The 122,621-nt window shown below is 37.6% G+C and overlaps 2 protein-coding genes across 4 annotated transcripts; one reads left to right on the plus strand and one right to left on the minus strand.

Annotated features, from left to right (window-relative positions):
- Positions 1 to 25,954: 25,954 nt before the first annotated feature.
- On the minus strand, positions 25,955 to 99,240 carry LOC139141138 (ligand of Numb protein X 2-like). The gene is made up of 14 exons (XM_070710742.1): positions 99,067 to 99,240; positions 85,204 to 85,713; positions 48,785 to 48,990; positions 40,542 to 40,651; positions 39,678 to 39,761; positions 39,148 to 39,280; positions 38,348 to 38,414; positions 37,378 to 37,408; positions 36,047 to 36,163; positions 34,735 to 34,896; positions 34,258 to 34,380; positions 32,834 to 33,027; positions 31,996 to 32,154; positions 25,955 to 29,531 (listed from the first exon to the last, which is right to left on the minus strand). The coding sequence occupies exons 2-14, from the start codon at positions 85,485 to 85,487 to the stop codon at positions 29,396 to 29,398; spliced, it is 1,806 nt and encodes a 601-aa protein (XP_070566843.1). The 5' UTR covers positions 85,488 to 85,713; positions 99,067 to 99,240; the 3' UTR covers positions 25,955 to 29,395.
- A 36-nt stretch (positions 99,241 to 99,276) lies between these two features.
- On the plus strand, positions 99,277 to 103,874 carry LOC139141137 (twinkle mtDNA helicase-like). 3 transcript variants are annotated; one of them, XM_070710741.1, is made up of 2 exons: positions 99,277 to 99,419; positions 101,514 to 103,874. In XM_070710741.1, the coding sequence occupies exon 2, from the start codon at positions 101,658 to 101,660 to the stop codon at positions 103,641 to 103,643; it is 1,986 nt and encodes a 661-aa protein (XP_070566842.1). In that variant the 5' UTR covers positions 99,277 to 99,419; positions 101,514 to 101,657; the 3' UTR covers positions 103,644 to 103,874. The 3 variants fall into 3 exon arrangements, 2 of the variants coding, with proteins under 2 accessions (XP_070566842.1, XP_070566841.1); XR_011554138.1 differs by lacking the exon at positions 101,514 to 103,874 and adding an exon at positions 100,752 to 100,914 and having other exon boundaries at positions 99,320 to 99,419; XM_070710740.1 differs by lacking the exon at positions 99,277 to 99,419 and adding an exon at positions 100,773 to 100,913 and having other exon boundaries at positions 101,514 to 103,779.
- The last annotated feature ends 18,747 nt before the right edge of the window (positions 103,875 to 122,621 follow it).

Genomic DNA, 122,621 nt, shown 5'->3' on the forward strand with positions numbered 1-122,621 from the left:
CAGCTGACAAATAGGGCTGTAATTCTTTAATTTGCATAATGCACACGGGTACCTAATTTGCATGAATACGATATAAAATTACAAAAATCCATTGTTAAGTACTCTAAACTTACTTTTTAACTATCAAGTGATATATCAAATGATAGGTATTTGCATGTAGAATAGAACCATGAACGTGTATTCAAAATATTCTTAATGAATATTTTCAATTAAATCGTAAACATCTTGACTCGTTTTTAATATTCAAAATATTGTGTAGTAAATACGAATAATGCTCACGTTATGGGGATAAATATCTGAATTTGTGTTGCAATTGCAATTGATTTTTTGTTTATTAAGGATACGCAGACTGGAACCTTTTCCTGTCTAATTCCCATATAGCTGAACAACAAGAATACATAAAACCAATTGGAACTAATTCGGGATAATTGTGTCTTCATATTTTGCAAATTTTCTAAAACGTGTTTTGCGCTCTATAGTTGAGTGTTGAAATATTACAAGTTACTCTTAAAAACAAGTAAAAAGAAAAGCAGATGAGCTTAAATTTGCAAATTAAACCGACATTACTTCACCATCCAATTATCCCAAATTAGTTCCAATCTTGTTATAAATAGCTGTGTGTTGAATGGCCCTTTTGTTTTATTGATGTCATTTTTGTTTCAATTTCAATGAAATTTGTTTTGATGGAGACATCATTGGTTACTAAATCTGTGTTACATCTGTATTTTCAGTTCAGTTATGTGGAATATGTAGACGGAAGGCACCATATTTTATTTATCGTACTTATTGTTATATAATGAAGGAAAAGCAACTCAACACACCGTTCATATCTTCGTTGTTTGCATTTTGTGTATGATATTGAGTATATTGTCAGTGTATATTATGTTTGGCTGTTTTACATAAAGTGTTAATTAGCCATGGCGATTAATCCAGTTAACAGTAAAATACTAGCACCACTTACAAGTTGGTACCTCATGCTAAAAATACAAGTGAACAAAATGACGCCCACCAGGAAAGTTCGTGGGCCGCCCAATTATAAGTGGATGATGCAGTCCAACCTTTCACAGATCAGAATTCACTGACTATTTTCTCAAACAAATCGTGAAGTAATAAACAACATACATCAAAGATACGACAGATTTTACACGGAAAATTGAGACAGTAAAAGTTCTGGCCAATGCGACATTGTAACACTATACATTGTTTCAATGTACACTAATACAACGCACAATGAAGCAATGGAATCAGTCGACAGAGCATTAAATCAGGAAAGATCATCAAATGATTGCATAATCAAAAAACCAACAACAAAATACATGATAGCTATGCTGAAAATTATCTTGAAAAACAACACTCTCAAGTAAACAGTGAATTTTACCGTCAGGTATTTTGGTGCGGTTTGGTTTGGTCCAGTTTTACAAGAAATTCCCGACATTATTTTCACAAGACAAAATGAGAATAATTCAGCAACACACTGGACAAATATCGCTCTGACTGAGATTCAGAGACGATGTATGATTCTCATTGGAACTCAACACGAGCTTAATTAATTCATATCAAACATAAACAAATGCATCATACTTTCAAATTTTCGAAAGCTCTTCTCAAGAAATCATATCGTTAGACCTCATTATCTATGAAGGTCATCGGTGCAACAAAGAGAACATTCTCGGCAGCAAAGCACACACAAAACAAACAGATATATTGCGGTTCATTAAACAAACGGTAACATTCAAGGGCCTTGTTAAACGCGAAACACAACGATACATTAGAACAATCATGCAACAACAAGACAATACAAAATACAAGATATTTACGAGATAAAAGTAATGAAATGCGACAAACGATTCTAAATCTTGTTTAATTATTACTAACTTTGGACAATCGGATGACATTTAAATGTTATTAAATTTTCATTAAGTTACTTTCAAAACCTTGGAATCGTAAAAAGTGAAAGGCAACCAAAACATTTTCAGGTCCCCTATATGCAGATCAAAAACTCTAAGTACCCCTCTACAATCTCCCAAAATTTTCGAATCCAACCCGAATTCCTCCGCCCCACCCTTATTTGTGGGCGTAGCCTAATCACATACACAAGAAACGGAAATGTAAACGTTACGATGATGCCAAACTTCACAAAACCTACAACTGTCCGATCTCCGATTCAAATGAGCATACACAAATACAGCCTGAACGAACAGTATATGTACATTCTAGCTTCCGTACTTGAACAAACTGAACTTCAGTGGAACAACTCGATTGGTAACACCTACAATCATTCAATCAATGCACATGTTTCACTAAAAGAAAATGAAGGGCTGATGAAGACACCTCTATTCTCGAAAGGTAGCATCAAAGGATCGCAGTGTCACTTAGTCTTGCTACCCCATAGAGGGCAGGACACGTAGATTAGGGTTACGTCTCGCCATGGCAAATCAACACTATACATAAAACGGCCAAACATAATATACACTTACAATATACACAATACCATACACAAAATTCAAACAACTAAGATATGAACGATGTGTAGAGCTGCTTTCTCTCATTACATGTCACCAATTGTGTCTGCTGTCAAATTAATCTTCCCTGCACAGACCTTTGTTCCTGCCAAGGCAGCGATACTTTGGCAACCGTTTTACTCATGACAATGCTGGTGAAGAAGAGGATGATGAATTCCTACAATTACTAGATATACTGGAAATGACATGAATGATTTGGATCATGAATCATGCCATTACTTTGACTGCAGCTTACTCTAACACATGTTTCAGCTACAGAGCTACTTTTCAACAACTACAATAGTGTCGTTCATGTGAATCTTTTTATGTTTGCACTTAATAGTATTTGGTGATATTTTCCCAACACATCTTTACGAAATAATGTTGGCATTCAAATCATTTACCATATATGTTAAAATCAAAATGTTATATATATCCTGTTTTCATGGTTACAACATTATAAGAAAATGTTGGTATTCTTGAGTAACATTAAAAAGTTTCCTTATGCTGTGAATGGCTATATTATACTCCAAACAAAAGGCATATTCGAAGAATCAGCCTCTGACCTATAAAAGCTAGACATCGGTATTGGATAATATTGTAAATGAAACGAGAAGAGGTGTTCATATATTTTAAAACATACATTCAACAAAAAGTAATTATTTTTAGAACTAATTTCAGTTGTTTGTTCTCCATGTTCTACGCACTTTTTTCACATCATAATACTTGTGGTTGCATTAATACTTTAGTTAATTTTTTTAAAATACCATTATTCAAAAGAGGAAATATTTATTTCAACAGAAATATGAAAATATTTCAGTAAAATCACTTTAAATATCACTTTTGATATCAATTTTGTGTTTTACATGCAAATACCATTACCAAATACCATATATCACTCGATAGTGTAAAAGTATGTTTAGAATAGTTAACAATGAATTTTCTAATTTTATATCTCATTCCTGCAAAGTGCTTACCAGTGTAAATTATGCACATAAAAAGGGGTACGGCCTTCCTTGATAGCTCAACATTGGCAATTTTCTTCAAAGAGATATAATAAGCTTTCAAATGATGTATGATGGGGCTGTATGATAGGGCTGTATGTGTTCAAATTTTTAAAATATTGTTATTCTAGAGGGGAAAATATTTTTTCCATATAAATATGAAAATATTTCAGTGAAATCAATTTCAATATCTCTTTGGATATTCATTTTGTATTCTACATGCAAATACCTTTCATTTGATATATTACTCGATAGTTTTAACGTATGTTTAGAGAAGTTAACTATAAATTTATAATACTATATCGCATTTATGCAAATTGGGTATGCGTGTTGATTATGCAAATTAGGGGGTTATGGCCCGATTTGGTAGCTCCAAATTGTCAATTTTCTGAAGTAGAGATAATAAGCTTTCAAATGATGTATGATGTGGCTGTTTGTTGTGGCTGTATGTGTAAAAAAAATGAAAATATTGTTATTCAAAAGGGGAAAATATTGTTTTCCATATAAACATGAAAATATTTCAGTGAAATCAATTTCAATATCTCTTTGAATATCCATTTTGTATTCTACATGGAAAGGCCTTTCATTTGATATATCACTCGATAGTTTAAACGTATCGTTAGAGAAGTTATCAATAAATTTCAAATATTATATCGCATTTATGCAAATTGGGTACCCTTGTTAATTATGCAAATTAGGCGGTTATGGCCCTACTTGGCAGCTCCACATCGTCAATTTTCTTAAAGTAGAGATAATAAGCTTTCAAATGACGTATGATGTGGCCGTATGTAAGGTGGGTACATTAAACTCCTAAAATAAGGCCCTTTTTGTGGATTCGCCTATAACGCCGCGTGTATCTTATGTACCTCTGAATGAATAGCCAAACTTTATCTGCGGTTTCGAAATCTTTTAGTAGACTAGTTGCCAGAAAACACTTTCTCTCATCTCCCTGTTCCTTGGTACAATATATTTTAAAAGACAAAAATGAGTGAAAACGAAGTCAGAGAAATGTGGATATGCGCTCTGTACAGGAAAAATACGAAAATTTTCAATCCAGAAACATGATTTTTTATTAGTGCAGAGCAAGCAAATAAACGGAGAAACACAATTAAACTGTTCAAAAAACCGTCACTCCGACATGAATGAATAAGACACTGGACACTGTCATTGTCACTTTAAGAGGCAAGCTGTCCTGTGCGTATCTGTATCTGTACACATACCGCGAAATGAGGTGTTACCACACTTCTATTATTCAAGAATTGTTACCTAACAGTTGAAGAGGTGAAAGTTTTATGTAGAAATACACCTAATTACATTAAACCGAAAAACTCGCGATAGCCTCTACATAAAAAGTCTTCACGGATTTGTTTTCTTTAAAAAATTACCCAGTTTTACACAAACCTAAACAAATGCAAGTATTTATTTCTTGAATGTCGCCCAATAAGAAAATTCACTATCTTCAGAAGGCAGGTGAGACAATACATTGTATCCAGCGCAACCGGCCTTACTAATGCTTACGGCAAGGATGTACACATCTTGAAAGATTTCAGCGAAACTGTCGATATCTTGATAATTTAATACTTTGCCAGCAGAAATCAGAACATCGAGCACAAAAACTTGTGAATATTTTTAGTTGGAAAGGTTGAACTAAACGACAAAAACATTGGTAAACATTTGTGAACACGAGTGAAGGGTGTTCCTTTTTATTGTATCTACAAACTTCGATTGACATGCAAGTGCAATGTGCACAGATATTATTCAAGAACTGCAAAAGACAGCATTTTACATGTTGTAGGTCTATAGCCACAAAGTGATGACGTCAAATCGCCGTACACAAACACTGACGCTTTGTGATCATGGCACTGTGTATTGTGTACGTACAGTGATATGGCGTCATCAGTTTGTGGCTATACCACTTGTGAAATAGTGCCCTGCAAAACTCTTTTCAACTTTACTGCTGTGAAAATTATACGTCATATTTCGATGTTTCGTCAGGGATAATATCTCATGGAATCACAAAAATTGTATCCTCCATTTTAAGTAATTCTTCCCGATACGATTTGGCGTCAGAAAATGTAGATACTGCCTTTTTGAGTATTTATCTTATCTTTGCAATTTTATAAAGTCACTTCTCCTTTGACTCATATTTGAAGCAATAACTATATTATTGTCAGTTTTGTGAAAAAAGTATGCTAATATAAATATATTTAGAAAATTTGCATATAATTTTCATGCTATTAGACTACTTGAAGCAAATGGCTGTGTTGTTGAAACATGTGTCATGTAAATGAATGGATCTTACATGGATCTTTTCTCAAATTCAGTAACAACAATATTTTTAAAATCAGTTGAGTGATTCGTTGTTATAAGTTGGTGACACTGATTTGAAATATTGCATCTTTTGTGATTGGTCGGAATGAGAAAACATCACTGACTCATATCGACAAAACCCTACAATTTTCGGTTTCATGGTGATGGCCTTACACGCATGTGTTCAGACTCTAGATACTTTGCACTGCTATCACCAACACTGTCCTCTGCCCTATTCTGGAAAGATCACGCTTTCTTTAACTCAATTCTTCACATTATCATACTTTCTGTAGTCAGAAATTTGCTCTTTCACAGTGCCTCTCTCTCTCTCTCTCTCTCTCTCTCTCTCTCTCTCTCTCTCTCTCTCTCTCTCTCTCAGTTGAATACTTGGATGTGTGTATGTGAATGTGCTCATTACAAAAATTTATATGTATTGTGTGTGTACGTACGTATGGGTTTATACATGTTACATACTCAACCTTATTATTATAAAACCAGAGGACTGTATTTTTGTTGAGTGTACGTACATGATAAAGTGATTGTTATATACCAGAAATAACGAATGTCTTCACAAAACAGTTGGAGCTATGTCAATTCATAGACCCTTTAGATCATAGACCCTTGCTATTCTATTCAGTTTCATAGTCTTACCTTTTTATACTGTAACCTGGAGCTCTGTGGTATTTTTCCGTTTGAACTATCAGAAAATGAAGTTTGAGGTGCAAGAAACCTCTTCTATGCGCGGGGTTCACTGGTGATCCCAGTATCCAGGAACGAATGATCGACACTTACCGATGGCCGTGCTTTCATTAATAAATATATGAAACTCTTAACTGCAATAATGAAATCAGACGTCAGTGCGATAGGCTTCTCTGTGTTAAGGTCATAGATGGACATTACGCCATTCGTATTAATAGGTTGTTCGCCTGTAGTCACCCACATATGTCGTCATGCACTTCAGAGGATTAACGAAATGATGCAACAAAGATGTCAGCAATGCCGATCGGTAAACACTTAAAAGGCAACACAAGTCACGAGCCGACAGCCCAAGTGCCGGTGGTTGAACTCTTAGACCAGGGAATATAGGTATACGCATGCGTGTGAACTTGCAACTTTCTGTTTAAAGGAGTTGTACTGGTCGAGAAATCAAGAACAAGCGATTGTGTTTGTTAAGTGTCTTTTCGTTCATTCTGGAGATCACCCAGTACCTGGGATACTGTAGTCTCCAAGATTTGTAAAAGATTCGTTTTCGGGTCTCGTTGTCTCAGATTTGTCCGAAAGGATATCCCTCTCTACAGAGTGGTATTTTTTCAGAAATCTGGTATCATTAATAACGAAACGAGCATTTTAATAGACCGGCATCAAGGCATGATACGGTCAGACTTCACGCACATGGACTGCTCGACGACATTGCAATATCGAAAGTGAAAGTTTATGATGTATTTATATGTGAATAGCTACGGTTTACAGTGTAATGATACACTATCGTCTGGTTGCCAAGAACAACTTGACACGAGAAAGTCGGCACTGGCCAGCTGTCGCGGCTGGAGATAAAGTGTGACAGTCGTTAATTCTAACATTTTGCGCACCCAGTTTACAAATTCATCCACACGTATGAACAAACGGACAAATAACGCACGACCCTTGCTAGGTCACTGCCGGTCGCCCCCGTAAGTCCTGCCAACAAATTTAACATCAAATTTTCGGTAAATTACACCAAATTACGCTTTATTTGGTCAAATGAAAAGGATTTTCATTCAATGCATCGATTTTTTCATCTTTCGGTGGGTGTCCATATTAGTCCCCCGCCATTTCTTGAAATTTCTCACGGCCTCTAGACGGTATTATGAACCTTGAACTCTGTACAGCGTTTATATCATCACTGGGTAAACAGAGGTGAGAACTTATCAGAGAAAAGAAAGAATCATGCAAGTTTATTTTATAATATCATATGTAATCTAAGTTATTCTTTTAATCACAGAAAGGACGGTCTTGCAAAATCAGTTAGACCAGACTAGGGGGAAAAGAGGTGCCGTAAAATTGTGTTGCCAAGACGGTAGAGGCGGCAAGCTGAATACGAAGCGATATGTTTTTAAAACATTAATGACAGGTCACTGCAAATCCAACCTTAGGGAACGAAACAGTTACTTAATAATATTGCTTCAAACAAAATTTTGAATCAGTCTGCAAACAACAGATCCGTCCCTTCTCACGTCTACTGATAAACTGAACTTGAATCTTGCATGGAAGAATATACAGAATATAGAGATTGAAGGATCGCAAATACGTCAAGAAGCGACTACCACGTGATTGCCATCAGTTGTTGATCACTTCACCACGGCCTTGGAAGAGTGACTAGGAAAAAATAGAGTACCAGTAAGTATTTCTTAGTAATCTACCCGGAACTTACCTGTATTTTCAAAAAGGTTATCAATGATTCACACAGAACAGAAAAAGTCTAATCGTAAACTTGATTTTAAGAGGTGATAAACTTAATGAAATTGTGACATGCATATATTATTATTTTATCTTACACGTATTTGTTTTGTCCATTTTAATAATATCAGTTTTCTGACAGTTCGTACCACAAATCAAACAAACTGAATTTTAATACACTTCCAGCCTATAGGAATCGAAACGAGTTTATTCCGTTTGGTCATACCTGTTTCCATAAGAAAGATTGAAACTCAAAAATATATGTTACTCCTCGGTTCTGTAGATGATAAAAAATTGAGAAATAATGATGGTACAGTGGCAAATGAGACTCACAGAAATCTATTGATCTGATGGAGATGTTAATCGAAACTTAAAGTCCTGAAGATGCAATGGTCTTGGATGCCTGCAGTGGTACAGGTGTGTAGTGAACCAATACAAACAATATGATAGAGTTACCTTGGTATAGCCTGGTATGTAAAATGATAATTTAATCAATCAAAGTCCACAAGAGACACTGATCAGAAATGTTGCTCATCAACAAGATAAAAGTTAGTTTTCACACCAAACATCCATAAAGACTGCTTCCCATGGAAAATGATTGAGTGGCTGACCTTTTAGTTAATCTGTTTACCATATAACCCATCTTCACAATTCTTTCTGACTTATATATCCAGGTTTTACTTGTTATGTAGGTCATTTCCCCCACACTCATCATGACCTGAGTTCAATTAGTCTAGAACATTCTCAAGGTCACTGCCCTTAATGACTTCACAACCTTGAATTCAATTAGTCATGTTTGGAATGTTCTAGAAATTTAGTTAGATGTGTAAGAGAGATAATTTTAGAACAGTAATTAGCATGTCAATAAAAGTTCTAGATTGTTCTTATATGCCTTTATGTAAGCACATGGGTATAAAAGGGGCGTGCACAGCTTCCAGTCAGACTTTTTGGATCGTGTCTCTTGTGTGTTACTACATGTGTTTGGAAACCCAGCAGTAGTCATTCTCAAGACTTTTCAAGACCTTCACTGCCAACGCTGGATTTATACTGTGGACTTTGTGCAACGTCAAGCCTGCAAGCCAAAGGACTGTTCATTCATCCGACAGACTGTTACAACTCTGAGACTGGAGCTTTGCCGTCCCAGCTGAGATAAGTAGTCTGTACACTTTTAAAGCTTGTACTCTATCCCTGACTTAGCAATTAGTTTTATTTTCGTAATAAATTTTGTTTAAACGGAAACTGCTGAGTTCACCCTTTTGTTCGTTTTCTCTGCACGTAACATACTGCAGTTACAGCATTGCAGACAGGCCGAGATGTATTTGCAATAGAAAAGGATGCCGACCAGTATGCCTGCTTATCGTCCAAACATTTTCTGGTGAGGAAAGCCACTCGAAAAATCCCCACTTATTAGGTAGAACAAGCATTGGTGACAGTTCGGACTCTCAAATTTCTACAATTCCTTTCTGATCTCCCACCCATAGAAGCTCAGTTTAAACAATTTGAGAACGAAAAAGTTTCACTGCTTCAGTTTTTAGCTCCACTGTCAGCGACATGGAGCTTAAGCTTATCTAATATCTACTCATCTGATAGCTCTCTGAGATTTGGAAAACATGTTCTTAGTGATGATCTGAATGTAATTTATTCAAACTAGGATGAAATCTGCAATTTTGTATTTTAGGGTAATTTTGCAATTATTGGTCGAATTTATTTTCCTCAAAATCGTTCTGAAATTTGGTATACAGATTCTTTGCAATTGTCCGTATGTGCTATATCGTAACTAATAATTACGATATAGCACATACGGACAATTGCAAAGAATCTATGATGAAATCTGCAATTTTGTAATTTTGGGGGAATTATTATGGTATTTGGTCAAAAGATTTTCTCTCAAAAACTCATAGTACTCATCTGATAACTTTGATATTTAATTGACACGTTCCTTGGGATGACCTGAATGTCATACGTTTAAATTGTGATGGAATGTTTAATTTTGTATTTTCAAAGCTATTTTGCCATTTTTGTCAGGCCAACGTAAGGGAACTATTAAAGATTTCCACCTTCCTCATCAACATATGTCACAAATAGATAACCTCTATATAACACGGCGGAGCTCTATCGGTTGCATATTTATATTGCAAAATTTTATTATTAATTTCTTCATAGAGTTAACACAGAGGTGGCGGCCATTTTGAATTTCAAGTGGCACAAACAGTTGCCATTTTTGTTTCTAAAGTTCAAAACTTTGCACGATGACCCCAATTTGGCAATTTGCTTGTAGAATAAATGTCATAAAATCAAAATTTATTGCATTTTTAAAACCGTGCTATTGAGATGCTCCATTACACTGTAACAGTTATTTTCATTAAAAAATAATAAACCGTACTTGGATTTCAACTTTCTCTTCTTGCTTGTAAGTATTTGCAAACACCAATATTAATGTGTGTATTATGGAAGTTGAGAGAGTATATAACATATAACAAGTCGGAGTTTGAGAATAATACTTTAAATTTCATTTTAGTTGTTGTAAACGTAAAGAAAAATTCTTGCTCTAGATCTCTCACACCCATCAATTGACTTTCCAAAATTTTATTTTAAATTTTTATTTTATCTTAAATTGGCATTTGAAATCCCTGAATGTTGGTCTGACCAGTTGAGGGTTGGCATTTGAAATCCCTGAACTGTTGGTCTGGTCAGTTAAGGGTTGGCATTTGAAATCCATGAACTGTTGGCCTGACCAGTTAATGGTTGGCATTTGAAATCCCTGAACTGTGGCATTTGAAATCTATGAACTGTTGGTCTGACCAGTTGAGGGTTGGCATTTGAAATCCCTGAACTGTTTACATATGAATCTTACTGATGCTGGGTGAGGTTTTTCCAATGTATATCAGACATTGTAATTATTACTTAGAGAGTGTGGGCCAGATAACATTTATTAATGTGAAAATATGACCACAGCCGTAAATTTGGCTTATGAAGCGGCAAAGCGAAAATATTGACGTTTTCTGTCAGTGCCGCCAAACTTTTTTTACTGTGTAATTTTGTTTACAAAAACAGCTAATTAGTCTTGTTGGTTTACAAAGGAAATGCCATTTCAAGTTTTATCCGAGTCAAAACAGAGACCAGTTATTTTGTCTTGACAATATAAAAAAATTCTGTGATAAAGACTAGAAATCCTTAAATGTGTAAAATCCAGAAAACATGTGCAAGTGTTTTAATATCAAAGGCCGTTTCTTTATCTTTTTTGTGCTTGCTTGCATTGTCCCCCACCCGCTAAATCTGTACTCCGTTCGCTTGTAGTGCCCCTCACCCTCAATATTTTATTTATTTAAAAAATAAATAAAAAATATTGAGGGGCACTACAAGCATACGAATATTTACTGCGTTCTCTTTCAGTGCCCCTTCAATTTTTACTGTGCATTCTTGCAGTGCCCTCCCCCCCGAGTTTGTACGAGTCTACTGTGCTTACCTTAATTTGAACAAAACCATCTCTCTGCTGCAGGTATGGAATTTGCTTGTAAATCTAGTGAAGAAATTCACATTTCATTTCAATGTTAAGCCATTTACTGTTACACAAATGGTCCTTTTTCACATCAATCAGAGTTGAACGCTTGCCATGAAAATCCCTTGGATGTTTTTATCGGGTTGCAAACGACAACCTTTGGCAAGAAATTTTGCTATGTTTATATGCAGGACATTGTAAGAGCCGGCGTTGAAAGATATTTGAAATTTTTGTCACGCCATACAAGCAACTGCTCTATTAAAGCTCCATAAGCTGTATCTTTTGGCTATTTTTTTTTCAAAAGTTTTGTTCTGTGATTTCCTACACTTTCTGCTTTAAATCCCTAAACTCTTATTTAAATGCCAAGTATTTAGCATATCAACACAACCTATCTCTATCGTTATTGTTTAAAATTGTATTCAAGTCTGGACTAGAATTCATTTGTAAACAATAAACAATGATCACTACACACATACAAGCTGTGTTGACAAAAAGAATACTCAAAATTTCAGCATGAAAACCAGATTGGGGTCAGACACAGTAGTTGATATACAGAAGCAGAATACTGAAAAACTTGCCACGGACAAGTCTGTAAGTTACAGCTTATGTCCCTTTAATCCTATTATATTTAAGGAGAATATCTGACTCATACAAGACGTGATAGTATTTGAGAAAATATATTCAGGAGAGAGAGAGAGAGAGAGAGAGAGAGAGAGAGAGAGAGAGAGAGAGAGAGAGAGAGAGAGAGAGAGAGAGAGAGAGAGAGAGGCAGAAGCACTCCCTGTCTGACTTATATTTCACTAAAATTGCAGATCTCATGGGCTCATTACACTGATGGAGGATTCACTGTTTTTTCTTCACAGAATGATGCCAGGGTTGCTACAGACACCTATTGCCATTAAATGTGATACTTCTAGAGCACCGAAGATCACTGAACTTTTCGGTAAATGGCGAGTTTCACGTTGCATTCTCTATAGCTTTTTTCAACTAGTGCTTTTTATTCCGTTAAACGACGTTGTTTGCCACCATGTACGTCACTCCATGTGTTTATATATGCAAAAATATCATCCGACACAGCGTGCAGCGCAGAGTGGGCCTGGACAATCCTGAAGGCTATGAAATCAGTCGACGATGTGAGAATGTAACCCAACTCCCTCCAAAATTGAAGAAAAGAATAGTGGAGTCATGATAGAGCAGAGGACGCCCAGAGTTCTTTCATATCGAATATTTTTCTGGGGTTTTTGTACACTATGTTAAAGAAGTGCTCTGAACTAAACCTCAGGGTTAGACGATCAGAAATAAACATTTGTTGTCGTTTGAACAAAATAGTCAACTGATGATTTTCAATCTCGACTCGATAGTAATGTATTCCACTTACAACCAACGGGCAGTAGGGTCACGGTATACACACTGCCTCCTGCACACAAAAGACCATTGTCGGTCCATGGTCGGTAGTATATATTCAATGCAAACATTCTTATGGCGTAAAAAGTCTACTACTATTACCGTTTATGTATTCACTCCTATACAACTCTAGTTACAAAAAAGCTACTACAGCTAATGTTTTCAATTTAACCCAATAATCATTCCGAAAATAGGAGTGAGTGCTGCTGTGATTAACATCAAATGTAAAGATGGCGACGTTTCAACCTTTAAGCTTGCTGATTCTTCGCCATGCCCTATTGCTGACACCAGAAACGAACGGTCACGGGTAGAGTCGACAAAATTTCTTTATCTGATTTTCACCAGGACGGTTCAAGTCCTTGTTTTAACGGAACTGTTAGCACACAAAACAACTCTATAAAGAGTGAGAGGGTCTTATTCCTGGCATGGCGATATTTTAAGCTTATGTCTGATTTTATTTGCTGATATGTGTTCTGCTTTCACCAGGAGAAAAGTCGAATATGCCTTTGTGCGTAACACGTATCTCATTACGAAGCTGTATTGGAGGCTGTATAGGGTATTCCCCTTGATCAATCAACACGGTGCCATTCTTTTATGGACATTCAACACTTTCCTCAAACTGGGTCGTCTATTCACATCTTGGTGAAAAGAGTGCTTTTGAAAGACTCTCTCAAACTACATATTATTGGGTACGCCATGCTCCTGGACTAATATTATCGAGCGTTTCATAATGCACTTAAGTATCACAATGATGGATTTGCGCAGTCGCACTTTCACCAGGTAAGACGACATGGCATCCGTAATAGCAGCCAGGCAAAATAGCGTTTGCCATCTTTAATCCTACAAACAACGATACCCGCGTGCCCTGGGACAGTTTACATTGCAAGTCGATTTTGGTTTGAAGACCTTCGGACATTCATGATAGCCGTAAAATATCACTGAATGTCGAAATGATAAGACATTTCGACGAATTCGTTGATATATCTTTCCTTGCAGTGACGTATTTCAAATCTGTCACAGCGATATCAGTCAATGCATGGGACATCCTTGATGTCGTAGCCGTTGTTTATTCCCTGTACAACGGGCATGGAACCCGACCCAGATGTGTGCCAGATTATCGACAAACTCTTGAGACCGATAACAAATTGATTCTGCTTTGAAGAAACTTGCTTACTTTCAGTATGGCGAACTCTGGCCGTAGTTCCGATCCAACATTCGGCCTTGGTTGCCATCTTACCTGGCCAGAATTCCGAGAATGCAAGACGAAAAAACTTGAACAGAGAAGAGAATGGTTGTCGCAAGTTGTGAAAATGAGTGAGGAGTGCGACTTCAGTAAGTGCCCCACCGATTTCTGCTACTTGGTGAATTTACAGGGGTATATCGAGTACAGCCTAGGGCAGGTTAATTTAGCAATTGGAAGGTTCAATGAAGTTTTGTCGAAGGATCCCACTAACGTCAATGCGTTAGGAAATCTCTGTTTTATCTACAAAGACCAAGGAAGATTGAAACTCTTGGAGGAATACACAATGAGACTAAAGAAAATTTTGGATTACCGGAGTACACACGTCGACGACATTGTTGTCTCCCGTGCATACGCCGACCGCGGTCGATCAGTAAAATGGTTCACCTCACACGATGACAAACAGTCATTCAGATATATCACGTACACGCGGAAGGCAGCCGAAATCGCCTGGTCTTTGAACACACTGGAAAGGGGCGACTGGCTCTTCGATTACGGGCTTGTTCTGTACATCAAGGATTCGTATTTGGTCAACTTTGAAACCTCGGAGGAAACGTTGCAGGCCAGTTTCAACGAAGGGGTGAGGTGCTTCTATGAAGTTACTCAAAGCCTCGGTACGATGGAGCGCACTCGTGCACTGAGCTGGGTTTTCATGGGTATTCTCGTCAACCACCGACGCCCCACCCGCTCAATAGCCGATGCAATTCCTGAGATTTCCCAAGCAAAATATTTGACGGCCGCAGAGTGTTTTGACAGAGCCATACAAATTTCCAATCACTACGCTGTGATACGGCGAATCGGTTCCGAGTATGCAAAAATGAAAGATTACCAACGAGCCGAACTACTGCTAACACAAGCCAACGATAAACTACCTTCATGGTTTACCTTTCGACGGAAGGCAAATATGTACGTTGCTATGTATAATGATCAGAATTTCCAAGGCAGCAACGACAAGAAATTCTTACTTGAACAAGCCATACTAGACCTTAAACAGGCAATGACATTTGAAAATACCCACGCAGATCACTCTGATCTCGGCTATGTGTATTACCTCTTGGACAGGTACGAAGATGCTTTGGAGCAGTTCAGTATCGCCGTCAAGTGCGAGCTCATGGCGTTCGACTTCTTCGACCCGGCGCTCACTTACGAAAGATGGGCGAAATGCTTAGAGGCAGTCGATGAACTAGATAGCGCAAAGACTTACCGTGAAAGAGCCAAGGAGAAGCGAGAACGGTGGCGGAAAGACTGCATGGTCTGGATTAATGAGTCCTGGGACGAGGATGATGTTCACCAAGATAACGAAATACAGGATGATAGTGTGTTTGTTACTGAGGACAGGCCAGGATTTGTCAACATAATGAAGAGAATGACAGAGTTGACAATTTACAATGCGGTAGGATATGACTCTGCTTTTAAAGAAGTCAAATCGTCATTTCCATCTTTTCAATCTCAGGCAGACAATTTTTCGGGATCCCCTGAAGTAAGTTATGAAACATCGTCACCGCCATTTTTTCAAAATGACGAACTTGTTACAAAGAGAGAGTCGGTAGGTCTCTGCCATGGGAGAAAACCAACTTTTCTTTTGTCGCCAAAAGACAAACAGATGAGTGGTTTTGAGTTTGACTTCTTCATGTGCCATAGTCATAGAGACCGCGACTGGGTTACGCCGTTCTTCACCATGTTGGAGAATTCTGGTCTCAAAGGGTGCTTACACGACCGTGACTTCACTTTAGGCAGGTCAATATTCAAAAACATATGCCATTGCATCCGGCAAAGTTACAAGACAGTGGTTGTCATGACGCCGAACTTTATCAAAAGTCGTGGTGTCAGTATGAGGTCCGACAAGCTCTCTTGCAATCGATGGAGAGAGACAGCATTGTTCCGATCTTACTGAAACAATGCCAACCGCCAGACGAAATTGCGGATCTGACCTATTTACCGTGTTACCAAGGTCAAATAAAAGATGAAGACTGGGATAGACTTCTTCAAGTTTTGAAACAACGATGATAAATTGAAACCTTTGACCTTTATCTCGCTTGGATTTTAGTCATTTACTAACAAGTGATAATATTTCCTGTAACACAGTCCGAAAAACGGAAACCTACACCCAGGAACCTTTAAAGTGTCAACTTCACATTTTATTGTGAAAACAAGTCGACGACACGTAGTGTATAACAGCTTGTGGCAAACCTCTGGACTCATACTCCTCGTAAGCACGTTCTAGTTGTCGACATTATCCTTCACTATGTACGTAGGGTGAAGTAATGCGAATAACAAAATTTGTAAGTTTATTGCAGAAAACGACATTTCAAAAAACATCTCCAGTACTCTAAAGGCACGAAATCTCCCTCTTCTGACATTGTCAGGAAGTTTTTTTATATTGGCGGACATATTAACACGTGATATCATGTGTAGAAACATACAGAAGGAGCGGTAAACGAAACAACAGCACAACCAACATTGTTCTGCATAGTTACCCAATAACATAATATTGAATTGCATTTCCAGTATAACTTACTTTTCGTTTAATAATTATATTCACTTTCATTTTAACGGCGATTTTGACTTGATATCTCCTTTCTGTTTTCATTTTCATTTTCAAATCTAAATTTATTTTCGTTTTAATCTTACCTATCTACAGGCAAATAAAACGGTCATGCGATTGCTTTCATCCAGCAGAATATACACAGTATCAATAAAAACGACTTGTTTGTCCATCTCCGGCATTAAGTGTAGTACAATAAAATACCGTATAGCATAGCACAGCACAGCGTAGTACAGCACAGCAAAGTACAGTCAGTACAGCACAGCAAAGTACAGTACAACAGTATATTTGCAGCACAGTACAGTACAGTACAGTACAGATTAGTGCAACACAGCTCAGTACAATACACTACAGTACAGCACAGCTCAGTACAGTACAGTACAGTACAGTACATTATAGTACAGCAGAGCTCAATACAATACAGTAATGTACTCTACTGTAATGTGCTGTACTGTGCTGAGCTGTGCTGTACTGTGCTGAGCTGTGCTGTACTGTGCTGAGCTATACTTTACTGTGGCTGTACTGTGCTGTGCTGTACAGCTCAGTACAGTACAGTACAGTAGAGTACAGTACTGATCCTTGAAACTCTGGAAATCTCTTTAAAAATATGTGACACTAGCAAGCTCTTAAAAAATAATGAGAATAAGTGTGATGCACACTGAGAAATTAAACGTGCTAAAATCGTATAACTCAATACGTGCTCTGTTACCAGTAAAGAAAGACTTCCACTAAAGAGATTGCATTTAGATATTGTGAAAAACCACTTTGGACCCTGCGCTACCTTGGGTTTGGGGAGAATGGGAAAGGTAGAATCTTTAGTTAAGGTATGTTAGAGAACTTTATCATAGTGGATAGAGACGTAGAGAAAGCAGTATTCATGATCTCTAATGGTACGGTTCTTACAGTATAGATTTTAAAAAATGGTCCGTCATGAGAAACAAGAGTTACGTTTGTGTTTTTGCTAATCGTAGTTTTGCTCTATCCAAGGGCATACTCTCTGCGTCATTTGTATCTGTCAGCCAAAGTTTGACCGCGCCACTAAATTTTGACCGTAGAGGAATCTTAGCATTGTTGCATGGAAGGTCACTAGTAATGTCACGTAATGAAACACAAGGTTTGAACGTGAATGAAAACCAATTGAAAATAGTCAAGATTTAGTTTACCCGTGACTCATAACTTTGTAACAATTCTTATCAATATTGTCTCTGAGCAATTGCTGTAACTTTTTGAATATGTTACCAATTACTTATCTTTATTTTTCTTAGTTTTCTTTATAAACAAGTACATCTTATCATATATAGAAGAAGAAGTGAATCTTCAATTCAATCAAATGCCAATTGTTGCAAAGTTATGAGGCAAGGGAAAAGTAAATTTTAACTATTTTTCAACGTACATACACTAACACATTGAAAGTGTCTATTCAAGGTGTTAATTAATTCGGTGTTAGGTATGCAGTGTGTAAGGGTCTTGACTAAATTTGGAACTAATTGTCCATGCAGATTTATGCAAGGTTCAATATTCATTTTGAACGCTGCACAAGAAAGTTTAGACCAAGACTTTCTGATTTTACACGATCACGAACATTTTCTATGCGTTCTGCCTTCTTCCTGTCTACTTTCAATTAGTAGACAGAAGTTACATATCGTAAGAGACAATCTCTTTCAGCGTTTTATCATCGTCGGTTTAGGCCCCGATGCTAAAGAAAAACTGAAGATAGAGTTTTGCTGTTCACATGGTGATTTTAATACAGATGAGTAAAATGGGTAAGTTGTGCGATAGTCAGGCGTATCCCAGGCACGACCTGACAGTCTCGTGCTGGGGCTACCAGGCTTTGACCTGGAGAAGGGGTTTGGCATTAGACTAGGAGCAGCCTTTCCCCTCCCTGCCGGCGGTAACACCCTCATGGGGTGCGAGATATTCGGAGTCACACCGTTTCCGTCATCGCCATTTTCCTTTTCCTTATAGGAGAGGCAAACTATAGTCTACAATAAGAAACTTAAATAAATTTATTTTAAACGTCTATAGTGCACTAATTCATAGATTTTTTTATCCATAAAGGATCTAAAATAATTTGATATATTTACTTTGTAACGCACTTAATTTGTAGATACTTCTGACAATATAATGGATCTAAAATAATTTATAATATACATACGGAATGGTATATAGATATCTAAAATAATCTCAATTTATAATATAATCATATTACATGCCCATCAGTTTCCATATATGTATTGTCACCAAAATGTCAAAACTTCCGTTTATTTTTGAACGTCTATTACGCGCTTAATTTGTCGATAATTCTGGTCATAAATGATCAGTAATAATTTATACGTATACATACGGAATAGTATATACATATCATAAATAATCTTAATTTCTAATTTAATAATATTAGATGCCCATCAGTTTGCATATTATTGCTGATGCATTGTAACCAAAATGTCAAAACTTCCGTCATTACGTTATCTATTGATGTGTCAATGGATGAACTAAACTGGTGTGTACATGAATTCGAGACATTCGACTTCAGTAGTTATCTGAGCATAAGCCATTGCATGTCGATTAATCGATGTTAAAAACTATCTACTGTTGATTGACCAATCAGAGTGCTCAATTCAGGGTGCTTTATCTACTCGTAAAGCCTTGGTCACCAAATTCCAGAAATGAATGACAGCTCCGTAGTAAAGTACTGTCCAATCAAAAGTGAACATGTCATATTCTGTAGACATCTGGTACGTTTTAATATTCAAATTTGGTAAAACAGCGGAAACCAGCTGCAAAACAAAATCTGCTGTGCCCTAGGGCATTTATATAATGTGCCCTAGGGCATTTATAGGATGTTCCATTACATTGGAAGGCTATTTCACAAATAAAAGTTTTAATTCATATCCTAAACATGTTACATTGACAAAGGGGACGGTTGACGTAAACACATTGAAAACGAAAATATATCAGATGGGGCGATAGTTTTAAGTCGGATAAAACCCTCGTACTCGGGCTCTTCTGGTATATAAAGTCCAACCCTACGATAAAATGTCTCAGCCTGCGGCCTCGACATTTTATCGTTGGGTTGGACTTTATATACCAGAAGAGCCCTTGTACTCGGGCTTTATCCTATACTTATAACATTACAGGACAGTGCCATCAGGTTATGTATTAAAAATGAAGAAGAGAAGTTTACTGACCGTAGGAACAGAAAAAATTCCACAAACTGCTATGTAGATGTTTACAAATGTCAAATATTATATATCTTTGACATTCGTCTTCTTTAACTATTTCAAATGAGTTTGCTTTTCCTTTGAGGAAAAAATGTGTTTGTCAAAGGGGCAATAACGGAATTGATTTCTTCTAGAAAAAATGTAATGTTCGTTTTTGTTAGATTACAGTTTGCCTAGGTGAGGAGCCTTTAATCCAAAAATTGACCTACTGGAAGCGTCTGTCTGAGGAAATATTTCAATTATATGCTTGAATATAAGCTAAATCTGGAATGGAATTTATTAATTTGAATTTCAAGAAAAGCAACGGGAAAATTCGGAAAATTTTGGAACCTTTTGCTTCGGTGTATTATTTGTTAGGCGTGCCCAAGAACGCCCTCACACGGCCGAGTACTCTAATGAGCGTCTTTGAGAAAGACGACATTTTCAGGCGCTAACTCCTTTGCTATCCATGGCGGAAAAATTTGAGACGAGGCGGTCTCTCTCCAAAGAATCGATATCGATGGAAGCAGGCATGATTTTTCCAACTTGACAATGTTTGACGTGCGAGCTTAAGCTTGGCAACATTGCGGCTAGGGTCTCTGGCAGTAGGCCTGTTGCATTTCGTTTGCACTATCTCCGTCAATGAAAAGTTATTTTAACCCTTTCACCCCCAGTTCCCTGTGTACAGGTCCAACTTAACCATAGAAAACAATGGATTTGGGACAAACCATGGTGGTGAAAGGGTTAATCTAAAAAAGGTTGCTATTTGTGATATAAATGTCAATGAAAGTGCCACTTCAAGTTGCGAATATCGAAGTCATATTTATTTTCGTCGGCGGGCGGGGTGGTGTCGGAGAGAGTCGGAAGGATAAGAGCTAAAGCTGCAATATCAGTTTATTCATTGAATTCCATGAGAAAAACCGGAAAAATTTGGAAAATTTGGGAACTTTTTGCGCTCCGGCGGTGCCCAAGAATGCCCTCACACGGCCGAATACTCTACACAGCTTCTTTGAGAGAGACATTTTCTGGCGCAAACTCCTCAACTATCCATTGCGCAAAATTTTTAGGCGAGGCGGTCTCTCTCTTCAGTTTCAATATCGAGTAAAACAGGCCATGATAGTTTAAACTTGAAAATGTTTGACTTTTGAGCTTAACTACGCAAAAGACGATGGCTGTTGGTCTGTTAGCACTACTTTTCTATCGCACTATCGTCGTCAATGAAAAGGCATTTTCAGCATAGAAAAGTTGCTATTTGTGATATAAATAACAATGAAGTTGCTACCTTGAAAGGGGAGGGAGACCGGGGATGCAGCGACAGCTTTATAAAAAGTGTAGCGAATTTACATAAATATATATATATAATTTTTCAAATAATTGTTAAAGCGTAAGATATTGCATATGCACTTGTTCCTTGTTGATGTGTCCAGTAACTTTGCGTCCCTCGACAAAGTTTCATTTTGCAAATTCTTATGTTTTCTTGAAATTATGGTTAAAGGTCAGCTTTTCATTCAACTGATACAGAATCTTCCTGCATGATTCACTCCAATTGGTCTCGGATTATAAGATTAGAAGTGGGAAGAAGAACTTGACCAGACTATTCTTTCGGAACGACAACCGTGTTGTATCATGGTCATAGTTTTCGATATATCCTTTAGGACAATGTAGGGTAAACAAATTATGCACATTTATTTGCATTCCAAGCCCCCGGCCTAAATGCAAAGGGGGTTACATTACTCGTTTGGAAGATATTCTACAAAAATATACAACCATTAGGTATAAAAATGACAAAATAGCAACAAATTTTAGGGTCGGCCTTTACTCATTCTAAGATGAAATACTTTAAATATAAAGTGACACATTTGAATTAAGAGCTTTGAATCTGACGAACATAAAGCTTACAAAAGTTTGGCTCAATAATTGTATTTAGAGGTATTGTTTTCGTAGTGTGTTATAAAATGGACAAATTAACATAAAATCATACTTATCTTCCACAACAACCTTATATCTTAATTTACTCAGTCTAACTGGTGGGTTAATATTCTGCCTTCTTCCATAGCTGTTTAAGTATGTCTGAAACTCTGAAATATGTTAATAACAGAGATTTATTTACTATTTCTTGAGCTATCCATGCATTGCCAAAACCATAAGAAAACAAAAGATTCAAGGTAAACCTGCTTTGGAAGCAGATCTGCATGCATTTCTAAAGTTTTACAGCGTTTTAGAGTATGGTGGAAAATGGGGAGGCGGCTACATTCTCCAATTACAACTTCATTGCAAGTATGGTTCGGTAATCGCAAATATTTTCGACGCCTTTTTTTTATGAATTTTCTCTAAAACATCAAAGTATTGGAATCCCTAAATTTCAGAGCCATAACAAAGGATTGGTAAAATCATACAGTCAAAGAGAAAGTATTCGAAAGGAAAAAACCTCGAGCCTCCATCTGACGATTGACGGCATAGTGCTTTATTCGCTTGTGATGCAAGTGTATGTATGGCTTTAGATCACGTGTTTCTTGAATACTGAAGCAAACTAAGATATTTATAGTAGGAAACTACGCTAACAGATGTATTGCCAAATCGCCAGACTTCGCTAAGAGCTCTATAGCCAAATTTCCGGAAGATCATTACTTAAATTAGTCTTCTCTGAATTAACCTTCATGCGCCATTTTGTACATAAATTATGCAAAATATTGATAAGATTTTGAAGACGAATAACCGAATCAGCAAAAATAACGTCATCTCTTATAGTAGGACAAAAATATCATACATTGCTTGTGTAAATTGAATTCCAAACTGCCCAGATCCTGCTTACATTGTATTTAATTCCTCTATGAAAAAACTGAAAAGTATGGGACTCAGCACACACCCTTAGGCCCTAATGCACTCCAATCGGACATTGAAAATAATCAGACATGGCGTCACTAGATCTAACACATGCCTTGACACCAGAGTACATCGAGTACAGGATATCATGCATTTTACCTTTAACCCCAAGACACATTAATTTATACATTAAAAGGGAATGGTTTACTCAGTAAAAACTTTTGAGAGGTCAACACAAAGGCAATAAACATTTCCCACGCCTGACAAATAAGTACTTTTGAATTGTGGCATGGAGATTGAAAATATCGATTCATATGTAAGATTTTTTTAAGGGATGCAAAATTTCATGCTCGGTAATTCTTGCATTTAATATATTCAAATACACTTCACCACTTCCTTCATCGTCACGGTCCAATGTACTCTGACTGGAAACGATTTAACTCATCTTCAACAGAATGTAAAAATTAACCCTCCTGTATGTCATCAGAGCAATCATTGTATAAAAACTTGAAATAATCAGTTTGCAGAGAAATCTCATTTAATAGATGCACTACCTTTGTGATGTACAACTTTTTTCAGTACAGTCCAAAATTCACCTGTTAATTTCCACGTGAAGCGAATCGAAATTCTATTTCGAATCGCTGCACGTCTGCGTTGTCAGTACAGTCTTACAACAACAACAAATTTACAGAGTCTAATATATTTTTATTTTTCTCCATTTTTATCTATTAAATCTTCATCATCATCATCAATATCGCTGTATTGAATTTTGCAGCGCATGCGTATAGCATGGAGGTAGCTTACCTCCATGTGTACAGTGAGGCTGTATTGAATTTTGCAGCGCATAATTTGTCCTTTTCTGCAAATACTATCGACTACAACAACAACAACAACAATAATAACAACAACAACAACAACACCAACAACAACAACTTTACTGAGTCCAAATATATTTTTATTTTTCTTCATTTTTAAATGTTTAATCATCATCATCATCGGAGCTCGAGGACCCTGTGCTCAGATCGCAAAAACAGTTATCACAAAATGTAAATGGTTGACATGAGTATGTTTCTGGTGTACATTGACATCTCATCAACGTCTATCCGTTTTCACTGTCCATCCATCACCTCTCAACCCAATGACAAAATCGACAACACAACCACTGTCCATCCATCACCTCTCAACCAATGACAAAATCGACAACACAACCACTGTCCATCCATCACCTCTCAACCAATGACAAAATCGACAACACAACCACTGTCCATCCATCACCTCTCAACCCAATGACAAAATCGACAACACAACCACTGTCCATCCATCACCTCTCAACCCAATGACAAAATCGACAACACAACCACCGTCCATCCATCACCTCTCAACCCAATGACAAAATCGACAACACAACCACCGTCCATCAATCACCTCTCAACCAATGACAAAATCAACAACACAACCACTGTCCATCCACCACCTCTCAACCCAATGACAAAATCGACAACACAACCACTGTCCATCCATCACCTCTCAACCCAATGACAAAATCGACAACACAACCACTGTCCATCCATCACCTCTCAACCCAATGACAAAATCGACAACACAACCACTGTCCATCCATCACCTCTCAACCCAATGACAAAATCGACAACACAACCACTGTCCATCCATCACCTCTCAACCCAATGACAAAATCGACAACACAACCACTGTCCATCCATCACCTCTCAACCCAATGACAAAATCGACAACACAACCACTGTCCATCCATCACCTCTCAACCAATGACAAAATCGACAACACAACCACTGTCCATCCATCACCTCTCAACCCATGACAAAATCGACAACACAACCACTGTCCATTGATCACCTCTCAACCAATGACAAAATTGACAACACAACCACTGTCCATCAATCACCCTCAAACCCAATGACAAAATCGACAACACAACCACTGTCCATCCATCACCTCTCAACCAATGACAAAATCGACAACACAACCACTGTCCATCCATCACCTCTCAACCAATGACAAAATCGACAACACAACCACTGTCCATCCACCACCTCTCAACCCAATGACAAAATCGACAACACAACCACTGTCCATCCATCACCTCTCAACCCAATGACAAAATCGTCAACACAACCACTGTCCATCCATTACCTCTCAACCAATGACAAAATCAACAACACAACCACTGTCCATCCACCACCTCTCAACCCAATGACAAAATCGACAACACAACCACTGTCCATCCATCACCTCTCAACCCAATGTCTGTCTGTTTTCACTGTCCATCCATCACCTCTCAACCCAATGACAAAATCGACAACACAACCACTGTCCATCCACCACCTCTCAACTCAATGACAAAATCGACAACACAACCACTGACCATCAATCACCTCTCAACAAATGACAAAATCGACAACACAACCACTGTCCATCCATCACCTCTCAACCCGATGACAAAATCGACAACACAACCACTGTCCATCCATCACCTCTCAACCCAATGACAAAATCGACAACACAACCACTGTCCATCCATCACCTCTCAACCCGATGACAAAATCGACAACACAACCACTGACCATCAATCACCTCTCCACTCAATGACAAAAATCGTCAACACAACCACTGTCCATCCATCACCTCTCAACCCAATGACAAAATCGACAACACAACCACTGTCCATTGATCACCTCTCAACCAATGACAAAATCGACAACACAACCACTGTCCATCAATCACCTCTCAACCCAATGACAAAATCGACAACACAACCACTGTCCATCCATCACCTCTCAACCCAATGTCTGTCTGTTTTCACTGTCCATCAATCACCTCTCAACCCAATGACAAAATCGACAACACAACCACTGTCCATCAATCACCTCTCAACCCAATGACAAAATCGTCAACACAACCACTGTCCATCCATCACCTCTCAACCCGATGACAAAACCGACAACACAACAATGAATTCACATTCGCTTTACCTCTTTCTTTATTTCTTTGTAAACTTCTACATTTTATCTGACCATTCCTAAGATTCCTTCTCATCACAAAGGTCAAGGCACAAATGAAAAACAGCATATATATGATACAGACAGAACCCAGCAAGGTCTTTGAGCTACCTCTCTACAATAACTGTAAACTTCTTGTACCTCAAAACTTTCCTTCTGAGTAGACAACTTCAAAACAGATCTCTGATCTTTCTTAACATGATCAAGTTACCGAATACAAAAGTTAATGTTTCTTTTCAAACTCAGAACATAGTTTTGCATTTCTTCTGGAAATCCCTGCTGTCAAAATGAAAAAAGGATTGAAATGGGTGTAGCACCTGCAAAAGTTGTTTATATTTATGAACATTCAATCTACCAAAGTCTTCAATAATTTATAAAATTTCTACTATGAAGCTTCTAGTGCATTTAATGTTGCTGAAATTGTTTCACATCTATCAATAAATTTAGCAGTAAAACGAATCAGATAAATTGTACTTTCTACAACAGAGGGCGCATACAAGACATATTTGACAGTAACTCTAGAGGGCGCTATGTGCATAACAGAACTTCGTTTGCCAGGTTCCCGGCCCTCTAAACTTTAAGTAGTTCAATGCTGGAAATTGATAAGCCAGAGCAAAGATTAACTAGAGAGAGCACACACTACCTACAGTGTTGATGTCTTAAAAACACTCTTTACCACTGCACTTGATTTTCACTGATATACAATTATTCCTTTGTAGCTCAGAAATGAACTGGGGCAGTGTTATTTTCCTCTGTGTGTTATTTCAGATGCAAGAAAACATAAGCTTAAGCTAAGCAGAAGGAAAAAAGACAATCCCAAAACAGCAGGATTTCAAAAGTGCAATGACAAAGGTTAAAATACATCAACAAGGGTAAAAGCTCATGTTAATTTCTGGAAAAAATACACATACCACTTTACAAAGATTTAATGATTCTTGATGGACATTAAGTTGTCTCGCCCAAAGTAAGGAGGCTCATTTCAGTATTATGCTACTTAAATTGACATTTCCTAGACACATGTAGGAAACTTTTGTGAAAGAGATGAATGAAATGATTTCATTGGCTGTTTGAATTCAACCCTGTAGAAATAAACCAATCACAATTTCTTTCAAAGACCTGTTGTAGATAAGCATGATAATTAACCTATATTTCTGATAGTTTATTAGCGGCAAAAATGAAAGTTTTAATCTTCTATGACAAAATGTCAATGGTGCATTTCAAGAACAAATGATGTTATATAAAAAGTGAGTGTTTCAAAGAATACTGTAGGTTGGTCAGGAATGGGTTTTTATATATTTTTATATTTTTACTTAAATTTGGTGGGACTTGAAAATGCCATAAAAATTTCTGGTTAAAAGGGTTTCCAATAGGGTAGGTACAGTATTAACAGAAACACACACATTTTTTTGCCTGGTGAATAAATTTGCAGTTTGAGCTATACTACAAATTGTATTGACTATCTTATCAAAAAATGATATATTTACATTACTAAATTGAACATTTTTCCCTCAGTTTATTGTACAGAATGATGATTTTAATGTCTGAATTGATTAATTTGATGATTTTACCACGACATATGAATGGAACAAAAGCAAGAGTCCATAAGGGCTGTGTTGTGATGAGTTGATCAGCTGCTGACCAAAAAGTCATTTCAAAAATGGGTAAAAAATAATTTGAATTCTCTTCAAAATACCACAAGTAAAGTTATGCATCTGAAAAAAATCCCAGCAAAACATAAAGATATAATTGGAAATGAATGCTGAGTAGGAAGGAAATAGGATTGTCAGGCTAGGAGACATCACACTAGGAAAAATTGTAAATATTTGCCCAACAGAAAGTGGAAAACTACATTTCATCTGACTTCAAAATTTTCAATTACTAACAACAATCGTATATTTATGAATTGAGATGTTTTGTTGTTTTATAATTAAATCTAAAACTAAACTTGCGCACAAAGAATGCTGAGTACCGGTAGTTGATCAAATAACTCTTCATCTAAATTTTCAGTAATAAATTTTCATTTATAAATAAACAATGATAGAACTCCCTTATTACACACATGGAAAATACCCAATAAATAGGCAATAAACACTTTCTTGGAGTGCTCAAATATGTCAAAGCTTAAAATGATTCACTAAAGAGAATAAAATTTTGCATCTATGTGTGATATAACGTGAACACTGATAATTTGATATGGGGAAAGTGTCACAATAACAAGCCATCAAAACAGCAAAATACACACAAAATGTCTGCATTTTGGTGTGACATAAAAGCAAGCTTGCAATTTATATAATTCTTTGACAATTCTGAGTGAAGAATACATAGAGTGTGATGTAGAAATTTACCTTGACCCATGACGAAATAAATGATATGAAAAGCAGTCATATTTTACTTGACAATGTGCAGGAAAATATACCATAAGCTTATGTGTCACAAATTTGAAATTGCAATAAATACTTAGTGACAAAAATGGCAAAATGTATGATTTCAAACACTGGATCAGTGACTACAAAAATGCAACTGTATACATAACCTCCCTCCCAGTTGTGGTTTTCAGATGCACAACCGAGCATGTGCATGATGTAGATTCTATGGCCGCAATCAACAAACCACAGCCTGGTCTAATTTGCACAAATGTACCTGATTTTTCTGGGACAATTTATGCAAATAAGTAGAACACATTGGTGGTATGACTGAGGTAATGCACTGAACTGCTGTTAACATCATGACCCTTTTTGAATAATTTAAAACATTTTACACTTTACAAAGATGCACAATTCTACTGTTGAAACTGTGGTGCCAAAACAAGACAATGCCATCATCCAAGGTGATTTTGCATGGCCTGGTTGTGACATCATGATAACTCATGAAGACTGTGGTATTTTGAACACCGCAAATTCAGCCCATACTCAGAAGTAAATACACAGGTGGGCTTCTTGACTGTTGAGTACAGGCTTATTTGAGTCTACATGTACTTTGCTGTGTGTCAAATTTATGGCTAGACACAAAGAATGTGGACAGTCTCATATATACAGTAGTTGATGAACCTAGGAAATAAAAAAGAAAGGCTTGGAAAATGATGTGTTGCGTGTCTAACAAGCAACTTTGTTGCAAATATTCAAATATTTTCAATGGCATTTTTCATCACTTTTTCAAGCAAAAGTTCAAAAAAGTTATTGATGTTTTCTCTGTGTTGACTTGTCAAATAAAATAATATTGTCAATCAAAATCACTGTGCATTTCATGGTTGATACAGTCACTGGCAAGGTGTGCATTTGTGGTGAAATATATCACTATTTAGGCAGCTAAGAGATAGCTCTACATATTCAAGTAAACTCTCTGTGCCTTTGACGGACTAACAGACAGCAGGACTCAGATGCATTGCGGCAGGTCAGAGGTCAGTGAACACTTCCCGGCCAATGGACGACACTGAGGGTCACTCTTCCTTGGGTTCTCTTCAGTAAAGCCACGGTCACTGCATGGGTCATGTCTTGGAGGGCTTGACCGTTCACGGCCAATATTTGATCACCACAGCTGTGAATCAGAATATGGTAATAAATGCCCAGCGTGAAAGTCTTGATTGCTCCTTAACCCTTTTCCTGCCAAGTCCATATTTTACCATCTGGTCAAGATGGTTAAAATTAATGAAACACAACATATTCCGTATGGTGTATTTTAACATAATACTGTGCATTTGAAGGCTGTTGAAAACATAAATACTGTAAACTTGAATTTTTTTGACTAAATATGCTATAACATACCAAGCCAAGCGGGTGAAAGTACGTCATGTTTGCAGTGTTTCCCTGGGTTCCAAAATCTTGTAGCAAATTTGGCTAGAAGTCCTAAAAAATTATTCGCCAAACCAGATATTCAATTAGCCAAGCCGATACCACTGATCACAAATGACGTCATTTCTTTTCATTAATATGCAAAAATAAATATTTGTCTGCATTTTCCGTAAGAATGACGGAAATAAACCCTGTTAGTGCTACTATGGATACTAAAAGTAACACCAATTTATGGTTCAGATTACAAGGTGCCAACATCAGCCACGCATACAACATAAAATTTGTCCGAATTCCAAGCGACACTTGTCCAAAGTTAGGCGTATGCAACTATATTCAGTATTACCATGGAATCGCTATCGTGCGATACTGTACATTATCGCTACAGACAACGGCACGAAACCTGGTTCAGCATACTAGTTTTTTCAAACGAATCAGATATCCATTCTCGTAGCAGTTTGAAAGTAAAATACTCTCAGACTTGAGAAATATGTGCATTTTTTAGACTTCCAATACATTTGCTTTACGCTTAAAGTTTAGCAAGTGAAGCTCGGACAGCGCACAGCGTATCAATGGCGCTTGGGTCAGGGGTCATCATCAAAGACGTCAGTGTTCATTCACAGCCAGCTTCAATCATGCCATGGATCGCGGAAATCACGGATCATAAATCCAAATGTTCACGTCTAGAACAGAACCGTAAAATATCAAATATATACCCTTTTGATATGGAGAAACATCTTTTTGTTTCACTGACGATCAAGTTAAATGCTCATATATCACGACAAGACTTGCGTATTTATTTGCACGATGTGAACGCGGAACAAGGCCGACTCGACGGACGAGCGAGCGCTTCTCTGAAAGTCTGTATACGATGTCACGTCACAATACACCACGGTCCGTGATACACTGAAAACTGTCGCGAATTTATATTTAAGGAAGACAATTCACACAAGTTTCTAACGCCAGTAAAGGTATTTTCTTGTTGGCAGCAATACACCACGAACATTTTCGCTATTCAGGAGTGCCTTACTCGCTCTACGTTCTAAAAAAAATGTCATGCGTATGCTTTTGACCATGCATGCCGCTACCTTCCTTTCCAAATTCACGATCGACTTTCCTACAATGATCATAATTTTCTTTTCATTTCATAGCTTTACTTGCACTTAGAATGTGTGTTGTAGGGGTGGTTCCCCCCATATTGGTGGAGCAGCCAAAGTCAAAAAGGAAAGTTTGCCGTTTTGCTTAGTTTCACCGTCACTACGATCCTTCAATTCAATTCAGTGTTGACGATGACACGGCTGTCACTGCACGGAGTTATCTGTAGGCACACATTGCGCGTAGTCAAACCCAAAACTTCGCAACATTTTAGTCAACTAGTCATGATATACATGCGGTACTATTGATTTGTGAGTTGTTTCGTTACAATTTTATTCATACTGTATGTGTTACAAATAGGATCTCCTGACGCATAAGGTCGGGGATGTACAGAGATAAAGCATTACATCTCAAATTGAATGCAGGACATGTGCGCGCGGACAAAGTGATGACGTCAGTGCAATTTTCGATTCGCAAGTTTGGCTAACTTTTGCCAAAATCTTCTCGCCAAACGCTACTTTTTTCTCGCATTTGCGATTTGGCGAGCGGGCAGCGGAAACACTGGTTTGGGCTCAATACCGCTTTTTACTGACTTGGCTGATGGGGAAGTAATAGTCTTAATACTGTCTGGCAGGAAAAGGGTTAAGAACAGTTCTTTGTGAATCTGTCACCAAGATGTGACTGTGTTGATAAGTTTAAATGCTTCAGTAATCATGATTAAGACGCTTGTAACACAATTGGAACTAATTTAGGATAATGGGATTTCCATATTTTTCAAATTTCTCAAAAATTGTAGGTAAACTATGGATGAATGTTGCAATATTACAAATTGCTCATAAAAACAGGTTTATAATGTAAAAGGAAAAGCAGATAAGCTTACATTTGCAGATTAAACCGGCATTACATCACCATCCAAATATCCTTAATTAGTTCCAATCGTGTTTTGTGTAAATTTTCCATGCAAGTCCTTATAAATGTTCAAATTCTCTCATCTTTCAAATCTGCACACTCTAAAGTCTGTAGTGAAAAAAGTTGCCCACTTTGTAGCTTTTCTATTTTTTATTTGAAGTTGGTTTGTTTGTAAAGAGCAGCTGTATACATTAGGTAAAGGAACTTACCGAAGTCTGCCATCTTTAGCTGCTGGTCCGTTTGGTACGACAGATTTCACAAAGATGGCCGGTTCACCATGGCAGTAGTCAGCTCCTCCGACAATACTGAATCCAAGGCTGCTTGATGAACCTTTCTCCAGTGTTATGTCGATTGGAACATAACAGTATCTGACAAGATAGATGCATACAAGTGTAAAATCAAGTACCTGTACATGTGTAAAAAACAGACTAGTGCATCATGGTATATGTTAACTTTCAACTTAGAACTGAGTTGTCCTGTTTTATAGGAACAGGCTCTTCCAAAGTGTTAAGATATTATTGTTGAGAGGGTGGCTGTTTAGATCTACTCAATTCTTCCCTTTAGAATTAACACAGAGATGGCTGCCATTTTGACTTTCAAATATTGGTAAATGTTAGGTAATCCGTTCCTCTTGGACAAAACTTTTCACTGTGACCCTTCATTTTTATTGTTGAATTGGTGAGAGAATGAGTGAAAGTTTCATTCAGGAAATTTTGATCAAAAGTTGAAGTCTTCTTTTTTGAGGTGCGTACTATACTACCTCAATACTTTCACCCATAGTTCTCCTTACTAACCATTCTACTGAAATCTGTCAGGGTTTAACCTGTTCACCCCTAATTCCCTGTAAACAGGTCCACAATCACCAATGATAACAATGGATTTGGGACATATCAAGGTGGTGAAAGGGTTAAAGCCCATTATTTTCGATTGAGTAATGAGATAAACACTTGCAAGTACAGAAATCAGAAGTTCATGAGACAAAATCTTCCATAGAAGGAGTAATGATCTGTTCTCTATGACAAATAAACAAACAAACTTGACACTTACGGTGGCATTGTCAGCCATGTTATCCACGACGGAGTGAAGTTAGGAAAGTGTTCAATTAATTCATGTCCCTGGGCCTCCAGCACTTCTAATGTAATGGTCCTTGAGCCAGCACATGCCTTGAGTATGGCCACTGCATCTGCATGAGTTAACTTGACAAGACTTGTGCCATTGATAGTTAAGAGGACATCACCTCTCTGAAATCAAAATGGTAAAGATAGTCAAAGCATGTAACCAGAACGTCGTTCACCTACTAACTTTTCCACGACCATTAACTTAGTTTTGCCAACCATCATTAAACAAGGAGTCAATGAACAGTATATGTGTATGCACAATTATTCTCTAATTTGTAATTGGTCATAACCTGTCAAGGTCAGTGAAAATTACACTGGAGGATTATTTATTGGAATATGGAAAACATTGGAAATCACCGCTGGTATAGAGAAGGCAGTCTGCAAAAGATACAATTCTCTACACCCACCTCTAAACCAGACAACTGACCCAAGATTAATATTCTCACGTACAGAAGAGCAGCTACTAGTATTTTGCTCCAGTGAATTCACACTATAAACAGGCAGTAGATGGAATGTAGCAATACATACATGTAGCAAATATGTAGCAATACATATATGTAGCAAATATGTAGCAATACATACATGTAGCAAATATGTAGCAATACATACATGTAGCAAATATGTAGCAATACATACATGTAGCAAATATGTAGCAATACATACATGTAGCAAATATGTAGCAATACATACATGTAGCAACTATGTAGCAATACATACATGTAGCAAATATGTAGCAAGGAACACATTAAAGGGGCTGGTAGCTGTTATTTTTGATGATGTTTGTTTCATTATTTTTTATTCTAATGTCAACACCAGTTTCTTGTCCTAGTCCTAAGGAAAGTGGAGATACACAGTATTCAGCTTGTCAACTCATCTTGTATATGTGTAAACCGTTGACTAGTGAATTCCGGTGCAGACTAGAGTTCAAATGTAAACAAATGCAGTGCATTTTAGACGTATAGATGCTGTGTTGACAAGCTAAATAGTTGGTGTTTCACTATGCTTTGTGGAGCTAAACAAAAACTTACAAATGACATACAAGACAAAAACAATGAAATAATCATCAAAGGTTATAGCTACTGTCCCTTTAACTAGGTTTACTAACCAACTCAAGTAGCATAGTTCTCTCAATGGCAAATCCTCTAAAGCTTGCATACAGACAATGTATAGCTATAGCTAACATAAACGCAACCAATGTATTTGATAACAAACAGACAATTTGCTTTGAGCTTTCTGATGGCAAAACCAGAACATTGACAATGAATGTTTCATTACCATTGATGCTGGTATAGGTTAGAAGAATGACTAGACTCTGGAAATCACTGGAAAATCGGCTTAAAAGTTCATACTTACACATAACTCTCCATCTTGTCCCAGCACACCATGGGGTTGAATGTCGCTGACGTAGACTGGTATATCACCTCGTCCACTCTTCAAACCACCAGAGACACTCATTCCTAGGGATTCGGTAGATCCCTGAAATGCAGAATAACAACAGATTAGTAAAACATACAGAGTTTTAGAAGAAAGTTCCCACAATGATCTATAAAGTTTGAAGTTTTTATTGGAAAATGCTAAAAGGAGAGTAAAGCTTGGAGCTGGCTGGTTCATTACACATGCAATCATAAGCATTCAGGGATTGATTTGATAATTCCATGATTTTATTTATCGTAATAAATTCTATCATTACATCTTTTGTCATGAATAACTCACCACATACATGTAAGCGTTGCCGACAACGTCAAATATTTTGAAATACTGCCAGTTTTCTAAGATCATCTCAAATTAACGGACAAAACTGAACAGATACTGACAACTCTGACATATTACCTTGTACACTGTGACAGTTTTGTGTTTGGGTCCGAGTACGTGTCCTCCTTTGGCATTGGAAATTCCAAATGATGAAAACTCCTGTGCCATTGATTTGATGAGGTCAGGTGTTGATGGTCGGATTGTTCTGCATATCAAAAACTTCACTTTCTCTCCACTTGTCTGAAAAATTAAATGGTTGTTTTGCTCATTAGAACATTTTGTTTGCTTCAAACATGATAAATTATTTGTCAAGGCGTACACAGAGATTTACTAAGATTTCGATAAACTGAGTAAGGCTGAACAGAATTCAGCAAATTTTCAAACTTCTCTTGATACATGGAAACTCTGTGTTATGAACAGTCCTGGAAATATCAAAGGTCCCTACTAGAGAGGTGTACTTTGTAGGCAGGTTGGGGGCTTTATTTCATTTGTAAATGGTCTCCAATGGATTGTCTCCAAAGGGTTATTTGATATTGAATTATGTATGTACTGGACAGACATTGACGTTGTGTAACTTTCTCTTAAAGCCGCACTTTTCAATCCTAGGTTCTCGCATTAGTGGAGTTCTCCTCTCAGTCAAACATATGGCCAGTACACAAACTGATCTCAACCCTTTGTCACCTTTTGCTAATCCTGCAAACAGAGTTTATCCAAGCATTTGATTGACGGTCGGTTCAAATCGCCAACCGCCATTGATTCCCCACCACAAACGTTTGAATTTCCTAACAAATTGTCTTCCAGTCGCGTTATACTTTGAATATAACCACAGGGTTCGATCGGCAGCAACTTTGCGCTGACTGCTTGGCAGTCTGTCTGCATTTTTGCAGCCGGGGAAAACTAAAAAGTGGCATTTTCTGGAGCGTCTGCCCCCGTGTTGCCTGTTTGGTGTCCACTTACACAATGAACGCCGCCATAGCTTCGCGTCTTTTTAAAGGGAGGCTCCGCCTTTAAGTGTGGATATGTATACCCGCTTTCATCCCACTACCATGCACAGAGGTCTGATGTCCCTCCATACAAAACAATAGGACTGTACCAAAGAATTGAAAGTTTAACCATTTCACCACCGCAGTTTGGCTCAAACCCATTGCTAGAAATGGTGATTATGGACCTGTTTACAATATTTGGAGGTTGAACAGCTAAACCTTCCTCTGAGTACACCCGGGGCCCTTTTTTTTCTTCTCAATACCATGATAACAGGTTTTACATGTAACAGCATTGTTTGCTTGTGAGTGTCTAACTTTGAGGTGAATATTTACCAGTACATGCTGAACATGGTCATTGTGTCAAAACACCTCTTTGCCAAAATCTGGAGAATGATATTATTACTTACTTTGATGGCATGAGCGGCCATTTCTGGTGTGCAGTCCCTGACATCTTGATGATTGATTTCAAGTATCTTGTCATCAGGACATAATCTACCATCTCTACATGCTGTGCCATCTTCAATCTGGAAGGAAGAAACAATCTTTGTCAGTTGGAAGACATCAATAACACGAGGTGAGCTGTTTTACATTCAATGATGGAATCAAACGTTTCATTTGGTTATTACAAATGTTCCAATTATGCCCAGCACTGACATGGCAAATATAAATAATATTGGCAAGAAAGTATGTATGGAAAGCTGTTTGATGAAAATTAATTAGCTGACAAAATAATCTGCACTGGCTAATCTAAAAGTCCTATTAACCTTTGATCTCTTGAGAAGTGATCAATCTCTGCCCTATGATTTTTTGTACACAAACGCTATTAATTATATCGCCATATTACATTGCTGATAGTATAATTATCAGGGACATGTCCGTCCATGATACATTGACCTGCAAATATTACTTTTTATGAATTTTGTGAATACTGTTTATTTTATCTTTGTTGTTTTTGTTTTACTTTGTTCTTTGTACTGTGTTCGATTTTATCTTTTTGTAAAGTTGCTTTTTAGGGTGCCTGTAAATTGGTCTTTGGTCTGTTAGTTTACTGAAATAAATAAATAAATAAATAAATAAACACATAAATAAATATCATTATTGGCTACTGAACTTTAGTCTTCAAGTCTTGACTAGAAAGCATTTGTCAACAGTGACAATGCATATTGTATACACAGCATTGTGTTTGCCAATCTGATTAAAATCAGATGTAGCGTATGGCGACATCTTCTTATGCCTACGCGGCATTCTCTCATTGTCGTAGTGAGAGGCTACAACGAGAGAATACAGCGTACGCATAAGAAAACATCGCCGTACTCTACATCTGATTTTAATCAGATTGTGTGTTTGCAAGATTTGGAGACGGATTTGTATTTCAACTCACTTCCGGCAGAAGAATAAAAACATGTATTTGTTTAATAAGGCAGAAAAAGCAAACGTTTATTATAACAGTTATTGTCACCTTCACAAAATTATGCCAGTAACTCTCATTTCACAAGAGTCCATCTTCGTATATAAATGACATCATATTAGTGGTGGGCAAATATTTTGTTACAGAACAAAACCATGTACCTGTGTCCCTAAACCTTTGCGGATACACTGTCCAGTGTGTACAGATGCTTTCAACATTAAATATTAACTCTGAAATCCAACCTGACTTCTGGCATAAAGGTTTAATTTGGTGTTATTTTCTATTGGATGATTGGAAATGAAATGAAGGAGAAACAATTTTTGTACTCACCAGATCAAGGATGTACACACCAGGTTCAGTTCTGAAATTAATTAGATGCAAATGAACAAACCCATAAAAGGAAATATAGCCATTTACTGAAAAGATGTTTGCTTGATGACAGGAAATTAGTTTGTTTGAGTTGAACAGTCTAAATAACAGATGTATTCTATTTATGAGTTCAATGACATGCCTAGTCTGGCATGGTTTGGTCAAATGAGACTGAAAGGTCAAAAGGAATTTACAAAAATGCACTGGAATTTTGTGCTGACTCCTCAAGGAGGTTAAAAACAACGTATGCTTATCACACAAGAAAGTTTTCTGTTGTGGCTTCTGTAGGTGCGCAGGTTAATAACATTTGCCAAAAATTTCATGGACACAAATGCATGTTATCATGCAAGACTAAGTTACAAAAATCAAGGGCACTATCTTTTGAGATTGAAATTCGGTTTGTGCGTTTGAATAATTTGTGATACATACGTTGATGGAACCAGTACATAAATCTACTTTTGCTCAAGCATGTAAATACATTTTGTATAACAACATTTGTATGAAAGTATTTTACATGCAATAACATGCATGCAAGATTTGAATGTACAAACACCTAATGAATGAGCATTTCAATTAGCATCAAATAAGTAAATATTTTACATACATCAAAATTTAAAATGTAGTGCAAAAAAGATTGTGACTTCATCACTCTATGGAAGAACTGAAATGTAGTTCAAATACAAGCTTTGAAAGTTTTAGTTTAATTAGCAAGATTCTATAGGCCAAAAAACTAGAACTACTGACAAATATCTCTGAAGTTACTCAAGCGATGAGGTCACAGGTCATATTCAAATAAGGTCACATGCTTTACTTGTGTACTTTATCAAGCTTTTTGAAAAATGGAAAATACTGAAAGCTTTGTAAAGTAGTTGGTAACAAAAAACTTATCACAGTATCAAATTGGTGACAAAAGACCAGATCCTTCACTTACTTTTTGCCCACAATCTTGATCCCAAGTTGAACTCCAGGTACTCTTGTGAGCGTTATCTTCAATATTTCTGTCAGAAAACCATAAATGTTTGATTAAAGAGAATTTGAGTTCGGGTTTTCAAGGTTTGGTCGATTTTACTTGGTTTTACCTGGTTATTTAATTTTATCTGGTTCACCTACAATATACTTTTTATCCATCAGAGTTCAATACATAATACCTGGGTACACTTGCTTCCATCAAATCAGTTCTGTTATGAATATTAAAATCTAAAGATATCTTGAGATATTGGGCATGAAAGGATCAATAATTATTAATTCTTATCCATGGTATGTATCAAAACTAATATATTCATCAAAGATCATAAACGATGATAATTGAACTGGAATAGCGATTTATTGTCAAAATTACAACTTTGAGTAAGCTTGTAGTTCAAGGTGATCAGAATTGACAGCAATATCACAATTGACCTCTATTGAGTAGGTAAAAGCCTTGACAAATATCATTTCACAACAAATTTCCTGTAGATAGCATGATACTATACCATACACATTGAAAATCATAGTTGCATTTCAGAAATGAGCATAGCAATGTACTAACATGGCAGAAGAGGCTTGTTGGTTTTACATCAAAGTATTAACTCTAACCCATACATTTCTTCAAGTGACTTGTAATACACATTGGAAATGTTTCTGAGTGCAATAAATCACAACTACTGAACAAGCAATGGTTGCTGTAGCATGTCAGAGCATACACACAAAGAAGCTGTTCTGGCAGATTTTAACATCAAATTCTTATCCTACCTTCTCTGTCTGGAGGGAGCCCTCTATCTTCCACTTTTTCCCTGAGTACTGTTAATCTTGCAACAGACGACTGCCGACTGAAAGCTGCTCTGGCTTGTGCATGGGATACGTCACGCAAATCTTCACCGTTTATCTACATGGTCAGATTACAACATTAAATCATTTAAAAACACACTACTTCTTTCACACACACTTGATTCAGAACTGCATTGAACTGTAAATTTACTCTTCCCTTGTAACAATTTCCTCACCCTTTTTGTAAATGGAATCAACTCGTCAATTAAAATTCTATGGTCAAACCAATTTGAGAGGGTGTTAAGCAAAGTGACAGAGGTCAAGTACCATGGATAGGTCGGCTTATTTTCCTTGAAAATAAGGTTGTAATTTTCAAATCTTCTCTCTTTATAATAAGCCCACTCTGCAAAACTCAGATGAACTGTAAAGAGTCATATTGGATTCCTTGGGTTATCACATTTGATCTTTTTTAAGTCAAACCTTAATTTCACCATGAAATATTCATGAAGACTTACCTCTAAAATCTGATCTCCAGGGTTGATCCTTCCATCTTTTGCTATCAACCCCTCTGGGAAGATTTCCTGTACAACAATAGCCACCTGTGCACAGAGGGAAAATGAAGACGCTTATGAAAGTGACATTTGACATTGAGGGTGAGCATGTGGTCGGCAAGATTAATGAGATGTCAGATGAAATCAATTCAGCATACTCAGAGATATCGATTTTCTTTCAGTTCTTATTGCCTTGCTTTATCTGCAAGTTTCAATTCATCACTGAACCACGGAAGTCTCTGCTGAGCAGATGAGCTCTGACAATAACTTTATCTGATCAAAAGCTGGAACCTTTCAAGGCCTCTGACATTTATGATATTGAGATCAGACTGAAAAAAAGCTACGAGGATGCTGGCAGAATGGCTTAATATCACAGATCACCAGATTGTGGTGTGTTCAGAATTTTATCTTGAAGTAAAGGGAATATCATCATGAAGGTAGATAGCTCTGAATGACAAAAAATAGAAGATAAAATTAATAGTGTAAAGCTTGAAGAATTTTGGATTTCTAGCATTTTCAGATTGTTTAGATACATTTTGAAAGGGAAAGACTCCCATAACATAAAATCTGCCTTGTGAATTTTGTAATTTCATATATTACAGATTGATCAGGTATTCATGATAACAGATTTATGTGCAAGAGGTGACTCAGATTATCATATCTGAAAGCCAGTACACCGCAGTAATTCAGCTGTATGGTACATGTAGGTAGAGTTGCTCTATATCACTTGAGTCAGGCAAGTTAGCTACATGGATGTACCGGTACATGTACCATCTGTGATTATGCTAATTAATGCTGATTTTTCACTGAAACAAATGATAAACTTACTAATGGAGTATCACTTCCACCAACTAAGCTGATTCCAAGCTCTTCTTCTGTTCTGTTTATTTCTATCGTAGTCACTACACCCTCTAAGATTTGAGTTGGTTCAGGAACAACTTTAAATGAAAGATACAGCAGATAAAACACTTGTGAAGATGGGAATGAAATCAAATCAGCTGTGTTTTTAACCAACTTACTTTTATTTCATGTGCCTCACTGAAAGGTCAGTTATGAGTCAAAACTAAGAACAACAAAACAGTGTGTCATGATACTTACATGTAACTGAAGTAATTCGATTAAAATTAGAAACCAATTACGTGACAAGAATCAAAAGCACACTCGCCCTCCTACTAGAGCACCAAACATATTGATTCTCACGTATATAGTCTAACGTATTTTACATGTAAGACATACTAGTGCCAGTAGGAGGCGAAAAAAAATTTGGGTTCAGTGATGAATGTTCTGAGCAGAAGATGATAATAATGATAGGAGGATATGTATGGTAGAATATTACTGAGAAATTTTGCTGATTGTTTTGCAATCATCGTACAGCATTGTAAAGGGAGACCATCAAAAAATAATGTACACTAAAAAGTTCAATAGTTAGAGGTTGGCAATTTTTGACGGATAGATTTTCTTCTCTGACAAAATTTTTCTCGAAAATACTTTTGTAATAAAGCTGTGGTCAACAGTCGCATTGAATTTTAAGGGTGACAGGGTGAGTCTGGAGGAGTGCGGTTCAATTACATGAAACAAGAAATATCTTCACTTTTTGCAATGGTGTACAGATTGATATGAAACAAATATTCACAAATATAACGGTGCATGGCATCACCACAGCATGGCGTTCAACAAAGCTGACAAGTTCCTGAACTTTATAATCAGGGCCATGTAGGACATTGTACTTGTGTTCACACTAGTGCATCACCTAAGGGGTTATATGCACTGGCTGAAAGATATGGTTTACAATAAAAATATCCTGGATTTGCACAATCTGACTTTCTACAGGTTCGGTTGAGAGCAGCTACTCATGTGAATAGCTTTGACCAATTCCTAAATAATTGGAGTAATATTATATAGGGCTCAGCCTTGGTGTCGCGCCAGGGTTAAGATTGGCAATGTTATTTGTATTGATTCATGATAAACTGTAATTGTTACTTCATAAACGTTTATATGAAAACTATGCCCAGTTTCCCTCTAATGAAAGCAGTTCACGTACTTACACGACGTCAAACCCTGCAGCAGGGCAGGTATAGATTTTCTGTAGCGTGTAAAAATTTTGGACAAAAATTGGCAATTTTTACAATGATAACAGCCTATGGCGTTAAACAAGGGACGTATTATGCAATAATTATCATTGCAATGGTAACCGCACTGCCCACTTCCACTTGCAAGCTGAAAACTATAGCGTTCCGTCTAAAAACTTGCAATTTTTGAATCTAATTATTGACACAGGGGCGCTCTTCTATAATTCAATCCCAGCATTCTTTGCGTATGCCCCCGTTCATATGCACGACAGTTTTCTCCGTTTATCTATATCAATGATACTTTGTATCAGCGACAAGGTGTATAATAACATTTACTGGCTAATAAAAGAGGTATATTTTATAAAGGCATGTTATATCATTGTTATTTGTTTCGTATTTGTTTATTTACGAGTACTCAAAAAAACATGGCGGCGCCCATCATGAGAAAGAAGGGTACACTTCCGGTTACTCGCATAGTATATTATGAATAAGCGCATGCGTAGTCAGTAAGCCGCTGGCGCGACTATTACAGTAAAACAGGGAAATGTGAAAATACAGACCAGTACATGTATCGTAGAGATTGATTTGCAGTGTGGGCTGTACAGAATCAGAGCAAAAGTTACAATTCCAGCAAAGTTATTTGTTTGATACTGAAGTCAAACTCTGCGAAAAATAAACAAGATTTAACAAACAATCAGACCAGGCCCGGACCAGGTATTCTAATAATTACCTTGGCAACAACGTCTGACATCAAAATCTACAGAAACACTGTGCATGTATCGCTCAATTCTTAATGCTGGGAACTGAGATAATGTGACATTTATAAACACTTTTTCTACTGAAAGAAATAAACACATAGCAAAGATGCATGAACTATGGGTGTGGGAAAACCAATTATGTCAGGATTTATTCTTTATTTAGCATGATTCTTGCCAAATGTCGGACAATGAGTCACATATATCACAGTCAGATGCCAGTGTTGTATCAGCAGACGGAGAAATGTGAGTCTCCTCTTACATCTACAGGAGAGTGGAAGAATTCTTGTCCTTACTTGCGCATCACATCAGAAAATAACTTCAAAAAGGCAAAATTGTTTGAAGTGAATTCACAAAAACTTCTTGTGTTTAACTTGTCCCAATTAACCGTTGATGATACAGACGTCCAGGTAAACTTTATGACTGATAGAAACCATTTTCTATTTTCAAAATGTCAAGGTCATTTGGCGACAGTCCTACTTGTTTAATCTACCAGGTACCTTGCAATTTTCGCTTTTATAAATAGGTTATAACATAACATATATAGACCCATTAAAAAGGGAATCTTTCTGAAAATATTTTGCTATATTCGTTAAATCATTTAGAATATGTTTTTTTAAGAGAAACAGTTGTCCATGGGTATGTTTCAAGAAATATAACAAGGTAGGAGTTGGTATTAAAATATCAATTATAAATTCTTCTTGGTCTTACGCTTCATAAGGACATCCACCATACACTTCTTTGCCTCACACTACCCAGGTACACTGGGATGTCCATCCTATAATTCTGGGCCATGCCAGCTCAAGATAATACCGCTTCCATTAAACAAATTCATAACTTCACACTATACGTAATTTATGCATGTCAGCTGTTGTTGTCCTCACAAAATAATCAAAATATAATTCATATTTGTCTAAGAAAAAAATTAATCTCCACCTAAGAAAAAAATCAACACATGTCAAATTGCATGACAAAAGCCTGTTGTTATGTCTGTAAAATGAAAATGATATTATCTTGTCTGCCTACAGGGTATATGTTGTACAAATCACTGTTGGTGTTCTATTTTGCTGTACATAACCTGGCAGTCATGTGATATATGAGTGTCCACTTTGTAAATTCAATATCCCATAAATAATCATCCAATTATGATGTCTTCTTGGCAAACTGGTGTCTAGTGGCTCCTATTACCTAGTGCCTGCAGCTAGACAACTGGGTATGTGTCCTTGTCGAATAACAGACAGTGAACTAGTTTGGTTATGGCCAGTGAGGTGAAAATTTCCTCACAATGTTTAAGAATGCAGGCTGTAACAATCAGAAGCTGTTATCCGATTGGTTGGCTTAATCTTACCGTTATCATTGAATAATAAAAATAGACTCCCTAAGTTTCTGTGAATAGTGACAATCGACCAATCAGTGATAACCTTCTGAGCATGCTGTATATTAGCAGTGAAAAGTACAAGTTCTAACATCGACTTTCAATTTTGAAACTCACAGCTAAACACCAGATAAACAGAACAGGACCACCTGACCTAAACTGCTGGCATACATGTATGTGGGACATGGAAGTTGCATTTCAACAAGAGCGAGTGAAAAATCAGCATGCATGCACTGGATCACACAAATTTAATCACTTAATAGTCCACAGAGTTCACGTCTGGTTCTGCATCATTGGATGCAAAAATATTTTCTCAGCAGGATTCCCCAGTGTATTACTCCAGTGTTTTACATACTGTACATGTACAGTACATAAATTAAGGTTCAGAATATTTTGCTCCTTTTATATGCTGTAGATTTATACATTACAGTTTGTGAAAAAGGAAATTTACATTGCATTTCAATTGTGTGTCTTTTATTTAAATACATGCAAAAAGGTTCAAAATACGGTTCTACCTTCATAGAATAGCCCTCCTACAGTACTTCTGTAGAAGTTGGTCTTTCATGACAAGTTTCCTACAAATATCAGTATGTCTGAGTAAATCCCTCCTGGTTGACTTCGAGATACCAAACATTAGTCCTAAATGCATCAACAGTAAAATTTACAAATACTGGTAGGACTCTTAGCAATAATTAAAGTTATGCAAGTACTTGTAGTTTCCATAGCAACGAGTTAAGATGCTTGCATCCACTGGAATTACATGCAGTTAATCCGTATTTTTCTAGAATTTGATCTCTGAGACAAAAGGGATGGATATCGTTGATTAATTAATTGTGGTCATCTACATGTACAGGTATGACTGAAAGATGACAAAGCAGGTAAAAATACAATAACTTTCATGAATAATTTCTATGAGTGGCTGAGACATGCAAAATATAATTGCTTTGAAATTTCTACAGACAATTGGTCCTTTACTTGTATATCTACAGGAAGCATTAATGCAAATAGGTAATCAGATTTGCGGAAAACAAATTCGTCTGATGGAATAAATTTCTTGGTAAGCTCACTGAACAAGACTTGATTTAAAATTTCATGATACACAGCTTAGTTCCCTATACCAGTATGGGATTCAGTGAGTGGGATATTGTATACTCTCATTCCTGTAAGCTTTGATCTCAAGGTTTTCAAAATAACGAAATTTTGAATTGTCAAATGTCTGAAATTTGTGAACCTTGGTAGCACTTCAGGCTGCTGAATCAACAATTTCTTTATTAAAAATTCCACAAATGCACAAAAATTTACTTAAATCAAAATATTGACTGAATATAGTTAAAAGTATGGTTGAATCTCACTGCAGTCAAAATACATTGTAAATACAATCTTTGATAATCATATATTCTGTTTGTTTTCATATTGAACTCTACCAGGTCAAACTGTTGTCCCCACCATAACTGCCCTTTGACCCTTTGACCCTAGGTCACATGCTGATATTTTACTTTTTTTACCCCCAGGCTAAAATGTTAGGGTCATTTGAGGGTACAGACACGAAAACATGTCACTCATTTCATACCAGACGATAACTGTCAACATCAATATCTTACAGATATTAACTTCCATACAGCACTTGAGTTGGACTTCTGAGAATTATGATTTTTTGTGCTCTCTGACCTTGCATGAACAAATTGTCTTTTGAACACTGAAATATTATGACATGATTTAAGGCATATTGATATCTGTGATCTAGCTTTCCTGATGACTGGGTCAAGAGTCCTGGGGCTCATGGAAGAGACAGCACTGCTATTGATCATAATGTGACAACATTAAACAAATGATAATGGTGCCTTTTTGTTAGATTTTAAAGGGTGTAACTTTTGATGATTTTTCCCGCTAGTTTTGTTTTCATTGTCAACTACAGTTTTGTGTTCTGCTCCCCAAAGCATGTTGAGATACACAGCATTCAGCTTTTTAACTCATCCTGTACATGTATAAACTGCATGTGGATTCTGGTCCCGACTAGAATTCAAATGTGAACACAATGATGGTGTACATGTATTTTACATGTATAGCTGCTGCGTTGTCAAGCTAAACAGCAGGTATTTCAACATGCTTTTGGGAGCAGAACAAGTACTGGCAATTGATATACACTGTACAAAACAAAAATAGTGAAAAAACCATTAAAGCTACAGCTACTGGACTTTTGAAATGCATCAGATGAGAACGTATGTACATAACAAGTTTGGAAGTGACAATGAGGTCTAAAGTATGCGTGTCTTTCCCTGGGAATAGGATGAAGATCTATCCCCGGGAACAGGATGAGGGTTGGAGAGAAGTGGGAAAAAAGAACGGAAACAGCACCAGTATATCACTTTATTGTCTGCTACAAACATACTACAGTGTACATGTTGGTATGAACGTACACACATACACTTTCTCAAATGATCCAAAACACAAATTATTACTATGTCTTTGATTTTCTCTATGAGAAAAAATAAAATCACCTGTAACAGGTTTTGAATTGTAAACTTAAATGTATACTGAAAGAAAATTTTACTGACCAGCCATTGCTTGAAAGTAACCTTTTCAAAGTGTCACTGTTTCAGATTACTGAACAACTAGGAATTTTGAGTGTTTATTAATCAATGGTGATAATAACACTTGTAGCTCGGAAATTATAAATACGGATTGAAGACTCCTCTGTTGTCAATAGTTTTATTTTAAATATTTTACCAGATATGAACTGAAAATGCTCACGTGTTTCATACAGTTATGTTTAAATTTGAACCTTTGCCACATGTTTGCAACTTCATTGAAAGTATTATGATCAACATAATTAACAATAATCACCGCCGATTAATTCTCAAAGGTCATGAAGTATACAAATATGTAATTAGCTGAAATAAAAATATTAAAGTTCTTTGACTGCTGTCATTGTATCACCATTTTATATAGCAAGTGTAATTACCGTTGGCCAAGTCCTTCAAGCCATATATGCCGAGCTGTGAAAGCTCATTAGATATGCAAATTGTAAATTAGCTGACATGAAAATGTGAAATGACTTTCGATATTGTTTTAACCAGGTATAATCATCAATGTTGTCATGTTTTGCCAACTTTGATCAAGTAAATCCCAGTATATATCCCTAATAAGCAAAGTTCATTAAATATGTAAATTAGGAATTGACTTAAGTAAAAATGCTTAATGATTGTCAATAATGTTGTATCATGGTATCTGCAATATATGTAGCAAGTTTTGTCAACTTTGGTCAAGTCAATTCAGATATATATCTCTAATAAGGAAAGTTCATTAAACATGCAAATTAGGAATTGGCTGAAGAGAAAATGCTTAATGACTTTCAATAATATTGTATTACAGTGTCTGAAATGTACATAGCAAATTACATCAATTTGATCAAGTCAATTCAGATGAATATCCCTAAGTATGAAAATTTATTTAATATGCAAATTTGGAATTGGCTGAAGTAAAAATGTCTTTTGACTTTCAATAATGTTATATCACAGTATCTTTGATGTATATAGCAAGTTTCAATGACTAAAATCAAGTTAAATTGTGTTGCTAAGTTATCCCTATATACCAAAAATCAGACCTCTAGATCTATTGGCTGGCTCAGAATTAGATATGTGCATAATTAATTAGGTACAGGATGTGATGTCATAAGGTATCCCATCATACCAAATATGAAGGGTGTAGCACTTGGGGTTACTTAGTTATGGCCATATATGTATATTTGAGGTCAAAGGTCATTGGGTCATATGACATTTTGTCAAAAAATTGTATTGCTAAGTTATCCCTTTATACCAAAAATCAGACCTCTAGCTCTATTGGCTGGCTCAGAATTAGATATGCACATAATTAATGAGGTACAGGATGTGATGTCATAAGGTCTCCCATCATACCAAATATGAAGGGTGTAGCACTTGTGGTTACTTAGTTATGGCCATATATGTATATTTGAGGTCAAAGGTCATCAAGGTCACATGACATTTTGTCAAAAAAATTGTATTGCTAAGTTATCCCTATATACCAAAAATCAGACCTCTTGCTCTATTGGCTGGCTCAGAATTAGATATGCGCATAATAAATGAGTTGCAGGAAGATGCCAAGGTCAAAGGTCAAGTGGAATCCCCAAAATTGTGGAGTGCAATTTGGTCCCCTACTGGCCATTGTCCAATAGACGCTGGCTGTCTTGGACTTTAACATAGGCCAGAATAAGCCATTGCCATAGCTTAGCTGCATAGGTATAGGGGAGGTCAAAGGTCATAGAAAAATCAGAAAAATAATACTTTTAAAATCTTCTTCTCAAAATTGGCAAGACCTGTGACTTTGATATTTGGCATGAAGGAGCAAGGCTATAAGGTCTAACCAGGGTTGGGTTGGTAGCGGGTCGAGTTGTCTAGGGTCGAGTTGGTTAGGGGTCGAGATGTCCAGAAACCATGGTCATCATGCTTCCCATAGACTACCATGTATCACAAAAATTAAAACTGTGATAACTTCATTAATATGCAAGCCACGCCCACCAAAACCTTTTCAGTTCTAGCCATTTGAATTCTGAAGATGTCTACCAAATTTGACTGAAATACGTTCAGCCGTTTTTGAGATAATGGGGATACAGACACACGGACACACAGACACACACACAGACACACAGACAGACATGGCTAAACCATATGCTCACGTGTGTGAACACGTGAGCAAAAAATGAATATTTTGTTAATATTTTGATTTTAATGATGCAGTCACAAAAGGTGTTTTCTGTTTGTGAACAGATTGTGCAATATCTCCAATTTCTGGTCAAATAAATTATGGTGCATATAATACTGATGCTACTTTTCATTGGTTTTGGTCAATGCTCACCTTGACTGTCTCTGTACGGACATTCCCAGATGTGAGTGTCAAGCTCCACTCGTGGACCGCGAAATGGACACCCGACTGGAGCATTGACACAGTAAGTCATTGTGCCGGGACAACGGTGGTTGAGATGGGCTTCAAGGTCTGACCGCTGCATCACATCCGTGCAGTAACTGGTATTGGGACAAAGCACTTTCAGTTTGTCCAATAGTCTGGAAATTGAACGGAAATGTAGAAATTTTAGTGAGAGATTCAGCATTGGATGAACAGTACTCTGCTTGGTTGCAGCTTAGAAATGTTTAATGAAGGTTACATACAGCTGTGGAGATACATGTACATGTAACTTGGTTGTTGCTAAATAATCTGGGTCCCTTTTTCAACATCCTAGGGCTACTATAAAGTGAGTCACTGATATACATGTACATATCATGTACCCATATATTCATACAAAGCACATATTCTCTGAAGGGCAAAAATGGCTGTAACTTTTGTAACGTTCATAATTTTTGTAATCTTCCTGAAAAATGTTGAAATACAAAATATACGCCTTGCAAATTCACTGAAATGTGTATAACACCTGATGTTATTATTGACAAACAAAGTCTAGTCTGGACTAAAACTCAGTTGTCAACAAATACAATGTATGTTGGGCATAATAACACACATGCATATACAGGCTGACAATACACATTTTGATATGCTTTTTGCAGTGGCAGAGAAACTGCAATTTACAAAAAGAACAAAATAATGGGTAAAAAAATTGTACATTGTATCTAATGGAGCTCTTATAAAGCTGGGCAAATGGATTGTGTATATACCGGTACTATGTGAGCACCATGGTGCCAATACAGTTCAGTGGACAATTTCAAATCGTAAAATTGGCAGACCATATTTTATTATATCATACTGGTATGTGTTGCCAGGCATATGATCTTAATTTTACCATATTTACACTGTGTTTTAATTGCAATGGCAAATATGCATATTCAAAATAACTCATTAGCAAATGTTCTGTTTGGAGTTATTTTTATGATATTAAACAAAACAGTAATCTATTTCTGGAGTCACTTGAGAATTAAAACAGTGCCAGTAATTCAAAATTGTCGTGAAATGGCAACAGTGCATGACTTATACAGAGTCATAGCCGTGGAAAATTTGCTTTGACAAACTAAATGTACCAGAGGTGAACACTATTGTTGAAATGAAATGTTCACATATCTTGCTACTGAATAGTTGAAGGAAATTTTCACAAGTACATTTGAAAGGTCTGTGAAGAGTAAACTAAAATTTAAAACTGTTTAAATTGTCTTTTAATTGTGTGCTCATCGATACTCAAGAGTCACATTATTGTCATGTCATGTTGAATGACTTTCATATCAATGAAATGTTTACTCTATAGCTTTACATATGATGAGGGATTTTTCATTTATACAGGCAGCTCTCAGATATACATTGTGACTGTCTATTGGAGAAGAAATTTAAGGGGGGGGGGAGTAACTGGGACGTACGGTACATGTATTGTAGCATATAGCAGCATTATCCCTTTTCCTGCCGAGCGCCCTTGTCCGTTATCCTGCCAAGTCAGTAGAAAACCGCCCCATAATATGTGCCTGCAAAAGATTGGCTCTCCTGCATGTTATCCTGCCAGGCATTTTGGCAGAAATCGCCCATTTTCAGGGTTGTTTTAGCCGTACTTATACGTGTTAGACTTCGATAATTTCTACATGCCCGTAGACAGGGGAAGGAGCTCAAGGGTTACTGCAGAAAAAAATTGAGGTCACCGGCTTTGTTTGCCCCTGGGAGTGCGTCATTTTATTGCCGTTTCATGTTTATTTTTTCGGAAATAAACTCCTTCAGTATTACGCACGTCCGCTAGGCACAAACATCACCTCACTCGTCTGTTAGTCAGAGACCCTGAGGGTTGTGCTAGGGGTGCAGCAGCACCGGCAAACCTGTCCTGTTTCCCCAGGGTAGGGTCAATTGAATACGTACCTTCAACGACTTGGCAGTGTAGCACAAAAACTACGTTTTTGCCGTTGTATCAACGACATGGCTGAGCCATTGAAGCACAGCTCCACGTAGTTTAGCCAGCTCAGTTGGGAGTTGGTTTACGAGTGTTACCATTCATTACTGACTTAATCGAGTGGTCCTCAGTCAGGTACGGGTTTGTACCGACATGGCTTGGGCTGCAGCTAACCAGTGATAACCAGTCACTACACCTAAGTCTTCAGTTCACTTTTGCGATGCACGGGTGCAACGCAATATGCTTCCATTGTTCTAGCCATCAACGTGTCCACATGCCTGGCAGCCATATTGTACTGCTAGCTGGTTTGCATAACAAAAGCAGTCCCTGCTAACTGCAGGCGGTATCCCCGTAGCATTGACCTTATGTCACCTTTTGAATTCTCTGTACGCAAACAGCGTACGTAGTTACCAATGCGTCGGCAAGAGGATACGTTTGCCTGCAAACCAGAGCCAATACTTCGGACGATGGAATAAATAAAAAATCCAAAGCTACGTCCATTGAATGGCACGGCCAAGGCGGTGAAGGACGTGCCTGGCTTGAACTTGCAGAGCTGAAGCCCAGCTTAGTACGTCAGACACCAGTTTGTAATGGTATTTCCGAGTCGTTCATATCCGTTCCATCGGAGGAACAAGTCGAGCCGTCCCGTCAGAAATACGTTCTCATTTTCAGTCACGCACAACTGAATAAGTGACTTTCGTCTCGCACCATCGGCACTATCTGCCAAGTCGTTTGCAAGAGGTAGCCTTCTAGATTAGCATTGCCAAGTTGGTCAAGTTCGGCAGCAATCTCTATAGTGCCAGGCAGCCAAGTACGTCCAACTCCGCCAGAAAACGTCACCATGCTATCCTGCCAAGTCCGCTAAAAAGCGGTAAAAAAAACCAGCCCCCCTCGGGTGTGGGGGACTGGCGGACAGGTTTCTGCACCTTTCCCTGTCTATCGACTCCCTGCGAACCCATTTCGAGGGGAAAAGGCGTTCCTTGTCAGAAAACCTCTCCTCGGATGACCCCTAAATGCACAGGGGATAGCAAAACGTAGTGCCGTAGACTTGGCAGGAAAGGGGGTACCCAAAAAGGGCCCGATTTCCACCGGGTTGGGAGAATAACGGTCACCAGTGCTTAGATTCTGGCTACACCGAATTTCAAGCGGATTTTCACCGACTTGGCAGGAAAAGGGTTATAGCAGCATAGATGTATTGTACATGTAACATTAGCAACATACCGGTAGATGTATTGTAACATAGCAACATAGATGTATTGTAACATAGCAACATAGATGTATTGTAACATAGCAACATAGATGTATTGTAACATAGCAACATAGATGTATTGTAGCATAGCAACATAGATGTATTGTAACATAGCAACATAGATGTATTGTAACATAGCAACATAGATGTATTGTAACATATAGCAACACAGATTTATTGTACAGTAGCATATACCGGTACATGTAGCAACATAAATGCATTGTAACATACAGCAGCATGGATGCATTGTAAAACATAGCAACATACAGTACATATATTGTAACACATAGTAAAATTATCTATTGTAACATATAGCAACAGACATGTTACATATATAGCAACAGACATGTTACATATATAGCAACAGACATGTATGGTACCATAAAAATGATGAAAATTTGGTAAGCAACGTATCACAAAAACAAAAACTGTATTGACATCACAAATTACATGTACCTAATGTATTAACCTTCTTTGTGTCTGTAACAATGTTCTACATACAGGTCACAATTTTGTGCATGTTTAGATTATGTAAAATCAGCAAATATATGTGGATTACACTGAAACAAAGTAAACAAATAATGCAACGCAGACAAATTGAGGTTCTAAACTTTTTTTCATCTATTTAGAATAGCAGGAACCAAAAAACGAAAAGTTTGAAATGTTTTTGTCATGTAACAGAGATTTCTCTTCAGGTTCTGTGCAAAAAAATTTGAAATACTAACTTTACTTTGGAGTCTGTTTCATTGGCTATTAACCCTTTTCCTGCCAAGTCGGTGAAAATCCGCTTGAAATTCGGTGTAGCTAGAATCTGAGCAGCCACGGCCGTTATCCTGCCAAGGCGGTGGAAATCGGGCTACTTTTTGGTACCCCCTTTCCTGCCTAGTCGACGGAACTACGTGTAGCAAACCCATGCTCGCGCTAGGGTCGTTCGAGGACAGGTTTTGGGCGAGGAACGGCGTTTGCTCTCGAAATGGGTTCACAGAGAGTCCAACGACAGGGAAAGGTGCGGAAGCTACCCAGCCAGTCCCCCACCCCGGTGGGGGACTGGTTTTTTTTTTGGGGACGAGTAGCGTACTTGGCAGGTTAGCACGTTGACGTATTCTAGCGGAGTTTGGGGTAACTTGGCTCTGAGGCACTACATAGATTGCGGCCGAAATTGACCGTCTCGGCAACGCTAATCTGTAAGGCAACCGCCTAAGACCGCCTCAGCTGGCGGTGCAATTTTTTGCCAATGGTGCGAGACGAAAATCACGGACTTGGTCCTGATTGACGGGAAGTGCGGACGGATTTGACGGACTCGGCTTTCTCGAAGGCAACCGCCTAAGACCGCCTCAGCTGGCAGTGCAATTTTTTGCCAATGGTGCGAGACGAAAATCACGGACTTGGTCCTGATTGACGGGAAGTGCGGACGGATTTGACGGACTCGGCTTGATTAGTCCCTGACATGGAACTGATCCGAACGGACTTGAGCGACATTTGTGAAGGGTAACCACCGCTTTTAACCGACTTGTTACCTTCTCGAAAAGACTACCCCACTCAGATGTCGGACGTTGTCGGCTGCACTTGGCTCTAGACGTTCAAGCCGTGCAACGAAACACACCGCCTCAGCCTTGCCATTCAGGAACATGGCCTCAAAATTTGATACCATTGTTCACCGACTTGGCGGCTGCGGTTAGGTGCGTGAACCGTTGTTCACCGACTTGTTACGCCTATGTTGTCCCTGTGAAGTTCGGCTAACGGCCGAGTCTAACGGGAGTTGGCAGACCTGTGTTTGGTTTATACCGTAGTATGACCGACTCAGGTAGAGGTACCTGTCGGTATATTCCGAGTTTTACGCACTCGGGCGTCAATGACGGGTCGTCATCACCGCTGATGACGTAGACGTGCTGGCCACGTTATTTGAAGGAGCCATGTTTGCCCAACGGACGAGGCCGAGACAGCCGTTGACAATTTTGGCATCCTTCATCTTGACCGCCTTAGTTGGGTAAGCCGCTCGGCAGGCGACGTTAATGACCTAAACAAGCCGCTGAAGCACTGTTCGTTGCCGTACAAGAACGAGACGGCCAGTCCATTACTGCTTAATGGGCAATCTGTCGGGTTGGCTTGTCACCGACTTGGATGACAATACGCCCTGCGCAGGCGTACTTAGAAGGGACATGAGGTTAAAGATACGGGTTTCCCACCCGTACTAAACATGGGCTTGGGCAACGTCCTTGGGTGGCAGGTGCGCATGCCACGTACCCAGCTGGACGGAATGTCAAGTTGAGATGCTAATGACATTGACTATGTTATGCTAAGTGCTCGATTGATTTGCATCGCAAATGAGTATTATTAGCATATCAAATGGTGCGGACAGGCAATTTACATGACGGGTAGGAATGTCAGCGCCGGTTGGTGGACTGATTGCCGTAGGTCCATTATAATAACAGGTGGATGCATATATTAACACCCCTGCGTCCAATCATGTCCAGGGCTTTGTTTCCCTGTGGCTTTAAAAGGGAGGGACCTGCTAGTCTGTCGACACTGTTCCAGACATGAGCTTGATGGACCGCAAAAGTTTTCTGAAGGCGAGCAGACGACTGAAGCTCAAAGATGCAGAGTCTCCGGGCGGTAGTGGTAGCGATCGTTGTGATGTCCCTAGTAAACGTTCTAAGAAGTCGGGCAAGAAACGCTCCCGTAAGGCGAAGCCATCTCCGGCTGAAAAACCCAGTGGTAAGCGTAAACGTAAGACGATCGTTCTGCCGATGAGGATGATGACGGGTCACCGGTTGCCAGTGGTTCTCACCCGGCTGCTCCGGGAGAGACTACTTCACCTGCAGAGACTACATCTGCTCTTGTGGGAGATACTTCACCTGCACAGACTACGTCTGCTGCTGCTAGTGAGACAGTGAGTAATGAGACGGCTGATGCCATTGGTTCTCCCCCGGCTGCTCCGGGAGAGACACCACCTGTTGCTACTATGAGCCCTCATCCTGCGTCAGGAGAGGTTCCTGTGCCCAGTGCGAAAGAGCTTGAGTCCTCGTCATCAGCAGAGGCTGCCGAGCCCGCTCCTGCCATAGTTTCGTGTGCTGCGATGTCCCCGCCGAAAAAGATAGTGCGGAGGGTTCGTTATCAGGATAGCCCACCTGATTTTGAGCCAGATATGATCCTTGATGCCGCTACGGGCGAGTTCAGGCCCAGACGCCCAGACGACGGTGATATCACCGCTGAGTCCGACTCGGAGGTTGACGAGGATGCGGCAGAGGACGATGACTTTTATGACAGGCAGTACGTAGGTGAGGCAAGCTCTGACGACGATGATGACGTTGCTGCTGTGTTGGCGGAGGACGACACACCTCCTGTCTGGCGTATGTCGAGACGATACCGATGCTAATATATTTGAGGAGACCGATTTTGACCATGAGAGAGGACCGACTTTCACCTTGCCCAGCCACGCCCGTGAGCTCGATTACTTTTTTAAGTTTATTCCAGCTACACTGATCAGATTGGCCAAGGACGAGACTAATAAATACGCCAAATTCCACCAGCGACATATCGCTAGGAAAATAGATAAATACTGGCGTAACGCTGACTACCGAGAGGTGCAGGCGTTCATTGGCGTCTTAGTCTGTATGGGTATCGACCGTAAATCATCAGTGGAGGATTATTGGTCTAGCGATCCCTTTCTGAGAAACCAGGGTATTTCTACTGTGATTACCCGCAGTCGCTTTCAGCAGCTTATGCGATACTTTCATCTGGCAGACCCAGAGAACGATCCACGTCGTGATCCTGATGAGGCACGCCGCCGACGTCGGTGTCAGGAGGATCCCCTGTATAAAATCAATCCATGGATGGAGCCCATAGTTGACCGGTGCGTAAATAATTATAAGATGGGTAGAGAGATCTCCATCGACGAGGGCATGGTGCGATTTAAGGGCCGTTCTAAATTTAAGCAGAGATTACCGCATAAGCCTGATCGAGACGGTTTCAAGATATGGCAGCTGTGCGACTCCACCACTGCATACATAGCTAACTTTGCACCGTACCTAGGTGTGAAATATCGGGATCGGACTGATGGGAGACGGCAGGAGCGAGGTGTGGTGAAAAGAATTACGATGGAGCTGGTCCAGCCATTCTGTGGATATAATCACAGCCTATTCTGTGATAGCCTGTTTAGCACGGTCGTTACTGCTAGAGAGCTGATGGAGACCGGGATCTACATGGTCGGGAGTTTCAACCGCCGTAATCGTCGCACCATGCCCCCTCAATTAATTCCGCCGGGTAAGAGGAAGCGCCTTCCTTTGTCTGTTGGGGATATGAAAGCCACGACCAGAACGGACTCTCGTCTTAACATCACTGCTTATCAGGATAGTAACGCTCAGGTGCTGATCTTGAATACGGTCTATCCACCCTTGGAGTGCGTGCCAGTGGGGGAGGGAGACGAGCGGCGACAAGTGCCTCTGTCGCTGTATAATTATCGCCGGTACATGGGAGGCGTCGACCGAGCCAACCAGAAGCGCAAGTACTTTCACACTGGGCGCAAGAACCACAGATGGTGGACATATCTGGCATGTTACCTGATTGATGTTGCCCTGGTAAATGCATATATATGCTTCAAGCATGTACACCCTGATAGTAAGCTGACCCATAAGATGTTCATCTGCGTGTCGGAAACAACTCATTGGCGGTTATTGTGGGCGATCGCAGCCCAGTGTGAGAGAGGTCGAGGCCACTGTTTCTCTTGCCTCGTACATCAATCCACAAAATCAGCCGATGCACGTTGTCAGCCGTTGGAGGGGCGGCAGAAATGCTGTAAAGTATGTAGCAGAGAGGGTAAGACCACTGCGAGCGGACGACTGTCTGAGACGTCCAAAGGATGTAGTCTGTGCCGGGTTCATCTTCACGAGGGCGAGTGTTTTGCGGCTTTTCATCATCGCATGATGCTACGAGGTAAGAGGAGCATTGGCGTGCAGACCTCTACTCACACAGCCCCGACGACACCCATCAGCAAGAGAACCCGACGTAAATAACGGACAGGGACAGCTTCGCCTAACAGTGGCTTGACTGTATTCTGAACACGGACCATGATCATATTTTGAGCACGGTTGTGCCGTTTGTTTGTGCTTTACGATCCCGCTGATTGTAAATTGAAACACGGATTATTTTGTACAATCCCCCGATTGTAATCTTTGTAACACGGACCATGCACTCGGACGTCGAGACAGACTCTGAGATTTATTATTCGGCATAATGTAAATTATTCCCGAATAAAATACTATCTATGGATCGCATATTTTCGTTTTGTTTTGTTTTGTTTAGACGGATTATTTTGTACAATTCCCCCTATTATAATTTTTGAAACACGGATCTGCCACCCCGATTGTAATTTTTGAAACACGGACCATGCACTTGGACGTCGAGACAGACTCCGAGATTTATTGTTCGGCATAATGTAATTATTCCCGAAAAAAAAATATAATATCTATGGATCGCATATTTTCGTTTGTTTTGTTTTTACCCCCACTTTCGTTTTTGGCAGATCCGTAAGGACGCTATAGTAATGGATGAACGTGCGTTGTATCACGTGGGAGGGGCACAGCCCAACGGAGGCTGTGCTCGTGCGACGTAGACGTTGTACCAACCATCTGTCGTTGGGGTTAGTGCATAGAGCAGTTGCACTGTCCAGAGCTAAGGTGGTACAAAACTGCACCTTAGTAACAACTGCACAACTAACCTGTTAGGAAACGGTAACACTAACGAGCTAAGTGTTCACTGAACTGGCCAAACTACGTACACGCCTTCCTTCAATGGCGGAACTATGTCTTGACACTACGTCAAGCAGACTGCAATGTGCAACTCTTCCAAGTCGTTCAAAGTACGTGGCCAAGTGACACAACCCAGGGGAAACAGGACAGGTTTGAGGGTGCTCCCGCACCCATAGCACTAACCCTGGGTCTTCTACTAACCCACGAGAGAGGTGACGTTTGCCCGGTGTGGCCGTGCGTGCCGGCGAACGAGCTTTACTTCCGCGAAAGTAAGCTAGAAAAGGGCATAAAAGTGCACGTCCCCCGGGGCAACAACGCCCGTGACCTCGTCATTTTCTGGACACAACCTCATCAGCGGTTGCCCTCTATACGGGCATGCAAAAATTTTTGAAGTCTAACACGTATATGGTCGGTAATCGTACCCCGAAAATGCGGTATTTTCCGCCAAATGCCTGGCAGGAAAGCGTGCAGGAGAGCCTATCTTCTGTAGACACGGAAAAGGGGGCGGTTTTGACCGACTTGGCAGGATAACGGACAGGGGCGCTCGGCAGGAAAAGGGTTAACTTAGTACATGTACATTGTACCTTAGACTCTCCACAGTCGCTGTGCCTTGTTTTGTGCGCGCCCACGATGCTGACGATGGGCCTGCATTCGCAGGCTACGCTGTGCAGCTGTGAGCACCCGCTGCCAGACACAGCGACTGTCCGTTCTTGCAAGTATATGAATATTCATAAGGCAGTGCAATCAAAAGAAAAACCTATCTAACTGGGCGGAGAGAATATATACTGGCAGCTAGTAGACCTATATATGCTGTATTTTTTTATTTTTCATTTTTCATTTTATTTGGCTATGGTACTTGTCATTTTTTGTTTGATTAACGGATTTGTGGAGTTCTATAAAGTACCCGGATCAGGCAGAAATCCGACCGGTCGCTTGCAAGAACGTCCAGACCCTGGATTCGCATCGCGTCTCTGAAGGGTGCGCGCGTGTTCCAACAAGGAAGAACGCGAATCGCAGGGTCTCTGCCAGACTAATTGTACCTGTGTGTTACAATCTACATTGTTTGTGTTCAAAGTGTATAAGGGGCCGTCGACAAAAAAAGCTGACGCACAAGAAACGTAATTCCTTCGTTTTACTTGAAACCCCCTCCCTCCCCCCTCAAAACGAATGTTCTTATGCGAAATCAATTTCGTGTTATGATGCCGTTTCTTACAAACCCACATGCAGCTCTCCGATCCGCACGCCCATGAAAAAATACCGGAAGGGCACATTAATTAATAAACCTCCTCTTTACGCATTTCACTTTTTAAGACAGAACATTTTAATGTATTTCGCATGTAGGAAAATGTTTCACATACATGTTTCACGTTAAAAAAGCATAAAGTTTTTATTTCACATTCATAATTTTCATTGTCTTTTCTGTCTCCTTATTTTATGGTTATTCTGTTCTCGATGAACGCGAAGGTAGTTTTGCGTTCTTGCTGCAAAGTCGCACTTCGAAAACAATAGTAAATCCTTATGCGATTTTGACGCACACAAAACAAAATGAGCTTTTACCCCCCCCCCCCAAACGAAAGAATTACGTTTGTCTTGCGTCAGCTTTTATTATCGACGGCCCCTAACATGTGTAATATGTAATTTGATTGGAAATGTTAAACTCAATTAGCTGTTCTGTTTTGTGTAAAATACAGTTGAAGTCATGTTGAAATGTCCAGTTTTCAACTTGTCAATACAGCCAATATCAGTGTGCCCTTTAACAAATGTGTCTTTCTGAAAACTTTCCGTCAATTTGGCAAATAGTGGAAAATTCTTTGTGTCAGCCCTACATGTATATCTTTACATAAGAGCAAAAATTTTGCTTGCGTCACAGGCAATTTGTTTGCATCATGGCGTGTCATATTGGCTTAGAGGGCACACTGGCCCATATATTGTCACAAGGCAATATTAGCCTAGATGATAACATTGCATTTTATACACCACACATGAGGCTGGTACAATGTACTTCAATTTACAGTTCTCAAGGTGAAGAGCAGTAAATACTGAATGTATCATTTTGTAGAATGACAATATTATCAAAACTTTTTGCAATTGTCCCTTTCACTTAAAATCTTTATGTTTGTCTACTTTTTATTACTCAAATAAAATTTTTCTCTCCATTTACTTCAACTGCTTGAGACAGTACATTATAACTCCTTGTTTTCGGGCCAGGCCTTGAACAAAAATAAACTTCTTTCATCACATGTATTAATTTTGAAGAATCAAATAACGACAGTAGTCTAGGTAGAAAGTGTGAGCAGTGTTCACTGTGTACATGTATGTGTTCTATCACAATAGCCTACTTGCAATGAGTAACTTAGTTCACAGACGGCCTTCCCAGACTCCTTTGTTCTGTGAAGGCCCATTGTTTCTTTGTAGAGGCCACTGTAATTCTATAGCATACACACTTCTGATTGTCACAAAGCTAGTAGACTGATTTATGTATAGGCTGTTTGCTGTGTTTCTTTTAAAAACCTTGAACACAAGAAAGAAGGCTTGATACACTTGTAGTGGCTGATGAGCTACTTCATAGGTTGTGATCTCATGGTTTTATCATTTCCGTGTCAAAATTTCACAAAGTTCACTTTTTTCATTACTATCGTATCAAGGTGAGCACATGTCATTTAGAACTGGTGTTTCTACAAATTGTGCCAGCTGCAGAGTCAACATTGAAGACTTGGACATGTATAATTATTTCCAATGTAATTTGCACAGAAATTGATGAGATCATTAACTTAACATCTGTTCAGATTCCAAATTTCTCCTTAAAAATCACAAACAAAGGTAACAGTCAGGCTTGAGCTTCTAGCTGACCTACATGTATTTTGTAGTCTATCTGGCTGTCAAAATGGAGCACCAGAACAGAAATCAGGTCTGTGTGTTTGGTTGTTGTAATAAAAAAATAAATTACCACTACCAATATGAGAACCATATAATCCACAAGATTTTTAGAGGTAAACATAGATACATTCATGACTGTTTAAGAAAAAGACAGGAAAACTGTCAGTTTCAGAAAAGTGCAGTGGGCTCTAACCCTTGCCTCAGGTTTCTTGCATTGAGGATCCGGACCAAGCACAAAATCATTTGATCCCCTTGCCATACCGTACGGTTATTGCTTATTGTTCACGGAAACATATCTAAACTTCAAATGGTTGTCATTATGCAAGTTTCCTCGCTACTTGCTCTGGTCTTATGAGTATTTTATTAATAATATACTGTATATAAATATACCAGTATAAATAATATACTGTATATAAATATACCAGTATATACATTAGCTGAACAAAGAGTAAGGGATTTATGCCGGGGAAAAAATCTTCATGGCAAAACTTAAACCCCTTAGCAGATCATTTTTCATTTTTGCTTATACCAAAAAAATTTCATCTAACTGCAGAGAAATTATTTTGATTCCCTTTATATTAAGCCATATTGTGTTTGAAAATACCGTATCACTATTTCAATCTTATGCCATGGATTCGTCGGTTGTTCCGTTTTTTCTATTCACTCATCGTGGCCATATATGACTTGAAAGTCGAAAATTATTTAGTCATGAAAATCTAAGTTGCATGTTCATCGCAAATATTTGAAAAATTTCTGTGGTCATGTTTTGGTAAGCATTTTTACATACGATGTTTTTGATTTCAAAGCATCGTATTGAAAAAAAGGCCAAAAGATGGGGCTTTCAGGGTAGAGGTCTTCTTGCTACACTGAAGTTTTCATGTGTGTACCTTGAACTGATGCAACTGGAATCAGATGTATAACATGTTAAAAGAGGAAACACTGGAAAGGTTTTGGAGAAAGTTGACACAGATATAGACCAATCCTCAAGCAATTTTCACACACAATTTCTATGAATAGATATGCCGCTGGTTGCATTGTCTGATCCAAAACAAATATAGTAAAAGTATGGACAAAGGTTAATACAAACATGTTGCCTCATTTTAAGTCATTTTCTATTTTGGACAGATACATTGTAAGCATAGCACAAATACAGATGTAAGAGTTTCATATTTCTCTGTGGTGATAAATGTTACATGTACTTGATAACCTAAGATATCACATAGCTCTATGTGTGAAACTAAAGGATATCTTTTTCTAACAAGTCAGTTTGGGTCAGTATTGTCAGCCAGTGAAGCGTTAATGGACAGGAAAATTACCAGCTCTTATCATGACAAATGGGAGTGACTAAGTCTTGTTTTTAGTTTTGGCAAACAATCACCTTCTGTTGGTTTAAAACTCTCAAAAATACAATAGTCAGCCTGGATGCTGCTGTACAATAGACAGCTGTGCCTTCTTTTGCGTGCTTGCAAAATCTTGTTTCTGATTTTGAAGTCAACTGAGGGAGTGATTTGTGCAGGTTCTATAACACTGCTGAATGCAAACACCATGACTTTACCTAAATTCTGTCATTGGCAAAATATCACTGACAGTCATAATAGCAACTTACATTTATAGAGAGAGAGAGAGTAAAAACATTCTACGAGTACAGCCAATTTTGGCATAAAGTTAACACTGAAATTATTTGCAATGTATCACTAGCCTAATTTGGCAGATTCTTTGTTAGTAATAAAAAAGTTCCTTCAAATATTACCGGCTGGCTGCAGATTCTACATTAAAGTATAAATACAAAAAAGTGCAGTCTTGACAAGATACATGTAGATGCACTGTACAGTGTGCACATAAATACGTAAAAACGTCATTTTAAATGAATTCAGCAAATCAGAACTTTGTTGTCTGTGAGCTTGAAAAATCTATCAAAGTTCTCCATAAATGTTTATTCAAATTCCTCTTAGCAAACAAAAATAAATACTGTGTGGGTAGAAAAATATTCATAATATGATAGTTTCGGATAAATTTGCCTTTTCCAAAGCCCTAACAAATAAAATTCTGTGAGTGATGTTACTTTATATCTTAACGTTAATCATACTGAACTACTATATAGAGCATGATCTTTGAACATTTCATACATATGAAATAATAATGGATTCTAGCAATATTTCAGTTTCATAAAAAATTTAATAACTTTTTTTTAGCAAAAAAAAGATCAAAATAAGTCTAAACGTTTGGTAAGGAGATTTCAGTAAAATGCTGAAACAGTCTTTGATGTTCCCTTTATTTTTTATACACATAAACATTTCATCAGTTGTAATCTGAAACACCAATATGCAAATGAGGATGCAGGGTTTCAGAAACTAACAACAATTGATATCATCATTGAAGTTTGCCTGCAATGATCAAATATGACATGACAATGCATAACATCCAGCTATGATAAAGCAACTTGCATATTTACATTAGAATTATTTTTTTTGTGTGTGAAAATGTTGATGTCATTACAGAACACTGTGGATGCACCATGGCTGATATTTGTTTCAAGCATGTAGTTGATCTCATGGGAACCAATTTGCGCATAATTAGATATGATCAATGGCTCACACTGTGCACACTGGGTGATAATGAGATAGTCATACTGTGAAATCTTTACTGGTGGTTTTGGTTTCTTTACCAGGTCAGAACCAGAGGTCAACCATCACACAAACATGCAAAGTGTTCCTGTGTACACAGTTAGTCCAGTCTAGACACTGAAATGATCTACAAAATTGTATGGATCCTATAACAGGATCATCTTTCAGACCATAAGACCTAATTAGATGCTATTCAGCGACAACAACCAACAGCTAAGAAGCTTCAAGCCTTAATTTGAATCCATTGTTTGGCGATACCACATAAATCGTTTTCTATTAGTTCAGTTTCCAAACACGTTGGACTTACAATGACAAATACATACCTACCTTATACCACGGAAGGGACTGTGCTTATACATCATGCTGTTTGGTTTGTTTTTTCTTTTCATATTCACTACAAAACACAGATGGTCAGAGATATGGCAACACACAGATTTGAATTTCATGGCGACCACTGCTACCCAGGATTTGCAAAATGCAATGTTGCACATGTGTAACTCCATCAAAACTGTGCAGATGTTGAAACCAAAGATTAATATCTACAGACTGTCCTATTTACACGCTTTTCATGGCTTAAAACACTTACATAAAAGCCTCATTAACTGTAATTTTGACAGATTTCAAAAATATTTTCATACACTAATACTACCATAGACCCTTATTTTTTCTTGAGGGTCTATGATACTGCTCTAGTTTCTTGTTCTAATCCCCACAGCAATTAGGAGTACCCCTCAGCTCACCAAACTTGGGGCCAGTGACAAATGAAACTAACTTCATGCCCGGTGTGGGGTTTTACCTCTATTTCCATCATATGCAAATTTGAACTTGCTATATATCCACGGTTCTGCCATGGAAACTCTGTCATGTATATTAAACATGATACATTATCAATGTTCTTAAACGTCTGTTATTCAAATACCTGTCAGCAGTTTTTACTCCATACAATCAATTTCATAAATTTATCAACTTCCTCTCCAAGATATTTTTGGCTTCTGAACTTCAATTTTATAGGGAAGGATTGTAGGGTTGATATCAAATGCAATTCATGGTTTTAGTTTCATTTGCTCAGTATGTTTTAATTCTCAACTGTCTATTTTGGGTGAATTTGTTATTATTGACAATCAATTGCTACCTTGAATGTATGTGTCTAAGTAACATTGCCCCTGACAAATCCACCACTATACATGTTATACAAATACTGTTGATAAGGTACACATGTACACAGGGCATACATGTATGTATTTAAATATGCTATACTCTAAATTTCACCTCAATGTCTTTGCATACCTGTCCTAACTCACCACTGAAAACAAGAGAGTTTGGCCAAACCATGGTGTTGTCAGGATGTGCACTTGAATAATTGATCAAAAGTAAATGACACCTTAATTTTACAGGTAAAACATGTAGAAAGCATTTTTATTACAGTTTTCAGTGAAAGTACTCTGGCTGTTTGGAGTTTTACTCATATTTTTTGAATCATGAGTGTCTAAAACCAGAACTCAATATTCTTTGTGTGGCTTCGGCATAAGGCTTCTAAAAATGCTTTCAGTATGTTCCACCTGAAGGCATTACATAGCTAGGATTAAACTATTAACCACCAAACCTAAACCCAACTATTCAGATTCCTTGAACTGAAAAACAACAGGATCCATTGTTCAAGAGTTTCCTTCAGGCATCTTTTCTAAGTCTCAAAAATTTTATTGATTCTTTTTTTTCTCTCTGAGATGCCTAATGATGCCCTCAACAGAACATATAAAATGCTGATTTTGATATTTTTCCAAATAAATTTCTGGGAATCTTTGGAAAAAGGCATGCCATTGTTTGTAATGTTTACAATTCAGAATGGAGAATACTACATGAAAAAACATGTAACTTTATTAATTTTTCTGGATTTCATTTTTTGTTTTGGTGATAACGTTCTTGTTGGCACATTTGAGTTCATTATGATAGAACCAAACATTGGTTCATATGAAGTTCAAGTATTACATGTGTAACAAGTTGTATCTACCTGATGCTTCATTCTACAGTCTACCTGTTACTTCTCCTTCTATATTTCCATCATATTTTGGATGAGACCAACATATTTCTTCAATAACTTCACACTTAAAAGTTTCCAATTGGTAAATAAGCAAAATTCTACTTAATTATTTTACTTGTTAAAGTTAAAATTATTATAAAAATGTTCTCTTCTACGTCTTTTAAAGTCATTCTTGTATTTTGAACACACATCCCTTGGCAAAAACGCTATTACAAAACATTAAAAGAAACAACAATCCATGGCTTACTGTGCGTGGTGTAACACTGGTAACCATGGGAACAAAACAGCTGACCCCCTGCACTAAAGACTTTTAGATTGACTCAATGAGGGCCTTTTTATAGATTTACTTTCAATACTACATGAAAGCCCATAGCATAAAAGACTAATTATTTTGACTTGCAGTTGCATAATCAGTTCACACACAGCTCTTGAATCCTAAAACCTGAGGCAAATTCTCTTTGAACACACAGTCTCCATTCTTTCTTCTGTGATTGTGTTTGATGTATTTTCCATAATTCCTTACTGATGAAAATACTAAATATTTAAACATTGCTCAACAGAAGCTGAAAAGGGTTGGTATAAATTGTACCGGATTTCCCGCATATTTATTTAAACTGTCAGCAGTCAACCCATGACTGGATGCCACTGATGTTATTGGATATATACACAAAAGCCGGTTTTTGTATTGAGTTTCCCAATCAATGAAAATCAGGAAAGTATTTGGCTTCAAGTGGTGGAATTGTCAGCTGCTGAATTCACATCGGAAATTCAACACTGCAAAGCCTATAATCTTTAGTGATTGGCATTCCTCAGCGTTGTTTTCTAACTGCAGGCCGATTGAAGCCTACAGCATGATAAGCAGGCGCACTTAGCTCTGGATACCAACATTAAGGTAGTATGCTCATGGAATGACAGATTTTAAACTTTGCTCAAAGTTCCCTTCAGAAAACTTGAAAGCATTCTTTTTAATAAAAGTCAAGAATAGTCTGGCCACTTTATTTAGTAAATAGAGAAACACAAGACCTAAAATTCACTGCAATTTAGATTAAAAATGGCTGCTGCTATCTCTATGTTATACTGTGTGGAAAAAATTTTATCTTTTATTTCAACGAAAACGGAATGGTGAAAATGTCGTTTCATCTACCAATTTCAAAATTAGTCCACACTAACAGACGACAGTGTTTTTATTGTGAAAAGCTGAGAGTCAGGACATCTTTCTTCGAGCTGCATTCTACCTTAAGAGTGTTTTTACACAGCAGGAACACCATTTGATGTATCTACCGGGTATATACCGGTAGTTCTATCAGCATTCAGTGAGTCATGGACTCTGCTTGGTATTCAGCAGAAAAAAAAGAATTTTATTTCCTGTTCAACAGCTTTTGGAATAAACAATTCAGCTCACTGCTATCGATTACAGCAAACCTAATTTCCTATATCATGCCTGCAAGGAAGACTTTTCCAAATCACAAGGTTACATGGACATGTAAGGTTTCTATGAATACCATTAACAAATACGTAGGAATTATATTTCCGTCTCTCTTTCAATTTTCAAATTACGTTTTGTCATTACTATAAATAACTTGATATATTGACTTGCAAAAATTAATGAGAAAGTAGTCTTCGTGCAAAACTGTGATGCTATTTCAACTCTCTTCCTTGTAGGAAAATTAATTTTTTCCGATTTAAAGTACCTTGATCTTGACACTAATGACAGCACTACTATACCGGTATGTATACTAAGAATATCTGTTAATGGGAAAATCTACTGTCTCTGACAATGATGTGATCATGTTTATTTCACATAGTACAAGATTTATTTTCATTCTACTGATGGGACATGATTAATCATCGGATGTCATAAATCTGCCATCACTCTGTAAAACATAAATTCTTTTGTACACATAATTTCATGTATATGCTTGACATCAGGTCATGAAAGTGTATATTTATTATCAGCTTATGAATGTAAGTAAGGTTTTATTTGATGCATTCATCATAAAGTCAACAGAAACATTAACAATTTCTGACATGATAGATGAACAAATAAAATACAGTTACACAAGATGGCAGAATTTCTCCTTTATTTTTGAACATTCATGTACAACACAGAGGAAAAATTTTGGCTTATACATCCACCAACCAATGAAATGGAAGGTGAGTCTGACACAGACTGTAACTTCTACGGGTTCTCTGGATATGCTAAATGAAAATTAATATTTGCCATTTTTCATATGATGCATAACTTTCACCGCCTTTCCTCAATAAAGGACAACACAGTATATTGTGTATGGTACTGTATCTGCATAGATGGAACATCAAGACACTTCACTGTTGCTATGGAAACTGTCACATGACTACTTCTGACCATTCAGTAGGGCTAGTTGCCATGGCACTACCTGCCATTTGAGACCATGTTATTCAACAAGTTATGGAAATACTTGCATTCTGGATAAGGAATGGAATGTATGACATAAATGCATACACGTATGCTTGAAATAGGCCTCGTACAAACAAACTTTTAATGGTTGCTTTAAGAGAAATTGGAAAAATGAAACACTGCTAAACTTATTACAAATGTGACAAAACTTATGTTTCATTTACCATTGTGGTAATTATGGTTGCATGAAAGCAAATTTGATAGATTTTGAATGAAAGTAAAATAGAAAATTCTGAAACTAGATAGAGAAAATCATCATCATTATCTTGGTTGGAAAGTAAAGCCTTGCAATATGGAAAATTTGTTTTCATTTTTGTGGAGTCAGTGATACTTCACATACCTAATTTGAAATTGAAATATATAGCATTCACAAAGACCTCATATTTTGACAGACATTGCCTCTGAGAAAACATGTTATGATCACAGCACTAAGCAATCAGACGTTCATCTGGAAAGAATTTCTAAATGAATATATGAATATAACTGTCGCTTATATTGTAAAGAATAAATATTTTCTTTCCTTTTGCCTCCTCCAGACCATATTATTTATCATATATGTATGATAACATAGGCATGAAAAGAGTCATTACATAACCTTTGAAATTTTTGTTGTGCTGCAAAGTAACTATGCAATAACATCAATATTGATCTACAAAGCTTGGAATAGGAGGAATGAAATTGTAAAAATTCTGAATCTATTTGTGCAAGTAATTGGTCTCAAAGTCTTTGGTAAATATAGAGATAAAGTTTACTTACATGATAAAATGATATTTCACAGCACAGTTGGAATTTAAATAAAAAAACGCAGCATTTCAACAATTTGAAAACACTATTGCGTCATTGAAAGTATTGTACCTTAAAAGAGATCAAGTTGTAGAGATTTTCTAATATTTACTATCATACAACCCTCCGCCTTAAATGATAAATTCAGCTCTACATTCGGCCGCTCCTTTTCTGTATCGCATGTAAATGCTCGATCTCTGGTAATAGCATAGATGATGTACGTCTGTTGTATAATCACTGTATTTCTGGTACGTTCGATGTTATTGGTGTGTCAGAAACTTGGAGAATTGATAACCCAAGTTTATTTCATATGCCAAATTATTCTCTTGAGCTTAAGTGTAGAAACACAGGTCGGGGCGGTGGAGTAGGTGCGTATGTGCACTCCTCCCTCGATTATAAATTGTTGAATTACAATGTAATGCATTCGGAATCAGTATGGCTTGAAATCTGTGGTACTAAAATCGTATCATTGTTGGTGTACTGTATCGCAAACCAGGTACTAATATTGAGGAATTTGAAAACAGCCTTTCTGATGTTCTTTGTACTGTTAAATTAGACAAAAAGTATTGTATCCTTATGGGCGATTTTAATCTCGATGTTACAAAATCAGACCACAATGTTAGAAGCTTCATATCTAGAATGCAATGTTTTCACCTTGAGCAGTTAATTTCACTACCTACTCGGCTTACAAGTACATCTAGGTCAACAATTGACCACATCTATACAAATATTAGCTCTTGTCAGATAAATGCTGGTACAATTATTGCAGATATCTCAGACCATCTCCCAGTATTCTGTATTTTTGATAATTTTCACATTCATTCACCAATTGTAAAGTCATTTTATAAGAGAGATTTCAGGCGTTATAATCGTGACAGTTTTGTTTCTGACCTACGTAATGTTGACTGGGATAGCGTTTTTAACACCAGTGATAGCAGTGTCGACATTTCTTTTGATTTGTTTAACAATCTTTTTACTCAGGTATGCGATCGCCATGCTCCCTTGAAAGTCAGAACTGTTAAAACAAAAAAGAAAAATAATCCTTGGATCACTAAGGCTATAAAGAAATCTATTAACACCAAGCGTAAATTGTACGCCCAAGTTATCTCCAGTCACCATGATCCCAGGGCAGTTTCTCGTTTTAAATCGTACAGAAATATTCTCACAAGCGTTTTAAGGAATGCAAAAAAGAATTACTATGCTAATTTATTCAGCGTAAATAATGGTAACAATATGTGGAGTGTTGTTAATGAATTGCTTGGTAAGAAAACCAGCCCTGATAAAATACCAGACCGCCTACAGGTTGAGGCAAATGGTGTTGAACACATTTTGACTGACCCAGCTGATATTGTACGGGGTTTTAACCACTTTTTTGTAAATGTTGTGTGAAAATTTGGCAAAAAATATTCCACATTCTGCAAACGATTTTAGGAATTACCTTAGTCAAACTTAGACAAACCCATTTTTCTCCAACCAGTAACACAGTATGAGGTTCACCAACTTTTAGTAAATTTAGATGGCAAAAAAGCGAGTGGATGGGACAATTTGCCCCCGAGACTTCTCATTGATGCAGCCATTGTCATTTCAAAACCTCTGGCCCATATTATAAATGATTCCTTTTCAACAGGTGTGTTCCCCACCGCTTTGAAAATTGCCAAAGTTACGCCCATCTTTAAAAGGGAGAACGAGAACTTGTTGGGAATTACAGACCAGTGTCTATTCTATCATTGTTCAGTAAAGTCATCGAAAAAGTAGTTAACAAGCAGCTTACCTCATACCTTAATAAGTTTAACATACTGTACAAACATCAGTATGGTTTTAGAAAGAAGCACAGCACAAAGTTATCTTTGATTAACTTAGTAAATTATTTGTTGCATGAAATTGACGAAGGAAATTCTACTTTAGGGGTATTTATCGACTTTAGTAAAGCTTTCGACACCATAAACCATGACATTTTGTTGTCAAAACTTGAGCATTATGGGTTTAGGGGCCCCTGCCTACACTGGATACAAAGTTATTTATCAAACCGTTCTCAATTTGTTCAATTAAATGACAATGTGTCAGAGAAATTTAGCATTCATCATGGTGTACCCCAAGGATCAGTGTGGGTCCGACTTTATTTTTAATATATATAAATGATCTTCCAAATGCTTGTCCTTTTTTTGATTTCCGTTTATTTGCTGATGACTCCAATCTTTTCCATACTTACTCTGGTTCAGATTTTATAGATCTTACTGCTGTATCATCTTACTTAAACGATATACAATTGTGGTGTGATTCCAACAAACTGACAATAAATAGGAGTAAGACAAATTTTATTATATTTAGAGGCCGACGTAAGAAACTGAATGTCTCGGGTTCTGTTTACATCCGTGACGAGCAAATCAGAGAGGTTGATGTTGCCCCTTTTGTGGGTATTTTGTTGGATAAGCATCTCTCTTGGTCTGAACATATTGATAAGATAAATAAGATTATTCGGAAGAAATGTGGAATTTTGTACAGACTCAGATCCATTTTACCTTTACACATTTTGTTACTTTTGTACAATGCATTTATACTTCCCCACATCAGCTACGGCCTAGAAGTCTGGGGAAGTACGTACTCTACACGCTTAAACTGTATCTTAGCAGCCCAGAAAATGATTGTTCGCACGATGATGTTCAAATCAACCACAGACCACTCAGCTCCTTGTTTCACTCAACTTAATATTCTTGATGTTTTTAAACTCCATAAATTCCTTCTAGGTACCTTCGTGTACAGCTTGATTCACAAGCATTCACCACATATATTATCAGATTACTTCAGTGTCAGTTGCCATGACTATAATACTAGAAATTGTCAACTTCAAAACCTACGTCCATATCATGCAATGACAAATTCAGGCCAGTTTGCTGTTTCTTTTTCTGGAGCAAGAGTTTGGAATGACATACCTTTCCATATAAGTCCACAAACTCTCTCCATAACTTCAAACACACTTTTAGACAATATTTGATCAATCAGTAACAGATTTCACTTTTGCCATGTAGTAATTTAGTGATCTTCTACGATATTGTAATTATTTCAGCACTTTTCTTTTATTTACTTAAAGAACTATTTGTTATTGTTATCATGAGCCCCCTTTGCTAACTGTTTTTTTCAGACAAGCTACCATGACGGGGTTTGGGCTAGACTAGCTGTAAGCTATTTCCCGACTCCCCATTTACCCTCTACATTGTTATTTTCTCCCTCTCGAGTTCATGTGTCATGTAATTGACTTTTTCAAATCGGGTAAATAACACAATTATTATTATTATTATTATTATTATTATTATTATTATAAAATAATGAACACTTTGCGTTTACATCCTGCTATGCATTTCAAAGACAGATTTCACGAAAATTGAGTTAGCAGAAGTTGAAAAAGTGTACATGTACATACAGGTTTTACAAGAAGTGATGTACCGGTATATCAACTGCAACAGTCTTTGCTTTTTCACTGAATTTTATTCAATTCTACAGTGGTACATGTATTTGGTGAGGAATTTTGAGCATGGCCTTTCCAGAGACAGGATCTCTGCTTCAGCAAAAATTGCTTCATTTCTGCTTCAAGACATCTTGTCAGGCAGAAAATGTATTTATGTACCGGATGTATTGATAATTGCAAACACATGGCAGACATGCATAAATATTATAAAGTACATGAACGTGTGGGTACAAATTGTTATGAGTTTTAGTCCGTGGGCTGGAGGGGCCCACCGTGCACCCCCCCCCACATCCCTACTTCTTGGGTATTTTTTTGTTCTTTAGGACCTGCTGAACAAGAAAAAAGATGTTAACATTGGATATTTTGGGATGCACTACCTATCTGGGCTGGTTTTTGATTTGCATGTACCGCAAAAAATGGCGAAAAATGGGTAGGGGTAAGGGGTACTATATCCTCCCCTACATTGAGTAAACTAGCATGAAATAGCACAAACTATACATTTTTGGAAAGCTGAGATTCTGCTCTTTATGAGAAACACCAACTTTAGCAAAATTAATTTGTGTACACAGAATAGGACGACTTTAGAATGAATTTTTTTGACAATTTTGAAATTTTTACCCAAAATACGATGTAACAATTGTGATTTACTTGTTATTAAGCAAAATTTTGACAGCTTTTTGTGTTTGAATAATTTATTCCCACATATTAAACAAGAAAAAAGTGTTAACATTAGATATTTAACTATACACTACTTCTCTTGAGTCAATTTTGAATTGCGTGTATCTGTATGGGGTGTGCAAAAGCTAGGGGTAGGGGTACAACATTCTTTCCTTGATGAAGTAAACTGGCTTGAAATGCCATATACCTTATAGTTTTAGAAAGCTTAGATACTGGTCTTTCTAAATGCATAAAGTTTTAGTGAAAAAATATGACGTCATAGAATTGGATAACTTTAAATCGATTTTCTCTGGTAATTCAGTATTTTTAACCGGAAGAAAATACGATAACTATTGTTTCCTCCTTATGAAGCAAATCAAACACATTTATGGATGTTATTTACTAATTGCAATGTGCTGAAGTTGAAAATAAATGTCAAAATTGGGTATTTACCATGCATTATTGTCTCCAGTCACTAAAATAGCAAGTTTTGCTACATTGGTATATCGTGAATGGGCATTTTATTGTTATGCAATCAACTAAAGCACAGCCTTAAAAAGAAGACTCGAAAACGTGCACACATAGTCATATTGCCATTTTCTCCTTCAAGTAAATAGATTATTGACGACTGTCTATTGTTATAATTTTATTTTTTCTATAAAATAATTTTGTTTAAGGCGTATTTGGAAAATTGTCTATGCCTCCTTGTCTTACTTTACATACAGCAAGCATTACTAACAATCTATTAGGCCGAGGCTAGAGGGGCGTCTACGTGCACCTCCCCCCTCACCCCACAGGATAACAAACCTGTAATTTTCAGAAGCCTTGGGATCCCTAGAATAAGAAATGGGATTTTAACAGACAAAATATAGGGACTCAATAGCTGTTACGGTCATGTTTTGAAGGGTACCACAAAATCACGATTTTGTGACCCACGTGGATTTTTGTCAAACCTGTCTTCTTGTATGTGATCTGCTGAGCTTACTGTTTACATGACCTAGGTTATTGGGTATCATTAGAAAGGTGATTTATTCTTCTTGAAAATGGTATATAGCAATATGCAATATCTTCTATAGTTTTCATGAAATAGGGCCATAATTTACCCCATACCCCAAAGTTTTATGTCACAAATTACTGTCAAAACTAATCTAAATCCACCAATTATTTACCTATACATAATACAAAAGGCAATACTGTGTATTAACTTTGTGTTATTTGCTACAGGTACATGTTAGAAACTTGGAATAAACTTTTAACAGAAAAAATATTGGGATCCTGTAGCTGTAACAGTCATATTTTGAAAGGTACCGAAAAATCACAGTATTACTGACTCGCATTCGTTTTCGTTAAACCTGTCTTCTTGTAAGTCTTCTGCTGAGCTTATTTTGAACATAACGAGACCAAGGGATACCATTAGAAAGTTAATTTACTCTTCTTGAAAATGATATGTTGCAATATGCAATATCTTCTATAGTTTTCATGAAATAAGATCAAAACTTACCCCATACTCCAACGTTTTATGTCGCAAATTACCATCAAAACTAATCTCAATTCTACCAATTATTTTCCTAGACACATTACAAAAGGCAATTCTTGTATAAAATATATTTTATTTGGTACAGGGACATGTCAAAAATATGAGTTAGACTTTAAAGAGACAAAATATTGGTATTGAATGACTGTTACTGGCATGTTTTGAAGGGTACCGTAAAGTCAGAGTATTACCGACTCGCATATGTTTTTGTTAAATGTCGTCTTGTAAGTTTTCTGCTGAGCTTACTTTTTACCATAGCCTAAATAATGGGCCGCCATTGGAAAGACAATTTATTTGGCTTTAAAATGACATATTGTAATATGCAATATCTTCTATAGTTTTCATGAAATAGGACCAAACCTTACCCCATACCCCAAAGTTTTATGTCACAAATTACTGTCAAAACTAGCATTTAATTACGATAAATTCTATAAAAAAGACAAACTTTGTATGAAACCTATTTTATTTGTTACAGAGACATTTCCAACTATGTAAGATACCATTAACAGGATAATTAGTATGATTTAATAGCTGTGTTAGCATCATGGTTTGAAGGAAAGCAGGATATATGTTGCTGAAACCCGTGAAATTTTATTAAACAAGTTTCCATGAAATTTATCTGCCAACCTTTATTTTATCCGTAACGCAGATTATAGGGTATCATTACAAAGCTTTTATCACTCTTTATTATAGCTTATGATAAAGTGCATTAGCATCTGAAGTTGTAATGAAATGGCAAAAAACTTACCCCATCCCTTAGTTTTATTTGCAAACTACATCTGTTCGAAAACTTTGCAGTTTGCGAATTTGGGATATGGGGTAAGTCTGGTCCTATTTCATGAAAACTATTAAAGATATTTCATATTACAATATGTCACTTTAAGGCAAAATAAATTTTCTTTCCAATGATAGCCTATAAGATAGGTTAGAGTAAAAAGTAAGCTCAGCAGATGACTTACAAGATGACACATTTAACAAAAACACATACGAGTGGGCAAGACTGAGACTTTACAGTACCCTTCAAAACATGACAGCAACAACCATTCATTCCCAATATTTTGTCTGTTAAAAGTCTATCTAATATTTGTAACATGTCTCTGTAGCAAATAAAACAGATTTCATACAAATCATTGCCTTTTGTAGTATGTCTAGGTAAAAGTTTGGTAGAATTTGAGATTAGTAGTGATAGTAATTTGCAATATAAACTTAGGGGTGTTGGGTAAGTTTTGGTCTTATTTCCTGAATACTTAAGAAGATATTATATATTACAATATGTCATATCAAAGAAGAAAAAATTACCTTTCTAACGATAACTCAATAGCCAGGTTATGTTAAAAAATTGGCTCAGCAGATGACTTATAATAAGACAGGTTTAACCAAACGTATGCGAGTTGGCAATACTGTGAGTTTGTGGTACCCTTCAAAATATGACTGTTACAGCTACAGCATCACAATATTTTTTCTGTTAAAAGTTCGTTTCAAGTTTCTAACATGAACCTAAAGCAAATATACTAAATTTAATACAAATCATTGCCCTTTATTATGTCCCGTTCAATAGTTGTCAGAATTTGAGATTAGTTTTGACGGTAATTTGGAATATAAAACTTTGGGGTATGGGGTAAGGTTTGGTCCTATTTCATGAAAACTATAGAAGATATTGCATATTGCAATATATTATTTTAAAGGAGAGTAAATTACCTTTCTAATGATGCCCAACTTGCTACATTATGTTAAAAAAGTAAGCTCAGTAGAAGACTTACAAGAGGACAGCTTTAACAAAAATGTATGCGAGTTGGCAGTACTGTGATTTTGCATACCATTCAAAATATGACTGTTACAGCTAGAGCATCTGGATATTTTTCTGTTAAAAGTTTATTTCAAGTTACTAACATTTACCTGTATCAAATAAAACAAATTTGATACAAAGCATTGCCCTTTGTATAATGTCTAGGTAAATAATTGGTAGAATTTAAGAATAGTTTTGACAGTAATTTGTGACATAAAACTTTGGGGTATGGGGTAAGATTTGTCCTATTTCATAATAACTATAGAAGATATTGCATATTACAATATGTCATTTTAAAGCCAAATACATTGTCTTTCCAATGGCAGCACATAATCTAGCCTATGGTAAAAAGTAAGCTCAGCAGAAAACTAACAAGACGACACATTTAACAAAAACATATGCGAGTCGGTAATACTCTGACTTTCACGGTACCCTTCAAAACATGCCAGTAACAGTCATTCAGTACCAATATTTTGTCTCTTAAAGTCTAACTTATATTTTTGACATGTCCCTGTACCAAATAAAATATATTTTAAACAAAGAATTGCCTTTTGTAATGTGTCTAGGAAAATAATTGGTAGAATTTGAGATTAGTTTTGATGGTAATTTGCGACATAAAACGTTGGAGTATGGGGTAAGTTTGATCTTATTTAATGAAAACTATAGAAGATATTGCATATTGCAACATATCATTTCAAGAAGAGTAAATTAACTTTCTAATGGTACCCCATTGGTCTCGTTATGTTCAAAATAAGCTCAGCAGAAGACTTACAAGAAGACAGGTTTAACAAAACGAATGCGAGTCAGTAATACTGTGATTTTTCGGTACCCTTCAAAATATGACTGTTACAGCTACAGGATCCCAATATTTTTTCTGTTAAAAGTTTATTCCAAGTTTCTAACATGTACCTGTAGCAAATAACACAAAGTTAATACACAGTATTGCCTTTTGTATTATGTATAGGTAAATAATTGGTGGAATTTAGATTAGTTTTGACAGTAATTTGTGACATAAACTTTGGGGTATGGGGTAAATTATGGCCCTATTTCATGAAAACTATAGAAGATATTGCATATTGCTATATACCATTTTCAAGAAGAATAAATCACCTTTCTAATGATACCCAATAACCTAGGTCATGTAAACAGTAAGCTCAGCAGATCACGTACAAGAAGACAGGTTTGACAAAAATCCACGTGGGTCACAAAATCGTGATTTTGTGGTACCCTTCAAAACATGACCGTAACAGCTATTGAGTCCCTATATTTTGTCTGTTAAAATCCCATTTCTTATTCTAGGGATCCCAAGGCTTCTGAAAATTACAGGTTTGTTATCCTGTGGGGTGAGGGGGGAGGTGCACGTAGACGCCCCTCTAGCCTCGGCCTATAGATTGTTAGTAATGCTTGCTGTATGTAAAGTAAGACAAGGAGGCATAGACAATTTCCAAATACGCCTTAAACAAAATTATTTTATAGAAAAAATTTTAAAAATTAAATTATAACAATAGACAGTCGTCAATAATCTATTTACTTGAAGGAGAAAATGGCAATATGACTATGTGTGCACGTTTTCGAGTCTTCTTTTTAAGGCTGTGCTTTAGTTGATTGCATAACAATAAATGCCCATTCACGATATACCAATGTAGCAAAACTTGCTATTTTAGTGACTGGAGACAATAATGCATGGTAAATACCCAATTTTGACATTTATTTTCAACTTCAGCACATTGCAATTAGTAAATAACATCCATAAATGTGTTTGATTTGCTTCATAAGGAGGAAACATAGTTATCGTATTTTCTTCCGGTTAAAAATACTGAATTACCAGAAAAAATCGATTTAAAGTTATCCAATTCTATGACGTCATATTTTTCACTAAAACTTTATGCATTTTAGAAAGACCAGTATCTAAGCTTTCTAAAACTATAAGGTATATGGCATTTCAAGCCAGTTTACTTCATCAAGGAAAGAATGTTGTACCCCTACCCCTAGCTTTTGCACACCCCATACAGATACACGCAATTCAAAATTGACTCAAGAGAAGTAGTGTATAGTTAAATATCAAATATTAACACTTTTTTTTCTTGTTTAATATGTGGGAATAAATAATTCAAACACAAAAAGCTGTCAAAATTTTGCTTAATAACAAGTAAATCACAATTGTTACATCGTATTTTGGGTAAAAAATTTCAAAATTGTCAAAAAAAATTCATTTTAAAGTCGTCCTATTCTATGTACACAAATTAATTTTGCTGAAGTTGGTGTTTCTCATAAAAGCAGAATCTCAGCTTTCCAAAAATGTATAGTTTGTGCTATTTCATGCTATTTTACTCAATGTAGGGGAGGATATAGTACCCCTTACCCCTACCCATTTTTCACCATTTTTTGCGGTACATGCAAATCAAAAACCAGCCCAGATAGGTAGTGCATCCCAAAATATCCAATGTTAACATCTTTTTTCTTGTTCAGCAGGTCCTAAGAACAAAAAAATACCCAAGAAGTAGGGATGTGGGGGGGGTGCACGGTGGGCCCTTCCAGCCCACGGACTATTATGCCACATTATGAACGCTATGAATAATGAGATCAGTATAAATCTATTCTTTTCTAGGGATGTGCAACTGTGACCTACATGTAACTCAATGCCAGAACTGTTCATAATTAAACGTGTACCACTACTTAATTTACTGATTGACACCATATCTCAGGGGAGCAGTTCCCTGTGTGCACGCATTACATGTATTCTATTCATAAAACTTTTAAAATTTGGAATGATAAAATTGTTTTAGGCTTAAAACTACTGTACACTGTTTTTTGTCAAGTAACATTCAGAGAAGACCAGTATTTACAGGTGTACATGTATGTACATAAAATAAATTGTGAGAATTCCAGCTCTACAAATTTGGACAAGTGAAGGTATCATTCATAAAACAATGAAATGCAATGGTTTGAAGAAATATCCAATTTAAAGATGAAAAATCTTTAACATTGACCTGTATGTGAGAGCTTGACGAAGTTGATAGACCGTTTACTGGTTGATAATAAAGATGTATAGCTGTATGGGAGTCAATGCTCATTTAAACAGATAAAAAATATCAATTCTGCATTCCATTTCTATATGAAGAAAATGTTATCCAGAACTACCGATAGTTTTTGGGGTTGTCAAATCCTGACTACTCAAGGAATAGTCTGAAAACTTTTGGTGTTCTCAAATGTATCTTTTTGTTGGCAGTTTCATGCATGTTTTGGATATATCTTCCTTGTGATTGGTCACTCAAGTTCCTTTTCACAGCTGATTGGTTGGTTCGTGAATAATCACACAGGGCCAACACAAGGCATGTACAGATGGACTAAAAACATATGAACAAATGGCTGTGCTATTTTTCTCATCACTGAAAGATATTCATCAGCAATCACAAAATAAAGCTTACATTGAAATACCTTGAGACTAAGCAGCATGATGCATTTAAATAATCTCAGAACATTCATCATCCCGGAATTGCAATAGTACTGTTTGAATTTCCCAAGTCACTTCTAAATTTAGTTTTCCCATATAATGCCGGAACAATTGTCATTCTGTAGCTATCGTTTTCCTAGCTTCCTACGATAGTAAACATAAGCTTTCCTGATGGAACGGAAATCCCACTGTTCATGTACATCCAGATGAACATGGAAATATATTCCCAGTGGATGTACATCTTGCTCCATGCTGATTGCAGCCAATATCCTGGATATACAACACCGGATCAGTTCTTGACAAGATTCAGTAGAAATGCTGAGGAATGTGTAGCATTACAGCCCTGGGTTAATCAGATGGTGGTTTTGCACAGATGTACAAGAACATGCAGACATTTCTGTCTCCAGTGAATTCAAAGCACAGCTGACTCAATACCAGATTGAAGCAAGATATTCCTAAGTGTGCATTTTACAGGGTTCCTAGCCAGAACGTTAAATCTTTTACTGTCCCCTGATAATGCTGACACATCTAACTTTGAACGCTAACAACTGTTCTGTATATCTATGATTAATATTTGATGTCAATTACCAGCATTGCAGCTCTTCCATTTTTAGTATGCATGGATTACAGTGTGCTATAATCTGCCTAACACACTCACTGTGTACGGGCTCACCATAAATATGCCAGTCACATCCTATACGGGGCAAACTTTTGAAAGTACATGTAGGTCACTGCCTGAACCAGCGATGGCCTCAACTAAATTTAGTTCAACCTGGGCTAGGTTTAATCAGTGCGACCAGTTTTATATTCAGTCTATTGCTGTACTTATCATAGACAAGATAAATAGAACTCAAATGGTGCTAATTATCGTCTGGATGAACAAAAGTGCAGGTATGGTCAAACGATGTTTGGAATGCCACGCAAATATAAGACACATCAACTCTTGCATTGAAATCCAAAAATACCCTATTAGCTTGTGCATGCTAACCAGTAGCGTCACAAAGTTTTATGGGCCATCAGTGGGTGAAAAGTTATTCTGGCAAACACAGTCACCTGTGAAGTTTCCTCTTACATGTATGGTATTGCTGGCCATGTGTTGAGCTGTGCCAGGCAGTGTGACCTCTGTCATGTACCAGTATGTATGTGATTGTACATGTATCTACCATACATTTCTCAATAGAATACAAAACTGGCTGAGTACTGGAATTCAAATCTAGGCCTCTACATATCAGAGATTCATACCACATACTGGGCCATTCACTGTACCAAAAGGCGGGTCACTACACAAATGTTGATCCTACCCCAAAAGTTATTGGACATTTACCAGTTCTCATGGCAACAAAAATATTCCAATTTTGTTGACAATTCTGACAGAGAATACAAACACACAGATGTAGATGTTTGCATGTTATTGCAATAACTCTAACAGATGGGTATTTACTCTGGATAAAGAAATACATTTGTAAATTGCATGTTACATTTCATACGTCCTGGTCTCTATGATTAGCTTTCACAGCGAATCAAATGGGAAAAAGTATTTTTCTGCCAGTACAGTACTGTAACTGTACTGCATTTGGATGAGTTTTTAACTATTTTTGTTTTGTATGTCAATTGCAAGTTCTTGTCCTTCTTCCCAAACATATTGAAATACTCATTGTTTAGCTTGTCAACACAGCATCTCTATACGTGTAAAATGCATTGTTATTGTTTGCATTTCAATTCTAGTCTGAACCAGAATTTACTTGTCAACAATAACAATGCACTTTACACATGTACAGGCTGAATACTGTGTATCTCAACTTGCTCTGGGGAGCAGAACAAGAAACTTTAGTTGGCGTTAAACATTAAATATCATTAAAAAGTCATCAATTGTTACAGCAACTGGTCCTTTGAAAGACCTGTACAAGTGTTCAGTATCTACATTGTATATTTACGGGAAGAGCTAAGAAATGCTGTGTGCATGATGTCATTTGACATTCTTACCTTGCTAAACCAGGGTTCATACACTTCAAGTAATCAAAATTCCAGGACTTTCCAGGAGTTTTTTTGCCATTTTCCAGGAGTATTTGTGGTTGAAAAATACCATTTTCCAGGAGTGTTTGCACGATAAAGCTTGCAATTTTAATAAGAATCATACATACACTAATGTTTCTAATTTTTTCATTGTCCACAAAACTTCAGCCCATAAGACATCATTTTGCTGACAAATGCAGTCAATGACGAGTTGACAGGTTTTGACGGTGACGACATCTTGAATAACATCGCTGACGATTGAGACAGTTGCGAGTTGCGAGTGTGGTGTCAAGACAGATAAACTCAGGGAAAGCTTAGAATTAGTCGATGACTTTACATTTGATGAAGATCGGGCAAAGAAATCATTAATTTTTTATTTACTTGCTCCTGTTTTTTTCCTACCAGAGCTCGATGTTTTGCTCCTTTAGCTATAGCGTGGCTTTTCATAGCCCCGCGTATGATGCTATGTGCTCCCTGCATTAGGCCAAAAAAAAAATTGTGCTGTTCCGATTACATGGTTTTCAAAAATAGGGTAGGTAGGTAGGGAATTTTTTTTTTTTTCATTTTTTTTTTATTTCTCAATGTGCATTTTGTATGCTTTCAAACAAACTACCAGTGAACAATTTCCTCATGAAATGCACTCAAATTGAATACCAATTTATTAAAATAAAATATTCATCAGTAGAATTGAAGTGTGTGGTTTATTAGACTGCCACGGAAATTGATATGGCTAAATTACAATTCTTTGACAGGAAAGTGAACTGTTTATCCACAGGTAAGTCTGACTTGTAAGAACTGACACAACACAATATTTACTGTCATCAATGCAGTGTTTCATCTAGGATACTATACCAGGGGGGATTGGTCCCCTCTCCTGGAATTTTTGAGGGGGATTTTAAAATTTTGGGGGGATTTAACTGAAACATTTAAGGACATCTTATGTAAGTTTTAATGTTGCAGTGATGTCACTTGTGATATACATACTACAAGCCATAATCACTTGCTTACACAATCCAAGCTGCTGGCTCCAAACACCATCCTCTATAAGATTTTTTCAAAAGTCAACAAATTTGGGTGTCACTGTTGTGAATGTATAGGGCTTCCAAGAGTGGCGGACGGCTCATTTATTTCATAAGCTTTAATATCCCTAAAAATTGTAGCATATTCCCTCATGCTTAAATATTCTGTATGTTTGTTTGCACATGTTCTGTAAGTTTGCTTTCATAGGGCTTAATGTACATTCAAATCACAAAATTAACAACAGCCAGCCATTCCCATTGTACCTTCAAGGGATTTTTTTATTTTTTACTGAACTGTCTGCACTACACAAGCCAAGAAAAAAATCTATTGTAGTTATAAAAGAATGTTTTGTAGCTTCTGAAAAAATAATGTGCTTGTTTGTCACGTTTTTACTGTGCGTATATCATCCCTCACTACTGTAAGTTTGGATCAACATTGCCCTTGGCAAACCAGTGGGCTGTGTTTTGTAGTGACCTAGCTGGTCTTGTAGTTTTGTGCGCAGACTCAGTAGAGCTAAAACGAACAACTTAGAGGGTCAGATCCCTTGTTTTGAATTGAATGCGGAGTTGAGTTTTTCTCGATGTCAGATTTGCTCCAGTTGCTTTTTTTCAGTCATTTTAGAATGGGGAAAATAACAAACAGAAAGGTTGGTTGTCACCGACAGTTAATTTTAGGGTTTATTTGCTCTGAAAAATGAGTCAGTGTCTGTTCACTGAATTCAAAAACCGGGCCCATGTGCCCATTGACACCACAGCTTGCTTCAATGCTTGTGCAGTCTGCACTGAGCACGTTTCTGTACCAGTAAAGTCCAATATTAAGTCCAATTTTTCGTGTCAATTTTGCTATCAGAATTATTTTCAGTGTTATGGACATTCATATGATGCACAAAACCTTCAGTTTGTCTCCTTTTCTCGATCGTGCAGAGATGATGTGACACAGAAACCTTATCGGGCTAGGGCAATGAACTTTTGTGAACGTAACTCTCAACTGGCTGATAGGCTTTCATATGCAAAATCAGCGTACGGAAATTTACGCGTGGTATTGTTTCAAAAGCATTTTATTGAAGTAGATCAAAAAGTATCAAAATCGAACTAAAATTAGTTTCATGCGTTTCACGTTTTTTCATATCATTATTTTACTTCCGGGTTTACGAAGCTCTAAAAAAGTCTAGGGTCGGGGGGATAAAATTAGAGGTAGGTCGGGTAATCGGAACAGCACATATTTTTTATTTTGGCCTTATAGAGCCTCCCACTACGGCCCTGCTAAGGTCCGTAGACATGTGATCCCAATTTGGACCGCACACGAAAAACTACTTTTCTAACTACTTTCGGCCGAAATCAACTCGATTCCGATCTATGCCTACCAGAATGACTCAACCGCTCACAGACTGCAAAAAAGAACTGTTCGCATGACATCCAAAACCATTAGTTCGCTGGTGATGCAGGGTGAGGGGCACAAAGGCCAGCAATATCTCCCATGAATGTACCGAATGGCGAGCCACGGGAACACGGAGCATCATTCATACGCAGTGCTAGGCTTTTCGATACATCGAAAGTCTCACAAAGTTTGCATCTTGCCGCGAATTTATCTTGCGCCCGCTCAAGCCATCCTATGTACTCGGGCTGTTTCAACCACGGTCCCTCACGGTCCCTCCACAAAAGGCATTGCTGTGACTGATGACCCGAACAAGCTTTAAATTTCAACACGGTCCCTCCACAACCTACTCTTGCATACTTCGCTGTCGCTGTACGTGCGTGCAAAACCGTGGATAATGGAATACACAACATGGTCTCGCCCACGCTAGTACAAGGTTACCCCTTTACGACATTATAAGAAACACTACTACGCTTTCCAAATTTTGTCTCGGGAGGGCTCCCCACCTGTCGCAAAACATCTTTTCGCATTTTTGCAATTTTGACGTTCGACAATTATACTGTTTGACGTTCGCCCTTACGATCAGGCCGTTCTCGACCGTGTGCAATAGTAACTAGCGAATTTCCAGGAGTTTTCCAGGAGTAACTTTTGATTTTCCAGGAGTTTCCAGGACTTTCCAGGAGTGGTTTTAAATTCCAGGACTTTCCAGGACTTTCCAGGAGCGTACGAACCCTGTAAACGCGTGTTTATTATTGATGTAAATTGAAAGGGACAGTAGCTGTAACTTTTGATTATTTCTAAGGGTACTTAAGGGATAATCCACATCAGTTGTCTAGTCAGTTTGTATCACAGAAACATGGCACTTTGTGAATACACAGTGCAGAGGTAAAAATGACTAGGAGTGTATCACAGTTCAATGTTATGTGGGGAATGTTTCTATTTAATAATTATGAAAGTAAAGCCCCCTAGACAGGCACATGATAAATTACTGTTGTTCAACTGGGCCCAGTATTTGTGATGTGTGAGGAAGACATGGAAAGGTATCACTTTGTATGCAGAGTGAATTCAAAATGGATCTGAATGCAATTACTCACTCAGAGCTGATGAAAATTGTACTCTTAGACAGCTAATCTGATGGATTTGTAAACGTAGGATTGGCATACTGTATGTCAGTATGTACAGTATTAACTTTGTTGAGAAGTAGAGAGCAAACAGCACTTGAGGGAAAAATGTAACGAAAATGACAATTAACATGACCAGATTGATATACACATGTTTGGAAATGTGAAATGCGATGACATAAATGAGAAATATAACATGTGAAATAAAATTATTAAAGTACTCACTTTTGCACCATGATACTGGCCTGTTTACAGTCCTTGCTGGTTAGCGGTCTCCTATCGATGGGGCACATTTTCTTGAGCCTGAGAACACTTTTCAAGCACTTTGCGCAGTAGGTGTGTCCGCATATCGTGTCCATGGGATTAACTAGTGGCTGCAAACACACCTGACATACAAGTTCCTCATCAACTGCTTCATAGTAATCAAATAAGTGATTTGTTCCCATTTCGTGCAGTTGTCCACACACTGCACAAAGGAGCACTTGCTTCTTCCGACTTCTTGCGCTCATCTTACAACACTCCTCCTGCGATGTCTTCTGTCTCTCTGTGAAATTTGTTTCGCTCAGCTGCTCTGTGTCAGTTTCTTATTGCCGTGGTGACACATCTGATTTTGAGCTGGCTTTTAAAGTCATTGAATCGAGCATCATCCTGTTGTCATAGAAACCAGTTGTTTACATCCATTTTCTCTGCTCTCCATGAGAATGTCAAATTGCCGTGAAATTCTTTTAAGGAAAGCTACAAGGAAATGAAAATTGAAGAAAGCCAAGTTACTTGAGGCAAATTTGGGACTTCTACTGTGCTTGTAAAATAAAATTTTTCAATGCCTAACTGCATACAAATGTCTCAGATGCAAATAAACAATTCTTTTGATGCAACATCCAGGAATTGAAAGGTTTGGCATTTACATGCACAGCAGGCATGACATTAAACATTTACCGGTACTTAAAGTTCATGCATACATGTTTTCTATTATATGGCTGCTGTGAGCTTTGTCAGAATGTGGGCATGAAAACTGTTCCAAGCATGTGATCAAAAGATTATCTGTAACATTACATGTACAATTATGAATAAAACATAACACGATGCATAATTAAATTAATGAATCCTTTTGCTGATTATTCTGCTACAATATTTTAGCAATTTGATTATTCAATACACATATAAATTGACATACATGTACTCTCTGACTACTGAATGGACCTATACATGACCCAATCATTGTGAATACCTGTACACTATCCAATCAACAAATATGCTTTATATGGTCATGGAATATGTATCACTGAATGTACATACATGGCTGACCAAAATTATGATGTTAAGACTGAATGAGATAATGCTTTACAAGTGTGAACTAATCACTTGTTGTCCCTATTGGATTGTTAAGTATTATGAGTGGCAATGTGGTCACAAACAGCTGTTGCTCAACCATCAATAATCACGCTACATAGAAATATTTCTGTTTCCGCTAAATGTGATCTTCACGGCCACAAAGCCCTCATAAAATACAAACACATCCTTCTGACCTTTTCTTAACATGATAATTTCCACTGCATCATATTTCAAGATACCCTACAGTACAGTCCACGCAGAACCTGTCATTGTGCTGGCATTTTGTACATGTACATCACTATGTTAGGCAGACTCTGTGATGTGGTGTACTAATACATATAGAAAAATTCTCTCACCCTGAGCATCAAAGAGATGTTAAACTGCTCTGAGACGATGACAGAAGTTTAATGTATGATAACAATATTATCATCGATAAGCATGTTGGGGTAGTGGTGGATAGTTAAATAAATATCTAGCTGGTGATGGATGGCCGAGCCACAGAGTGACTGACTAGATTTTAAAGTATATGGGCATTCATGTTTATTGAAAATTCTTGATTCCCTCTAGGACGATTTTATTTTTAGCAGAGTCTACATTTTGCATAGGAGAATATCTGATTTAAAACCAGGAAAAAAGTTCTCTATTTTCTAGTGAAATCTTGCAGACGATAGTATTGTGAAAGGAGTCCATAAAAGACAGATTTTCGATACATTACTATTTAATCAATAATTTTCTTGTGTTGATGCTGTTGCTACTTTTATCGTTGTTTACATGGTTGATTTGCAAAGATGACTTTGTGTTTCATCTTTGTGCTTTTAAATCTTTTTGTGAGTATGACTGCTACAAACAGATTTTCATGACTGAAGCCATATTTTGGCTGAAGATTTTTGAAATGTTATAAACTATATTTTTGAACAAATGGACAAAAAGGAGATGTATAGTCCATATAATCAGCGTCAATTCAAATTCAAGTACTTTCCAGGACTTTTTCAGCGATTTTCAAGGACTATTTGAGGCCAAAATACCATTTTCCAGAAATCATTTTTAAAAAAGTCATATCATTTTAAATTTCATCAACAACATTATGACTGATCATCTTGTCATTCTTGAACATTGTAGATTGATTGAATATCAATTTTCCAGAACTTTCCGGGACTCAATTTCATTTTCAAGGATTTTTCCAGGACTTTCCAGGAGGTTTCAAAATGCACAGACTTTCAAGGAGTTTCCAGGAGTATACAGACCCTGAAGTCTGTCATACTCAAACTCAGTACACTGTATATTCTGTGAACCCTTTTCTACTTTTAGAATAAATGTTCTGACAACTAAAGGCCCAGTGGATGTAACTTTCAATGATTTCGTGTTATGTCAACTATATTTAGGTCTCTTGTTCTACAACCCAAAGGACAGTGAGATTACTCAGTCGGTACATGTGTATACTGCATTGTTTTTTGTCAACAAGTGAATGTTGGTGCAGATAACAATTCAAATGCGAATTAGGACGATGCATACCATAACAGAACTTGCAATTGACGTACAAAACCAAATAGAAAAATCATCAAAAGTTGCAGCTCCAGTACTGGCATTTAAGTCTTTCCTCTTCAGTTGAAATTCTGAATCATAGATATATACTGCAGGTACAAGTTTTTAAGTTCCATTAAAGAAACTTACAATCCTTCCAGCTGTAAATTCAGATTAAAATATCCAACTATCGGCCAAACTGCTTTCTGCTACCAATGCATACATGTAGTAAATTTTGAATAGATCACAGTGGGTTCCTATAGGTTGTTAGTTGGATACCAGCAATTCTTGGAAGAAAAACAAACACAGGGTTCAAGTGAGGTAAAGCCACACATCATGACATGTTGATTATCCACACTGAGGACAAATTATTATCAAATTGATAATCTCTAAGTGAGATAGCATTGCAGACAGCAAATACATTATGGTTGACTGACAATATTATTACATCATTCTTAAACAAGTATGTAAAAAATATTCTTCTTTAATTGCTCATGAATAAATGCTGTTATTTATCCATGAATGTGGTTAAATCTCTATGAATACTGAATTAGACGTCCATGAATACTGTACAAATGTGCATGAATGCATTTAAATGTCAATAAATGCTGTTAAATGTCAATGAATGCTATTACATGCCCATGAATGAATGTTTCAATTCAATTCCACAAATATAGAAATTTGCCTTCAGGCTCATCAAATACAGATTAAAATACTGTAGTACAAATGGCAAGAGTGTTCTATCAAATGAGATACTTTTAAATGTCAAAGAACACTGTTAAACATCTGTGAATGCTATTAAATGTCCATGAAATTCTGTTAACCCTTTTGTGTACCAAAGTCAATTTAAAAAATACACCGAGTCAATTTTTTTTCAGATTTTTGCAAAAATTTTGATAAGAAACTGTAGCCAATTAAATGTGATATCCATTTGGTTCAAAATTATCAAAGAAATTACAGAAAAATTCATAAAATTGGTAAAATGTTGCACTAAAGTTTTGGTGGGAAAAATTACGGTACTCTAAGGGTTAAAATACAGTAGCCATGAATTCTGTTAAATGTACTTTGTAGATATGATTTTTTCACCATCACATCATTTAGGACACCTTCATTGTCTGGTTAAAAATGGCTTAGTTAGGTAGGCATAGACATGAGACTCCCTGTCTGAATAAACACCCTTAGCTAGCTAAGTTGGGAATCACCCTATACATGATGAAGGTTGCCTCCCATTGATTTACATCAAAAGTTGAAAGGTCACAGAGCATCCTGGGTTAATTGCCAATGAACCATAACATGAGGCTGAAATAGCAGGTCACGAACTTGTTAACACCATTCTGACATAATTGTTCAACTTTACGACAAGCAAGATTTCTATTCTCCTTTTCTTGATGAGTATTTAACAATGATGAACTTTGAAAATCAAGAGTGTCCACAGGTCTTTAAACTAGTGTGATATCTGAACTCTGAGTTATTTAGCCATTACAGGGATAAAGTCGGCCATTTTTTCATGAATTTTGTTTGATACGAGATACTACTTATATTGTTTGACATGTTGAAAGATACTGAATGAATGGGTCACCATGCGTATATTTGACCATGATTTTAGACACGAAACATGAAAGCATGGCAAAAATGAATTAATGGTCATGACCATTAATTCATTTATGCCATGGTTTCATTTAATTTGTCTGGTCACCAATTCATTCAGTATCTTTCAACATGTCAAACAATATACATGTAAGTAGTGTCTTATATCAAACAAAATTCATGAAAAATGGCCGGCTTTGTCCCTTTAAACATTTTTATATCAACTTAAGATTTGGTGAATATGTCGCTATTGCTTCATCAACTCACTGTGGAGGCAGTATTAACCTTTTGAGCGCCACAGTCAAATTTTGCCTCCTTTATAAAATACAACCCCAGTCAATTTCTTTTCAGATTTTTGCCAAAATTTTGATATGCAAACTGTTGTACATGAAATGTGATGTCCATTTCGTCCAAATTTAGCAAAAAAATTACAGATAAATTCATAAAAATTGGTAAAATATTGCACTAAAGTTTCGGTGGGAAAAATTTCAGCACTCAAAGGGTTAAAGTACCAATTCATATATCTAAAAGTAGGTAAACTTTTCCACCTAACTGTTCACAAACTGTTTTGGTTTCAAAACAAACAGTCCAATGCACAAAGCTTCATTACATAACACATCCTTGTAAATTTTTTTTTTCACTTTCAATGACAGACATACCTGAGTTATTGATTTGGTAATTTTTCCTTAATTGACATTACTGTCATTTGCATAGCTATGCAAATTAGCTGACAACCTGTTAATATTCTCTCGGCCATGTCAAACTTATCAAATTCTATCGATAAACACTGCCTATTGTATGATGTAAATTCACAAAATCATACCAGAATGCCAGAATGTGCAAAGAATATGGTGTTTTAAATCAACAATCAGAATGAATAAATGAATGAATACATTTGCATTTTTTGATCAAGTTAAAATAAAAAGATCCCTAGAGCGAAGATGAAATCAGAATCTATAAAAAAATTACAGAGTGTCTACAAATGAGGGCAATATTTCATCATTTCTAAATATATGTTTGACATTTGCATTACACAAGGGCCCTAATGGTCTGTCTGACATTAATTAAGTTGTCACTCTCTGCCAGGGACTCTGCATACCATATTTTTGATGTCAGACAAAATATCATTGTAGGATCACTCTCAATTTACTGCCACAGTGCCAGACTGTATCAGTATGCTTTGAGTAATTGTAAGAAATTGCCTGCTGTAATTTAATACACATGTTCACTACACTGGGACTGGATTAAATGTGCAGATTGGTCTTGGACATTTGATGAAAATAACCTGATCTTTGGACGATTAATTGAAACAGAAAATTACAAATTGACAATGTAGTGTGAAACTATAGACACCTGCCCTCTGATACATATTACGGTATATGAATTACTGGTTTTTTTTAAAAGCAACATGAACTGTAATAAAATGTACATGTACATATGTGGTATGATGAATCTGGGATATTTGCCTCTGTATCAATATGCATGTCCATGTACAATGTACCTCCCGTAATTAGTAACTGTATGTCTGGCATGTTTTATTTACTGATCTCTGAAATTATGAAAGATTTCAAATAATATAATTGACTGCTTATATCATGAATATTTACCAAGAATAATATCCAAAGGCAGTGACTTTTCCTTCCTTGCAGAGTCTGGTAAAATGAACCTTTCCGACAAATACATGTATGCAGACTCTCACACTCTTGCAATACTGTACACTGCTTGGGCACACTCACTTTGAAGGTTGCAGTGTAAAAGGAAGTTTCCAACCGTCTAAGTTTTATGTCGAAATCAAAAATTTAAATTTCCCCATCGATTAAAAACAAACACGGCAGCTATATTATTTCATGTGTTATTAAATTTTAGGTATAAATTTGTTTCTGCAGTACAGAACTTTGCATGGTGACTAAAGCCTATTCATAAAGGTTTACAATGACACATACACATGTACATGTATACATTAAACAATATTAGGTCATTCCTTCTCAGTTTCACATTTGGTTGAAATTTACAAAATAACAAATGGCTTGTAGTGTACGCAAAGAGTCTCACAGTGGACACATTTTTCATGAAAACCTCATTTTGATCTGACATCCCAGCTAGGGTCTCCTTATCTGTTACAAGTGTCAGTGATTGGTAGATGTTAAAAAGTTTTTCCTTTTGACCAGACACTGTGATGAGGGCTGATATAACAGACTTGACATATTAAGCTACTTTATAGAGCAAAGTTAATTCTCAACAAGTTTTAAATCATGGACAGCAGCTGCAAGATCAGTAATTTCAATTATGCTTTCACCTAATAGCCTGCTTTTTCTTTCCTGGCTGTACCAGATTTAAAGTCTATATACAATGTATACTAATTTTACGGCACATAGGCATTCACTGAATTCTTATTTACATGTAAAAACTTTTTTACATGCAATACACACTTTCAAAGAAATAAACAGAGACAATTGCAGATTGTCTGTGATATTCTCAATCATTTGACATTCATACATTTACATCGTATGTCTTTGCTGTGTTGATGTTCACAGTTTCAACGAAGTTTTCACACTTTAACTTGTAATTAACTTTCAAGACACAGATGTGGAAAATTGGATCCTTTTTACAGTGTATGCAAATCTTGCTCCACTTTGATACTGATTACAGTTAACTTTTAACACTTTTGTAACCTACTTAGGGGCTCTCGCTCATAAAAACTGACACATGCATTAGGTAAATCCTTCTTTAATGGGGCTTGGTTAATACCCTGAGTCAAAATTACACAAAGACAGACACCAGTACAATGAAATAGGAAATATACCGGTATTTCACTGCCATCATGAGTTTTATTTGAATCGTGGATGCTGGAGGGGGGGGGGGAGGGGGGGTGTGTTTAATCACAAAAGCAGAGAATTGAATTTGGAGTACAAATTTTTTTGGTGATCTGTATATAGCCCCTTAATTTTACAGTGAACAATAACATCTATTACAGTGTACCATACATACAATAATACAACACAGATTGTACATGTAATGTCAGCGTACTGTAAACAAACCTTCACCTTTCACAAATATCTTTATAACAATACACGTCTCTCAACCGAATGTTCTTTTTTTTATGTTGAATTTCTTACAGCAGTGGTGAAAGCGGAGAAAATAAAATTAGCCAAACTTAAAATTAAAATGGTGCATATCGGTTCAAACTTAGTTGTGCACTTTACATTTAAGCTCTGTGAACTCTTTGTGAACCTGAAAATTTCTGATTGGCGTTTGGGTTTGTGGAGCTGTAAATTCCTGAGCCTCTGGACCGGCGTCAAGAATTGAGAAGTGAAGTGATTATGGACACTCAACTCTTTGCTGAGAAATCATTAGCGCAATATATCACACAGAAGGCACTTTTAGTGAGAACATGAAATACGCACCCAGGAATTTTTAGTCACACAACCTATACAAAACCAGTAGTATCCACTCAAGAGGCAAGGGTTTGAACTACTTAACAGCTTTCTTTCTTTGATCAAAGTATCAAATACAGACTTGTAAATAGTTTTTGAACTAAAAGTATTGAAGCTTCATACACAGTGCAGCCCTATATTACCCAGATAGGATTATTTTGAGGCATACTGTTACAATTGCCTGAAACTACAGCATAGCGACATGGTCCTGGTACCTTGAATTTTGCTTTGTGAAACTAATTTATTATAAAATAATACAAAATTTGATAGACAACTGGTGGATATTGTCCCCAAAATGTGCAAACTGTCCCTAAAAATAAACGGTAGTGGGACAGAGTGTCCCTTAGTTTAAAATTCCTGGCTGCAACATTGCAGTATGCTGGTCAATTGATTACAACCCTGTACGGATACAATATAATGCAACGTGTAACAGCTATTATTTACAGAATGGCATTGTCAGTCCAGAATACAATTCTCTTGTCAACAGTAATGTAAGCTCATTCACAAAATACCAAGATTTATGTCCAAGTACACTGTGTTGCAGAGGTACATGTACCGGTACATGTACTGTCAATACTGAAGCTTATGATGTATTATTATACGACTTTTTAAGCCAATTTTACCAGAAAAGTCAAAATCATAGTGTTTGAAGATACTCGTCAATGCCATCACACACTGCCTTCGCACGATTTAGCAGACTGGGAATGCATTCAGCGCATCCGCTGAGCATACACAATGAAATTTTAACCCATGCAGCACAGCATATGCACTAAAAATTGTAGTCAGAAGCATAATCTCATTCAAATTCACTGGTTTTGGACTGAACATTATTCACTGCATGAGGTACTTAATCTTTAGATGTATATTTTTTTGTAAAAATGTAAAATCTTCTCTTGTTTTTCCTCTTTTTGATGACTAATGTAAAGGTATTATGAGGTCAACAACAACACCTAAAGTTATTGTATGGTACTCCGCATCAAAGTTATTTGACTCCGCGTCCTCCGATACTGAAACTTACTGTACAACGGAACTCGATAGGTTACAGATGCAGGTGTGTAATAATATTGTATACTGTATGCATCATGTTGACAAGACTAATACTCTGCACTTGGTATTTTAATACACTTTACATGTATACTTTAGGAGGAGAAGAATAAAATGTAATAGGTTTACAGAACAATATCATGAAAACATCTTAAGTCTCAGTTATTCAAATTTACAGAAAATGGTATTCCATTTTTAATTTCAGGTATTTCTGAATTTAAGGTTGATTTACTTCTGCTCATTAATCCAAACACTTTGAATAACCCCAGATTTGTCTTCTCAATTATGAACAAGAACAATTTACTTTTAAAGCTTTAAAATTTTACTTTCGAGTTGCATATTACCTTTAATACAGAAATCGATGTCCCACACTGTGAAGTAGGGCTTCCACAGGATATAACAATATCCCAACTACTTGGGTCAGTGGGTGATTCCGTCTTGACATTTTCCCATGGATGAGCTCTCTGCTAAACCACCCTGGGGCAGTTCTTTTGATTGATCGATTTGAATGGTTTTGAATTTCAATTCCAACTCTCACCTAATGCAGAAAATTATCTCTCATTCATATTCAGATAATGGATTGTTTGCAAAGACAGTGGGACAGGATTTCTCACAATAAGTATTTCACAAATGTATAATTTGCCAATTTTTTTCTGGTTTTTTTTTTGTGATCTTTCTCAAACAAAGCAGGTTTGTTATCGTTATATTCACACCTGACGGATGCATAACTGAAAGTAATGCTTCAGTAAGGTTTTTCATTTTTATGTTATTTTATGTAATGATTTCATTTATTTAGACAAGCTTGAATATTTTGCTTCACAGATGACACAGAGTGTGAAGGAAGCAGAAAAATTGATTTTATTTGAGTCCTCTCAAACTTTTCCGCTCATTCTCACTTGTGCCAAACACCCAGACTTGCATTTCTATTCATTACATGTGACATCAACACCAATGAAATGTAGAAAACATGGATTGCTTCTATCATAGTTTTTCCTGTACAGTCCTATTCTGTTGAAAAACATGCAGTTACAACAAAATTCTGCTACTGTAGAAAACCTCTCCGTCAAAGGATCATGACAGACTTTAAGGCAGTCTGTTTGAGGCAATCATTTTGATTTCTCACACTATTCTGTGGTTTATTATTCACGGTTTTGAAACGGTAAAATTCCATTCAGAAAACCTAGCAATTTACATGTATGAATGTTATATAGAGTTGACAGCTATAAATCAAGATGTGAACGTCATTGATTTATTGTCAACTCTGCTAGTCAAGGGTATTCAGTAAGAAATAGAGCCTCCATATTACGCCGACTTAACTAGGCCATACAGTCCGGATAATGATTCACTTTGAGGGAAAACTTCAAATATATGTCATTGTTAGCAAGGTGAATGTGGTGTAATGACACCAAAAGACTCACTGTTGAAGACATTACATCTGTATCCCATTCACTGCAAAGCTTTTCCATTGGACAATAACCCACCATGGCTAAACTCTGATTGGCATCGCTTGATACAGCTGTGAGCTCACTGGAACATTGTTCAGACATAACGCACTCCACACAATACACAATAAAAGAGACCTGTGCTAGCGCAAAAATGGTATAGTGTAAACTCACAAAGAGAGATTGATTTCTCACTGGTAACACCCAGTGACTCAAACAGACATTCACACGCTGGCATTTTAATCCAAATTTAATTTTTACTTTCTGCATTTCACTGCTAATGATATCCTATCAAGATATGTGGTAAAGATGTCTTTCACGTAATTCTGAAATGTATTCTAATGTTTATAAGTGTTATATGAAATTCAACAGCTGTAAAAAGCAAGATGTTTTGATATTTTTAAAAACAGATTTACACAGAAGAGTTGATGGTTATAATAACCAAGTATGGATCCTGTTTCTCCTATACGCACAGTCTGCAGTGATCTGATAGGATTTATTTGAAAGTCATTCTCGAGAGCCAGAGCCTTATTGCTGCAATGCCGCTCCATGAACCTATGCAAAGTCAAGTCATGGTAATGCGTGTAGCTGTTTGTTTAATGGCCATCAAAGGTCTGATTGTAGGACATTTTAAATACCAAAGTTACTCTCTGAGATGTAATGAGCTCAACATAAAGATTCAATAAAATTCAACTCTAAGAGTATTGAGTGTATTGTGCAACGCTGTTCCAATGTCTGCTCATTACTAGTGTATTTGTTACAGCATATACATGTATGTCTCCAGGTCTTGGTACATGTATCATTATTGCATATTACAATATTGAGACTGTGTCGTGTATTTGAATTTCCTGTTCTGCGATTTTACAGTGATGAGCTTCAAATACTGATGGCATGATGATGTGGTGGACATGTCTAAGAGAAGAATTAATGTGTGATGTTTACTTACTCTAAAAAAAAATGTCAGAAGATTGTGGGAACTTGAAATTACACCCACAGTGGCACAAATGATACAGAACTCTCTGGGGTTTGTAAATCGTATATTTTATCTCTGTTGCTACGCCCTTGATGTGTGTTCATGACTCACTGAGGAGAAGTTTTTTATTAAAAATGTTAAAAATATATCCAGAGATAAATACGATGTATCACAGCGTTTTCACGGATATGATATCAATGTTCTACCATCCAACACTGATATTTTACAAAATTTTCATTGAAATCTTCCTAGCTTTGCCAAGTGTGTAAATATCACATTTTCCTCCTCGCCTTGCTCTCTTTGAGAACACCAGCCTGTCACCCCAATGTAACAACAGTACGAGGCTTTCCCTAGGTCAATTGGGAACAAAAGTGTTGGCCGCGTACATTGTCTTACAGCCACAGTTCAGCTGCCCACACAATGCAACGAGGATGCCTGTAATAAAGAAAGTTCAGCCGACCACAAAACAAGGCATTCAACAACCAACAATGCAGTGAAAGAACCTTCAAAGAATGCATGGAATGCTATAGGCTAGACTCAATCAATTTGCCTTGAAATCTAAAAACATACTGTGTCACTTTCAGTTACATGTCATGGAAAATTTCTCACAAAATTACACATTTGCGGTGACTTTGAAACTGATAACACACATAGTTCTAATTCTGAAACAGATTTCTCATTCTACAATGGAAAGAAATTGTCACTGCCAAGCACACTCTCTCACTGTCTGTATCAGTGCTTTGAGGTGACAAGGTAATTTCCAGGCTAATTGGAGGACACTTAATACTGAAATCCTATACACAATATCACTTATATAAATGCCAGTATCAGTTATCAATTGCATTTGGCGGAAACCAAATAAAGCCATCCAGGTGATTTGTTCATCACTCCATAGGACCACTATGGTAACAAGGAAAACAGATACATTGGAAAATATCTGTCATTCTTTGCCTAACCTCCCTTTGTTCTTGAAATTCTTCTTTAAAATAAAATTAACTGTAATCTCATTATCTCACAAAATACGCAATCAATTTTACCCTCCCCCTCTTTACATGATTCAAAAGACAACATTTTTTTAGCCAAGGACCGGATCAATGCTGGGGGACATAACATCAATTGGCTACGTATTAAAGTATACACCAAGTTTACTTTTCATGAAGACCCATGATCCAAGACAAAAAAACTTTAAAAAGCTAAACTATTCTTCTTTCCATTTCAAATATTTTTTTCCTCTTCCTTGATGATAGTAGTTATGTGACGCAGAAAGTCTCCCTGTACAATTGTGTGCATATTTCAGAATAGAATTAAAAATTTGTTCATGTGTTTTAATTTGTGGTGCTTTCCCTCTGATATTTCATTTTTTCTGATTTGGCAATGCACAAAATTTGCCTGCAGGTAGCACATCAGGTGTATCAGAGAACATGTAGATTATTTAATTTACATAATATATTGTAGGTCAAGAAAGAGTTTATGACCAAATGTAATATGTCGTTGAACTACTGTACTGACACATATAACTTAATGTTTTGTCAGGCTCACACAATGGATCCATAACAGTTATCTGTCAGTGTTCAGGATACAGCTTACATTATACTAGGGAGTGCTCATAACATCTGACATTCAGCACTTTTATGGGTGACATTTTTCTTATAAAGCCATTTCTATTCAACCTCAGACTGGGGGGGGGGGGCGGCTATGATTCAACAATTGAAACATCTAGCATCTGTTGCCATTGGTGGGATTTGACGTATTCTGCAACATGACTGGGATGGTTTAGTGTCTATGTTTAACGGGAAAATTACGATTGGCAGTCAAAATTGAAAAATAGCTTTTCTAACTCGATAACTTTAAAAGGATACGTTGAATAAACCGCCGTCGTCTTTTGCCGGCTGGAGTGTGTAATTGAGGTGGAATGACAATTTGCACTGTCAAATAGATTGCCCAACCTGCTGATCAATGGAAAGGGTCCCCAAGCCGGCGTCTCCCATAAAACCTGTACTGTACGCTTTTCAAACAAATCGCCACTTATAACACTCTCATAACAATTGCAAGTATACTGATAGGTTTTGTATTGATTTTTCTTTCTCGATTTGAACGAAACTACTCAATATGGGGTACAGTATTTTCAGAGTCTCTCGGTGTGAGGTTTCGGTCTTGAAAATAAGTCGAGCGATAGCATCAATTTAATACCACTGTCCCTGCCGAACCAACTGTTCACAGAGCTCGAAGTCAAACGTAAATTACTTGAAATACCAACTAATGGTACAATCAAAATGTAATCAAGGCGATCTACGGATGAACCAAGCGTTTTACTTGAATATATGTTGACTGTTGGAATAGTATTACTTTCAGCAAGTGCACACTTTACAGCACACTGACAACTGTCAGTTTCGTACCAAGGCTAGTTTCAAAGGCTCGTCCACTCGTAGTAGTACTCTTGCCACGACTTCGGCTCCAACGTACACAAAACTATCGTCTACATCACAGTCTTGGCTCTTTTGTCACCGTGTGATTATCGGATCCAGGGAAATAGTTTGTCAAACCTTTTTGGTGGAGAAAGACAGGGCTTCCTCAACGTGAACTGTCCATACTTACTCACTGCAATGAACGCACAGCGTGCATTCGCCATGTTGACATTTAGACGCGATCAGCTGCGACGAGAAATAGCCGTGGATGGTATTCTCACGAACATTAATTGTACTCGCTCGGCTGCGTGGAAAATTGTTCTCGCAGCGAGTTTAAAAGTGACGCTTACCTCATTCTCCGTGTACTTTTCATGCAATTTGAAGTGTTTCCGTTCTTCTAGCGGTCCTCGAGATAACCTGTTTGTCAACAAGCTGAACAATTTAGTCGTTAACACTTCACCGACGTCAATTACATGCGAACACGAGCAAGTCCTGTAGTGTAAGTATACATTTCAGTTCAACATGTGTGACATCACTTCCGATCTTCTGTTGTTGATATCATTTGAACTTTGACCTCAGTTCACTCCCAGAATCCAACAACAACCGCAACACATGTCCGAAGCTCGAAGCGAAATGGGGCTGAGCACGGTCAAAAATGAGGCAGCACGGGAGATGGTCGCCTTTAATAGCAGATGCGGAAAGTGTGAGTATCATCTAAGAGATCATCAAGATCTATTATCGAGCACGAATGGGACATTGGTTCTTGAGGCCAAACGATTTTTTTCACGCTTTGCCAATCTAGCGAGCGCTTTGTGCTGCATTGTTAATAATTTGCATTCTGAAATCATGTAGTTTTGTTTACCAAGATGAAGCACGCCTTGAAAAAATGAATAATTGGGATTAGAATTCGCCAACCCGAAGGTTGCCGGTTGACGCGCGCTTCTGCATTTGCAGAATACGTCATAGTAACCGCAAGAGGGCGCAAGCATGAGATCTGAACTTCATTGAAAGAGGGTGTTTCTTGGGCAAGACTTCCCTTAGTTAGACCCCCCTCATACCTTGAAATCATTTAAGTCGCGGACTTGGAAGGAGCACATCAAATACAACTTTTGGAGGGGTTTAGAATTAGGGTTCGGGTAAGTTTTAGGGTTAGCATACTTGAAAGTGTTATGTATCCTCATCTAAGATAAAAAAGAAGGCCGTGGAGGGACCCTATGGGACTCTTTCCCTGTAACCTCCATTTTACTCCGAACATCTGCACATATTTGTAACAAAGTCAGCAGTTCTATTAAGGTCATACAAGCAACTCAGACTTTCAAATTTGGAGTAGGCTTGGGGTTCATGTTTTTGGCAGAGGGTAGCATTGTACTAGCTGCAAAATTGTAGCTCTACGGTGAGGGGGTCGGTGAGTTTTGGTTTTTGCGACCTCGCTCACCAGTAGAGCTACAATGCCGAAGGCCCTGAAACAAACAAAATAAGCACGCTGCACATGGCATGGCATTTTGATGTAAAATCCCATATATTTACTGCATTTGGTCATACTGATTTATCACTACTGAAGATTAAACACTATACTACACGAACCTTGTGGTGTATGGGGTTTGGTATTTGTTCAAATACGTCGATCGTGTTCCAAAAACATTTCTTTGAGCCGCCATTACCAACTACCGGTAATGGCGGCTCCCAGAAACACGCTCAATGTTTATGGAACGTGATCGACGTGTCTGTGCTAATACCAAACCCCATAAACGACAAGGTTAGTGTAGTATAGTGTTTAGTCTTCAGTAGTGATAAATCGGTACAACCAAATGTAGTAAATATGTGGGATTTTACATGAAAATGCCGCGCCATGTGTGGCGCGCTTATTTTGTATGCTACAGGGCCTTCGGCATTGTAGCTCTACTCGTGAGCGATGTCGCAAAAACCAAAACTCACCGACCGCCTCACCGTAGAGCTACAATTTTGCAGCTAGCATTTTACATGATGGTCATCCCTGTTATGCTCCGACCTTATTCTCCCCTTTCTATTATAACAGAAAGCTCATTCAATCTTTTTGCAGCAGATGTTGCATGCTCATTCTCAATCAATCCAAGAAAATAGGAAATTTCTCATTTGCTTTGATTTCTGTCAGTGTTGAGGGATATAGTGAAAATACAACTAAACCTGCTGTAGGAGCAAGACAGAGCTGGCATACAAGGTACTCCCTTACCCATGATTGCAACCGCAATATATAGAAATGGAACATAGCAGAGCAAATAGTGTCTTTCCCAAAAATCAGGGAAATCAAAGAATAACTAACTGAAAGGAAACTGGACTCACAGTGCATGATGACTGTGTTTTGTCTCATCATTCACTCAACAGTTGAGGATATTTGTCATTTTACTTTTGATTTTATGCACTTGCATAGTACCATGTACTTCAACTTAGACTTGTTTACAGATGTTTTGAGAAATAGATCACTTTGTTTAATGAAAGAAGTGAATTATCAATATTACTGTGCTCATTTGATGAAACGCATTGAACAAACCTCTAAGGCAGGGAGTGCTTTTATGCCAATAAATGATATCAGTAAGTATTGACAAAACATGAACTGTTTCTCCCCTCTGTCCAAGAATTTTGAGGGCCAAGTCTGCTATGAAAATCATTTGGCCATACCATGCTGTGAAGATGAAATGATTTAAAGATGATTACTTTAAATATTCAATTTGTTAAATTATTTATTGCAAAGCATAGGGTACTGTAGTAACCCAGGCTGTCTGATTATCAAAACATTTTCTGAATTATTTTTGATTGACAGGAGCAATGAAGACAAAACTGCATACCTGTAGAAGAGTGCCTCACCTTGCCCATCAGAGATGATACACCTGTTAATCAACCCAAATTTTGTAACTCTGGTTAGATTGTCGAATTGGTGCTCGTATTTACTGATTTCACTGCCAGTATGATGCTTTGTAAACTCGTCACCGTGATGGGGAAGGCGTCCTCTGTTAACATCAATGCTCGAAGATTGTTGAAAGTGGTTGCCCAGCCCACACTGAGCGTCACCATCACAGAAATCAGAAAGTTTCTTCGGGAAAGGAATATTGAATTTAAAACTGGCTACACATGTCTTGTTGCCAAGTGTCCAGTGTGTTGCCCAGGTCAAGGTCAGAGCAGCAAAGATCAGAAACCCATGTATGTAAATATGACCACTGGTAGCTTCGTCTGTTACTGCAACGTGTTCAAAGGGAGCTGGCACAATTTACAAGATGTCTTGTCAGTGTCATCTAGGAAAGGTTTTAAAGCAAACATACCTTTAAACAATGAGCAACAGGCAGAGGTTACTGAAATACAAGATGCTAAAGAGCTTTGGAAGAGTACTTTGCCAGTTGAGAACTGTGATAATGTGGTTGTTGAAAACCTGAAGAAAACATTCAATATACAGAATCTCAGTAATGACGTGTTGAAGAAGTACAAGGTCCGCATTAAGGAAAATCAGCTTTTAGTATTTCCATGGTATCACCATGGAAACAAACTACAGGGACTCAAAGTGTTAACTATTGAGAAAGACCAGAATGGAAAAAACACCTTTGTTGATCGTAGTGTACCGAAGTTATATTACAGTGGACTGTTCGGATGGCATTTGATTGGCAAGGATGTCACATACGTTGTTTTGACAAGCAGTGAAGCTGACGCCATGGCTGTCAGTCAATCAACACGAGTTCCCGCCCTTGCTCTACCAAGAGGAATTTCAGTTCTGCCCCAGGAGGTGTTACCGCTTCTTGAACAGTTTGAGAAGATTCTGCTGTGGTTTGGCAATGACATCAGATCCTGGGAGGCATCAAAGCAGTTTGCCAAGAAGCTGAATCCAAAGCGGTGTTTCTTCATCAGACCCAAAGATGGACACCCAAGTCCACTGGAAGCCTTGAATCAGGGACTGAATCTAAGTAGCATTATGAAACAGGCACAGCCTGTCAGCCACAAATCCATCGTGTCATTCCGGAGTCTCCGAGAGGAAGTGTTTGGTGAGTTGTCACATGCAGAACAAGTAGCAGGAATAAAATGGAAGAGGTATCCTCTTTTGAATAAACTGTTGAAAGGTCACAGACGAGGAGAGCTGACAGTGTTCACAGGGCCAACTGGTAGTGGCAAGACAACATTCATCAGTGAATATTCCGTGGATCTCTGCACTCAGGGGGTCAACACACTCTGGGGCAGCTTTGAGATTCCCACCATCAGACTTGCAAAGGTCATGCTGACCCAGTTTGCCAAAATGAACCTTGAGAAGCAGCTGGACCAGTTTGATCAATGGGCGGACAAGTTCGAAAGTCTTCCTTTGTATTTTATGACCTTCCACGGACAGCAGAGCATGAAGACTGTCCTCGATGCGATGTCGCATGCCGTTTATGTCCATGACATCGAACACGTGATCATTGACAACTTGCAATTCATGGTTGGTCTTTCAGACCGAGCCTCTTCAATGGACAGATTCAGTCAGTATGATAATGTTATTGCGGCATTTAGACGATTTGTCACCACCAACAATTGTCATGTGACTGTTGTCATCCATCCACGAAAGGAGAAGGATCAAGAGGAACTCCAGACTGCGTCCATCTTTGGCACCGCCAAGGCTGCCCAAGAAGCAGACAACATCATCATCTTGCAAGACAAACGTCTCACTTCGGCACGTGGGAAGAAATACATCCAGGTTGCCAAAAACAGATTTGATGGAGACCTTGGCATCATGCCATTGTACTTCAACAAAGAGACACTGTGCATGTCATCATATCCAGTGAAAACCAGCAAACAGAAAGTCATCAAAGATATTGATTTGAAAGGAGAGGACATCCAAAGTTCCAAGAAAAAACCTGATGGCAAAGAAAATAAACCGAATTTGAATATTTTGGATGATGATGATGATGATGATGATAGTGATGATGATGAGTAATTAATAATGTTTGTGTGAAAGTGATGAAGGAGATAATTTAACCAACCGGTCGTATCAGCCTTGTGTAGTTTGTTTTCATCAGTGTTTTGCAATGATATTGTTGAGGTATCCATGATTTATCCCATGTTTCCCACCATATTGCAACTCTTCCAGCCAGTAAACATTGCATGAATAATAGCAATACATCATATCTTCTTCTGTTACTTTCACCATAAAAACTGCAAGTTTGTTAGAGAATCTTGACATGAAATGATTTTAAAATGGGGGTCTATGTGATGACATCCATAATGTGTTTTCAAAACGCTCTCACCTTTACTAATTGTTATCAAGCATACGTGGTAACTAAAGGAATTAAATCTGTGAAGTTATTTCCGTCCTTGTCTGGAAAGAAAGATGCCAAGACAAGCAGAGGTATTTATGCATTGCTAATAAATTACTGTTCAGAGCCACCAGGATGAAGATCATCAATGTATTCTGTGGGCAGGTTGATAATGCATTGGAATCGACAGGGGATAAAATATGAAATACGGACATGGCCCTTTACAATAGGGCCATCATAGCATCACTGTGGTCATTTTATATGCCTTCATTCTGTAATAATTTGTATGTTGGGAGGGGGGGATTTTATTAATAGTGATGAGTAAGTGACTTTAATATAGTGATCAGAATTGTTAATAAAATAGAACTGTCTCAGAAAACTGCAATAATAATACATAGCTATCACATTGTGTAACAAATGCAATATATCAGTGCAATTTTGTCAGGAAGTCTGTAATTGTGCCAGAGAAGAAATGGTTTCATTGTGTACCACCGATATTTCATTTCAGTAAATTACTCAAGATCCAAACTGACTTGATAGATGACTCTCAATGGAATACGGAATCAATGTACCGGTACCACAGACAAGGATGTTTGTATGAACAACAAGGACTTGTGGAGTCCAATTACTAGCATCCTTAGATGTCACTATATGATTTGAATGCAATGCTTGTCAGAAAATACAGAGTATGACATGTGAGATGTGACAACATTAGACATTACTCTTGTCATACGTTAAGAATTGAAAGGTTCATTTGGATGAACATAAACCACAATAACAATATTCTATTCTTTCAAAAACTGTGAAATCTGTCATACTTCCATTTCATTTTGTAAGTTTAAATATGCTGTATTTGTAAATCGGTGCTTGTCTTTCAAAAGTTCATTTTACATGGTATGGGTAGAAGTTCTATGTAGATGTGGCTTTTTTATTAAAAAATGTTATCAGTATTTATGATAAATATCTTCTGAAATAAATCAATAACAGCATTTTTATATTGTTTTTACTGAAAGTAAGTAAATAGGAAAACTAGAGGTAAAAAATATTTTCCTATTAAATGTAACTTTTTTCCAAGTGAAGAAAGGTGCATGATTATAACATTAACATCATCAGGATTGTCAAGATGTAGATTAATAGTACATTGAATAAAAATCATCAATCTTCAAAATGTCATCTTGGTGTGTTTTTGTATCATTTTTGCTGTGCTTCTCAGACACAATGAACAGGCCACATTGTCTATCACAGAAATATTATTTATATCTGTATCACAGGAAAAATTGGTATTTATTGGTTTGTAAGTCATTTCTTCCAGATTTTTCAATCCATGATGCTTTGGAGAATTCCTATCATATATGCAAATTTAGTACTGTAAAAATACCTTACTTTTGAAAAGGCATGGAAAATGACATGGAAATCATTTTCAAGTATTGAAATGGACACAAGCTTTATTGCTTCCCAAGGAATTTCATGGATTCATAAATATTCCAGACAGAAGTTGCACTATTAGGCAATAATGCATCTAGTTTATACAATAGTGCATCTAGTTTATTCTAATGCAAGCTGATATGCAATTATTTTCTGATTTTCTTCAATCTCCAAGGACAAAAATTGCTGCATGTAATGTGGGCGTGATAGATTTGTGCACGGAGAGATCTCTTAAATAGTATTGACATGAGAGCATGAGGTGTCTACTTTAATTTGAAATCCTTTTTTTTCTTGACACAATTATTGTGTACAGCCTATATAAATTAAGCCCACATAAGTACATTTTGGATGTGCGTCCTAGCTTGCGTATTTTTTTATTGGAGAATTTCCTGAAACAAGTCATTATTGATGACACAGTCCCTACTTGTTAATGGGTACTTTGATTACAGGTCCTCAGAGAGGATAGAGTCCTCTTCATTAGGTCTGTGATAAAAATACTTATGAATAAATTCGCTTAATACATGTCTGAGTTGTAGTTCAGGACATGAAAAAATCATAATAAAATGGCCACATGGCGGCAATATTGGATCGTATCACAAAACAAATCAATGTGCATATGTATGACATAGGTCAATGTCCTTGTACCAAGTTTGAATAAAATCGGTTGAGATATGCCTGAGTTATGGCTTTGTACATGAGAAAATCATAACAAAATGGCCGCACAGAAGCCATATTGGATCGTATCACAAAACAAATTTATGTGCATATGTATGACATAGGTCAATGTCCTTGTACCAACTTTGAATAAAATCTGTTGAAACATGCCTGAGAAATGGCTCTGTACATGAAAAAATCATAATAAAATGGCCGCCTGGCGGCCATATTGGATAGTATCACAAAACAAATCAATGTGCATATGTATGACATAAGTCAATGTCCTTGTACCAAGTTTGAATAAAATCGGTTGAGATATACCTGAGTTATGGCTCTGTACATGAAAAAATCGTAACAAAATGGCCACATGGCGGCCATATTGGATCGTATCACAAAACAAATTGATGTGCATAGCTATGACATTAGTCAATGTCCTTGTACCAACTTTGAATAAAATCTGTTACATGCCTGAGTAATATGTCTCTGTACATGAAAAAATCATAATAAAGTGGCTGCCTGGCGGCCATATTGGATCGTATCACAAAACAAATTGACGTGCATATGTATGACATAGGTCAATGTCCTTGTACCAAGTTTGAATAAAATCGGTTGAGATATGCCTGAGTTATGGCTCTGTACATGAAAAAATCGTAATAAAATGGCCGCCTGGCGGCCATATTGGATTGTATCACAAAACAAATTGAAGTGCATATGTATGACATAGGTCAATGTCCTTGTACCAAGTTTGAATAAAATCGGTTGAGATATGCCTGAGTTATGGCTCTGTACATGAAAAAATTGAAACAAAATGGCCGTACGGCAGACATATTGGATTGTATCACAAAACAAATTGGCGTGCATATCTATGTCATTGGTCAATGTCCTTGTACCAACTTTGAATAAAATCGGTTGAAACATGCCTGTGTAATGGCTCTGTACATGAAAAAATCGTAATATAATGGCCGCCTGGCGGCCATATTGGATTGTATCACAAAACAAATTGAAGTGCACATGTATGACATAGGTCAATGTCCTTGTACCAAGTTTGAATAAAATCGGTTGAGATATGCCTGAGTTATGGCTCTGTACATGAAAAAATCGAAACAAAATGGCCGTACGGCAGACATATTGGATTGTATCACAAAACAAATCGGCGTGCATATCTATGTCATTGGTCAATGTCCTTGTACCAACTTTGAATAAAATTGGTGGAAACATGCCTGTGTAATGGCTCTGTACATGAAAAAATCGTAATAAAATGGCCGCCTGGCAGCCATATTGGATCGTATCACAAAACAAATCAACGTGCATGTGTATGACATATGAAGTAATCCTTGTACCAAGTTTGAATGCGATTGAAAACTATCCGTATTTGAATGAAATCACTCCAGGCATCTCTGAGATATCTGCATGAACGGGCGCACTCACGCACGCACGCATGCACACACGCACAGACATGACCAAACCTATAAGTCCCCCCCGGATGGTGTCCGTGGGGACTAAGGGAGCATTCGTTATTTACGGGAGGGGGGGGTCGGTGGAAATCAGGGGGGGGTTGACTTTTACAAAACCGCTTTTCAGGGGGGTCAAATTTTACAATCAATGATTGAAGGAGGGGGGGTCAAATTTTACAAAGGTTTGTGTTGAGTTATGGAAAACAAAATTGACTTTGGAATTTCACCGAAATGTTGCTTGTGTAACCGATCGGATGTTTCGAGACGGCAGAATAATAACCGACCGAAGCTCAGCCAAATTTATTTCTCTAGCAGGGCCAACAAGTCCGAGACTGGCATTAACCTCTCTAGAGCAGCAACAGAGCATGTAGCCCTGAGTACAGGTCTGTGTGTTCCTGGCGTATACGGCCTCCACCATGCTGCCCTGCAACGGTCTGTGGAGATAACTGGGGTCTCTGCAGCGAGATTCAAAATGGGGATCGCCATGGGTAAACAACTTGCCGAGTATGTTATGTTTCAGAAAATGAGCGGTTTGGACGTTAGGAGAAGTCAATCGCATCTTTTCTGGGATTGGTTAGGAGGTAAAGGTAGGCAGGGAAAGGATTTTGCCCCAATAGAGCAGAATTTCGGCCAAAAAGACCGTTTAGTCTTCATTGCGGTCCAGATCCAGGCTGCAGAGACCTCAAGTCTGTTCAAAGACCATTGCAGGGCTGTGGTAGAGGCCATATAATGCTGGGAACACACGTGCACACACCTGTACGCAGGGCTACACAGCATGGGGCATGAAAAATTGCCCAAAAAATGAGGGAGGAACCAACACACAGTCATATAATGTAACAAACAACTTCTGTATATATTGTGTCAAATATCGGGGTCTACATATAATAAATAATATAGTAAAACCGTACCCAAAACTATAAATATTACTCCATGGTAACAGTAACCGTACTGATCGACCTCCCGACGGCAGGAGTCGAACACACTTTCAGAACAAAACTCTGTTCAAACCCTTTCTAAATGCTTAACAATTTCTATGGAAAACTTAACGGTACCGCAGAGGTACCTCAGACTTGACGACGCGGCTGGGAAACACAAATAGTTCACACGCGACTTTAACTAATGTTCGATGATGAGCACAATTGTAAGTCCCGTGTAATGTCTGCACATGAAAGTCGGTGACAACACACGCAATTCACTGCTAAGCAGCGTCCAGTTCAGCTACCACGGGAGCAGCCATCTTACTAATATTCTTAGATCTTTTGTTTACTTCCGGTCGGGACATGCCGAACTAATCTGAAGTCTTACTCTGCTAACTCCGCGCATCGACAAAGTTCAGTGGAACAATCATAAATAATGTTCTCATGACAATCTCAGACATCTGACTGAACTCATAAACGGAATAAAGTTCACAGTTAACACACAATTTGCTGCAGAAAGATCAGCTTTCAACTTGTGGTGATATTATCATCTTAGCAGTGCGTATATTGCAAATATACGGCACGGCTTTCACTTGTGTGAGCAATGTTCGTTCCATCGACTAAAGTAGAGCATGGCGTAGGGTTTAAATAAACTGTCCGATCCGCACAAAATTCGATCTCTGCCACTCACCGGTTTCTTTACATATCTGCTGACTTGAGTAAGACTCAAAATAGAGAAATATCTGACTTAAAAAGCACACGCTGACACTCAAACCTTCCAGTGCCAGTGCAGCATGCACGTAAAACACTCTCTGAAAGTTCCCGTCTTGGACTCCCTAGGTATACAGTGATAACACACAAGAACTCCCAGGCAAAATAGAAAATACACAGGTCCTCCATACATAATCTATGAGAAGCTATGAATAATTTCTTTTAAATACAAAACTAGCTAAATCTGTGTATTTATAGATTCTTGATTATTGATATTAATGTACTTGATAAGACTAGGGTAGTTACCAGTGCATGTGTGAGCAAGAAATATGATTTTGGAATTTCACCGAATTGTTAATTCACTATCTTGTCAGAGGAAACTATGAATAATTTTTTTCCATAACATAACTAGTTAAATCTGTGTATTTATGTACGCTTGATTATTGATATTAATTTACTTGATTAGACTAGGGTGGTAACAAGTGGATGTTTGTGCAAGAAATTGATTTTGGAATGTCACCGAAATGTTGATTCACTATCTTGTATATATGGAAACTATGAATAATTTTTTTCCAATATAAAACTAAGTAAATCTGTGTATTTATGTACTCTTGATTATTGATATTAGTGTACTTGATTAGACTACAGCGATTACAAGTTCATGTGTGTGCAAAAATTTGATTTTGGCATTTCACCAAAAATGTTGATTCTCTAGTATGTGAGGAAACTTTTTCAGCCCGGGGCCACAGGGTGCGAAGGGTTAATGAATCAAATCTGATGAATTTTTTTTTTCATGGGGGGGGGGGGGGGGGGGGGGGGGGTCACATTTTACAATTGATGATTGAGGGGGGGGGTCAAATTTTAGAAATTTGATTTGGAGGGGGGGGTCGCTTTTTACGTTCATTTGTCGCTCAAATTCCACCGCCCCCCCCTCCCCGTAAATAACGAATGCTCCCTAAAAGCATCTGCACAAAGTTTCATAAATTTGGCACAGTTGTACCAGAAACAGCGCTCTAATCTCGAATTATGCAAATTAAAATTAATTATGCATGCCACACCAATATAAATAGACACGCATATGTATGCCATAGTGGAGTATCCTTGTACCAAGTTTAAAAAGAATGGCACAGGAATATCTCAGATATTGATTCATGAGCCCCTAGCATGGCACAGCAATTAAAGCCCCCGTATTTGTAACTTTTAACAATTTTTTTCATATTTTTGATTAAAATGACATCCTCAGTATGTGAAAGAAGACCATAATTAATACTGAATAGCATGGTTTGCATGCCCAGCCCGCCTCACGATTAACAGTAAAAGGAGTGAAAAATGACTTCTTGTCCGGACCAGAAGTCAGCTTTGTTGACACACGAAACGAAACGTAATCACACCACGCGCATGCTCAACCACATCTACGCAAGTTTTACTGTGGCGTCCGTAGAAACCATACGCTCTTCGAAAAGGTCTGGTCCATCGAAACTGGAGACTCAGCTAAAAACGCGCGAAAGTTGGGTGAAATACCGAAAAGATATAAATATGTAAGTGTTTACAGATTGTTCCGACTATAATGAGCCGTGCAAACAAACGTCTCGAACAGCTAACTAACGACGGAGGCAGTCGATTGTAAGCTTCATGCAAGGCACTGCACGTTGTGACCGATGGTACGGAGATCAAGTTTGCTGAATGAATTGAGAGAGAAAAACATATATGAATAAAAATTCAACACTTCACCATTGTTATCATTGAACTAGTCGTTTCTTCCATTATGGAGTATAATGAAAATTTCGTTGGAAAATAAATGACGGGACTGATTCTGCTCCGTCTACTCAAACGAAGTTTTGTGTACGGCCAGGCTACGCTGCAGGCAACACAGCCTATCAACTTCGCATATCGTTGCCGTAGGGCGTAATTGAAAACGCTCAGAAAGGAAAAATTATATCTTGAATGCAGTACAAAAGTCTTACTTAATGAATTTAAAAGTATTTCAAAATAATATCGAACGTAACGGGTATCTAATCCTCACAAGGACTACAGTAGTACAACAAGTATCGGCTAGCTGCGATGTGATGGAAGTTCGAACACAAGAGAGATCCGATCCCGGCCTCACTGCAAAGTCGTCCCCTGCGCACCCGGCCCGACAGCAAACTAACCTCTTGGTTTGATTCTGTTCTTTATATTTTTGTATAAATTCATGATACATATCTGACTTTCACAACTGTACAATTTGCTCAGGCTGTAGTCTACAGACGATCGGAGGGAGCTAAGGCAGGCCCCAAATTTGCATGGGAAATGCCCGGGACAATTATAGACGCAGCTCGATGAGAAAGACATTCACATCCCGGATTCACATAAACCTAAATGAAGTGATCAATACAAAACTTTTAAACATCACTGGTTCTGAAAATTTATGATCAACGGTTCTGACCTACGGAATTTACACTGCGACGTTGTTTTTTGTGTGTTTGGGCAGCTACTAGACCTGTAAGGCTGTACTACATGGAGGTAGGTAGTAGACTGTACAAGTGCAGCGGGGCCGGGCCGAGATTGGTGTGGGGCCTGCAGCAAGGTGAAATTGATAGCGTCCATTGCAGAATGCCCGCGTGTTATCCTTTCTCGTTTGGGAGGAAATTTACCGCTGTATTCAGAATGCCTTTTTACCAGTATAAAAGCTCAGTAACTGATGCATCAAGAGCCAAGAGTCTGTAAATTTCTTAGCAGTAGCTCCATTGTTTTTTTTCTAAATTTTCGCTGAGATACAGCAGTGCGTATACTGGTACCGATCGTTCCGACTCAGGCGTTCACAGCTGTTTAGGGAGCCGTCATTATTTACGATCTGGGGGTCGGAGGAATTACATTAGAAACTCCGAAATTTTGAGTCGCACCCCAGCCAACCATGATGACTTTGAGTAACCCCCTCTCTAACAGAAAGTTTGGCTTACCTGAGCCCACGTTATAATATGTAGATATAAAAGCTCACCTAATAAGCAGTCTCCGACCATATAGTATTGTTAAATTTGGATGGGTAGCATGTCATTATGGTATGGTTAAATGTCCAAATGGTTGTTGAACTCAAGTCAAATAAAATATACATTTCTATGATAATATAAAGGATGAATTCACAACAGTTCAGTTTTGTCCTAGATCCTGTGCACTTATAGTGATATCTGTCGAGAACATTTCTCCATGACCCAGCCTCTCCTTCCAACCCTGGTAACGACTGCAGAAAACTACTGTGTGACATCATCATCACCACTGTTGATCCTCATCTTTAATGTCGCTGGTGCCATTGCGTACATGAACAACGATATCATTTCATCGTCACTATCTTTTCTTTCATAATAAGTATTGCTAGTAGTAGCACCTACTTGTAGTTTTTTGCCTTGCTTCATCTAGTTGATATTTATTTGTACTGTTAGAGTATTTATTTTCTTTTTATTTAATATGTATCAAGAGTAAAATATATATAATCAACTAATCATTATGTCATTGAGGACAGAGTAAGACAAAGAAAAAACATTTTGAGCACCCCCTTATAACTTTCAATTTTTGAATGACCCCCAGGTCGTAAATACTGACGGTTCCCTTACTTTCTGCCAAAGGCCATCGCGTTCACTGCATTCGACAGCATAACATACATTGCCAAACTATGTTGCTTCGATTTCGCAATCACCTTGCCGCTAAAGCGACGATCAGCTGAAATTTATTACTTCAAGTTACTCAATTTTGATAGCTATTTGCCTACAGAAGTGAGCCAAGTGTATATAGTGTCGTCTTGATTTTACATCGGTACCCGGAGTTCTAAGTGACCAACTGCAGGGTGCGCATCGGCGGCTCGCATCGGTGCACTGCCGACTGCAGTTTGAATAATCCGTATATAACGCACACGGTACCAGAATAGAGTGTTAGCCTCCTCTGCCAAAGTTCTGTATCCTCTGAAACACAGTAGCAGTACGTATTTGAACGGAGAAGAACAAAATAAAACCATTCGCAGGTCATTCAGCCGGCGACCATGGGCGATTACCCGGACAGTATGGCGTGCATGACCACAGTCGCTCGAGAGCTATTCAGCTCTGGGACTATTCGCCCCATAGACGAGTGTACAGAAGCGAGAAATACCCCAAGTCAGGAAACAGAATGGCTATAAAAACCGCGCCATGTAACATTCCTTGTCCGATTTCACTGTGAAAATTAGCAAGTTCATCTATCATGCAACCGTCGATCGTTCCCTATCATTCTAAAAAATCATACCTGATACTTTATCTGATTCAAAAACGCTTGTTTCGTGTGATTTTCGCCGAATTCGACGGACACCTCGCCAAAACCTGGGGGTGAGCAACATTCCGGTCACCTCTTGGGTACCTCCACTTTACTGACGTTGGCGCCGCCCATGAGGGATGACTGGAATGTTGCCCACGCTTATGTTTTGGCCAGGTGTCTCTCGAACTCGGCCGAAAATCACAGGAAATGAGCATTTTGTAAGCAGATTTTGTAAGCAGATGAAGTATCAGGTATGAATTTTCGTGTGATTTTCGGCCCAGTTCAGAAGACACGTCGCCAAAACATAAGGCATGAACAACCTTCCAGTCACCCCTCATGGGTACGCGGCGCTAACGTCAGTAAAGTGGAGGTGCCCAACGTCCACTGTGAGGTGACCGGAATGTTGCTCACGCTTATGTTTTAGCGACGTGTCCGTCGAATTCGGCCGAAAATCACACGAAACGAGCGTTTGTGAAGCAAATCAAGTACCAGGTATGAATTTTGAGAATGATAGGGAACGGTCGACGGTTACATGATAAATGAACTTGCTACTTTTCACGGTAAAATCGAACGTCGAAGATGACATGGTGGCACAATCCCTATACGAAATAGCCATTTCATTTCCTGACTTGGGGTATTTCTCGCTTCTGTACACTCGTCTATGGGGCGAATAGTCCAGAGCTGAATAGCTCTCGAGCGACTGTGGCATGACAAGGCCACCAGGAATGTTGCAGGCTCGATGATGTCATCAGTATCGGCGTTCTCGATCACGTGCACAGCCTACAAATGTCAACAAACCCGCGCGGCAATCCAACTCGATCGCGCAATATTTAGCATTTGTATGTCCTAACAGGAGCACAAATTTGGCTTATTTCTTTACTGAACAACATTTCACGATGGATGTAAGAGAATAATATGTAATTTCGAACATAAAAAAAGGTTTAAAGTTACAAATACTGGGGCTTAATATTAATTTCATCCTGAACGCCTGTGGATCATACCTGGAGACCCTGTGGATGGATATCAAATACAGGAAAGAAAACGGCTGTCACACAGCCGCTTATGATCGAATCATTACAAAAATCGGCCTGCATATATATGTGATAAGGATTAATATAGGTACCAACTTTCAATGCAATCGCGCCCGGCATCGCTGAGAAATTTACATGAACGAACGCACAGTCGTCAAAATAAAGGAAACAAAATGGCCGCCACGCAGCCATTTTAGACCGTATCAAAACAAAAATCAATGTGCATATGTATAACATATAGAGTAATCTATGTACAAATTTTGAATGGAATCGCTCCTAGCATCACTGAGAAATTTGCGTGAACATACTCACCGACATCCAATAGAGGAAACAAAATGGCTGCAAGACGGCCATATTGGATCGGATCGTAAAATAAGTCGACGTGCATATGTCTGGCATACGTGATAATCCTTGTACCAAGTTTAAATGAAATCGCACCAGGCGTCTATATCTGCGAGAACGGACGGACGGACGCACGCACACACGCACGCACGGACATGACCAAACCTATAAGTCCCCCGGACGGTGTCCGTGGGGACTAAAACAGGACTGTACCGTGTAGCTTTTCAGCCTACGTATCTTTGTTCATAAATTTTTAACATCGGATTTAAAAAAACCCCTACGTGTTTTGAAAATGTCGCATTGTATATACTGTAGATTATGGCGGTGTAACACAAGTTTTTGCTTTAATATGAGCTCTCATATTAACAATCCAGTACATATGAAACTTCAATGTGTGAAATTTAATGTGTGTTTTGAACCGCCACCTTTCAGAACTTTGAGTGGACGCAAAACAATTCTTTTTTTACCGTCTGCTTCATTAGAGCGCCATCATGCGATCGTTTGTGAAGCGCTCAGTGACACGAATCTCAGTATACAGTATACAAAGAAGTTGTGTCAGCAATTTTCGTAGGAATGCGTCGTAATATATCATAATGACAGAATTTATCGAAATATATTGGAATTTGTTTTTTTGGGTTATAAAAATGTGTTGATGAGGTCGCCGCCTTCCATAGCAACAGATGAAAATCAAACAATTGTAAATCGTATCTAGGCAACTTTCGGGGAAATGGTCGATAAAGGTTCCATGTCAAGTATGGGGCCACAAAGAACAATAAATTCTATGCAAACAACCGAGCTTGTAACCCTGTGAAAGTCTATATTTTCTGAAAGCCTAGATATTGGCAAATGCTGTGATTTGTATTTATTGTAGTAAGTGTTTACATAAGGATCGCATGACTAAATTTGAATAACCTCTAAAAATACAGTTTTACCTCCCCTCTACAAACGCTGCAATTTTTCAGGTCAAAATTTGAACCGACTATTGACAACATAGCGAACTTTAGAAATGGTGCTCAGATTTCTTTCATCTGTACTAGTTTTGTTTTGTTACATACTCGTAGAGGTGGTAGATTAGGGATTAATCACCCGGCATTGTCGCGTCACAGAAAGTTTTGGAATAACCTCAAACAAAAATCGCAATCTGTTACGGTAGCGTTTGATTACACTATAGGAAAAAATTGCGAGACTGGAGCGAGAAAGTGACGCTTTCTCGCAATTGGTGAGAACTCTTGTCATTCTCACTGCTACCGATGAGAATTTTTGAATTCTCACCGGTGAGCAGTGACAAATGCACTCCTTTGTGAGATAATAGATTCTCAACGGTGAGAATGGAAATTCTCACCAAGCACTGAGAGAATGGTAATTTTTACGGCGAGAATCAACCAGACTCATCATTTATTGGTGAGAATCAGCCAGACGCATTGTTCACTTATGAGAATTAACCAGATTGATTCACACCAGTGAACAACAAAACTGGATGATTCTCACCAATGAATGGTGAGTCTGGTTCATTCTCACCGTAAAAATTACCATTCTCACAGTGCTTGGTGAGAATTTCCATTCTCACCAGTGAGAATCTATTATCTCACAAAGGAGTGTATTTCTCACTGCTCACCGGTGAGAATTCAAAAATTCTCACCGGTATAGCAGTGAGAATGACAAGAGATTCTCACAAATTGCGAGAAAGCGTCACTTTCTCGCACAAGTCTCGCAATTTTTTCCTATAGTGTTACTCGAGTTTCGCCGTGAAACACGGCTGCGTTTGTACAGAGAAGGGTAAAAACCGATACTTTAGAGGTTATTCAAATTTACTATATCGTGATTTTTATGTAAACAATGATTACAAATTACAAATTACATCATTAATAACCATACTTTCAGAAAAGATATATTTTAATGGAGTTACTAGCTTAGTTGTGAGATTTGTGCTTTCTCAGTAAAACAATACTTTTCTCAGTGCTTATGATCAGATTTATTCAATATTTCCTAAATAACTAGCAAATGTCTCATACTTATTTGCATAATTCGTTTTTTCTCTCATTGAGTGGAAATGAATCAATATTCAAGCGACATGGAGATTTACTTTATTTAAGCGAATACAGCAGCTACTTTATTTAAGCGAATACAGCAGCAACGTAGCGACAAAAGAATGCAGTCTAACTGCATCTTTGACATATTTACCGAACGATTACCGCAATGCAAAGAACCGGACATCTATAAAGAAAACCTGTCACCAATATTTATTCTGCTTCCAACATGGACATCGGTCAGGGTTGTGTCCCAAACTGAAAGACATAAAAACGTTTGCTGAACTTTCCTCAAGGAAACTTTAAACCGTTTTTTCAAAATCAAGACTAAATAAGCTTATTGGGGCCACGGCAAAAATTTTGGTACAAGAAAAACAAATACCTAACATTTATCGACACTTTAAATTCAAAATGGCCGCCCTTCCTGTTTTAACTCTGTGGGAAAAATAATTAATGTTCGGTTTTCACAAAAATAAGGGCCATGGAAAAGCCACTTTCTCAAAGAGATTTAAAACGAGCCCACGAGTACACATGGCAAGGAAAGTATTATAAAAGTTTGAGAGTCCGAATATCTGTCCCCGAGGTGCATTTTACTTCAAGTTAACTCTGTTGCTCTGTTGGTGGTCCATTCCCTATCGTTAAGATAGGATATAGGTAGAGCTATTCAGGAAAAGAGGGCGAGTCAACGGGCCCAGAATGTTTTACAAAATATAGTAGCTGATTTTGATATTACGCAGATTATAATAGATAAACGATGGCATCTTGTCTGCTGTGGTCGATTAAAATATATATTTGTAAATTGTATTGGCCTAACACTATTCTGATTCATGATATTACAAAAAATTGAGGGTTCGGTGTATCTTCACGTTTCGCGTGCGTTTGCTTATCGCATGCCATTGAGATGTTGGAAAATTTTGAACGGAGATAGCAGATTTTGTCCATATTTTTATAAGATATTTCTCGTCTTGTCCTTCGCCCATACTGTCCAACAACTACAAATCAACCGACTTTTTGAGCTCAAGCATAGTAAAAATAAGAATGTATATTTTTTGCTGCAATTTTTCCCTCCGTCTGATTCTGCCCCGTGATATTGAGGTGCGGAGGCAGATTGCAGCTGCAGGGCCTAACATAGTGACGCGTCATCGCCATGGAAACTGCTACACCACGTGACTTAAGAATACCCAAATAAGGATATCATATTGAAGCTCATGCTAAAAGCACGTCGACTTGCGGACATCACGTAGTAAAGCGATAAATAAAAGGACGATGTTACAAGAAAAGACTGAGCCTGCTAAAATAAATTACATAAACGTCAAATCATGTCTTAATTGATTTCAAATATTCAGGAACGGTTGTCAGCTAAGAAATCCGTGGGTGAGGAAAGTGGCTTGCAATCAAAAATGATTTATGTACAAATCGTGTCATTGAAATTTAATGCAATTTTAGGAAATCAAGTGTGTGTAATTCAATTTATGTACAAATAACCCTTCAGTGTAATGGCTATTACGGATAAGGTGCAATATCACTTATGGATGACGTAATTACGACGGCAAGCTCCTACGCTGTCATTTGACTGTGAAGGTAATTATAAGTGTCTCACTCGCGCGCAAACAAGTTTTTATCTCGACATGAAGTGTCTGGCAATCGTAAACCCTGATTGCTCTACTTTCCGTTGTCATATATACGATTGAATAACGCGACTCGGCAGAGAAGTCAACTCATGATAGTCGTGGCTGTTGGTCATTTTTCTTTTTCCGTTGAAAAGTAATATCAGCTCCCTGGATAAGGCTGCATGGCGACTTCGCCGACATTCGGCATTCCCCGATCGAATATACATTGTCGATTAAACTGGTCGTAAACATTACTACATCGGTTGTTATTACATTAAAAAAATGTTCCCCGACTCTTTATTTTACAAACTAAACACAATTAATTAATTTTAAATTCATTAAACTTCTTATATTGTGATTTTCCTCGCAAAAATATACAATAAAGCTAGAGATTTCTGATAAGTAGAATCTAGAAAGGGATTATACAAATATACTTGGTGTGAGATCAATATGGTTGGAAACGTTTTCTTGTCGACAAAGTATTGTAAATTTGAGAGTCAGACTTTGGGGCCTTGGAGTGAGCATATCTCCGGGCTCTCGGAGCTAAGAGTTGCCCCAGGCGCCATCAGGCTGACCTGGGGAAATAAAGTTTCGAGCGCAACGTTAATTCCTGTGTCGCCTGATCTATATAGTTACTCCAACTACGCGTACTGTGGTCTGAAGTTCCCTTTAATCCTGATTCGGAACAGCAAGAACAATTCCTTTACAATTTGATAAGTTAACCTCAAAATCTTTGCTCCGTACGCCAGTTCTAGGTTTAGGTTTTTATAGAGTGATGCCTTTCTAACTTGCAGCACTCTGAGTAAATGTGAAACAAGACTGTGAAATACTGGTATCATGCGAAAGAGTACAGCTATTCCTCATTGCCCTTGGGCGAGATTTAAGCAGTACACCCTTCCGGCCAATAAAAGACGATCAAACTTTGCACGACATAATGTCTGAATGTGCAAAGTTTGTTTGAGTCAATTATGGGCCGGGAGGGGAGGGGGTACATTATTGCTATTATTTTACAGTTTTGGCAATGCCAGATAATTTGTAGACGTAGAAATATCTGGGGCCACAATGCTGGATAATCGGATACATTATCCGTAATAATATAGGTGGATTACATCACAAAATTCCCTGGTATTGACAAAGCTGTAAATTATTGCCATTGTACTAGGCATTAAGATCAGCCATAAACGAGCAGAATCAGTGTTAGTACGCGCCTGGAAACTAAACGACTTACTCTATACTTTGCACAAACTTTCCTCGAAGAAACTTTAAACCATTTTCTTTGAAACTCAAGAATAAATATTAAAGTCATTAAAAGTCATCATGCAAATTTTGGTACCGGAAAAACAAGCCCCATTTTTATTGAACGAGCTTCCAGTGAATATTCGTTCTTGTAATAATTTTAATACTTTTAAACGTATGCTTAAGACACACCTTTTTAAGTTGGCTTTCTCTATTGATTAGACTTTTTTATGATTTTGCTTGTTTTTAACTTTCACGATCAATTATATTTTTATTAGTTATCCATTTTCTTATTGGAATGTCTCTTTCAGCGGCTGTGATCACTTTTTTCTGTGGAGTTTATCGCTTTATAATAAATTATTATTATTATTATAAGTAACATACTGATACCTGAAATCAAAATGGCTGCCATACGTATGTTAACTCTGTGGGAAAATGAAAGTTTCGATTTTTACAAAAACAAGATGGCAAACCTCTAGTTTCTTCCACAGAATGAAGTTCACCTGAAAATGAAGCTGAGTTGGATCAATTGCTAAAAGCTCAGAAACCGAAACTATACCCGAGGTGCTGACCTTAAAACCTAAAGGTTGAATGCACCTCGATCGTTGACAGCTATCTGGACTCGCAAGCTTTTTTCATTACGTTTCTGGTTTACCGCTTGTGGGAGCTCATCTTACAGCTTATGGAGTAAGAAAAATGTTCGCCGTCTTAGTTCTTTGGACGATGGTCCCTGGTTTCTATTCCTTAATTGGTAAGAGAATGGTTGAAAGTTTCATTGAGGAAAGTTTGAGCAAACGTTTTAAGTCTTTAGAGGCACACCCTATTGGGCATAAAGTGTGGCAAATCTATAGAACCAGTGCCTGTGACTGCTTAGTGTACTTGATAATATATCACGCATCGTTTTAGTACAATAAACAGCCCTAATAATTCTTTCGAAATCACAGTAGTCTTTTTTTTTTCATATTGCAAGGTAGGTACATTTTTGTTGTTTATCTTTAAATTTCTTAGGTTTGAACCGCGCTACATATCGCTAATCGTTTAGGGAATGCCAACTTGTAATAGGATTCTAAGGAATTTTGTTTTCGATGAAATCAATATGGGAGAAATGGGTACAGATACACCCTACGGATGCATCTGATTCTGCGCAAATGATACACAGATACGGTTATGCGATCAGAAGTAGAACCAACCATTATAACTAGTTTTTCTCTGCTTGTAGCTACTGTACTCCAATTACGTTCCTCCAATAGATCAGTACTGATTAGCTTCCATGTTACCGAAGAGTTTACAGGGATGAGGATAACAGGCTGTTGCCAAGAAACAAGTCTTCTTATTTTTACCTGATATGACATCCCTGGCCTGAAGACCAAATGACACCCAATGTTTTCATTCTAATCGGTGAACTCATTATTTTCCTTGCCTCTAGTAGAAGTCGGCGTCGATGTTGTACGTGATCAATGGTACATAATGAATGTGGTGCTTCACGTCAGATTCAGGTATAAGCCAACACAAAGTCACGCTACAAAAATAGTAATGATTGTTTTGTTATTTTGCCCCAAAATATTGCAATGTGCATGGTGTAGAAGTTGTCATCGAGGTTTTCAGCGCAAGAATACAACAAAAATGACATTCTGTATTTGATTGAATGGTAACTCACGCCGAAAAAACAGCGTTAATTGCTGTATCTTCCAAATGCTATCATAATCTTGAATTTTCATACAATTTTCATTGTTCATAAATTGTTCAGCTTGTTGGCCTTCTTTGTCATTGTATCTGTCTCAGTTTATCTGTCTCTCTGTCTCTCTGTCTGTCTCTCTGTCTGTCTCTCCCTCTCTCTTAAAAAAGAGCATAATGAACGTTACATCCCTCAATAAATTGAATTCTCTTTCGTATCGTTCCTTATGAGCTTTGTGGGAATAGATAATTTTACTTGTGAGATCTTCATGCGCAGAGGTGTAAGTGAGATTGTAGGGAAAGGTCATGTGACATTTGTTTTCCATCATTCATACATGCAAGCATACATTCATATATATATATATATATATATATATATATATATATATATATATATATATATATATATATATATGCATTCGAAGTGTATAACATACGTACGTTACATACCTTATACAAAAACAGACAGGACAGACAGACACAGAGGTATATATATATATATATAATATATATATATATATATATATATATATATATATATATATACACACACACATACACAGACACAGACATCTCGTGTGTACAAAGCTTAATCAAAGCGTATAATGACAAACACTGCGATGTTCGCTCTGAAGGTAGAATACGTCTCGGGAACAGTTATCTTGACTCTTCAGTTTTTACAATTCGTTTACTACCACTGTTGAGGACTCATTTTTCAAAGCCCTTGGAGTAAGACAGATTGTCATTGTCTTTGATTTTAGAACATCGAATTATTCATTTGAATTTCACAGGGATGGTGACCATTTTGAATTTCAAATATCGGTCCAGGTAATTGTTTCTCTAGTGCCAAACTTTACACGGTGGTCCCTCCTTTTTCTTCTTGATTTGGTAAGAAAGGGTTGAAAGTTTCATTGGGGAAAGTTTGAGTTTCATGGTGCGTACTACCTTAAGAAAATGAATGTACGCCCTTCTTTCTCTCCTCATATTTCTCCATCTACACCATTTCAAATAAGAACAATTTGCTTTCTTGCGGTACTTGGCATTCCAATGACGTCAGCCATCGCTATTCATGTATTACCTTGAACGTCATTGAGGTTTCTTGTGACTGCGGTAATTACAATTTTTATTTCATTTTCTGGTCAAATAATAGAGTAGTCCTTCAATTTTGAGTTAACACGGAAAGCCTTTTTAAGCACACGGAGCATTAATTTAGCTCTCTTTCCCCCTCTGGGACAAATGCTTTTTATACATATTCACAGTTTGTTTGCAATTTGTTGATGTTTGTTATTGCTTTTAAGATCATTACAAAGGGTAAGTAAGG

The sequence above is a fragment of the Ptychodera flava genome, chromosome 9 (genome assembly GCF_041260155.1).
Source record: "Ptychodera flava strain L36383 chromosome 9, AS_Pfla_20210202, whole genome shotgun sequence".
NCBI lineage: Eukaryota > Metazoa > Hemichordata > Enteropneusta > Ptychoderidae > Ptychodera > Ptychodera flava.

Coding starts and splice junctions, on each gene's coding strand:
- LOC139141138 (XM_070710742.1), bottom strand. CDS start 85,487: ATGAGCGCAAGAAGTCGGAAGAAGCAAGTGCTCCTTTGTGCAGTGTGT. Junction 39,281..39,677: donor CTGGAGATCAGATTTTAGAG/GTAAGTCTTCAT, acceptor CTGACCATGTAG/ATAAACGGTGAAGATTTGCG. Junction 34,381..34,734: donor AAACTGTCACAGTGTACAAG/GTAATATGTCAG, acceptor TCTGCATTTCAG/GGATCTACCGAATCCCTAGG.
- LOC139141137 (XM_070710741.1), top strand. CDS start 101,658: ATGATGCTTTGTAAACTCGTCACCGTGATGGGGAAGGCGTCCTCTGTT.